This window comes from Myzus persicae, unplaced genomic scaffold (genome assembly GCF_001856785.1).
Source record: "Myzus persicae strain clone G006 unplaced genomic scaffold, MPER_G0061.0, whole genome shotgun sequence".
In the NCBI taxonomy this organism is placed as follows: Eukaryota; Metazoa; Arthropoda; class Insecta; order Hemiptera; family Aphididae; genus Myzus; species Myzus persicae.
The window spans coordinates 54,700-194,124 of NW_019103999.1; the positions used below are offsets into that span (position 1 = coordinate 54,700).

The 139,425-nt window shown below is 31.0% G+C and overlaps 5 protein-coding genes and 2 long non-coding RNA genes across 15 annotated transcripts; 4 read left to right on the top strand and 3 right to left on the bottom strand.

Annotated features, from left to right (window-relative positions):
• Positions 1–6,242: 6,242 nt before the first annotated feature.
• LOC111037432 (GATA zinc finger domain-containing protein 14-like) lies at positions 6,243–7,229 on the bottom strand. Its single transcript, XM_022320002.1, has 2 exons — positions 7,100–7,229; positions 6,243–6,508 (listed from the first exon to the last, which is right to left on the bottom strand). The coding sequence occupies exon 2, from the start codon at positions 6,504–6,506 to the stop codon at positions 6,312–6,314; it is 195 nt and encodes a 64-aa protein (XP_022175694.1). The 5' UTR covers positions 6,507–6,508; positions 7,100–7,229; the 3' UTR covers positions 6,243–6,311.
• Positions 7,230–31,221: 23,992 nt separating this feature from the next.
• Positions 31,222–32,651, top strand: LOC111037434. Its single transcript, XR_002604883.1, has 2 exons — positions 31,222–31,388; positions 32,411–32,651. It is a non-coding gene; the product is annotated as an uncharacterized LOC111037434 (long non-coding RNA).
• A 6,302-nt stretch (positions 32,652–38,953) lies between these two features.
• LOC111037430 (dedicator of cytokinesis protein 1) lies at positions 38,954–55,254 on the bottom strand. 3 transcript variants are annotated; one of them, XM_022319997.1, is made up of 33 exons: positions 54,895–55,254; positions 53,606–53,786; positions 53,452–53,548; positions 53,248–53,393; positions 52,945–53,068; positions 52,637–52,879; positions 52,340–52,554; positions 52,154–52,280; positions 51,876–52,085; positions 51,325–51,600; positions 51,076–51,247; positions 50,828–51,015; positions 50,652–50,752; positions 50,450–50,581; positions 49,443–49,622; positions 49,176–49,350; positions 46,012–46,122; positions 44,724–44,879; positions 44,297–44,490; positions 43,402–43,634; positions 43,110–43,300; positions 42,856–42,984; positions 41,939–42,052; positions 41,615–41,869; positions 41,219–41,555; positions 40,994–41,087; positions 40,684–40,911; positions 40,286–40,625; positions 40,105–40,208; positions 39,625–39,961; positions 39,437–39,560; positions 39,226–39,371; positions 38,954–39,141 (listed from the first exon to the last, which is right to left on the bottom strand). In XM_022319997.1, exons 1-33 carry the CDS (start codon positions 54,944–54,946, stop codon positions 39,049–39,051), a joined length of 5,805 nt encoding a protein of 1,934 aa, XP_022175689.1. In that variant the 5' UTR covers positions 54,947–55,254; the 3' UTR covers positions 38,954–39,048. The 3 variants fall into 3 exon arrangements, with proteins under 3 accessions (XP_022175689.1, XP_022175690.1, XP_022175691.1); XM_022319998.1 differs by having other exon boundaries at positions 39,226–39,368; positions 54,895–54,946; XM_022319999.1 differs by lacking the exon at positions 46,012–46,122.
• Positions 55,255–72,688: 17,434 nt separating this feature from the next.
• On the top strand, positions 72,689–73,903 carry LOC111037438. The gene is made up of 3 exons (XR_002604884.1): positions 72,689–72,754; positions 72,965–73,095; positions 73,647–73,903. It is a non-coding gene; the product is annotated as an uncharacterized LOC111037438 (long non-coding RNA).
• Positions 73,904–79,364: 5,461 nt separating this feature from the next.
• Positions 79,365–121,614, top strand: LOC111037429 (protein yippee-like 1). Its single transcript, XM_022319996.1, has 5 exons — positions 79,365–79,473; positions 101,660–101,825; positions 117,364–117,407; positions 117,675–117,783; positions 119,413–121,614. Exons 2-5 carry the CDS (start codon positions 101,724–101,726, stop codon positions 119,515–119,517), a joined length of 360 nt encoding a protein of 119 aa, XP_022175688.1. The 5' UTR covers positions 79,365–79,473; positions 101,660–101,723; the 3' UTR covers positions 119,518–121,614.
• Positions 121,615–131,535: 9,921 nt separating this feature from the next.
• Positions 131,536–135,551, top strand: LOC111037437. 7 transcript variants are annotated; one of them, XM_022320007.1, is made up of 5 exons: positions 131,916–132,113; positions 132,173–132,363; positions 133,867–133,938; positions 134,267–134,432; positions 134,832–135,551. In XM_022320007.1, exons 3-5 carry the CDS (start codon positions 133,882–133,884, stop codon positions 134,939–134,941), a joined length of 333 nt encoding a protein of 110 aa, XP_022175699.1. In that variant the 5' UTR covers positions 131,916–132,113; positions 132,173–132,363; positions 133,867–133,881; the 3' UTR covers positions 134,942–135,551. The 7 variants fall into 7 exon arrangements, with proteins under 7 accessions (XP_022175704.1, XP_022175699.1, XP_022175700.1 ...); XM_022320008.1 differs by having other exon boundaries at positions 131,916–132,097; XM_022320013.1 differs by lacking the exon at positions 133,867–133,938.
• Positions 135,552–136,983: 1,432 nt separating this feature from the next.
• Positions 136,984–139,419, bottom strand: LOC111037435. Its single transcript, XM_022320006.1, has 2 exons — positions 138,350–139,419; positions 136,984–138,312 (listed from the first exon to the last, which is right to left on the bottom strand). The coding sequence occupies exons 1-2, from the start codon at positions 139,074–139,076 to the stop codon at positions 137,192–137,194; spliced, it is 1,848 nt and encodes a 615-aa protein (XP_022175698.1). The 5' UTR covers positions 139,077–139,419; the 3' UTR covers positions 136,984–137,191.
• Between the last annotated feature and the right edge of the window lie 6 nt (positions 139,420–139,425).

The window sequence follows — 139,425 nt, forward strand, 5'->3', positions numbered from 1 at the left end:
AGAATAATAATAATGTACGAAACTACGAAATATAAAATTCAATATGGGTATTATGAAAACAATTCTGTCACCAACATAATAATTATTGTTTTCGTACCGATTATTTATAAACGGCAAGCGGGCCGGTCGCGATAAGAACTATGGTGCGGTATGGCTACAGTCGAGCGCGGGGTAGTGGTATGAACACTATTTTTGAACGCTGCCGCTATAGTCAGTTCAGCAGCACACGACGGCTGTTAAATCGTGTTTTTCTTACCGAAAACATGGTTTCGTACTTCAAGTTTTCCTCAGCCCTCATTGGTCGTAGAAACATGATTTTTTTCACCAAAATAAACGTGAGAAGTTCCTTTAGATTTTGTCGTGCCAGATTTTTGATATCTATTTTTGTCTATTTTATATAATTTTTTAAAAATTGTGAAAATTTTGAAATTTTCAAATGCAAATATAATCGGTTTGAAAAAAAAATTCGAAAATCTGGCACGACAAAATCTAGAGGAACTTCTCACGTTTATTTTGGTGAAAAAATCATGTTTCTACGACTATCGAGAGCTGAGGAAAACTTGAAGTACGAAACCATGTTTTTACGGCCGAATTTCGGTACCATAACGCCCTCTTAAAAACAATTATTTTAAATAACTAGTCGTTCATTAGTCGTAAAAATAACAAATTAACATTTATTGATTACAATGAATTTTTCAAAATATAAATCATTACAGTAATACTTCAATTATAACTAGTTTAATTTATTTCCGTCTTTCAAATTACATGAGTATTTTTTTTTTGCGCCACTCAAAAATAAATAATCATAGAATTTTAACATTTTCACCAAATATTTTTACTATGGTTTCCTTTTTTTTTTTAAATGAAATAAAAATAAAATATTTACTCTTTTTGAGCACCTTATAAAGATGAGAAATTTCCGATTTATTTGAGTTTTTTTCTATAAATGTAAATAAATAATTGTTTGTTGTATTTTGCAATATAATACAAGGTTCCTTATAAGTGGTTATTACATAAAAACAAAGACTAACAATCTTAGTTATTTTGTCGAAATATAAAAATATTTGGTGTGGTTTGTTATACTTGAACTTTTGAAGTATAGTAATAGTGCCTAACCGTGCCTATGTATCTTTAATATTTTCAACTTTGGTTATAACAACTTATGAGAAACCTTGTAATACATTTTCAAGTTTGCATAACAAATTTTGTAACTGATTTCATAATTTTCCTTTATATATTCAGAGCCACAATACTAAGGTAGGTATAGATGATACACCGCAAGAACGACCACACATGACATGTTCTACAACGATACAGTACAACTACGATAATATTAGGCCGTCTAATATTTTATCTTAAACGTTACAAAAAAAAAATTATGATTAAAATCTTGTTGAACAGTATAATGCAGTAAAACCTGCCTTGTGCGAAATTGCAAGAGACCAATAAAAATTTCCGATTTAGGCAGGTTTCCATACAACTGAATAAAAAGGAAAATTCCGTAATATAGAGTTATAATATTCCGCACGATTAAGGTTGTAACATTTTCCGGCCAATAATAAAAAATATCATAGGCCTAAACATCTTTGAAGACATTTGAGAGCAAATACAACGATAAGAAACGACAGGTAAACTACGACTACGGTGACAATAATAAGCACTGATGTGTAAACAGGTGCGGATCCAAGGGGAGGGGGGGGGGGCAAGGGGCCATGCCCCCCCTTAGACTCTGGTGAATTGTCTATTATATCTATTTTCGGCAGCCGATAAAATGCATTGTTTCGCCGATAGCGTTTCGGCCGTATCCGTTTTTTAATTTTATTTAAAATGCCCCCCCCCCCTTAAATATGTTCTAGACCCCTGTCTTATCAAGGGTTTCGGATAAGACAGGTTTCACTGTATTTACATACAGTGGCGTAAATATATTATGGCACGATATTTTTTTTTATAGAAAACGGCCTTATAGTTTTTTGCATCTAGGCCAAATTTGTTATAACTTATAACTATACTCCACTGATAAAACATTTATAATGATAATGATGAATAACTTGTATAACAAATGGCCATTGAAGGCACAGAAAAGTGATAGTTACTTAGTGTTGGACTTGAGATTTAAAATATTAAGAACATTCGAGCAAGTCAGGTGAGGGTGCAACAACTATAAACAAAAACAAGTTGCCCGTCGACCGTAAAATTGTTTATATTTATAAAATTGACCAGACGTTTCGGGCCACTTCGACGACCATTATCGCACAGTTTATTTTAATAATGCAATATGAATGTCGTTCAAACAAAAAATTACCATAACAATACAAATATTTGATTGCGATTAATGATATTATTTTATAAAAATATAAAAACCATGTTTTTCAAAAATTATTTTAGTTACATAAACAACAGTTACTGTCAATGATTATTATCCGTACACGTGTGCGATGTGCTTATAATATTATATTGTACGATTATAATATTATTGTTGTCTTGATAGAAATCAATATTCATACGAAAGCATAAATTCGATTCTGTCAATCTAAATGCAAAAAAAGTTTTGACACAATAACCATACATCATTATTCATTATTGTTTTGCCTCGCTCTTGATGCGGTCCGTCTCCACTTCCAAGGTGTGACTCCAATAAAAAAACGGAAAATGTCAAACAATGTGTCGATGTGGCCATTGGCACGATTTTAATATATTATTAATGCGCTTAAGTGGACGTGTACTATTTGTTTTTTTGTCTCTGCTCTACCATCGACATAGACAAATTAAACGCATTCGCGCAAAAACGTTTCTAATGCTTTTGAGTAATCTCGGAGTAAAAAATCACTCATTATAAAAATAGTAGAAAATTATATTGTTGAGGCATATGATGACACATTTCGATTTGTCTAAATATCGTCTCAAAAAGTCAAAACAATTTAATATTCATTTAAATTTACAAAAGTTGGTTTTTTTTATTTTTAAAGTCAAACTATTATAATTTTGATAAGTCAAACATTCAAAATGATCATCCTCCGCAATTTATGTGAATACGTGATTTTACTCTAGCAAAATAAGAAAAACCCGATTTTGCGTGAATGCGTTTTATCTGTATTATTACTCGTAGGTGTGAGGAAGAAAACAAAATTGCTCTGATACCTTTTTAATCGTTCAAAGTGAACGATAAAAAATTCAGGCCGACAACAATATATAATTTTGCTCTTAAAGTCTTAACATCGATTTCAAACGACATGTCACGGATGACATAAACCTAAACTTAAACGACATCGCTGGAGACGAATGACACATATTCTTCACACAATATTTTGTAGTTCGTGTAATCGGACGTTATATTTTTGTAGGTTTCTCATAGCCAACGGTAATAAAATCAACAATTATAAAACATTTGATAAGATAAATGTATTATTTTTAAATTTTTAACCAAAAATGCGAACTTGAATTTGTATCGAACTACCCATATTATGTTACTCGACGAGTATAATACTCAAACAAAGTGTTATTTCAAGCACTCTCGACCCATTTTTATGCTTAAATTATGCATTTATTAAAATTCTAGGTTTTGGAACTTTTAAGTGTACTTAAAAGTTCAGAGACCATATTTCAAAATACTTTTTAACGGCATTTAGGGGCTTTAATCCGGACGTTAAAAAATACCCCTCACCGACGTCTACCGTTAGTCGTATTACAACCGAGAAAACCATCACAGCAATTTATTACCAATGTCCAACATAATATAGACAGGTAGTGGGAACATTTACTATTCATTATGGTTAAAGATTTTTGCGAACACCGATGCAATAGTAATATTGCAATATAATTCGGGAAAATTCAAAATAAATGTATTAATCGGAAAACTGTTCGAGAATGACCGCAATACTAATATCCATTTTAATACCCAATATATTTATGAACAATATAATGCTTAGTTACTTAAAAAAATGTTTAATCGAATGGGCCACCATGAATCATGTTTCAGAGACCTTATTAACACACGTCTTATACTCACCACTGTCGATTAGTAAAATGTTTAGTGATTGTTCATGCGACTCGATCATAATATTACGTGTACTAGATTTGCTGACCGTTGGCTTACTTTTATCTGCACATTATACCTGATGGTTAGATGCTCCAGAGTAGACATAGTAGTATTCAGAATTTTCGCGACACCGCGTTAAAGACTAATTTAATTTTCACAACTTACCCAAACAATATTATCCTCAGTACGTTATTGGAAGTTAAAAAAAAAACAAATTGCTATATTACTATAATAACTATATTAAACGGAAAAAATAAACACAGTTATTTACTCGATTTCAAACATTGGTGTTTTTTTTTTTTTTTAATTAACAGATGAGCAAATCTACAGGAGTGACTTGCAGAGGGGTTGTCGTGTTTCTCGAGTACGCGAACTAATGGCGCTCGTGATACTGCCCGCTATCTTATTCGCCTTTAGTGCCAAAAATGTCAAATGACATGTTTTCGATGTTGCGCCGTCGTAACGAGGGGGCCTTTAATAAAAATGCACATCATAGTGTATTAGTGCATACATTATTAGTGATGTAGTAATTAACGTCGGTTTTAAACGATGACTCGCCGTCGAAAATAGCAGCAGTCATAGTGCAGTTTTTGTTCAGCCGATACAATACACGGTTTCATTATGGCGAGCAAAATTAATTATGTTGTAGTGAAAAATAAAATTAAAGAATAATAACATTTGGGCCGTTGAATGCATTTTCAGACAAACAATCATATTGATTTAAAAGTTTCATTAACAATATATCTATATTTAATAGACATTTAGCAGTTTAGGTACCTACCATATTAATATGTTATTTTAAATGCTTGAGTAATGCGAGTATTCACATAATATACGTATAATATATAATATATAGGAATATAATGTAATATATATAATATATAATTTTTATAATTTATTGGGAGGTTTTTTTTTTAATTCATCATTTCTGTTTTTTACTTAATTTTGATATGTGTACTTCATGTTACAATATTATTCATTAGTATGTATAGAATATGCGTTTTTCACAAATGCAAAAGGATCAATACTCTCACAAAATTTCTCATTTATGTATTATGTATCGTTAATGGGTATCAATATTCTTCCATGTACATAAATACATAATATTATACAATGGTAAAGTATAGTAAAATTGGTTGTCAGTAAACCAAGAATCATCAGATTTTATATTGTTTTAAACAATTGTAGCCGTTATTGTGCTATAAAATGTATAACATTTTTATTATTAATAACAAGTTTTTAAGTTTAACGAACCTTCTCGAGAATTATTTGAAAAGAGGAAGGGGTGTTCTTTAAAGTATACTAAGTGTGCGTATACTTACCCTAGTGCGTACGAATCAGATCTTGCACTTGGCCTCAATCGTAATTTTATTAATCAGGCACTGTTTTATGATGAGTTGTTGAAATTAATTAATTATTCCCTTCTCCAACATTATATTATTATTCAGTGTTCCTAGTACCTACTAGATTTACATTCACCCGTAACAATATTTATTTTAAGTATCTAGTCGTCCATTAGTCGTGAAAATAATATATATAACATTAATTATTGATTAAAATGATTTTTCAAAATAAACTTTTAACCATTTGGTCTTCACCATATAAATCATTACAGTTATACTGCAATTATAACTAGTTATAGTATACTAGTTAAGTATTTTTATTTATTTCCATCTTGATGTCATCAAGATGACTAAACAAACTTAGTACATTAATCCAAAAAGTAAAAATAGTTATTTTTGAAGACCCCTTATGATAAAAAATATACATTGTAATATCACAGATTAAATAATTTTATTATTATTTTATTTATTATTTTATTTTATTTTATTTATTTTTTATATTTATTTATTTTTATTTATTTAATCTGTGGTAATATTGTATAATGTATATCTTCATGTATACATTTATACAGCGATCAAATATTAAAATTGCAATTTTACCAGTAAGTATTTAATAGAACCTGCATTCTTGAATTTTCAATTTCTGGACCTAAATGTGACAAACAAATGTTGTAGCTACACATCTACTTATCTTGCCATCAGTGTAATAAATAATAATAAACAAGAAACTACACCTAAATACGTCTTATTTGTATTTAAACATTAAGAAGTATACTACGGTGTACGCTACTGCTTAAACCATGTTGAAGAATATCGTTCAGAAATAAAAAGGGAAAAATGCTCCAAATAAAATATAATACAAATTCATGATATAATTATTGATTTATTTTTGATCAAAATAAAAAAACGTTTACAAATCCATTGTATGTACCTCATTTTTGTTGAGCATAATTTTGATTATTCGGATTCTTTTGGTTGGCGTGGTTGTTAAGATTTGCTTTATCCTGGGATCCTGGATATGCAGCAGGATGACCCTGGCCTGTTGGCAAATGATTAGGATTGCATTGATTGGTTCGGTTGGATGATTGATGGTTGGCTTGTTGATTGTTGATGTTTTGGCGATCCATCTCTGAAACAGATAAAAAATCATTATTTGTAATAATGTAGGTATATAAAATTATTTTAGTGTCAAGTAAAAAAGAATAAACAATAAAAAATTCATTACAAAATATTACACAACCAATGGCTTAATAAAATGTGATTTAATAAGCCGTATTTGTATATACAGGTACAGTATGTGAATGATAATATTTAAACATACTATAAAGACGAAATTAGTTATGCCATATTTTCAAATCTACAACCGTTGATTGAAATTTGAAATATTAAATTTAATCTCTTCGGTATAATATAAAATTAAAAACGTACAAACTATTTTAAAAGTAAAATAATTTAAAATCTTCTTTAAATTAAGTCGTCAAAATCAAAATTATGATTAGTTATGTCAAATTCCACACATGGCATGAAAAAGGAAATTTTCTATTTCATATGGTAAAAATCTTAAATTGTTTTAAAAACACAAACACTATTTTGATTTAATTTGGTCGACTCTATGTGGTCCAAACATAATATAATATTTTAATAATCCAAACATTCCAAACAATTAAAAACAACTAGTAACCAACATCAAAAATTATTAAGTGTTATTGCAACGACTTACTTGTAAGAGTTTTGAAAATTTGTTTTCGAAGTTAAACTGAAGACAATTTTAACGAAACGTTAAAGATGACGAACTGTGCAGTGGCAACAAAATATTGACATATGACAATGACAATTGACAAGCGAGCAGTCGCTGCTCCCCTATTTATATCAAACCAATTTCCCCCACTCTGAAAACAGTATTTTGACTGTTTACAATTTGAAAAGAATTATCAATCATTTTAAATAATATTTTATTATGTTATTAAAACGTGAAGGGATTTCTATGGAGTTATATTCGTCCGATTTGTATGATTTTATTTTTAAACAAAAGTGTTCGATGTAAGCCAAAAACCGTAAAAAAAAAAATGAATTATAATAATATTTATCAGATTTTTTTTATAATGTTTAGGAAAAAATGTCGAGCGTATTATCGCAAGACGCTAAAATATGCTGAAAAAAATAAGTAGAAAAATAATGTTAAGTATATAATTTAAAAATAATATTATCTTTATTGTTTGTCACATAACGCAAATTTATACATATAAGTATTTACTATACAACTTTACATGATAATATACTCAGTTTCGTAGACAAATATTAAATAACGACTCGTTCTGCTTTGCATAATGAGCAATTGAATGAGGACTTGGTGGTGGACGAAAACAAAAGTTAAAAACTTTGAATACTTACAAAATATGACAGACGACCGTCGATAATAATTTGAATCTAGACAACTTAATATTCCATAAAAATCATGTCTAGTAATAATATATATTGGTGTAGTATACACCAAAATTGGCAAAATTAAATTAATAAATTAACCCAAAATACGACTATTCTATTTTCGAGTTTTTTTTCTCCATTCTTCCATAACTCCGCATTTCAGGCATTGTAATAAATCTGATTTTGTTTACACAGACACATAAATATCTTGGTCTGTTATTTACGATGTTCTCTCACTCATATCAAACTGTCATATTAGGCTACTTGTTATGGTTTGGCTATTTATGTAATTGTAGGAATAACAAAAAATAAAATGAAAAATAAATTTATAATTTTGATATAGACTATACAGAATTGTAACGAAAACAGACCATGAAGATGGACAAGACACTTTGAATATTAATAATATAATAACTTAATGAATACTTTTTCGTGGTCGATTAGAAGTCGGTTAATTTGTTCTACAGCAATGATGACTCAAATATACTTGTGAAAATTGTATGAACGACTGGAATAAAAATCTCCACTACCTACTGATGCAATAAGACTAAGACTAATAACTAAGAACAATACCGTAATATTTTTTCCTATGAAACCATAATGTGTAAATAATAATAATAATAATATTTATACTTTATATTATTAATACATTGTAAGACAAATATTTTCAGCACGAATATTCGTAGGTGTTATAGATCATTACAAGCGTTCAGTTAACGAAAGATTTAAATTAAATCATTTACAAATAATGACGAATACAAACAAATTAACGTTCCTCGAGACTCAGATCATTATAATATCACAACCACACATGGACACGGCGCAATAATAATTAATAATATGAATAAATCAATAATCGTCCAATATTATACAAAGACAGACAATTAATATTACATGGAAAACACGTGCATATTCAGATATTGGGCAACAAAAGTGAGGACTCATTCTGTCATTATGACTGTCATTCTCAATCTCAATTGTTATTGCCGTATTGTTGTTTCACGGCAGCGGAATGTTAATTTCTTGGTATTCATTAATATTGTGAAATAATTTGATTGGCGTTTGATTTATATCACCGAAATAAACTAGTATTAGAATTATTAATTTATTGTCCTACAGTTTTTTTAATATTATAAAGTATATTATTTACATATTATTACAAAACTATGGGTATTTTTTTCCATTCAGATTTCCTTGCGTACAATTGTATAGTGCATTAGTACAACACAATCGTAAATTGAGACATATTTTTAGAATTTTAATAAATGTTGACAAAAAATACACATAAAAAAGGAAGTATCGGTATTAGCTTAATTAAATCTTGTAACGTTAGGCCCAAAACTGTGATTAACAGTTTACATATCACAGAATACAGATGATTAAACAAAGATTGCATTTATAATTTAAAATGTAAACGATTATCTTGAAAATCTTGAATTTTAATTTAAATCTTAGACGTAGAGAGTAGACATTTTAAACATTGGTAATAATAATATTAGCAAATACGAAAATTGTTTTGGAAATGCTCGGAGAGAAAATCTAATTATTGCCAAAAAAGTAGGACTAATAATACTTATATAGACGATAAATAATTTAAAAGCATGGTTCAACGATGAAAAATGTCAATCACGAAATACTAAAAAAAATCTCGTTCGTCTCAAACACAGAACTTGTTAAGTTTCGTATGGAAATAATGATGTTTTTACATTTTTTTAACTGGGCAGTTAAAAAAAGACAAAATGCAATACCATTAACACCCTATAACAGTTTTTACATTGTTGATTTGGTTTTGTTTCGCGTCGAGTGCGATTCGATGCGCCTGCCAACGATGTATAAATTAATTTAGACTCCTCGAACAGACGTTTTGGAAAACCGAGTTGATCTAGTCAATATTTTCAGAGACTGAGAATCTGATTTTACATAAGTATTTTTTTGATAATTTAGACGTTTTACTTTTTCTTTTCTGCCTAAAATATTTTCTTTAAGCCCATGTTGAACCGCTATTTACACAACTTAAAAGTTAAGACTATAGAAAAAATTATTAATTAACTCGCTCCAAGTTAGTTGTATCGATCTAGTGACGTCACATAATCTGTTAGGCACTTTTGCTTACGAGAAATTACCAAAAAAAGTGTCAACGGTTGATCATTTTTAAATTACAAAAAAAAAGACGAAATTGGTTTAATCAACCATCATGTATTAAGTATTTAGATGTTAAATATTTATAACAAGTGTATAATGATAATAATTAAGAAACTACGTATATTATAATATAAGCAATTAGAAATTTCAATAACATCAATATTAACAAAAAAATAAAAATTGATGTTCACATGTTTGGACATTTACGATCACCCGTTCTCCGTCAGAAGTCGGGGCGACACAATTTTTTGTTCATCAGGTCGGCCGCCCGTTCAGATTTGGCACATTCGCCGCTCACGCTTAATTAACATTTAGCTATAGAGTATATTAATTAGGCTTTTTCTTAACAGAGTGATGATTTATGGGGTGTATTGATTAATGTTTATAAGTCTTATCTACACATTGTATTATTCCAAATAATTTGTAAAAAGTAAAATGTAAAAACATAAGAAATTATATTGAATATCGTTCGATTTTTACAGTCGTTGTTAATACAGTACACTCCGCTTAATGGAGACGTCGGTTAATTAGGAAGCTTAATCTGGACAATTCTTCAATTACCAAAATAAACTTATGATTGTAGTGCGAAATATGTTCACCAATTATCTGGGCCACGAAACCACATTGTTGTTATTTGGACATTTGGATATTTGGGACATTTGTTCTACAGCTTCATTAAATGATTTTGAACAACTATTGAGACTGCATTTGTCAACAATCGTTTGAAAAGTAATAAACAAAGAACTATTGATCACTTTTTTGTTTCCAAAAATTAAATATTATATCCTTATTTTATAAATAAGTTGATATGTATTTCTTTTTGCACTAAAAATTATTATTATGTTATAAAAATATTCTTCGATAATACCTAATTGATTATGTCTCAATAAATCAGTAATTATAACCACCAACAAATGTCTACGGATTCCTGGACTGCGGAATAACTGGTAATGAAAGAGCGGACATACTTCCCAAGGAAAAAGCCAATAACTCACATCAACTAACCCTGTGGAATATAAATCTGATAAAGATATAAAAAAAAATTATCAACAACGAATTAAAAATAATCGGCAAAACGAATGGCTAAAGATGAACACTAAATTAAACGAAATAAAAAGAACAACAGAAAAATAGAACAAGTAATAATAATCCAATGTCTCTCGTGTTATAATATATGTGTAGACATCAGACAAATCGTTGTATATGTTATCGATTTTAGTTGAAAGTATTCAGAAATTAATTACACATTTTAATAGGTATAGAAGTAATAATATTTTGTATTGTATGAATGCCATGTGTTGAATTTGTTGAGAAAAAAAATCCCACACAGACCTTTCTGGCTTATACGTTATAAATTAAAATAATATTTTATTATTATTATTATTATTATACGCTATAATAATGCAGTAGAATTGTAAAAATAGAAGCATTAAAAACTCTATAGTATTTTAGGAACTACAAATGTTTCTGTATTAGAATTTTTAGAATAATGGAAATCCACAGACAACGATTTATAATCATTTTTTATTTAGTGACTTATTTTTATGAGGATAGTTGACAATATTATATTATTATTTATTATGTGTTATGTTTGGGGAACTACCCTGTTGTTGATAAAACAGTTATTCCTGGCAGTCTATAGCCCATTACTACGAGGCACAATAATATGGTAAAAAATACTAAAAATAAAATTAATTTCATCTATACTTGTACAAAAAAAAAACATAAACTATGTATACAATATGATAGTCATCGATAAGATTATTTTAAGTACAAGGTTTTCAACAAAGGAAAAACAGATTACACGAACAATTAATTTGCTTATATTATGTCTAAATTAGCTGATATTTTCAAGAATACGGACAGAATAATATTATATTAGTATAATATAAGATAATTTATTATAGATATGATTGTTATTATTCATTAGCCACAAAAAAAACATTTGTGGATTGGCACAAAAGGTATGAGTTGAGCTTTGGGAAACGAATTTTTAATAATGCAATAATAATATTACAAAATATATTTTAAGATCCTAATATAACAGATTATTTACAGATTTTTTTAATTTCCTAGAAGGTTTCTTCGAGGGTCTCTTCATTCTGTGGGTAATGACTTATGAGTCATATCATTTTCTTCCAAGCACATCATCACATTTGACACATTGTTTGACATATTATTCGTGACCCAAATTGAGCATGAAGAAAATTTTAAATTTTAAAAAAAGGAAACTATTTATCTGTTGCATAATGTTTTGGTTTTTTGTTTAGTACAACACTTTTTTCATAAAAGTTATAACTACAAGTTGTAAAATTTGTTATTTTCTAATTTCAATAATTTTTTTTGTTAAAGTTTTAATGAAAATGTGTATAGACCGTTTTCATATTTTTTGGTTACTTAACTGGGGCCTTATTCTTGGTACTTTACCACGCAAAATCGTTTTTCTATATTATGATATCGTAATTACGCAACACAATAGAACCAAATTATTGATTTACTTGGAACTTGAAGGTCTATAACTTTGAAATTTGAATTAATTTTCAAATATATTTTAGATAAAAAAAATTTCAATTTTTCTCAAAATGTCATCAAAGGGTGAGTACGTTCTCTTAAAAGTATTGTGTATCGCACAATGATGTGGAAAAAATGTAAAAGTTTCGTTTTTTTTTTGTTTCGAATAGACATTTAGAGACACAGTGCCGGTAATTGATTCATGGACGTATATGGTATTATAATATCTGTATGTTTTTAGTATTAATATTTAATTTCATACATCATCGGCACGTGTACAAACAATATGGCGTACTTTTGTAATTTACTCGGATAAAGGGTGGCTAAAACCAGAGTTGTAATTGTAAACTGTATTTATGACAAAATTGCATCACGGTGGACGGGAACAGTTCAGTGTTGTTGGATAGTGAACCGAATCGAATGATTTGATTCAGGTGATAAACGAGTCGAATGATTTGATTTAGTCAAATCAAGCGAGTAGAAAATACCTATTTCTAGACTCAATTACTCAGACAAAACGCAATTGCGTTCAATCTGACTGATAATGATTAAAATAATATTAATAATACATCGTTAATGCGCCTAAAAAGAAAAAAAACTCGCAATACTATTATTATTAAAATTGATTATAATATAAACTTTGTAGGATATAAATATAATGATTTTAAACTATACCTAATAAATGGCTGCAGGTGTATCTACAGTACTTACAACATCGCATTTAAATTTTTATTTTTAATGCAATTTCGCGATGACGATAGTTAATAAATTTAACTTTGATCTCGTAAATTAGTGTAAACATAGATGTATAATAATATGGCCATGTAAAGGTCTTAAGAATGAAAATGTACAACGGAGAGAGTTATGGGGTAGGTACATAATATTATAGAGCGACTGGAGGGAGTGTACACCTAATAATTTAATAAAATTGAAATTTATTTAAGTCATTTCGTTAAGTATTAATTGCACTCAGACCGCAGGATCGCGGAGACTGAATAATTAAAAAAAAAGTAGTTAAAACCAAATCCGTGCGCGTATGTTAAAATAATTATATTATGTCTACAACAACTACCTACAATATACAACATAATAATATTTATGCGTACCGCGGCAGGTGTTTTACAATAATAATTTAACGTTTACGACGCATAATTTCCGAGCGGTAATTTTGGCCACGTGCAGTAGGTAGCTGTAGTTGAAAACAAAAGTCCAACACCCCGGGGATATACTGATTAAAATGTCGTGGAATACGTGCCGAGTCGTTTTTGGGGGTGAGAATATAAAAACTATGCTACGACATTTGCAGTGACATTGCGGAGAACAAGTCTCCGCGGCGTGTACGACATTTTATATCATTATTCGTTTGCAGATATTATTATAGTGAAGTCATTGGTAAAAAAAAAATTACAATAATATTATCGTATAGGTATTATATTATATTATCGTTCTAATTTTCAGCACCGATATAATATTATTATTTATTCGTCCGATATCATAAATCATGACACGTATAATATTGCGTTTCGGTCGGCGTAACGCATTCGAGACGAATCTTAGGGCCTCGTGTGTGCGTGTGTGTGCACGTGTTGTAAAAATGGGAAATTGAGTTTTTAAAAACGCCAGCCGAGCTGCAGCGGCGGGCGAGCGGACGAGGGGGAGAAATGGAGAATCTAAGTGTTTCGCAGCACTACTCGTAAAATGAGTTATTCTACCCAAAGACGTCATGAGATTTAAACGGTTTTTTTCCTCGTGACGTAAACACACCATCGATACACTCGTCGGTAATCCAATACATAGTATTATTTATTATTATTATTTCAAGTAATAACGGAATAATATTCAGTGCGCACAAGAGCGACCGAATCGCGACGTATCGCAGACGACGGGGATTTACCTTGACGAATATTTCGCGTGTCTGTCGAGGGATGAGAAGACGAAATAATGACGATACGGTGTACACCGAGATAACGGTGCTTTTTTTCCACGGTGTGGGTGGGATGGGGTTTGGGATGGGGTCTTCGCCCCGTCAGAAGGAGGCTTTCGGGATCTGCATCCAGCTTTTTAAATTACTCTCTCCCCCCCCCCCCACTGCTGTCCCACATTCGAGAAAATTCAAAATATCGATTCATTTTATTTTATTTGCACGGTAAAAAATAAATGTTTCATTACATCTTTACTGTCCGTGGTTTTAGTTAGACCTCACCAAGGTAACTGCATCTATCAGTATTCAATAATTATCAATATTATAATCACAGCATATTACTATGTAGGTACCTAAAATATGTTTTGTTTTGTATCGTACCTGTTCAAATGTTATTGTATCATTCACAATTAATATTAATATAATATCGTGTAAAACTATAAAAGTAAAATTAATTCAAGCGTTCTGTAATTGCATCCAACAAATATCGATAATTTTCAAAAACAAATTTAGACAGTGCTCCGTTTTTGGATAGAGAAATATTATCGTCCACTATGCATAACAGCTAGACTCGTGAGTGTTAGTTTTTATTAGGATGAATTGACAGTTGTCTGTGTTTTTAGTTTCTCAGTGATGTTTTAAAACTATTTATAGATAAGATTTATCGACATGATCAGCATGTGAAAATCATATACAAACTGGAACAAGTGAACAATATTTCTCGGAAGGAGGATAAAACCGCTGTGCGGACTTGAGATTGAAATATAACGAAGTATAGGTATTAGCGGATTGTTAGTTTTCGGAATTTCACTGCGGTTTTTGAAAAACAAAAGTAAAATGTAAGAAAACCTATTTTTACTTGGATCGATTTGGGTTGTTTGAAACTATATCCCGAAAACATGCAGAACAACGTAAGCTATATAGGTACGAAGTTAGCTTATTATTATTTATTATTTATCACTAAGCTACCTAAAACTCCTTCTTCAGATCTCTAGTAATACTTAAATAATAATTTGATAACAAACTAACATATATTTATGATTTGCATATACGAATAAGGAAACTATTTTATAGCGGATTTACGTTTAAGACTCGCTACTTACAGGTAGGCTGAATAAAATGTTTATCCTCGTATGATTCTCGGTTCAAGATGTAAAAAAAATAACGGTCAGAGCACTATTTTTACCGTTCTGGCTGTATCGCCGGCGAAAGGACAGTAATATCTCAGTAAAACGCGTCCCGCGAGACCACCGGTAAAAATAAGTTTTTGCCAGTCGTATTTTTTTTTTTCAAAAAGCAACGACAGTCGAGACGATGTTGGGTAAGTTTTTATTTCGAACTGAGCCGCCGGAAAATCTACAACATTTGTACATTTAAACCTTCCCTCCTCAATCCAGCACCTCCTCCACCCTCACCAGTCACCGTCACCAAAGTCCAAAGTTTTCATCCCGTAAATATCTATCAACCTAAAATCTCAAACCACGGTGAATACGTATTTTTCACTTTGGGTCCTCTGGCGCGTTTCGGTCTCCATTTACATTGCGTTCGAATTTGTCATTATAAAATATAAAATAAAAGCACATTTGACCGACACGGAACAGTGATCACTGTGATAATATTAATCATGGAGCTATTATTTTTCCCCAGTATTGTCCCAGTAACGATGAATATACTACAAAGTTCGAAAATTAAACGAAAACGTGAATTTATTTAGAATCTAATTTATAACCAACGTAATTTCATAATGTAGGTGCCTTACATGTCCTTATCAATAAAAAAAAAAACTGTGTGTGTGTGTGTGTGTGTGTGTGTGTGTGTGTGTGTGTGTGTGTGCAAGCACGCGAGTATGAAGTAAAAATTCTTTCATAGTTTTTAGTGATATCTGAGCTTTCCTGAAGATGAACCATCTCGCAGCAAGAACTCGCATTAACTGATATAGGATTTAAGGTTCAAGTTCGCGGATAAAAAAAAAAAATGATTTATTTGTTTGATTAATTTTAAACGACATCGTTCGTTAGTTTTAACCCGCAATCGTATGGATATTTATTATTTTTATTATAAACATGATTATTGTCATAACAATCAAATGTCTAATGTCTAAATAGATAATACTAATAATTTATAACAAATGTAATAATAATAAATGTATACAAATTGAATCAATATTAACAATGAACTAACATACAGTAAAATATATCAAAACGACGCTCCCACTCACTATTCTACATTAGGTACCTAATTAAGAATTATTAAATATCTAAATAGATAAAAATAATAATAATAAGCAGATTTATATGACTTATATTTAATTTATTTTTCGTTGTGATGGAAATTAGAGTGCATGAGCATGAGACTGATGATTTATGTGGGTTTCTCCAGTTGAAAAAATGTATTGATTTGCACTCCGATTTCGCCGAATTTAAATACCATGTGATTACAGGTGTGGGTGAGACGTGTTTTATCTATTCTGTCGGTCTATTGTGTTTTTCGTAAACATTTAACGACATGATTGAACCGGAAATTTAATAGCATGCACTACATGCTCTAAAAAATTGTTAATTCGAAACAATGTTATTTTTCACTTTAAATATTTGATGCGAATTGTTGTCGTCTTCCTTTAATAATAGTTTTCATTTACGGTGTTCGAAAACATCAGTAAAAACCCAGCAGTTTCATAATATTATCCGTTCTTTGTTGGAAATCTGATACATCGAATGTCATTACGCGATAGTATACATCACCGATATTGCTACTTGTCAAATAAAAAACCATTTCAATAACAATATGGAACCGGGTTTATCGTAATAGCGTGGTGCGTACGACCAGTGTGGCACTAGAATAATAATATAATATAATATAATACGATCACTCCGAACGAAACTCGCCTCCGTCGTTATAATATCCGAACTAGACAATAATACTATAAATACGATTTTTTTATTCGAGTCTTGAAATAATGGTGCGAAAATTAAATTAATAAACCACCATATTATTTTGAAGAAAAAAATACGCGTCTCTGTGCGTGCGTCACTGCGACTATTCATGACCTAAAATGAATTTATAGACTTAAGCTCGTTGGTGTTACAGGTGCAGGACATGAATTGTGACGGGCAGGATGAATGGCGTTTTGGAAAAAGATTGTGACTAATACGAATGTGGAAAACATTAACTTTCATTTGTCTAGTGCCACGATATCAAATTTTATTAGGATTTAGGAATGGTCGGCGAAATGCGTCATTGCCAATCGAAAAAACTTTGGAAAGGATAGAAAACCCCAATAAGAGAACTAAATTAATTAAAAATATATTATATGAAATAATAAAATGTTGAATATCTATACTATGGTCTATGACGTAACTTCTTAATTTACTCTTTAATATTTAGTATTTATAATTTTAAATGTTGGCTTTTTTGTCAAATGGTGTTTTATTGTCCATACCGGTGACGGCGAGATTCTCAAACAGGCAATCAGAAATAAATATACAGATATTACGGATACATTAAATTGTAATACTTTAAATATTTTATTCCCACTTAACAAACAACTATAAAAATAGTACGGCGGACCTATTAAAATAGCATTATTGATATTATTTTCTCGCACCGACCGAATTTTAAATGTAAACAAACTTGTAAATTCCAGATTTCAGTATAACCCTGCTATATTCGATACGATCGTAAAGTTAGCCCCACTGTGTTATGATAATTACCACGAAAGTTGTACCAATATTTTGCAACTAATTTGCAACTTGAGGCAACCTCCATGAAAAATTTTACAACCTCGTGGTTACGCTGGAATCAAATTTCTAAGCTGTGGTCCCGCCGCATATTCCTATCAACCTTGAATTCGTTTCATAATTTAGCAACTGATTTGCTGAACTTTAGGCGACCTTTGTGAAAAAATTAGTTGCAAAATATTGGTACAACTTCGGCGTGATTATCATAACATAGTGGGGCCAACTTCACGGACGCACATACTCGATAACTGCGAGGTTTCAAAAACAAAAAAAAAAAAAACTCCCCATCCGAGTATGGAAAATTATACGCATCTACAAAATAATAACCGAATATGAAAGTATTACTCATAAAAACAAAATGGCACGATAAATCAAATCATTTAAAAAAAAAAAAAATGCAAATTCCTATTCACCGTGCAGTAGCTAGCTATAAACATAAACGATACATTTATTCTCAGTAATAGTGTAATCGTAAAATCGTTGCAGAAATTATACATTATGGGCATTACAAAAGACGATCCCGGGACGGCTCGGGGCGAGGGAAAATTGATAAAACAAAAAAAAAAAACAAAAAAAAAAACGAAAAATAATGAAAACGAACATTGTGCGAACATTAAATTATCCCACTGTGTGTGCACGCGGCACCGGCTATTTATGAATTTCATAACTGCCGACAATCGACTGCGGCTGTAGAAAATAACGGCCTGGGGTAGTACAACTGCAGTACAATATTTTTCGTGTTGTGTGCAGTTTTCCGGTAATGATCGGAGGAGGGTGCGGGTTGTGTTGTTTAATGTTTATTTTCAATTTGGAAGCGTCACGTCATCGCATCGGAAAAACGATATCGAGACGACTACTACGTTTACGAACAAACTGCGTTGTACATTATTATACGTATACAATATTATTATTATGTACCGTGACGCGCTTGGTGTATAAACTCGAAAAGCTCTTATAGACTATGAGCATGAGTCTGGTCGGTGTTTTAAAACGTCGATTAATTCACCGTCCGCTTTTATAATATTATTATTATTATTATTATTATTATTATTATTTTTTTTTTTTTTTTACTTCCAGAGTATTCATCATTTATATTATAAACGACACGAGAAATAAGCAATTCGCACAGATTACAAAGCATTATGCATTTATATTTCGTACGATAATAATGCACCTGAGAAAATACTTTTCAGACGTAACGATTTCATATCCGCAACACCGATCGCGTCTGTCTCTCGGCCCGAAATAAATTGAAATAAATTCAATTACATTGTTAAAGCAACTAAAAAAAAAAAAAGTGTCTCTTCTTGACGCGGCCTATTTGCCGTTGATAAATTGTATAAAATGTATGGGAATGCGATTTATCTTTTTTAAACGAAATAGACATTTTAGAGAAAGAGTCGACTTCAAATGAGATGGGTCTTTGTAGCAATCGCACAGACGGAACAGCAACAAGTTTTTCTCGTGTCGTCACGTCAAATAGTTGAATAAATACAAAATACGTGACGGCGGTTTCACAGGGATGATAGTTATTTCTGATGCGTGTTTTATACTGCAAATACCTACTCTGTATATTAATTTTCCTATTTATTTTCCTCAATTCATACTTTATTTACTCAATAGTGAGTGCCGTATCGGAGTTTTTTTTCCAAAACGTTTTATATAACGCGTCTACATAAGCCATAAAAGGATTTAAACCATAGGTATATAATAAAGCTGGTATAGTGGCCACATGAAGACTAAGGGCGTTTTGCACTTAGCACCAGTCTCATAAATCAATTTTTTATGCACTTTTTTTTTGCCGTTTTATTTGCTTTGTATTGATATTTTATTTTATTATTATTATTATTATTATTGGTGATTGATACTCAAGGAACAAAATTAAAAAAGTGCATTATATATCATCTCTTAATAGATTTCTGAACCAAACAAACAAACAATAAACATAAATTATTATTTTATTTGTCTGATATAATTTAAACATTAACTACAAAAGAAGTGAAAAATTAATGTTTTAAACCAGTTAATTTTTGTTAAAACATGAAGTTAAAGTAAAATGTAAATGAAACAACATAATATACACGATAGTCCATTGAAGAGGGTCACTAATTAGTAATTATCTCGAAAAGCATTAACTTTTTTCGAATTTTTTTTTTTAACTTCTTTTTATGCTTTTCTAAAACTGTATAATATTTAAATTTTTTTCACCCTTCTATTTGTTGGTTTAACCGCTATCAGCTTTTGATTTTCAAATGGGAACATATGATAAAAAGGTCTTATAATTTAATACAACCATTTTATTTATGAATAGGTATTCGCATCAAAATTTTTATTTTTTGTCGTTTCGTTTGCGAGATGCAGCTCCTCAAAGTTTAATGGTTTAAGCAGGTGTTGATTATACTATCTATTCATTTGTAAAGACCAGGAGCTATAAGTGATGAATTCGATACCGTTCAACAATTCTATGGTTCAACCAAAGGTAACAATTAATAAGTGATAACTATGGTACTTTGAACCCAAATTATTTATTAGACTATCGACTAGACATACCGAATTACGACAAATGATTAGTAGAAAACAGGTTAATTGGATAACTGGATATCTGTAGCACAACCGGCTATACCGCCACTGTATTAAATAACGAAAAACAAAAATTTTGAAGCGAAAATTCATTTAAAAAAAATAGTTTTATAAATGTATGACATTTTTATTATAAGTTTCCGTTTGAAAATCAAAAGTTGATAGTGGTGTCATCAATAAATATAAATGTGAAAAAAATTAAAATATTATACAGTTGTAGAAAAGCATAATTCTAAAAGTTTAAAAAAAAAAATTCAAAAAAAGTTAATACTTTTCGAGATTATTAGTGTACCCACTTAAAAGAATCACTCTGTATATATACATTTAGTTAAAAACCTACATGGTTACAAAAGGCTCGATAGGCAATAAATTATAATATTCTGTTTATAATAATGATTTTGCAATACAAATCTTAATACATTTTTAATAGCGATGGCCAAAATTTATGAGTTTAGAACATAATAATTTCATTGTGTTTTATCACGTATAAATCGTATACTACGTTTATTCGAACCATCTTGTTAGGAAGTCATTATAACACTGAATTATGTGGGACGGACTCAATAAAAATATTAATAGTTTAGAATCACAGAATTAATTCAATATATTCTGTGGTAGAAGTTAAAAATAATTTTTTCGATAGTTAGGAGTGTTAGTGACATTCGGCGAGGACTAAGTATGCAGATGAATGATGTTATTTGTTCTCTCAAAAAACTCTCTTTTCAAAAAATAAGATACTTAATCCAATAAATACTGAACGAAAAATAATACAAACAAGTAACTAAGTACTAAAATAACCTACAAGTTAAATGTAAAAACTAAGAAGTTACACGACCGCTACTCGTGAACGCATTTCAAAACGTAGAAAGTTGTTAAAAAGATAATATAAAATAGTGAACATTTTAATCACTTTTTTTTTACTTTTAAACACTGTAGTACTGTACTCGCAAGTAAATAATGTTTCGTGCTTTTCTCGGATATTTGAATGCAATTTTGATTAAGTAAAAACTGAATACAAAACGAGACACGCGAAACGTGCATTATTTTTTTTAACGATCCATCCAAACAGAGTTATACCAAGAATATGGCCGTAATAAATCGATATTTTTTCGTACCTATAGACAACAAATCGCAAAGTGCCAAACATAACAGTTCGACATCAAACTTGGGCGCAGTTGGTAAAAATGGTTTTTTATTTTACTTCATTGTTTTTGGTCATTATTTTGTGTTTGAACAGTCACACAACGGACGAAAGGCCATGAGCTTATTGACAGCAGGTATTGAGTATTGACAATGGTCGTGAAGTTTGTATTACGTTCGTTCAAACTACCAAGAATAAAAAATGGGTAAAAAAATACATAGCTATTACTCATTAGTTACCTAATGGTTATATAAATATGTGCCCATATAACGTATACCTAAATACCTAATACCTACAATCTATATTCATATTTTAGATGTTTATTGGTTATTCCAGTTTTTCTATCAAATATTGTTGCAACGTACGACAATAGAAAATATATACCTATTCTATTGTTCACATTTTATTTTTCAGAATTAGTTAATCATTGACAAAAAGTGGGCCTTTTGGCTCTATGGCATATTTTGAACTTTGATTTCCTAAGATTCAGTATAACTTGTAAATCTGAGTTATTGTGCCAATGCCCACGCGTTTTCTAAAATGAACAAATAGGTGGTCCTAAATATCATAATTTTCGTTTAAAGTATTAATAATAATATAACGAAACGAAACAGTGGGTGTACACTGAACACTGCTTAAATTTCACTAAGATGACGACCGAAACTTTCTTGATTATTAGGTCTGTGATGGATTACTTACATTTCAGTTCTATGGATTAAAAATAATGCGAAATTCAACATTTTACATAAAAAAAAAAATACAATTTTAATTTTAATTTCAGCGAAATACAATATACGTAAGTACGTATATTAATACACCCACGCTTATTCTATATCAAATTATAGCCGAAAGTAATGTTCAGAATATTTATCTTTTATCTGACGGCTGGTACAGATAAAATAATTTATATTTTATAATAAGTTAACTGTCAAGTTCAACTGATAATTTACTTATTCAAAGTTATTTACAGTAGTTATAAGAATTAAATATTAAATTTCTGTTGATTTGTTTTTTCTACTCGGTTTATTTTTTCTAGAATATGGAGTGGATTGTGGATATCATTGGGAGAATAATTAATAATTATAAGTTTTTTTTTTACCATATCCAATATATTACTCGAAAACTGGGAAATTGGCCAAGCTCTTCAAATAATTTATGCTAAATGTAATACTTGTATGTGGTTAGTGTAGCCTATGAGGGTTACCAGGAATATAAGGGATTGCGAAATTTCGTATTAAAGGGTTGCTGTTGGAGGTGAGACGATTGTGAAAGCGTTGATAGTGAGTTATAGCTATTCTCTGTGTACTAATTTTATTTTGACATCGGAATGGATAGTATGGTTCGATAAGTATTGGGGAGAGGGAGGGGGGGGTCTGAGTGTTATATTCTGATAGGCTTGTATTTTTTTTATGTTTGATTTTTTTTTGCATTACCCCATAAGTATATTCCATACGTCCAGACTGGTTTGATTGGAGATTTATAGATGAGCTGTCAAGTGTTGATATTAGCGTATTTATTATTGTTAAGAAATGTTTTGAAAATGCGAAGTCTAGAGAGTTTAGGTTTAGTCGCTTAGATTTGATCTGCTGGGCCCAGGTTAATCTGTGATCAAGCGTAAGTCCAAGATGTTTCACTGTTTTTGAGGTTGGTATAAAGGTATCAAAGATGGAGATAGCCGGGCAGCGCGCAAGTCTATAAGGTTAAATATACAGTATATGGATTTAGATTTAAGGTTGGTTTATTTTTAACCACCATTTGAAATACCATCATAAAAAAATAAAGAAAATATAAGTAAACACATATTTTTTTAATTAAATGTAACAATTTAAACTTTAAAAAATTAAAAGTATAGATAATGATATTAAAAAGTATTGATAATGAAGACATAATTAGAAAATGTGATCCATATACTAGGGAAATATAATACTTGCAACAATAATAAGTTTGTGATATTTTTAATACTTAAACAAACATTTTTGTATATAATTCAAGTAAATAAATATAATAATAATCTTTATTTAATTATATAAATATTTGTCGAAATAATACAATTTTGTCTGCACAATATAAGGTATAGTAACAAAAAAAAAAAATGATAAAATACAACATTAACTAGATTATTTTTTCGTAGATGATTAGGAGGTGTAGGGCGGCGTAGCTTTATTAAAAAAATTAGGCCCACAAAATTGCAATGGGTTTGCGCTTATGCCATACCGCCGTACGTGATAATAATTCAATCTGTCTCAAAATAATTAAACGACTATGATTATAAATGTGCGTGTCGTGTTGGCATCACGCATTAAACGGTGCATTTATTATTACGACTATATACCGATATTTTAATTTTTATAATAACTATTAAAATAATCGTCTTGTTTTAATGTGTTTAGTGTAAATGAATTCGGTAGGTATGTACTACACATATTTACTGTTTCTTGTAATATACATATAACGCGATCACTGACAATTAATAATTTATTTATTAAACGTAGGTGCCTACTTACCATCGTATTAAATATATGAACTTAAAATGCATATTTTAAACAATACGTGTTACGTATATGTTTGATAGATACCTAGGTACTAAAAACCTTTTTGATTTAAAGAAAAATCGAAATGATTTCCAGAAATTTTTTTAAAACGCACAATTCAATTACGGAAACGTTGAACAATTTGACAATTTTCTGTCGTTTCATTGAAGATGGTTATCTTAGCTTCAATTTCATAAAAACACCAGCTGACAGCTGCACCTAAAAACAATATGATATAATATATTTATATATATATAGCGGGGGAAAGAGTAAGGTGACTGCATTATATTCCAGAACAAAATTGGTTTTCTATATTATGACAATCTTTTTTTTAAAGGTTTACTCTTCTTTTAAGCGACAAAAATCATCTTGTAATATTTTTCAAAGTTAATATATTATATTTGTTTTGACGTTAACAACGATGATGGTAAAACGTTGACTAATGACTTGCGTCGAATTTAGGGAAACGAGTGTTTTTCTTAACCTATACATTTTATCATCGGCTGTATCCGGTTATTCGATATAATACCCTTTTAAAAAAAAAAAATGCTCGATTTTAAACCCATAATTATGAACGATGATTATAATACGCTCTGTTTGCAATTTGTTCATTGGTAGAATATCATATTGTAGATTAAAATATATTATCCAACGAATAGGTACGTCATTATGGTTATCCATTTAAAGTGTAAAAAGGTAAATTCGAGGACGGACGGTGGGGTCAAATCATAATACTAATGGAGATAAATTAACTTCCTCGCCTACACAAGTCACGCCAATACTTTTAATGGATATAGTTTGTAAAGTATTCGTTCAGTATTCGATTTGCATGCACCCGGGTGTGGAGAGAAATATTGATTTTGCTTCATAATAATATAACAAGAAAGCAAATACAAACAAATTCTACATTTTTAAATTAAAATATCTCGAATAAACTTCGAAATACTGATTCACCTTAAATCCGTAATTATAGTTAATAAAATTAATATAAAATCGAAAAATTAAATGTCAAAAAATGACATATTATGTTGGCACCTACACATTTTATCTTATTCACGTTATATCCAAATCGCCATGAAGTAAGTACCTGTTTAAAAAAAAAAAAAAATTGAAAAGCTTATAATTTTTGAAAAAGTTGGATACTTCACAAATCTTCCCAGTGGTGGGTAAATGGGTGGCAGAGCGGCTTGGAGTGCTGAGCATGCCGAGTTTATAACGAAGCCCTCTGAAAATACATAACTTATTATTACAACAAAGACGTTTCTGCAATAAAACTATATAAATGATATTCATTATTTGTATAATTTTACGGTATAAACGAACATTTTATACAACTATAAAAGTATAAGTAGTAGACGGAGAAAAAAAATGTTAATTAAGATTACCACTATCTGCTCCCACTCGGGCTGATATCTAGACAAGAATTCGACAATGAATCGTGTGGTTAGAACCAAAGTATAATAATCGAGTATTGTAATAATATTATGATTTATATATTTTGTAAACCATTGGTATATACATAATATTGAGATTTATTTTAGATTCCCACAGGTCCACGGTCTTAATGTACAATATAATGCACAATATTGTAAAATAAATAATAATTATTTTTTATAGTGAGAAATGAGAATCGAAGATAAGGAATAAAATCGAGTCGTAGAAATAATTATCACTATTATTATTACTTTATATCTACAACAAATTATTGTGTTGTCGTCCATTTTGTGAATTGTAATAACAATATAGTCATATATTATACATTATTATGATACGTAATAATTTTGTTGTTGTGATTTTTGATTGCTAAACAGTTAGATCAATATGGGTTCATCAATATTTTCGAAATAAATCTCGAAATTAATTTTTTTCATTTATTTATCAATAAATACGCGTACAATAAAACAGTACAGACATGAAAGATTTGTTTAAAGAACCATTACCCTGTAGCGACAAGTTTAACTTTTTTTTAAGTAAAAATGTAAATTATTACTGTACATTTTTAAATTTGTTTCTGTCATAAAGTTGACATAATTAGTTAAGAAAAAAGTCACGACACCTCTTCCTTTTTAGTCCTCGTCGAGGATTTCCTGGCAGTGATAAGATAATTAATTATTATGGTGGTTAGGAAAATAACGGAACTACGGAAGTGTCATATATGAAAGCGAGTATAGAAGATAAGTATTTCTTCTTCAATACCTATAGTTTTCATTGCAACTTTAAATTTTAATAATTTTATAAAATAATTTTTTTTTAAGTTGAAACCTACGCATAAGGGATAAACAACTTTGATTTATGTAGAGTAACGAAAAGTCCATTTATATTAATATAATAACAATTTTTTTTTTTTGGCGTATTTCACAAAGTGCCTACCAGTGTCAACTGCACATTACTTTTTTATACAACACAAAATGTGTCCCATCTGACACTAAAAAAAAGTATATGTTATACAGAATACAGATATTAAGTTATAATGTAATAATATGTATATTATATTATGTCAGAATAATATTTCTACTCTCTAAAGTATCGTTACTTGTTATTCGTTAACTATTAGTTTATGACTTATGGCTTGTATAATTTATTATTAATTATTATGGTAAATAATTATAAATTATATAATAAAAAATTCACCTATATCATACCTACATTTCAAATAGTATTTAGTTATGTTAATACATGATAACTATATCCCACACCTCAAAAAAGTATTTTGTACGAAGTATAATATATATTTTTCAAATATTTTCAGAAAGTATTCAGGACGTTTAAGGATAGTTCCCCATAATATGTATTTATATTATATGTTCAATGTTGATTTGATAATAATTAATAGGTAAGTATAGCATAGATAACTAGTATATAACTAAATTATAAAATTGTTTTCCAAATATTTATAGACCTAATAGGCACTTAATAGTATTTAGTAATTAACAATAAACAAATTATAATTTATTTAAAAAATAAAGAAATGTTGAAAAGGGGTTATGGTTATTTATGTGCCGTAGTTATGGGAAGTATGGAACAATAAATTAGGCCATAACAAAATATTTTTTAACGTTGAATATACTTATTAGTCAAGTAGGAGGGCTACATTTTTTTGGACACTAATTGGTTGGAACGTCCAAATTCGGAAAATACTTTTTTTTTTGTGAAGTTTATCAAACGTCCGCCTAACACAATATTGATGAAAAGAGCGAATTTCAACGGCGAACACGACCACATCGGGGGCAGTGATGAGAGTGTCATACCTCTACCCCTCGCCTCGCTTGGCTTATTTTTGTAATATAAAATGTACGGTAGAACAATGAGAGTATATATTTACTGCTGTACAACGCGGTCTGAGAAAAGTCGAAAATTCATATCACTCTCTTGAAAAAAAAAAGCCGAACTGAACCTGGACCACATCGGCACGACATTGATTTGGCCGGGAAATGCCGGGAATATTATATATTATGAAATAACGTAGGTACGAGTGTACGACATTATAACAATAATATCACCAGCGACCAGTGAGTCTGTGCCAGGGCGGCGGAAACGAGCTGTAGACAGTGTTACTGTACAATAGAATATTATGCATAGATAAAGGAACTTAAAGACAATAAGAGGTTATCGTGGAATCAGTAAGCATATAATATAGTAACGAACAAATTGTCATCGGAGCGAGAGCCACGTATAAGCAGACCAAAATTTGTTTCGTGTCGGGCATCTATCTTATTCCTTTATCTATGGTATTGTGTTTTTTAGTTTGTAAACAGGTTATGTTTACATAACCACATAATATATATATATATATATACATGTATGTGTACATAGCCGCAGTCACTTACGTTATTGTAGATTAATACGATTGTCTTTACGTGTGTGTGTGCGTTATGTGTTCACTGTACAGCTTTTGCGGCTTTGAGTAGTACCGCCCGCACTACCCGTCGCGCAAGTATCTGCGTCATATAATCTGGAGAGAAAAAAAAAGGCTCTTTGACATTAAAAAAACCAAATTGCATTGAGATTTTTTCGGTGTAGTGGGCGGCATGGGGTTCGCGTTCAGAAACTAGAAAGCGACGTATTAAGCGTCCGTAATTTAATAATGCGTAGGTACATAATATTCTTGTTAAGTATATACAAAGATGAGGTTCGTATACACAGCATAATATACATTTATAGAGCTTACTTCAATACGTCCGTAATACCATTAACTGTATAGCTCTCTGCAATTCAGTCTTTATATATGTTATTATATACGAGTTTATATTATTAAAATAATATTATTATTATATTACAATTTAGTAATTCGGTACGACGAATGGGAATTGAATGAATGAGATCGATACATTTCGTCGGCAAGGTAAATATTAAAAAAGAATAATAATAATAATAATGATAATTTTATGTTATTATTATGTGTTGCATACCACCAACTGTGTCTTCGTTGAAGTCATCATCGCATCGAGCAGTACGGACGTCATTGCGGATTACAAAATACACGGAATTACGTAACTCTGCAGGGTTCGATACAAATAATAATTAAAATCCTCAAAAAAAAAAAATCATACCCCAGGTTACGGAAAATAAATTATAAAACCATTAATTATGAATTTAATTTATAATCAAGGGTAAAACTAAATTGAAAATATATCAATGCATATTATATATTATATAGGAACTGTATACGAGTTTGTATCTTTAATTATATATTATGCAATTAAAATTTATAAATATATTAAATTTTATATTTTTCCAGATAATATTATTAATATAGGTAGGTACCTACATGTTTTAATTTAGCGACGTATGTGTACCTGCCCATATGGTACTTTCTGCGATGGACTATCCCAAGTAAAAACATTGTGTATTTAGCTTAATCGATTTTATTCCATTGAATATTCGTGATTTATATTAGAAGAATAATTACATAGAAAAGGTATAGATATAGATTGTTTTCCGCTCTGATCGCATGGAATCGTGGACAGATCAATCCGCGGCTTGTCGATGATTTCGAGCAAAAAATCGCGAACAATGTATCATAACACCGTCACACCGACTGAAGATGAAATACTAAAATAAGATCACCACAGATTCTACACAATATCATTAAGACGTACTCGATAAATCTGTGTACCATAAATATACCTACCCAGTGGTGTACGTATAGGAATTGATATGGGCCAATAGCATTTTTTACGAGGCACCAGACATTGTACAATAATGGCATGTATAGGTAATATAATATGCATTATTGTGACCTCAGAGTAATGAAACTATTATGACACGATATGTATTTAGCACGGACCTATAGGTCTGGTTCGTTACGATTACAATATTCTATGTAGGTACTATAGGTTCCTATACATGGTTTTAAGTGAGCCTGACATTTCACTAAAGGCCATGGCCTACTGCAGGTGTCCCGTCTCATTTATGCACCACTGCAGTCCGCAGGTATAATGAAGTCACTTATATACTTGGCCCCACGCGACTTTTCGCATTTGTGCACAAAACAAATGTATACAAATTACTCGAGATCGCCCTCTGCTTATGCGCGTATTGGAACTTTTTAAGGAAATATCATGACAGAATAAATAGGTATAAATAGATATGTCGTTGACTCTGTTATATGCACGAAACGGGGTAGGTACGTCGTTTTATTTTTACTGTATCAGTAACACACTATCACGTTATCGCATATATTTCCGCGGACTAAGAATTAAGGTGTACGTTGATCCGGACGTATAATCTTAGTCCGCGATCTTAACTATATTTAGTCCAATAGAAAAGAAGCGAACGCCGGCAGCCATATTTGCGTATGGTATTTGTTGTAAGCTTGGATATTGCCGGCGTATACCTAGGTAGGTATTCACATTGTCGTGGAAAATATCATGTCCGCGGAAACGGAAAAATCGGCGTGATCCGCTGTACAAGTATCATCAGTGTCAACAGAATTTAATAACAATTAACCACTTTCAGTTGAATAACTGCAGTCGTTTCTATCGGGCACAGGCAATTCATCGTATGTAATTGGTCGTTTAAATATTATATAAAAACTTTAAATTGCATGGTATTCAAGATGTGGGTGCCCTTTAAAAAAGTTAGGTTGTGTTGCGCACGCTCAAAACACTCGAGTTAAAAAAAATTGTAAGCCAAAGTCATTGTTTATTCAGCAGTCCATAGTCCCACTCGCATAATTCAAAAATATGTTTAGGCTACATGAGTTTAAAGTGTTCCCTGTTTCCGCGAACGCGGTTAACACAATGTATAGGTATGAATGCTGGATTATTATGAGGTATACAATTTATAATGATGCATGGTTAAACATGAAATTGCATGTTTTTCGAAAAACGTAAAAAAAAAACATGAATTCCTATTGCGTTACACGTGGGTTTATGTACCAACTGACGTGACAGCTGCTGCGTAATTGTTTAATCATAAATCCGCTTCTGAAAACGTCCTAAAAAGAATACGTTTTTAGTTCTTGTATGGATCAATATAATACTAAGCGTACTGCCATCAAACTTGGGATAGGCTTAAGTAATATATTTCTGAAAATAGTATTAAAAAACAACCATGACTAAAGAGGGTTTAATAAATATTAATTTGCACGAAATATAGAAAAAATTACAATTAAAAATATCTTATTTCAACAAAACATACTAGAAATTATGGCCTTTCAAAGAGCGTAAGATGACTTACGGAGTTCATACCCACATACTATGGGTACTAGGTCTTATGGAAGCGTATGGTCATGTTTAGGACTATTCATTGCAATTGAAACACCGACGAGCTATTGTTCATCGTGATGGGTGTGGTTCATAGCATACGAAATAAAAATAATATGCACAAATAAAGATTACCTATAGAAATGGTATTCATTCCGAGTTAACACATTTTTAATTTTAGGAGGGAGTAAATAATTTTGGAATAAATACGAGTGCAGGGATGTTGTTAGTCGTCAATGTTTCCGAGTCCGATCGATCATCGTTGTCGTCTCCACTCTTGTTGAAATTCAACGTGACTTCCAATCATTTCCATAAGTAAGTTATTGCAACACTTTTTTCTTAGTTTGGTAACAGTTTATATTGTGTACAGTTCATAGTTGTTTTTATATTAATTATGTAGGTACCTATATATTATTAAATTGATTTTAATTTAGTTTTTTATTGTTCATGGCCAACATGATAATGTGAACGCGGCGTTAATAACTGTTTTGGATTTTTATTTTTTTAATGATCTTATGCTTCGATAGAATCTATTATGATTTCTTATGGTATTTTACAAACCAATATACTTATTTACTTGTATATAGAAAGGAGTTAAAGGAGATTAGATATTATTTTGTATCTGAGTTCAGTCACCATATTGTTAAGCTTAACAGTAAATTGCACATGAAGTGTATTCTGTTGGTTGGTTTAGATGTAGGATATATTTTTTTCTCAAGTGAAAACAGTCTCATAAAATAGCACAAAAAACTGAAAAAACTCCAGGAATTCGAAAGAATGAGAGTTGAGTATATTATTTGAAAGTTTCAAAAATCAGAATTCGAATAAATTCATAATTAAAGGAAAAAATATTTCTATTTTTAAAAACATTTTAGATTTGTATATTCTGTGCATGATAGAACATATTTTTCTCATACTTTTCAGTTTTCTACTATTATGCGTGGTACTCGACATAAAAAATTATGATTTTTATGACTTAATATACAGTCTTTAAATTATTATACTTTTAAATAATTTATATTTTATTTTATCTTACTTACACCGAAAAGAATAAAATAATTTCAATGTTTTTGTGGTTCGAAAATATGTCATATTGCTAATTTTATTATTAATAGTATATTCACATATTTACATTTATCTAATTCCATATGTGGTACATACATATACAGCTTACTATATGAAATTAACTTTAATTTTATCAAGTCATAATAATAGAAATATAGTGTAATGGATTTTAATTTTTTATCCTTTTTCAATTGACAATAAAATAATTTAATAGTTCTAATATAATATCTATATTATTACAATTTACAAATAGTGGTTTTCAACTGTTTCAGAGATGGATCGCCAAACAGCTGAAGATAGAAATAAAACAAATCAATGTAATAAAGATCACCCTAAAACTGGTCCGGGGAGACCACATGCATACCAGGGAACCGGTGACAAGCCCGATAATGATAACCGTTCAAAGCAGATGAATTCTGAAAACGAACTTTATCCAAAAAAATGAAGGGTGCATACAATGGACTTATAAACATTTTATATTTTGATAAAAAATAAATCAACAATCATTATACATTTATTTGTAGCATTTTTTCCTTTCTTATTTTCGAAAGGGCTTCTTTAACATGGTTTATGGTCTATGGACTGTGGTACATCTTTCTTAATGTTCAATACGAGCATGAAGTAAGATGTATATAGGTAATCGTAATAGTGTAATACAGTGTAACTTTAAAAAATTTTATAATGTATACTAAACAGGTCGATAAACTGAAAAACAAAAACAACCTCATTGAAAAAAACTCGTTTATATATAAACATCACCGTTTCTAGACTGACCATTGACTGTAATAAATATTATAAATTATAATCAAATACGCAAATAGATTATTTAGAGAACTGTATACTACTAAAAACATTTGATTTTTTTTTTATTGCTAGCAAATGTAGAGCTCCGACAAAATGATTTTTCTGGTCTAAAAATTGTTGAAAGAGGATTACCGTGTTAATTGAATATTATACTTTATAGGTGTGTTTATATCCACTCTTGATTGTCTGATTGCATAAAATCAAAATTGGTCTAATCGGCTGATTGATTATCGAGAGGTTATTGGAGTAACGATTTAAAATCACTCACAATATACAACACTGACTGAAAATTAAATACTAAAATAAAGATTACCGCAGTTTCTATACCATATTAGTATACTAACTCAATATAGATAAAGTATATATGTAGTGTATACAGGGTGATCCAACAAGTATGCTCACCCCCCTTTTTCTTTAATAATGGAGTTGTTCAATATCTGATTTTTGGAATCTTTAAATATACTCAGACCATATTTTTATACTCTTGAGATTGTTTGTACCACTTAAGGAGTGTCCAGTGGCGATACAAACTTTTGTTTTTCAAATGGGAACCTCACTTTTTTACTGTAAATTATTAAGCGGATAATTTTTTTGTATTGAAATAAAAAATTTGAACGAGTAGTTTTTTAGTTATTACTTATTACACATATTGCACTTAGGATAATGTATAGTTTATAATAGGGAAGAAGGATATGCTTATACCGTATACGTTGTTATCTAGAGTCCATACACATTATATAAAATAATACGTCATTTTATATTTATTTAATCAAATAGCAAGTAAAAACCTTCTTGATTTATTTAGTTATTTTTCTTATTCCATGTGTAGAACTGTAAAAGAGTATCCCTATCATGGACTATTATCCTTAGTACAAATTGTCCAATAACTAGGAAACCACTCTTTCGAACTTTGATTTCGAAAAAATTATCAGCTAAATAATGTAAAGAAAAAAAGTGGGGTTCTCATTTGAAAAAACAAAGGTTCGTATCGCCACGGGACACTCCTTAAGTGGCATAAAAAATCTCATGAATATGAAAATATGGTCTTTGAGTATATTTAAAGATTTCAAAAATCAGATTTTAAAAAACTTCATTATTAAAGAAAAAAAGGGGGGTGAGCATACTTGTTGGATCATTATGTATATACTCAGTATAGATCGTACTCGTCAAATCAATGTACTTACACATTATATGAGCAGTGGTGTACACTGTTAAGAATTGTTTTCGCTATGGGCCAATAACTGCATTTTTTAAGGGACCATTTTTTTATAACTGTGACAAATAATACGTCATACATATGAAATTTTATAGTTTTAAGTATAGACCTATACACTTGATTCATAGCGATTATATAGGTATAGCACTATAGCCGTATAGTCGTATATAGAATATAGATATATAATATATATATAGTTTTAAGCGAAATTTCACTATGGGCAGAGGCCTAGCCCCCCCCCCCTTCCATATAAACACCAATAATTATATGATGTCACTTATCAGGCACCCCACGCCTTGAAATTTTGAATTGAACATATTTTAGTCACCAATATTATTATATAGTAAATGGAATGCATTAGTACGAAAAATTACACAATCTGCATTATCTCCTCTTATTATAATATAAGTATCTAACGGTTTGAAAAAAATTATATTATGTCCATGATGGAAACAGGGAAATTACCGCTTGATCTGCACTGTAGGCATCATCATTTCCTATTTCCGGTGTATATTTGTTCATCCCCAGTGCAGTTTTTCGGTCGTAAGAACTCCGTCTGCAGCAGTATTATAGTCAGTCTACAGGGACCACCGCCGCCACCTACATCGTGCTCGTTACAGCTGTCGTCTGGACAAGCTTATTATCCCTCTGTATTACAGACGCAGTATAGACGACCTATACGTCGCGAATAAAATAAAATGACAGTTTCGAAACGACTCGGCTGCAGCGTAGTAAGTAGGTACTATATATTTTTCTTCTCGGACGTGAACGTTTCCGAGAAGTCTATATATATATATATAACAAGAATCGTTTTCCGCCGAGTGTTATCCGCAGTCGAATCGTAGTTTTCACAAATCTGGCCTATTTGCTATGGCCGCTTGATGACCATCGTTCACCACCCTCCAGTCAGCGCCCACTCGTCGGCGTTTAACGGAGGGCCGTGGAAGCTTATACCGCCTCGGCTATACGACCCGGGATATAGAGCGTCCGTGGCTAAAGTACAAAATATGATCCTAAATGAAAAATTCTATCCGTTCGCATTAGGACTGATTTCGTAAGTCGATACGCTTGCGCGTATATACGTTTTACGCCTATTTAGACGTCACCACAGTCAATACCACCTGTACCTATATTACTTCTACAATAGACCTGCGACTGTCAAAGTTTGCGGTATATAGGTTCTTCCGAATGGCATTGCGGTGGTGGTGAGTGCTAGCTGTGTAGGTATAAAGTATGACATAAACCGTTTTCGTAAAATTATGGAAGTCTCGATAAACATTGTTTGGATTGATGGAAACAGTACCCAGGATTTGTCAACTACCCCTAGCCCCCCTCCCCCTGGATGCAAAAGGTTGAACTCTTCGCTATATGGTCAGAGTGGTTTATTTAAAAGTTAAAGTAAGTGCGGGCTGACGTCGATTAGATTTTGTGAGAATGATTTTCCACATTCTACTATCGAACAAATCAAAAATATTATAATATTATAATAGAGCTCAACGTCAAAAAAAAAAAAGATTTACTTTTGAGGCACATATATAAGCTGGATCAGAATGTCATAAATAGATAATAATATAATATTATATGTATAGACAATAGAGCGTGACTATAAAATTTCGTAGAGGGGGCAATCATGAACCAAGTGTGTTTATACAATTTGACCACAATTTAAAATTTTGTTAATGCATTAATATATTTGCCTTCCTTCCCCGCCTAGACTATAGATAATTAATAATTGTATAACCATTCAAGTCTTTTTTATTTAATTCCATCAGAATCGTAATAAAATTAATGTTATATTATTGTCTAAAATTTAAAAACTTTTAGAACGTCAACAATTTAAAAATAAATAAATAACGCCACGCACGTCGGATTAGCTGTAATGAAATTATCCGGTGCTGAGGGCACTGAACCGAAATTATGGTACACAACAAATTCACAATTAAAAAAATTAAAACAGTTATAATAATTTTTACCATGTTTTCGGTTGATAATTAAAAACTCGCAAACCATAATGTAAAACGGGAAAAAAAATACTTACAACTTTACGCTGACGTTTGTGTTCAATGAGATTGCTAAGACTCAACTTTGTGAAAACTCCAAAACACATTTTCCGTATACCTGCAAGTTGAGTTTGGATAAAGTATATGTATATTAGGGGTATACTGGTATTACATAATCAAATGTTTGTACAAACTACCTAAATGATTGACAAAAATGTTTGACTAGGTAACACAACCGCAATTCCTACGTGACCACGCGTCCCACCCACAACGTGTTATATAATAATTATTAGCTATTGAATGAGCATTAGGTGTTAAAAAATGATCAGATTATTTAGCTCATATATTGTTATCTCGCACTAGCTTTGCCAATAATTCACAAGAAGAGGACTTAAATCATAATTGTTTTGACGCTTTGTCAATTATTTAGCTAGTGCCATTAGGGCATTAGGCCAAAGGCCAATACAATGATGTAAAAGTATTATTCATTTTTTTCGATTTATTGTTAAGAATTCAAGAAATTGGGTAGTTAAAAAAATTGATATTCAATAAAAACACTTAGTTAAATTATTGATTTAATTAAGCGATGAGATTGAGAATTTTTGAAAATTACCAAATATATTTTTACGTAGATATTTAAAATGTACATTCAAATTAAAATACGTTTTGTTTAAAGCCCAGGAGAATGCACAGATAATGTTCTTACCTGGATTACCAATAGTTATCTCTAAAGGTTATTATTACTTTTACACAAAATTGGAAATGTTGAACACAAATTTCATATTATGTTGACGAACTTCCATAATATTACCTAATTTAAATCGTTGGAACTAAAATTTAAAAAGTATCAAATTTTGTAAATTGTAGGTAGGTACTTGTGTAAGAACTTCACCCCTTTTTCTTTAGTGTAAGTACACTGTACAGCACTGGGATGTCTAATTTTCTGCGGTGCACGGTGCATACAATATAGTTTATTGACGTAATTCGAGTTCTAATGATTTTAATTTGACACAAAGTTAAAAATTTAAAAACCTAATCGCATACGACAACGTTACACCGCATAACCACTCATTATGAGGTTTTATGTAGGCAATTTTAATAAAATTTACCACAATGAATTATAATGAAATTACAATTCATTCGAGTAGAATCTGAAGACTACACAAATTAAATTCCATACTTGCTCACGTGTCACTATTTATTGAAATAATGTAATCTATTACGCGGTGTAACAGTGTAGTTTGAAGTTATTAACACGAAACTAAAACGGCCAAGTTTAAGGGTTGGAGTGTTTTCCGATATGGAAGCCCCCTCTATCGTTTTATTATTAAAATTACGTTATATTTTCACAATAGTCACATGGTATCAGCACTTTCATTATAATTTTGCTACATCCATTTTGTAACATAATATAATTTACCTTATGTTCTTATACAAGTTGTTATCCTTCTCATGCGAGTCCATAAAGATTGTCACAAGTTACCTACAAAGTGTCATATGTAGGGTTTCCAAATTTGAGTGAGAATTTTTTCTTATGGGGGCTACAAATATATATTTTTTATTTATTTTTTTTTTTTTGGAATTTGTGAAACGTAATTAAACTTTAAAGTGATCTTTCATGGAGGGGGGGAGGCAAATTTCTAGACACTCGACTATCCTAGTTATTCCTGTGACAAGTCAGCCCCTATTAACGGCATCCAAGATGTCAGGAAGTAGGTATAAACGTACAATGCAGTCTGAAAAATGTATGTAAAATATTATTTATTATTATTATAAATTATAATATTTCGTAGACAATAATAATAAATAATAATACCTATGTTGTAGTTTAATCAATCACACAATAATACTTAAAACATTTATTCCTTTGGTAAATCTGGATGATTGAACAATATTGCATACACGTCTAATATAATAGAAATGCAAATAATGTTCAAATCATCATTGAAAAAAAAAAATTACTACACAATATTTAAGTATAAAATACACAAACACACGACAAACACAAAAATAAAAATTCAGATAGTAATAAAAACAATAAATGTGTTATTACTTAAAGAACTTAAAGAATACAAAAATATATATAAAGTTATATAAAATATATATAAGTAATATATTATAAAAATACAACAACCATTGGATTTATTGCGAAATCTGTGTAAAAATAATTGACATGCGCTCTGGTTTTTTTGTTTAATGGTAACTGCATGTTTGCTGACATAGTTTTTTTGTAAACAGGTTGTTTTGAGCAACTCGATTACTATTGTCTTAACATTACTATTAAAATATGTAAATATATAAATATATAGGTGTATATTTGAATACACTACACATGTGATATGTATTCATTTATGACAAAATATACATATTACAAAAGAGGAGAGAAAAAGCAGTCTATAAAATCAGACAGTACAGTACATTTCGCATACAATAGTAAGATGAAGTTTCTATTCTACACAATTTTCACTAACATATTATTATATAATATTCTTCTACTAACACACAAATATATAAATATAATAAATTAAAACAAATAATATCTGTAAATGAGATTAAAGTAGTTTTTTTTGTATGAAATACGAATATTGCACCAATAGGTCTCAATACAAAACAAAAAGGTTTACTGTTAAAAAAAAAATGAGGCTGTACTCATATTAATATAAACTAATACAATTTGATCGGTGAATTATCAAAGATACATAATATTTCCAGAATTCTCTATTTAGTATAAATATTATTAATTTAAATTTATAATATAATATTATGTATGTTATATGATTATACTAAATACATTATATGATCTAAATCAAAAAATATCAGAAATAATAAAATCATCATTGGTCACAGCTTCATTTGTTTTTTTCTTTAAATAAACATTATTTAAATTTTTTCATACAGGGGCTTTCATTGGGGGTTTCTTGGGTGGAGGCGTTGGTGGCCTATTGTTTTCTTGTAAGTTGATTAATTGTAACGGCTGTTCTGACTGGACATGTAACAATAATAAACTATTTAGTATCTTACTACTACATAATACAATATGTTCTACAGAATAAAAATGAATACTGACCATAATGTTATTCATTATAATAGGACTACAATAATCTGGTAGGCCCAAACTGTCCTTGTCTGAGAGATTTGAATAATCTGCTTCTCTCGTCTTAGCAGGCAGTGGTGGAGGAGTGTCATCATCACTTGCCGTTGAATCTGTTGCTACTTGTAAAAATTACAGACATAAAGTAACAATAATACTCTATCAAAGTATTACAGTGTTTACTTACCCAATGAATCCCTGTTAAGACTGTTCATGGAAGGTAACTTTGAAAATTGATACTGACCACTATTGGGCCGACTTAAACGTCTCTCTTTTTCCACTTCTGAGCGTAAAGGCCTTTTGGGTGTCAGCTATAGGTTTATAATAAACAGTTATTATTTTCAAAAATAATTATTGAATTATTATTGTAATTACCTCTTGCCGTAGCTCAATGACAGGCGTAGGAGAAGAAAATACACTCAGATTACTGTTTATAGAACTCAAAGACATATTGTCTGCATCAGGCAGTGCATACCATTGACTATTGCTAGAAGAGCTGTTAGAAATACTCAAATCTCTATCATTTGTTGTCGCCATTTTTGATACAGTCCTATTACGTCTTTTTTTTTCTTTTTTATCTTTTCTTGTAAGCGCCCCAATAGTACCAAATTTATTCGAACCAGACACTAACACAGGTCCTGCAAAGATAGCCAAGCTGGAAGATAGCGAAGTTGTTGACATAAGAGATTGCTTAGTTATACCATTTTGTCCTCTATAAAATAAAAATTAATTATACAAATAAATACATTATATATAACATTTTCCAAAAGAAGAGGGCCAAAGCCCCTTAGGCCCCCTCTCCTTCGATTCACAAACTGATACTTGGCACCCCTTCCAATTAAGCTACTGACTTACTCTGCTGATCCAATACTAGATCCAGAATATCTTTTTTCATTAAAACGGCTGCCTGCAGTTGTATGTCTTCTCATTTTGATTACATCAAACTTAATATCACACGTCTAAAAGGAATAATGGTAAATAAATACTCAACAATGATTAAAAAATTATTACACAATTTTGTATTCTATATGGGTACCTTTTTGCCATAATTTTCTTCAATATGCACTTTCATTTTTTCAAAACAATCTTCAAATCGTGATTGTAAAGGTGTCAGCGACGGTGGAGCACGTGCGCTATGTACTTTTATACCAATATCTAATAATGGTATTTGGGAAGCAACCAAATCCTTTAACATTTCGATAAGTTGTTCATCTTCTTCATGATTCAACGAATATTCAGATGTGAAAAATGCTTTTTCATACTTGGTCACTCCACCCATCACAGCTGCATCCAATATGCCATTCAATTTCATAGTCAAAGGATTCAATGGTAATGTTGAGTCATTTCTATGAGCTATTATCAACTCTCTTAGATACCTATAATAATAAACAATAATTTGAATACTAGTCTGATTAATAGTTTGACATTGATTACTTATTTGTTTCCTGCATAGTCTCAATTGCATTTTTAAGTGGACTTATTTCGTATGTATCAAAATGTTTAACTGGAAACCATCGTAATATGCCAGGTAATGAATATGTTGTATCTAACACGGTGCGTTCAATCCATAGATTTGCAAATTCGTTATCATCATTTGAGTTTACCTTAGGGTCTACACGGTAAAATGGTCTTGAAAACTTAAATCGCTTTACGTCATTCACTCTATGATAGTAAAAGAATACAAACATATTTATTTATCATTTATATAATTAGGTACATTGTTGATTATATTGTAATAGTTAACCTATAATGTCTAAGTATTTGCTGGCTGATTGGTTTTCTTAATAAATGTTCTTTTCGGTCATCCATTACAGGTTCCACATTATTAATTTGAATATCTGTATTAATTATAGAGTTAAGGGAATTAAAAATATTGAAATAAAATACATAAACACTATTAATACAAACATGCCAATCATTAAAATTCACCACAATTTCATTAAAAATGTTTTCATGTATAAAAGGATACATTGATTAGAAGATTCAGTGATTTCTGATCCAGGTTTTGATAGAGTTTGCATTAAAGTAGCATTGGGAAATTGATTCAGTGTCCTGTTTGAGAAATCGCTTAGACGTTCATATTCTTTGCCTCTGTATATAAAAACTTTGTTTTGTATGAATGAGGGAAAACCTTTACCATAATATGCAACTCTAAAATACTCTGGTTCAGGTCTAAGCTGCTTCATTATATTATCATAGAAATTTGACATTCGTTGAAGTAATGAGCTTAGCTGTATATAATCATATGTCTCACTTTCACACTGTCTTACTAGTTCTTTACACATACACACAGCACATTCCCACATCTGAAAAAAAAAGTGTAATACAATTTTTGTAAAACTGTTTGAAGTAACAAACATCTTACTTTTCCTTTATTGAAATAGTCAATGATATCGTGGTACAAAGCCTCCTTTAATTGTCTATGTGTGTCACACGTTGGGTATCTCAATGGAGACCGTAATAAAGGTGGTAATGGATCATTCGACCACGATAGTAATTCACTGTGTAGTCTAAGAGTATACGCAGCTTCGGCAAAGTCATCACATTCTAAGTGAAGAGAACACAGTTTGTTCACATATCTGATATACATTTCTTGTCGTTTTATATCCATGTAAAAATTCTAAATAAAGAAAAAGTTTGTAAAATTCATAACATTACATTTAAATTAGGTTTATATATTTTTTTTTACCAATAAGTTAACAGTACAATTCATCCTATTTTCTTTGTTTTCATCATTGATGACAGCTCGATATTCTAGTAATCGTTCCAGAAGACCAGTAACTATTTTAACAAATCGATTACCCTGAAATTCAATAAAAACTAAGTTTAGATATGTATAACATACTTTATTTTATTATTTTAAGATTCTTGACATTTTTAATTTTAAAAACATCAAGTAAGTGCAATAAAAGTCTCATAAAATGTTACACATATTTATAGAAATAAGAAACTTTTAAGTTTAACATTTAGTAGAAAAAAATAAATAACCTAACCTAACATAGAAAGAATAATATACTTGTTTTTGTAGGCATAGTTCTGTTATATCGCGAGTGTGGCATGTCAAGTGTATCACTTTTTTAATTTTTGTCAATAATTAATATTGTTTTCCCAGATATAACGATACACATTTGTGCTTTAACTAAATGGTTATGCTTCTGCATAATAAGTAATATATTATACAAATTATTCAACTTTAGTTTATGAATTGAATATTGTCAAAGAGAAGTGTTAATAGAAATTTAAATTGCATTATTTTACTTGACTTAAATAATATTATTATATTAATATTCACACAGTTATAAATAAAATAATAAAATCATAAGTGTCAAGAAAAAACTGGTATTGGCGTTATTTTTGCATAATACAACAAAATAATATGAATTAAATATTTTTGTATCTGGTAATAAATATTCAAACATAGTAAGTTATAACTTTTTTTTTCATAATTAGAAATATTAAATTTATTTTGTGTACTCAAGAATATTGGATTAATTAGGTAAAAGTTTACAGTTAATGATTGACAGTACTTAGTGTAATATAAGTCCTGAAGCAAAACCCTCTGCTTTCTAAAGTTATTTAACTTTGAGGATTAAATATTTTAATTACTTGGTCTCTCATAGTAGAATGATTTTCACACTTCCTTAACATTACAGATTCAAAAAGTTCTTTGAACTGTTCATCACCTTTACCACCTTCAACCAAGTGATCTAGTTTGGCGATCATTTCGTTTTCAAACTGTCAAACATAATAAATTTGGTAAGCCACATTACAATATTTACTATTACAAATTCATGGGATAAATAATATATAAAAATAAAAAGTAATATCTAATTAATACCATTTAATAAAAAAAAACTTACGTCATTGAATTTAGCTTTAATGTTACTCGAGTCCCGTTTATTTGTGTGACCATCAAAACACGAATAAAACTCACATTGCATCATATCAAAGAATATGGGTATGGTGGCTTTGCGCAATTCGACTTCGGGCGTCAACGTCATTTCTAGGAAAGAGCCCACCAGACTAGGGACGAAATTTACTTTGTACTGCCCTATAATACGACAAAAACAAAATTTAAAACAGAAACTTAACTCAGGCACCCGGAACAGCATGGTGACACAATGGAACTCAAGTGTTCTATGCAAAACTTACCCAAATTAAACCACATGCTTAAGATTTCAAATCCTGTTTCTCTACGCATGTCCTTGTACCGACTGATGATCCTCCAGCGTTTATTAGATGAGAATTGTTCCAGCTGAAGAGATGGCTGCGTCAAGAATGTAACGGCGCAATGGAAGAAGTTATTCCATGCTTGGTGTTCGAAGTCTTTGAAGAAATAGTCGCGGATTGTGTGCGAAAAGTACCTCAACGACTTTAATATCACGCTGTGTAAGGAAACAAACATTTAAATAAATATTAGTTGTGAATCTTGTTCACGTAGCGTACATAGAAAAGTGCATGCAAAATCTACATTTTATAACAATCCGAAAGAGGTGATCTAAACAGTATCCCAAGACTCGGATGAGATTAAGAGAAGGATGTGGAGGAGGAAGTGGTAACCTTTTTGCAGGTCCAGTACACGTTACAACATTTGTAAATACAATATTCTATCTGTATTTAATTTATATTTCATAAGATCGGGTCACTTGGCGTCGGTTGGCGGGTAGGGGGGCGACGCGAGCATTTCTTGGGAAAAAAAATCCAGGATGATACAAGAAATTAGTCCCCCTCTACTGTAGATGATATCCAATAAAATGTATATGTTCCTTTTTATATTAAATTGCAGTAAATTATTGTGTAAAATATACATACATGTGTTTTAAACTTCTTTTAGAGTAACTAATATAACAGATATTTTATAGATGTGTAGAACAGCAAAAGAGCTGTGTAACCAATATTATAGGCACCTTTTATAAAAATTAAAATTAAATTTTAGAATTCATATTTAAATAATTATATAACATACGAGGTCCCGGATTTATTTGTAGGTATGGTAATTGAAAAATCCACGTGGGGGGCCTGCTCAAAAGGTGTAGCAACGTCTTACCTGTTCTGAAGCATTATCATCTCGCACCAGTCTTTGGGAAACACAGGCCGTATAACAAGATCCTTGAAGACGAGCAGTATTTCCATGAGAAAATCTAGTAGATCGATTTTGGTGGGAAAGTTTTTAATGTAGATATCAAAATGTTCGGCGGTCATCTGGCGCAACGTCGATATCATGATGGACACGAGATAGCCCTAGAGCACAAAAATACGAAATTGTTTGCCGGTATTATAATGGGAAATAATGATTATTTTAACACTCATAGGCTTTCAGTGCTTGTTAATAAAAAAAAATATTGTTTTGACTATTGATATTTACAATTTACAAATCGAAATATCTTAAAAAATTAAAATTAAAATTATTTTGCTTCATATAAAATATAGGTTGTCCGGTTGTCGTTAAAAAAATCATCATGGTATACACTTACCACTAGTGTCCCTTCGCGGTTCATCGCTATGGTGGTTTGTATAACAGTGCGCATAACAGTGAGCATTATTTCGGTGATATCACGAAACGTCGATCCCGTGTCGGCAACGTACAGCAGATCCATAATGTCGCCTAATAGTTTTACACACATTTCGACCTGTACACAATGGATAGTCGTAAAAATAAATTAAACTTTTACATGAGTTAATATATTTTCATCAAATTAGACGGCCGCGAGGTCTACAATACAGAGTTAAGTTCACAAAAACAAGAAAACAAAAAATAATAATAATACACATCAATGCAAAATCGTAAAAATTCAATAAATCGCTCGATTCGCATAAAATAAAGAAGTCTATCCACAAAGCAAATATTTATGGTAAATTATGATATTTATATACGAAAAAAAACATTACCTACTCAAATAATAAAAATGTAACACTTTTAAACAGCACTTAAGAGATCATAAATAAAACAATTTACAAAATAAAAAAGTTAGCAAATCATTTTTTATAAAAATAAATGTTTACAAAATAAATAATAAATATTTACGACAGCAAAATGTGGATTTAAAATAAGATGAAAATGCTTTCTAAGAAGTACTTTAAGTTTTAATAAATATATTTTTATCTTGTTCGATTTTGTACAGACATTTGATATCGGATGTTTTCTAACAATATAAACCTATTCATAGGCAGTCATTTGATTTGATTTTTCGGGGGATGGCTGGCTAAGATGTTCTTTCACAAAATCAGTCAATTATTAACATAAGAAAATAATATTCTTTTTAATCTTGGGGCCCTGAATAAATCGTTTTTGTGTTTGGAGAGGAATGCTATAACCAATACTCTTTCTGAAAACATATTTGAATTCATCATGAAATTGACTTGAAAATGATTTTTCAACTTTTAGAAATTGAACCCATCAAAATTAGATTTTTGAGCACACTGCTATTTCTTTTACACTATAATCACCTACTATCCAGTTACCAACGCATCTATATGATGTGCCATCCTCACACAGGTCAGTATCGAATCTACTTAATCACGTTAATCTTCTTATTTAGTATACATTTCAGTTGTCCAGGGATTCTAAATTACTAAATTACCACAGTAATTAATGCAGACATTTTTCTATTTTTTGTTAATTTTTATGTTATAAGTAGTAAAAATAATTCATTGGTGGTGTTATACAAAGTCTAAATATTAATCTAGCTAGTGTTTAAACTTTTAAAGTAAACAACCAAGTACAAATTAATGTGCATAAATACATAATTTTAATTAACATACTTGATCACTCATGTCAGGAGAGTCTAGTAACTTGCGGCCATTTTCTCCCAGCACTTTGGCAATTTTTGCTACTGATTTTGTTTTGTTTCGAAACTCGATGCTAGTTTTTGCCTGGTGAAGTTAATAAATACTACTACTAAACATCACCTAACGAAGATTTTTTTTTTCTTTAAGTACCTTATATTGATATTATGTTTAACAAAAAACAGAAGTATAAAAAATTATTTTACTATCAAATTAACTTATTTTGTTAATGACCAAAAATAAATAATAATATCATTTAAAATACAAAAAAAGTAATTAACTTTAGATTTTTTTTAAAAATTGTAGGTCAATATATTAATTACTTTACTATTATTATTATCAAGAAGAAATGCATTATTTAATAACTTATTTTTATTTTTATTGGTCTTAATTAACCAGCAACAATATTATATGCCATTGGGTGGTTTTGTAGTAAGTCTTAAACTGTGGGGAAGGGTATGGTTGGTTTCGAACAAGTGTAAATATATGGCAAGGACTTACCATTAAGAACCTGGGTGGTCACCCATCCAGGAACTAGTGGCACCAGGTCAGTGCTGACAGAGCACATTTGTGATTGAAGTCAAACACCCTGCCACACCAAGCCACTTAATGGTGTATTATATAAGATTACCATGCCAACATGATCAACATATTTTTAAGAAAAGATAATCTATTTAAGTTCTCCGAGGTAAATGCATTTAATAGTGCAGGTACTTGCTACTATATATTTTGTTCATTTCAATATGTTCAATTATTTTTATCAATGCATCATAACATAATATATTTAAATATATTTAAATAAAATATTGTGCTTAAGTACCCAAACATTAAATAAACCAAACACCACATTAAACATACAATGCAATGTTTTAAATCAAAAATAACAAAAATCTGTACCAAAGTGTAAATAATTGTAAACATTAATGAAATACGGACACAGTTTTGATCACAGTACCTTATTTTTCCAAAATAAATGAAGCCTTATTTTACATGTACATAATATAGAGGTAATTTAAACGAGTTTACATTCATTTTTAAAATTGTATAGTCAATTTACAGTTATTTATTCTTGTTTAGCACAAATTTACTCCAATGTAGTCAATTAAATAAGCCTATATGTACCTAATATGCAGCTATTAAATAATGCATTTCTTTTTAAATAGTTTCAAAATTAACAACCTATCTCTAGTAAAATTATCTATATTAGGGTTGACAGTATTGAAATCAGAGATCGGTATTGCTATAATAAAATAGGTTCTAGTATGGAATGGTATACCATAATACTGGAATACCAAAAAAAGAAAACAGTGATACCAACTTGCAGTATTAGAACCAGTACACCTAAAAAACCAACAACAGGATCAACCCACATAGTATATGGTATTATTTCAGGATTAAACGGTATGTTGGTACTCCGGTTCTATGGTATACCATTCAAGCTATACTCAAGAAATAAAAGGTATACCAATGCAAGATGACAAACAGCAAAAACTGTCAACCTTAACTTAAACAAATACAGATACTTAATTGAAAAGAAAATCCGTTGAACTAATTTTATTTGTTACTTAAAACCAAGCGAATATTATTAGTTATTAGTACTATTATAAAAATATTAGTATGTCAAATAGTATTCAAATGTATTAATTTTTTTTAGAATCCCAAAACAAACATGCAATAAACAAATAATTGGTTGGTTTTTAATATAAAATTGTATGCAAGACATTCAAGTAATCTGTTGCCATTAATTATGAAATAACAATTAATCAATTCTATTCAAAATCTAATCTCTTATTAATCAAACATGGTTTTTCTTTCTTTAGTTGTATCATACTTAAAATTACACTAATATTAGAAATGAAAAAATGAATTTCATTAACTCAATAGGTGAATGAATATGAATTATTACCTAATACCAAAATACATTAACCAATTTTAGAATAAGAAGAATTCAAAACTATAATTTCATAGTACCAAAGAAATAACAAAGATCAAGGATGTTTTTCCCATAAATTATCCAAGATAAATAGATTTTTAGATGAATAAATATAGATTTGGGAGTCTTAGGAATAATTTTACCCATATTTAGTATTAGTATTTGCAACATTTAAATAATTTAAATTGGTAAATTTAATTTCAATTAAAGCACAAAACAAATCAAGATTGCCAATGTGCTGTGAGTGGTAGGCCAACAAGCAACCACAAGGTAAACTCTCATAACACTGAAATATGTTAAAATATTTATACAATTATATTATGTTAACACACATTTTTAGTTACATACAATTCATTCCATTTTGTTTTTATACACATGAAAAAGATTTCCATTTGGTTAGAACAAAAATTAATGCATAATATACATTAAATACACAGTGTCTAGAAAGTTTTAAAAACATTTTATGATATCTGTACAGAATATTGATTTGTTTACAAACAGTCTAGACACTATGTATGTGAGTTTGCGACAATATATATTGTTGGTTAAAATATATTGAATATTATACTGTGCCATAATTTGTATTTAAAACACAAGCATGCACGTTGCAAATTTCAAGATGCAACAAAACATTAATGAAATGTGAGCAAATATTTACATTAAATCGATAATTACTTAAGAGGACACTACACCCGCATGTGTTATCTCAATCTTAAAAATGTTTTAAGCAGGACAACTAAACTAAATTCCATAGTGCATAGGGAAAAACTTTATCTGAGTAGTAGTTTTTATTATTCTGATAACATAAATACAATTAAAGTTATCAGTTTGAAAACAAGTTTTTTTTTTATTTAATTATTAATAATTATTGTTTAGTGCTATGGAAAAAAATAAAAAACTACGACACAGATAAAGTTCTTCCCTATCAGCTGTAGAATTTTGTTAATTCTACTATAAACACAGAGGTATTATAGTTGTCCCTTGCAAAACAGTTTTAACTATGTTATACATATTTTGTAAAACAGAAACAATACATCGGGTTGAAGCGTCCTCTTAAACCATAAATTTAAATAAAACATTTTATGACAGAAAAATTAATCAATTAATTTCAAATTAGTAAAATATTATTAAAATTATGCTATGGTTGAAATTTTATACTTGCATACATTAAATTAATGAAATATTTAGTTTTAAATAGAATACATACCTCATCAGAAGACTCCAAAAGCTCTTTAATTCTAGCAAGAATAGATGGAAGTAATATGGCACGACAATCTGAGTTTAAAAAAAGTTGGCTATGAACTATATCGCTCATGGTGATTAACTTTTGTTTCACTAGTCTGGATGGAGGCAAGTTACCAATGAGTTCCACCAGTAAAGTACTTTAACAGAAAATTTGAAGTACAGTAAATGAGTGATAACATACTAACAACATTGACATTGAATCTTATTAATAAGTAATACAATTATATACCTTAATTGAGTAGTACTAAAGACAGTCATTATGTCAGGAATAGAATAAGGAATATATTTAAGACATGCACCTTGTAAAAATAATGTTACATCTGAGTTACTACACATTATATTCGATATCAACTTCAACATTTCATACATGGACATTTCAAACGTTTGTTGTCCTTTACCTTCATACAATCTATTTAAAAAGAAATGATAAATAAATAACATATAATATTAATATAAATATTGGAAAACAATGAATACAACATAATTACAATCATAAGTAGGAATAGATAGGTAACATTTTGTGATTGGGAGTATAAGTAGAATGGACTAAAATTACTTTTTGACACATGAAAAACACGATTGATTGTTGTCATAAGGCATTTAGTAAAATATATATAAGTAAAATTGCATATACAAACCATATGTATTATGGAAAACTATACTTAATGAATTATTTTGAACAAGGGTCAACATATTCATAGGTGTGACAGTAGTGACAGTGTGTGCTATATCTGTCATTTAAAAAAAGTGTCATGTTGGTCAATATCCAAGAAAATGATTTGCCTATTTAAATTAAATATTAATAGATAATAGTAGTGAAGTATATTCTACCTCTTTGTTTTTGTTTTTTAATTTTATAGAAATTGAAAAATTGGTAAGTATTGCCAATGAAGTAATAAATATGACGATTGTCCCACTATTACACATTATGTTATATGCAAAAAAAAAATAAAACAATGTTACTAATTTATCCATCAAACAATTTGTAAAAAGATTCGTCTCTTTTCCCTCATTCAACAACTGATTTTAAAAATTTAGATACTAAGATTTTTTTATTACCAGACATTGAATGTGTTGCATTTATAAAAGAAGCCTAGTCAAGCTTATAAATCTGTTAAAAAAAATACTAAAGGCATTTGTCCTAGAGTGATTATCTACCTATGATTAAAGTTATAATTTTAATATATAATTCAATATTAAAGTTTAAAATAAACAATTAATAACAAAAACACTTACTGAGAAAACAAAAAACGAGATCTGGCAATAAACTTCATGATGTACTTGAATGATTTCATTATTTTTAATAAGAGATCTTTGTCAGTTTGATCCGAGTTACTTAAATGGAACTTTAAAACTACTATCAATTTACTAGAACATACAATAATTATATATATTATAAAACATTTTGTTGCCAAATGTATTTGAATTTATAACTCACTTATAGGCCAGTGTTGCAGAAAAACTTTCTTTAATATATAAATCTAGAACTGGTTGGAAGTGCTGATATTTTCTATCAGAAACTAATCCAATAATATATAGCTAAATACATCAACATTGAAATTAATGAATAATGGACATAAGAATAGAAATTACTGTTTAAACATATTTACTAACCAAACATTCAAACACCATGTTGTCAAAGAGATCAGAATCTGAATTATGCATAAGAATGTTGAATAATGCATCTAAAACATCTTGCAAGAACTTAACTACTTCTTCGCCGTCTACTATCATCAAAGCAGATAAACTCGTGCGTAATTTGTCAGGGTGACTTGTCCAATTCAACAAACCCAAGAGATCAACTGAATAAAACAAAATAATAATACCATATTATTTAATTTATAGATATTTTACTAACATACCATTTTGTGTTAGTTTTGTGGAGCAAATATTTGACTGTATAATAAATACATCTTTATTAGCTAAGGATAGTCCAGGTACAGATATTTGATTATTTGTTTCAGTTAATTCATTTTTCCTTGAAGCAAGACTTAGATACGATATGTCCATGATATCAAATTTTTTATGATCAATCTATAATATAATATATTGGATTTAACATAAAGTATTGAGTTTATAGAGAAATAAAAATTGTATACTACAATACATACTTTGTACACCAACAACTCATGCAACGTGTCTCTCAAGGTAGTGCCATTATCTTGCATTAATTTAACAAATGATAGAGCAAATGGCTTTTCATTTTTATCTTTAGTTTCATTAGACGATCTATGTTTGAACATGAACTTCAAATGACTACCTTTAAAATCCTCTATAGGTATGGCTAATTTTACAATTTCATACCAACGAGGTTTATCTTCATGATAATAAACAACAGAATTAAAATCAGAAAGAGGTTCAGAGTCGCCGCCCAACATAATTACTCCCTAAAATAATTATTAGATATTAAAGGTTCAATATTTGATATTTATACTTGAGGAGAATGTCAGCTCATTTTATTTTTCTCTCTCACCCAAACTCGAAGTTTAAAGGTAAGATTATTATCTGGGGCATCTTTAAACTTTTCAATATATTTTAATTGTATAGAGTTATAAGTGTATGAGGATGTACAAACATTTAGTTTTAAAATACTCATAATTGGCTTTAAAATCAAAATATAATGCGCTGACACCCTTTTAAATAAGAAATAATCATAACTTACTAGTAACTTAACACCTTTTTCATTACATGCAGTGACGGTAACTTGGATATTTTTGTCCGATGAAGACAGGCTTCCTCTTGAGAACTCTCCATTTACCAACGTTAAGTAGAGATCATTTCTCACATCACCAGGTAATATAACTTCTGGGAAGCCCATTTTTCTCACTAAGGCAACATTACCGAGTACTAAATGTGGACATTCTTCTCGCACCTACCAATGAAGACCAATTAAAATAATACATAAATTATATTATAATAAATAAAATAGTTGTAAAATACCTGTTTAATATCCCCATGAAGTAGTTTAAAACTGACATACAGTCCTTGACCTTTATGTTCTTTATGAGAATAGTCTCTGAGATTTAAATACCTTTTCAGGGTATTTTCTAGATTATCTTTTTCACATCTAAATAAGAAAAAATTCAATTTTTAATTGAATTTTAAATTAAATCAAAACATATTTACGGTAAAAAAGGCATAAAATGATGCTTGTCTTCATCACTCTCTAATTTTTGGGTAAAATACAAAGTTAAATCCATAGCTGCAACACCCCATGGTCTACGAATTTGTGTTGTAGCCCAACTCTTTTTACTATTGCTATCATTATCCATACCACCAATTCTTATTATATAACACACTAAGTATACCTTCTCTCGAGTTAAATCTCTGGTTCCTAAGTCCTAAAAAATAGATAATGAAATTGTGAGTATTTTTAATTCATGTGAATTAAGAATTACAAAAATATTCTATTTAGATTATTACTGTGAATAAAGCTCTGAAATTATGAAAAATATCAGTCTGTGGCCATCCTTGGTCCATTTTATTGGTTGCCCATCGTATAGCAAAATTTTCAGAAAATGATTTACCACTCTTTGCATCATACAATGTTAATAGCAGTTCAGCATCATCCATTATTTTACACATGAAATTGTGTACGGATAAATACACAGTGTAGTTATACAAATAATTGATTTGCTGAATTGACTTTTTATACACTCCAGCAGTCTACAATTATAAATATTACAACATTTAAAAACAATATTATTGCATTAAATAAACACAAATTTTACATGAGAATTTTGGATGCGTTCAGTAGCTATTTCATGATGTTTGTATAGTTGGATGGTTGGTGTATGTAATGGATTCAAAATATTACCCTGTTCATCCCTAACCACCATATCTAGTCCTAATAATCTAAATAAGTAAACAGAATACAAATTATAAACTTCATTACTAATATGTAATAACACAAAATATAAGTTAAGTCATTTCAATAAAAATTACATCACAGGCGAGTCACTGTTTGAATAATTATAATGAATAAAACAATTTTTTTTAATTATATTTTTTTGTATTATTTAAAATTTGTTTACTTGTTTCCAATATCTATAGTAGATGTAGCCAGTCTTTGTACTTCTTTTAGCTCGTCTACTGGAAGTGTACCAGATAATATTTTACTTCTAAAGTTTATTAATTCATACATTTTATTTTTTACATTTTTGAAATTTGAGTTGTGAGACTAAAAAAAATAAAAAAATAAAAAAATATTTGTACACCTACAAATGATTTATTCTTACTATGTATAATTGTTTCCATATGGCACCCCATTCTCGGATAACGCTAGTTAATTCATGCACAATTTGTGGTTGTTTCAAAACTGTCAACTCCGCTGGCCTAATAATGATAAAAAAAATTAATCACTAAATAACTAGTTTTAAAAATCAAACAAACCCAAATTTTTCGACAACATTATCCATGATATGAACAAATTTCTTAGGAAATATCCCGTGGGTTGATTTATTCTTAAAAGAGAATCCGTAATACCATTCAGCACTTTCTTCCAGGACATGAACACATTCACCGGCCAAAAGTTTGATACGATGTGGTCCACTTTGAAGATAGTTATGAATGGCTACAAATCAAAACAAATTCAGGTCATAAATTAATAAATTATATTAATAAATGAAATGGAACAGCAGCTAATAATAGTTGAAATAAAAAACAGTATAGTTTGTCCCCTTTTTGCAGTCATGGTGTTGTTTAAAACACTCAATTATAAATATTGGATGTCATTGAAATTTGCTAACAAGCTCATCCTGTATCTAGTAATGATGGGAGTAACAATATTTTTTTTTGTATTTGATGGTCAACACACTTAACAAAATTACAAACAGTTTTGTAATGAGATAAGAGAAAGAGAACATAATTAACAATACATTTCATAAATATTGTTTGAGAACTTAATGGTAAAATTATATTTTTTTAAATAAAGAAAATTGCTATATTCATGTTATTGATTAATGTATTATTTATAAATTATTGGTTTTGTACATTAGTCATTTATATGACCAAAATAATGACTCATTGCAGTAAATTGAATTCTTATAACTCTATCTACTACAATTCATATGAAAATGAAATACTAACTACTTAATAGTGAGTTTCTATCGGCTATTTCCTAATATAATATATTTATTTCCTTGTTCATCAAAAAGCACAGCACAAGGCTCTTATTAATATTTTTTTTTACGTTTTTTTTTTTTTTTTTTGTTATTTGACAAATAATTAGTAAATAAAAATATTTTAATAGTTTATAATTTATTTTAAAAAAAGTACCTAATAAAGATATCCAATAAAAAACTACTCAATAATATTTAATAAATATCACAATTAATGGTATTAATATAACATACAAACAAATTATGAATCATTCACTTAAAATAAATCAGGTATTTATGTTTCATATGGAATAACATCATCAGTATGTCATATCATGTACATCTTCAGTATTAAGGAACAATCAGCAGTGTCTTGCATACTAAAGAGAGAGATTTAGGCAAGTGTTTACCAGCAATATCCAAATATAACAATACTCATTACCAACACACAACAACTAGGACATTGTACTGACAGCAAAAAGAAACAAACTGGTTAATAGTTTCTAACTGTGTAAAATATGATGCACTAATCGGTTTCACAGAATACATTCGTCCAAGTCAAGGATCAGGCACTGTACTCACCGATTCCATATCTCTTTCGGTCGCTGACATGAGTCCAATTTTCGTCAGTCATGTCATCAAACCGTCATCTGTCGATTCGTTGTGGCGATGTTGCAAGGGTGTACGCGCACATATGTATCCGCGGAGAGAGGACTCGGTGTCGAAGTCTCGATGACACCTCTAGTACGGTCAACAAGATTCGGTGAATATAGGCGGGCCGATCACCACCACCACCTCCAGCGCACGAGCGAAAAGGGGAAAAACGATCGACAAAGGAGAAAATGGAAGTTTGAAAACTACCCTGAGACGGGCGATCCGGCCGAAGAATTTAAATACCGCGGACGCCGAAAACCGACGGACGGCCGTTCGAAGAGCTGCTGCACTCGAATTTCTCTATTGTACGATCAAAATCATTTTGTTTACGTTATCAGCAGCCTGCAAGTCGACGACGACGACGTGCCCCTCCAGGCTCACCAGTTGCCACAAAATATTGGAATCATGATGTCATGATGATGAATAAAATAATGATAATAACCATATAGCTGTTGTTGTTGTTGTTGTTCCGCGACCATAGCAAATAGAGATAAGGACTACGATCTAGGCCGGCCGCCACAATATTGAAAAACGACGTGCGGGGAAAACCCGCACAGTTAAACTGCCACCGGTAGCGCCTCGGTCGTTTGCGTAGGGAGTGATTAGCTCGATTTGAGATTACAACAAACTTGAAAAAATTGTCAAGATGGCTGTAACTCGAACATTTAATTTAAAAAAAATGATTCAACAATCACTGTGAAAAACTATGATTAGCACCCAATGTCCAGGGTTATAGTTAGGTTTAGTTGGGTTTAGTGACGTTTAGTCGGGCTTAGTGAGATTCAGCAGCTAACGTCGCTTTGGCCGATTTTATTCTTATTTAAATTAATTCGGCAGTGCCATCTACTGCCAAAAAATAACTCAAAACCGATTGTGAAGAACTGCCTCCTCTCATAGTCGCTACATTTTCTAGCTAGATAGCGCTGCAATATACTATATTTACAATGATTGATCATAGACATAAAATCGTAATTAACTTACCAAAAAATATATGTTAGGCATCTCGTCATTGAAGTATTTTGTAAACATTGCCCTGTTGACATATGGGTGCACAACGAGGTATAAACTATTTATTTATTTATTAATTAATTTTAACAAAACTATAATACACATATGTATAGTGTTTTCCATGGCTAAATAACTTACAGATAACCAAATAAGTTATTTAGCCATGGTATTTTCCAGTCGAATTGTTAGAACCTAGCTAAACAATTATTGGGTCTCTATCGGATATTAAAATAATAATTTTAATGTTATTCTATAATAAGTATATTGTGCATTATTAAGTGAATTATATTCCCTTCTTAAATGAACTGTATATTAATATTCAAACCATGAAGTTTTATTTAAACCTTTGTTTAGAAAAAAAAACTATCTACTTTAATAAATATCCAAAACGAACTTTCCAAAGTACAAACTATATGTCTTTGAATTAATTTGTAGAATAAGAGGTTAAATAAAATAATAACTAGGTACATATATAGACTAAACAACTTGAGTGATATATTTTTTGACTCAATGATGATGTTTTTACCGCCACGTGAAAGCCGTTCCTGGATATGGTTTCTAAGCCGAAGAGTCGATGTCCCTATGTACGTAAGTTTGATTAAATATTCTTTTGGGGACTTACATATTTTACTTTCTAGTCTTAAAATAAAAATGTATTGTCACAGACAATTTGTTACCCGGGTGACGTAGGGGCACATTTTTTATTCCCGAGCGTGCAACACAAAAAATACGCTACTACAAATGACGACAGCATATCCAGGTCGCAGAATAATAACAAATTTTTTCAATTAAATAGGTATAAATTTTGTTATGCATACTAGTCATGTTTGAGTAGTACAGTACACGGGAGTTCTTATGTCCCTCAAAATTCAACAATTTTTATTTTTAGATTACATAAATGTTTAGTTACATTATAATATTTAAACTCTACCACTCCCTCAGCCACAAAAGGCCCAAAGTCTGGTGAAAAGTTCTGAGGAGTGGGGTGACTTGGACGGATTGAATAACGATAATCAATAAATTAAATGTATGAATATTACTATTACATCTGGTTATGAACGAACCCTGAATTAAAGCAAAGACGTAATTTATCAAACATTAAATTTTTTCTATAAAGCTGAGAAAGTCGCTGCTACCCGGCTAATTATTGACTATCGATCAGAAATTAACTAAGGAAATTTAAAATATTCTTAAATAGCTTAAAATATAACTAACCTAACCTAACCTAACTACCCCTATGCAATAGAATTAATAGATAAAATATTAATTATTCATTTCGTGCTTGACATTATATAGAAAAAATATTTGACTTTTAATTTTACACACTAATTAGTATAGTCGGTGGGTACGTTAAATGTGATGCATTATGTACATGCATTTATGCACTGAATAAATTTATGTCAAATCTAAAAAGTAGTAATCACCTTTTCTTATAATAAGATTTTTATTTAATAACTCATAAAATATATGCTTGTGTTTCTAATATTTAAGTATTTAAGTGGCATTCAACACCATCTTAATCAATAATAAAAACAAAAACATTACAGTAATAGTTAGGTACTTTATATATTGTTGTAATTTAAATTTAAAATTATAAACTATTTTGGTTATTGTCATATCACATTTCATTAACTCAATGAACAAATCGCAAATACGGACCTCTTTGTTATAAAAATGTGTATTAAAATATAGATATATCTTTGCTTTTATCATATTTACGAAATTTAATAGGTACAATCCGTTCAAATAAATGTTTTAATAAAAATATTTGCTATTTTTAAGGCTATGTAATAATTGCTCATTTTGCTCCCATTTACTCATATGCCCTGTGTACTTTAACTCAGTGCAATATTGCCATATTAATATAACAATAATATTCACTGTTTTAAAAGTAGTGCAAAAAATACAATAATTGAATGTTTTCACTATTAGTTTAAGTTTTTCATTTTTTAATTGAAATATCATATATCACTTGTATTTGTCTACGTAATTTAAAAACTATACACGTTATTATTGTTAATGTATTACTCTCTATCTTTAAGTCAAGGTTAGCTATAAAATATAAATGACCATGCTAATCATATTAGTTTTTTATATTATGTGAAAAAAGCCTCAGTATTGTCTAATAAACCAAAAATATGTTCAATAAAAAAATGGTTCCTACACTACTAATATACTTTTTGAATTTATTTTACAAGTTCTTGATCAATGATGACCCACCTTTTTTCCTCAGAGGTCTAATTCGGTTAACAAGTTTCTTCGAGCGTGCCACCAAATATAAGAGTATGAATAATCTCAATCTTAATCTAATAATATAATTTTGTTACACATAGTATGTTACAATTATATACATGTAGATTGTAGGTACATATTAGACTTGTTTTCTTACCTTTTATTGGCTATTGAAAAAATTGCATATTTTGGTACACATTGTAGATCCTCGAATTAGTTTGATCAATACACACTTTTAAATGCATTGGTGATATATATCGAATTTATATTTTCAAATGTCGGACAGACAAAAGAGCAAATACAATAATAATTGCCGAATTTTTAACAAAAATCTGAAGCTCGAATGTTAAAATCTAAGTTACACGACAAGAGGCAGCACTTCAAATATGAGAGTAAGGAATATTAGTTTTATTGGTAGGGAAAATAAAATTGAAAAATATTGAACCTAGATGCTTATTGAATTGAATTGAATATTTTTTAAATTGCTTACATTTTGTACGGTTATTATGATGTTCATTTATTCATAATAACGAACATATTTCTTGATTTTCTTAAGATTATCATTTTAGCATTAACTATCAATTTATGAAGAAATACAATTTCTACGAAGATTTCTTGCGTTAAAAGCATTAATTTCAATCAATCGTTACCCATATAGTCCGTAAGTATATAATAAAGTATAATATAGAAATAGGTGAAACATACTAGTATGACTTGGAGGGGGCTTCAGTAACCCCCAACATTTCTTAAAGCCCCTCCTGAATTTTTGGATAAATGTATGTGCCTATAAACATATTAGTATTAAGCAAAGGTGGGCATTAACTTGTTAAAAAATTAAAGTCAATATAAAAAGTTAATATTTTTAAACTTTTTAACTTAACTAGTTCATTAATTTTGTTTTTAACTTATTGACTTAGTTAGTTAAAATTTGTATTGTTTAACTATCTGTTTACAACTAATTATCATTATCGTGCAGTTAAGTTAATTAACATTTTTAAAAGTATTTTACTGATGCGAAAAATAGTGGTGATCTACAATTAGGTTTAGATGTATCCTATAAGTTTGAAGTTTCTGGTAACAATGTACTATACTACTATAACAACAATTTAGCGTTTTAGGTTTACAGTGTTAAACAGTGTCTTTGTAAATGTTTGTGTAAATCAAAATACTAGTGCAATTTATGACTTATGAATATTGTGGCTTGGAAAAAAAATTAACTTTTTTTAACTTGATAAGTTAGTTTAATTTTCCATCTTAACTTGAAACTTATCGAGTTAATTTTTTTCTTTGTGAACTTTTAACATAACTGGAATCAATTTAATTTCATTAATTTAACTTGTCACAGTTAATTTTTTTCATTAATTTGCCAACCTTTGGTAATAAGAGACCTCATGAATGAGTGTTTTTTTGTCAAAAACTACTACTTCTAATTCCAATGATAAGTATCGACAATAATCACAATTTTTATTCCGAAAGAATATTTGGATTTTTCGTAATATGTGCGAGGGAAGGATCGAGATTTGTAACTGTTGTAATTTAAATTGCGATGGATTTTGTTATAATTTTCAAAAATTGGCAAAATTTCAAACTTAAATATTTAATCAACTAACTAAAATGATACAAATGTGCCTCGATTAATCCCTTGTACATATTGTGGAAAATTAGTATTATTTTTTTTCAAAATGCTATGTAAATGTAATGCTATGTAATCGTTGCGACGTATTGTTGAAATTAAAGTTATCTGTTTGAGTGAAAAATAAATATTTTATCTGGTTCACGACATTGTTATCTGACATATGCGTTCAAGATCCTCGGTCCTACCACTAACAATAATTTACACATTAATACAACAACAAGGCTAATATTGCTGAATGTACAAGAAGTTGCCTATACAATTTTCCTTAGAATCCAGGAGCGGGAGGCCACTCAACTAAATTTTCACTTACAACTTAAAAAAGTGTCATTATACTTTTACTGTTGCATATTAACGAGCAATTCAAGGACCTGCTGTAAACACCAATTGAAACAATAAATAATTAGCTAATAAAAATAAAAGTTTTCCTAACTCCTCCTTTAAATGATCCAAATGGTGTACTGGCTGTTTCAAACAATGATATGGCCAATCTTTTTAGATATCACCTCCCAAAAATATTTACCTCCCACCCAAACATAAACCCAGATCCTGAACATCTAAACACAATATATCATTTTTTAAATAGTCCACTACCCATAAATCTCCCAGCGAAGCACACCTCTCTGAATGAAGTTAAACAAATAATTAATTAAAAATATTTAAATCACCCGGATATGAACTAATTTTCAACAAAATACTCAAACATCTACTAAATAAAACAATTGTTCTACTCACATTCATTTACACCTCCATGTTGAGACTCTCTTATTTCCCTTTAACGTGAAAGTTCTCCATAGTAATTTTCGTACACAAACCTCATAAGCCAAAACATTTAATATCTTCTTACAGGCCAATCAGTTTTCTTCCTACTGTAAGAAAAATATTTGAAAAAATTATCTTAAAAACAGTAAGACCAATAATAAAACCCCAGAATATAATACTTCACTCACAATTTGGCTTCAAAACTAACCACTCGACAATACATATACCAAATCCACCACCTCACTGATAAAGTTGCAACCTCTTTTGAAAATGAAAAATACTTCCCTGGAGTTTTCCTAGATGTTGCCCATGAATTTGATAGCGTATGGCATGATGGTCTGCTTTACAAGTTAAAAAAATTCCTTCCAGCAGCATACTATTTGTTAATACGTTCTTATCTTCTCAACCAGCTTTCTCAGTTAGACAAGTTCATCTAATCAAGTTTTATAATAATTGTTTTTACAAACATATACCCTTTATAATTAGAAAAAAATATTTATACAACTCTGCTAACTTTATATTTTATAATATACCTAAGTAATATAATATCAGTATATTTAAATATATACACGGTTTTTAAGTATTTACCTAACTGGTTTGTATAATAACTTTTTAATCGTTTTTAAGAAAAACTTGTACTTTTAAGAAAATAATAGAAGCAAAGGTGCATATTATAATATTAATTATTGTACCTACCTATGCTCATTTTAATGCTGAGATGTCAAACGAAATAAAAGCAGTATAATATACTCGTACTTGTATCTGATCAAAATAATAAATAATGCTGAATTAAACTGTAAAAAAAAATTGATAAATTGATTAAGTAGTAAGGTATATAATAATTATGAGGTGGGGGGTTTTTAGGGCATTAATATCTCAAGCCTTATTATTATGTAATTTAAAAAGTAATAAATACTAACAATATTAACGGTTTTAATTTATTGTGCGTTTATGCTAAGAAGGTATAATTTCTAGGCGGTTAAAAATGATACCAGAAGTCGCAAGCTGTAACTTTTATCAGTTATATATGATTATATAATCATTGTCCTTTAATTTTTATTTTACAAACGTGCTCACTAGAATTAAATTACAATTATTTTTAAAAAAAGGCTCTGTGTGGATGTATCCTCTCCACCATAATTACGTCATTGTCTAGATATATTATATTTTAAACAAAGTTATTCAAATCACAAGCTATTCTAGCCTCAACTTTTGTTTGCCTCAAAGGTAAAACTTCTCCACATCACTGTCGGGCATATTAAATACAATACGTCAATATATATAGTAGGTATACATTATTCAATTAGAAATTAGATAATTTTTTAATTTTTAATTTTTTATAAAAATTGTAGATAATTTTATACATGCGTAAAGTTAGTCCCTGCACAGTTAATTTTGACTATAGCTGCAAATCGATAAACTCACAAATCCGAAAAATCAACTATAACAATAAATTACTCACAAATTGAGCTCAAAAACTTAAAATGTGCTCAAAGTGATAGGGTGAGGGGGAAGGGTCACGTCACTTCACAATTAATAATATTGTTATTGTTGCCGCACAAAATCAGTTGACCGAGTAAAGTCGCCGCTGCTGCCTTACACCACGCAATTTTAGCGTTTTCTCGAGCGGTCATTACCTCTGTAACCGTATTTTCTTAAAATACACATATTATTATTATACAGTTAGTATAGTATATTATATGATATTATATGTACATTCATGTTATAAATACTCTAACCCATTGTTGTTGTATCCGCATTGAACAGACGTGAGAACGTCCGCGCATAGTATAATAATGTATAATGCGCAAGACGCAGGCAATCGTTTTTGGTCGCCAAATAACACGTGTGAGGCATAGGTGTGTGTACTTTGCACACATTGCAAGTAAGTAAAACGGTAAATATGGCATTGCGATGGCAAACATTTTGCTATACCTAATATGTGTGATTTGGTCATTATTTATTCCTGCAGTATTCGCGAGCGTAAACGGTTTCGGGAAATCATATAGATAAATTTGACCTCTCTTCTCCGCTGTGGCCTATGGCATACCTTTAATGAAAACAAATTATATAATATTATATTAGGTATATACCCGGGGGCTGTAACGGAGATACAACCAAAGTCTCCTTAGTTCGTTTTACCATTTTCATCTGTGATATTTGTATGCGGCTGATCTTTGGCAGTTGTATAACGAGTAAGCTATCTATTTAGATTATTGCAGACTATTTATCTGCTGTTTTCAAACAGCAGGTACCTCATACAAATATAATAGACTTACCTGCACAATACACATATTTTATTTTATGATTTTGTATAGGCAATTCGACTATCATAAATTATGATAACTGTCGAAAAAATGCTTCGAAATAAGGGCGGGATACAAGCCAGTCTGTCGATCTATCACCTTATAAAAAATATACACACATGTATAATTATTATTGTTGGGAGATGCGACAGCGGACAGGTATGCGTTTTCCGATGTCCGCGGCGTGACAGTGACAAAGGTATAATTTATCGGTTTGAGCGGCGGCGGAGTAGTGTATACATATAAATAAAATACGTATACAATAAATGATAATATATGACCGTGTGCGCTGGTACCTATATTATTATGTACTGGCGGGTGAATAAAAAAATGTACATTAAAGCTTCGGAGGAAATGGAAAATTCCCAAAGCCAACACGTCTAATTTCCGTTCGATTTCCGGAACGCCGACAAAATTCCCATTAATTTTATTATTGCCGTGTATATAGTGCTGCAGTGTGTGTCGAGTGAAACGGCGAGTTGTTATAGTACGACCAGCTGTCGGTGGAATAAAGCTGGAAATTCGGGTTTTTAGATTTTGTGTTAATATAATCACGACTTAAATATTTTAAACTTTAATATCATGTGTATTTAAATAGGGTACATATGAAGCAGTGGTGGTTAGATGGGAGAGGGATGAAGGGGATAGATCCCCCCATGAACTTTTTTCAAAATCTATGACTATACAACCACAAAATGTATTTTTAATAATAAAAATATATTCATTTTACAAACCCCATGACAAAATTATTCAATAGCCACTGATCTGAAGCTTCTTTAAGGAGTGCTACCAATAGGGTTGTATTATAATTTGATGCTTCTCGAAACTTCTTGACGAACAACGGTGTATTGAATATTTATGCGATTTTCTATTTGGTGATACAATTTCTAGACCACACGGACGAGCACTGAAAGAAAACTCAACTAATATAGCGAACATTATACTAATACTGATATTAAGGAGATCGAAATGGTAAATCTGTCTTTGTCTAACACACAAATTCAACAAATTAAGTCTACTTGAGATCCAATTTCCCAAATTTTATTTTTTGTTAAATTCAAATCCATCATTTCCATCAATTTTAGAATCCTCATCGCTTCACTATGTTTCAATAAATCATGGTAGATTGGAAGTACGACAATAACACATCCTAAATTGCTATAAATATTATAAAGCCTTAAGCACTATGTAGTCAAGCACAATAAAGTACCATGGTATTAAATAAATCTATTAGTAAAAAAGCCACGGGAACGAGCTATCACCAAATGTAACAGTTTGAAAGTGTTTAGTAGAAATTAAAGTAGGTAAGTAGAGTAGATCTATTATTATAATATATACCTAGCCAAGCTATGAAGTTTAAAGATCCAAAACCTACACCTCTTCAGTTGAACCCTGTAGGGCAGTGGTTCTCAACCGGTTCAGGGATAGTCAGTGGTTATTGTCATAAGTATAACTCTGTTCCTATATGATTTTATTCGTTTATTATGTACATAAAAAAGAGTTGAATGTTTTTAAGATGAACAAATCACAAGGTAGACATTTATTGGGTATAATATACAAACAGATTAATGTCTTCAATTTCATCACAATATCTTCTATACCTACTGGCCACTATTACTATAGATACTAGTGTTGATTTCACAATGATCTGTGCCGAAATGAGTAATAATAGTTGTTGCGTTTTCCCGAAGTGTCAACTTACACAAAAACAATTTATTTTCTAAACGAATTTCTTCTAAAATTGTCTAGCACTAAAAGCCGAATTAAGAGTCCACCGGTCCTCCAGTATAGAACCTAATGATAGATTCGTTATTGGAGCAGAGTGGTCGTATTATTGTGGGCTCAGTCGCTTCGCAGAACTTGTGTGAACCTCAGCTAGTTCCCTTCCCCTCGATCCGGCCACGCGTACTTTCGCTATAGCAATGGATAATACGTAGTATGTACGCAGCGAGTTTTAATTATTATTATAAACGTAGTAGAGACAAAAACAACTCTTTTGTTCTTTGTGTTTTTCTCGAACCATTCTATTCGCGATTGACTACTATAGGACGGACGAACATTTTTTCTGCGAAGATTACAACTGCTGTCTGCAGCTGCTCTGTTCGTGTCTGCATAATTGTTTGCGATTTCAATTTACAACGTCCGTACATATATGTATGATGGTAAAGAATATACACATATTATTATATATAGGTACCTATGTACTACATTATAATATACTGCATAATTGTTTCCATTTTTTTTTCCTTTTCATCTATTCTTTATATCCGTATTTTCGTTCATTCTTTTTTGTTTGCTCAAATTTTCCATTTTAAAACCCCCATGTGTTTTTAATCATTATTGTGCGCCACATAATACGCATCAAGCATACGAACAATACACGCTATGTAATAATAATGGCGATTATACATCATACGATACGCCATATTATTTACCCCGTTGGCCGTTACACCGGTAATGATGATAGGTACTTTTTCCTTTTTTCTTATGTGTGGAATGAACTAATTTATTATTTTTCATTCTTTACTCCTCCGAGTGCATCCCATATCCTTAAATACACATTTGTTTTTCGGAACGTACACGACAACGTCGGGCCATCGCTGCAGCACTCCGAGTATAATAATATTATAGTGATATAACTATATATATCAGTGGAGTTTCCCAAAGGATGTGCGCGATCAAGTCAGAACTGTGTCGTGAAAATTCAAATTTTTTTAATTTAGACCCAAAGAATTTTAAAGAACATCACGTTCCACTTGTATTATGTTTGTATCATTTTTTTACGTGGTCATCATGGTTGTGGAGCACTGGAGCGTGGGATTTGTTAAAAAAAAATACAAACATAGGGTATATTTAACAAGATATGTGCATAGGTATATTATTATAGGTGTCTCCTTTTTATAATTGGAGCTTATGTTCTCCATCCACTAAATTATTTTATATTTTTCATGTGATTTTGACTTTTGTTTATGATTCGATCATTTTTAATACCAGTTTGGTGTTTTCTTGTTAGTTTTAAGGAAACACAAGCAACACTAAGTATATAGCTTCTCCGTCAATATATTACTCAATGTGAAATGAAAATATTTTTCCGTGTCCTTAAAATTCAGCCAACGTGCCAAAAAGGGCTCTGCACTAGATAACAACTACGATATACATATGCAACTAAATCATTTGAGATTTTTAAAGAATTATTATTGTTATTGCATTTGTGTTATTTATAATAGCATAATAGCATAATATTATTAATATATAAATCATTATGGGGGTTTGATTAAAAGAAAAAAAATAGTGATTCTGAATTTTGGCGTAAAAGTGAATACACCTACTTTGACTATATTATAGTATACGCCGTTACAACTCACAATATAATAATACAATTTTATACCTTTTGAGTAAACACGATTAACTAACCTAATACGTACGTAGTAATCGGTGTTATCATTAATGGTTTCGTCATTCAATTTAATTGCAATTAATTTTGTACATTTTTTCAGCGTATACTTCATAAATTAATATTATTACTTGTTATAGATTTTTACATTTGAAAATAATCTCATTATTTGTAGTGTATGGTTGTATTATATAGTAATAATAACAGTAACAGCAATCATAAAGTATAATGCTCACGTGTTATCATAAATAGATAAAATATACGTACCAACTATTTCATATACGTGCATGCACCCAGAATGTAATATTATTTTATACAAACACGCATTTGCACATCTTAAAAAAAAAACGAGCGATTTACTAAAACACATATCACAAATTGGATGTAATAATTAAACGTATATCGGTAATATGATTTATTTATCATCATAGAGTTTTGATATATTATGTAATAATATTATAGAACTTACCTAATACCTATCACCTACCTGTATAAATTGCATTAAATGAAAGTTTGCAGCCAGTGAGGTAGCCACAATTTCTAAAAGGGGACGGAGGGGTGAATAATAAAAAATCTTATACAATTTAAACAATTTTTATAGGCTTTCAACAAAAATATTTCATAGTATATAATATACTAATCCATAGTTCATGACGGTCTAGGCACAAATACATATCCGAAATGGGATTTGGGGGAGGGACTATATTTTTTCAGGAAAAATACAATTATAATTTTAGTTATAGATAAGATTTGATAAACATATTAACTATTTTATTTACATTTTAAATGTAGAGGTTTTAAGGCACATATATGAATTAGCTATATTTTACTATATAAATAAATACATATAGGTGATGTATAACATTTCCTTGGGATTAAAACCCCTAAGCCCACTTCTGGTGACTCCTCGTCTTCATCAGAAAATATATTAATCACCTACACACAATAATATTATAGGATATTATCATAGGTAGGTAATGACCAACTGTCAAGATGTCAATAAAAAATCAAAATAAAATACTGCAGATGAGGGGGCATGGCCCCTTGCTCCCTGTCTATGCCATCGTCTGCTGTTATATGATTTCGTGAAAATGCGAGCTCAACACAAACTGAATATATAGGCACATGCACAATATACGCACGGCATACATCGATTGCGTAAATACAACTATACAAGTCCAACTACAGCTTGTAAATTATTTTCAAATTAAGGCTTCAGGTTTGAAATTATTCTGTGCACACACCAGTGCAGCTTGACGATTTTTCAACGATCGTTGTGCAATTTATTTTACAATCATTTTTAAAATGTCATCTGGGTTGACAAAAACGAGTAAAATCGAATTTAAACGTACCACGTTATTTTAGGTATACCTATACAATTATATAATATAGCTACGATACTCTCGGTATATACATTTTATATTTTTATCGTAACACAAATATATATTATATTATCATCTACAGACGTACATATACATTCCGCGTACATACATTCACGGCGTAATAATAATAATGTATTATATCCGCATAGCACGCAATAACACTCGATTTGCATTCATTTTGATATTATATAGAATATAAATTCGAATATTTCTCGAATAAGTGCGAATTTGATACTTTTCGTCATTGTTGTAATTAATTACTGCACAATATACTTGAATAATGTACAGAACACCGTAACACGCGCCGCATTTAGCTCGTTATCAACATCTCTTTCTCTCTCTCTCTCTCTCAGTATCTCTCTCTCTCTCTCTCTCTCTCTCTCTCTCTCTCTCTCTCTCTCTCTCTCTCTCTCTTTCTCTTCCTCCTTCCCTCCCTCTCTAAAAGTAGATACTTAAGTTCCCAAGAGACGCTTATTAATAATATACCTTTAGATACTGCAGTATATAGCTATTATTATATGGCTTATAATATGTATAGGCTATAATGTGGCGTATTAACGTATATTATTTATGTATTTATATGTTCAACGATTGGATCACAATATATAGCATATAATATGGTTAACGTGTAATACCTATCTATATAATAATATAACATTGTATGTGTAATATCCTAATATAATATTTACGCTGGTAATATATGTACCGCTGCCTTATATTATCCTTTTATCAACAAACACTCGCGATAACTGCAGTACACACAGTCTTAATCTTAATAAAAACAGCAGCTTCTATAATACATATGTACGATGGTCGTTGATCCAATGAAATATAATACAATATAACATGCATGGAAACTCAATAATTATATTATCGGTATATAGCAGAATAGCAATAATATCCCCATGACCCTATACAATATTTTATTGTCTCTAATCTCTCTCTCTCTCTATATATATATATATGTATATATATATGCATATAAATAGGTTATATGTGTGCATACCACACATATACCTATACAGTTTATATTATACTATATTTACGTCATATACGTGTCATAATACTTCGAAACACAATATTGTTATATTATTTTATATGCGCGCATAAAATGTTTATATCGCCTTCTTGTGTGCCTATACCTAAATACGTAGTACGTACGCGGATTATAATAATTCATTATTATACTGTGCGTATGCCTAGTAATCTTGGAGCAAGCCACATTTTTTTTCATTAAGTATTGTGCTTGATCTTGACTATAATTTTTCTGTGTGCGTTTTTCGTAATAAACTACCTACTAACATGTCATTAAATTGTTAATATTGTAATAGGTAAATTTAAAGTCTCGCTTATTATAATAATTTCCATTGTAAGTACTAGGTACTAACTTGAGATGTATTTCCACTAATTTTACAATTCCACAAACCTTCTGAAAATGCTATAACCTATATTCCCATGTAGAGACTCAGTCCGTTCACAGACGTTTTTGGGTCCGGGACAGAATCGTGCAAAGGAAGAAAAAAGGTTTTAGTTTAAATTTTATTCCGGGATATCAAATCTGGGTACTTACATAACTTTCAAAAATGTGCTGATACTTGATAGTTCTTATAGTCTATAGACTATAGTTTTTACAATTACCCGAGGTAGCATTTTTTTTTTTTGCGCGGAAGCATGGGGTCCCAATCTTTGGGGGCTTGAGTCAATTTTGATCCCCCTCAGAACTGTTTACATATACTATTATTATTGTATTATTGATAAGTGATAAACTGATAACTAATTGAGAGGAAGTAGGGTGATACCTTTATATTTTAGGTACAATATAGACCTAGACACAAATTGTGGATGCTTAACTGCTTAAGAAAATGTTTATGGATTTTATTATAATTATAGTTCAAAATAATTAATTAATTTACATGTAAGTAACTTCTATGTAAGTGCCTATTAAAAATTCTATTAGTTGTGTTTTTTTATTGCTTTTATTACTGTTAACATAACAATTGTTGTATGTAAATGTGTTTAATTTAAATCATAATTTTGTGTATACTTGTAATAACTCTGTATCTTTAAGACAAGCAACGCTTAAACGAGATAAAATATCACAAAATCTGTTTAAGAATGTATAATATAATATGATCCATTATGATCTGAAAAAATAATATTAATTTATAAGCAAGTTATTGCTGCAGCAGCAAGTATTTAATATTATATCGGTTATTCAGTTAACCGTTAAATTAATTACACTTTCAAGTAATTAATAGTTAATTATTATAATAAATAATATTATACATGAATATAGACGACGTCGACGATTAAGTTAAACGTTCTATTAAATTATGTAAGTGCCTATGCAAATGCGGTTAAAAATAGCGACTTGGGTGAAATTAAATTAATCAAACGTAAAATTATTTTCGTCGAACCGTGTTCCTTTTATACACGTTGGACTCGTGTTATATACTTATATACAATAAACATATATGGATTATGAAATTTGGCACTGGTACATAATGAAAAACACTATGATTATAATATTATATACATATATATCAATTAAATGCATACATTAATACAATACTACAAAACTAAAATAAACTTGTAAAAATCAAAACCTTCACCGTCGCCCAGAGTTTCGAAAATCGTCTGTTCTAAAAGTGCATTTCACGGACAGCCTACCATTGCGCTGTATAGGCAGATACATAATATATAGTTTTATAACTAAATTTGGAAGCAAACCATTTGGGCACATTAACCCAAATCCAACACGTTTGGGTACAATTAGATAGAAAAAAGGCTTCAGATAATGTTGAATATATTTTAAAAAATTGCCATTAGCTTAAAGTTGACAATGATAAATAAAATATTTATATGGTACCGGATAACGTTTGTCGGAAAAAAAATAAATCTGGATAAATAAATAAAATTCAATTTTAATAGATTTAATATTTTTGTAATGAATTATGAATGACCTAATTATTTCCTATAATAATTAAACAATATGTAATAACAATTTTAAGTTAAAAAAAAAATGATTGCAGGAGATTCCTCGTGGTGTCTCCTGGGTAAGGTTAGGTAAAAGGATCTATAAAGTAAAAAAAAATAAATTGTACCTAAATGTTGGTAGCCAAATCTGGTATTATTTTAAAAATATGATGTACCCAAACGTTGTATTCGTTTTTGGTCTTTAAGAAATGTTAACCAAAACGTGTGTTCCCAATTGTTCTCCCAAATCACAAGTAAAAATATCGTTTTGTGACCAGAGGTATATTACGGCTCTACATTTCATAACTATTATTACAAATTAAATACCAAAATAAATGGACTGTAGATTCGTCTGCAGCTACGCATTGCAACGGCCTCCCAGGCTCAGATTTAATATTGTTGGGTGAGTGGATTTTGATCATTGAGCATAATATACATCATATTTTCGTATTTTATTACATATTATAATCTCTTCACAAGTGTGTTGGGAAATGGGGATGACTTGCTTCGTAATGCGTCATTTCGCATGACATTATCCTCAAGTTTTTGAGGGTGTAAATTCTCAAGAAATACTAAGCCTCTCTGAGCTTTTCTTCAAACAATAATATAAGTTATAACCACTGATCTCTTAAGATGTTGAGAAGCTCTTCTATTACATCCCAAATTTGTTATAAGTGTAAAACTTTCCAGGTACTCGTATTTATTTTTTTATCCAAAGTGCTTGACCCACAATCACCCATCCACTACCGGCGCACTATTGGAATAAGACGAATATCCCAAATAACCACAAATATAACGTATAGGTACCTACGTGAAAATGTGTAATGCATACAGTGCTGAGCGCACATTTAAGTGTACACATAAATCAAAAGAGCAAGTACACAATATTTTATGTACAAAATTCTGAAACAAAATATGTACAAACCACTGGACCCACGAACATTTTTCTGTAAATTTAATCGTCTCAAGTCTCTTCAGCAGCACTGTGAAATAATATCATAGGCACTGTGTATCATGGAGGCACCTACCGAAGTACGGAATAATAAACATCGCGGTTATTGCGCGTGACAGGTCCTTAACAATATATGAATATGATATGGCCGGTAGTAAAATGGTAGGTATTTGGATTTTTGTTTTTAATTTTAGTTTTTTTTTTCATATTCACGTAGTTGACCGCCGATTGCGATATCGAGTCTCGTCCACCGTTGCCAACAACTGTAAAATATAATATAATTCGTATGCGTGCGTCTCCTTCAAGGTCACTCTCTCGGATGCTCACTGTAACGCTCACTGTAGTACGACTACAACAACTACAGGTACATGACCCTGGCACCACATTATTAGTGGCCGGGCCAAACGCAACACGACTTGAGCAACAACGCTGATGCACATAATTATATTATAATTTATAATATTATTATTATTATTATATTCACTAATGCGAAAATGCATGTTATTTTAATTTAGCGTTACAAGGTGGTTTTATCTAACGGAAAACACTCATTTTCTCAGTAAATTCTAGCGTTTTTAAAAAAAACGTAAGAAAAAAAAATGTTCACATATTACCACCACAATTAACAACAAATTTGATTTAGTTGTTGTACTGTAATTTTGCATATGTTTTAGAGTATCACATACTGTTTTTTATTTATAAGAGAAAGAGAACTTTTTCCAAATTATACACATACAGTTAAACGAACCCTGGTGTCGCTTTAATTTGGTAGTGTATCGTAAGGTTGCTGGAGGTTAATGGCTATCACTCCGCTTAAGGACACCTATAATATCTTGCAGCTGTGCTCCTAAAACTTTTTTTCAAAAATCTCAAAGTTATTATGATAATATAATACAAGTTTAACTAATTAAAACAAAATTTGAAAACCGCACAATAGCTGGGATGACAATACGAACGGACATTTTCAACTAGTAAGCGAATCATATCATTATTCATATTTGAGTATGTATTTAATACGCAGGTATTATAATAATATGTTGTTTGTTTTGTTTATCGTATTCGTATATATTATACATACTTATTTTAATTCAATTCAATATACGCAGTAGAGAATACATAGGTAGTCGTTAGAAAATCGTTATGGTACAAGTATAATATTATATAATATATTTAAGTATTATTAGCCGTTAGATGACGTTTTATTATTATTACAAAATATCACGTCAATCGTTGTTTTAATCTCATTTTTACCGTTATATTTTTATATTATTGTCGAAAAAATAAATATAAATTTTAATATTATTGTAGGTATCTAAGTATTGTGCATACATTTATTTCATTTTATATGTCTAGAATGTTATAATGTCTTCTTTCGGGAAATGGCAACATACCAAACACCAAAAATGTCACCGTACAGCGTGCACGATGTTACAAAATGAAACTGCATTGAATATTTTATGGCCGTTATTATTATTATTTCCGTGGTATGCTATTTTATTCATTTTACACATTCACACTCATATATTAAATTTTATTGTGCTATTCAAAAAAAAAAAAAACACAATCGTACTTAGTAGGCACCTACATAAAACTATTAAGTTCAAAAAACTATTTATTAATACACAATAATATGAATAATTTATACCAAGTGATGGTGAGTAGTTTTTAACTAAATAATGATATGTAAACGAGTGAATTTACTTATTTACCTATATATATTATATATTATATTATTATAATACACCTATATTATGGCTATTATCGAACTTAGTATAAATATTATAATAATGTACTTTTTCGTTACTTGAGTGCCTGCACAGTTACACATCAGTTTATGTTAATGATGTGACATTTTCAAATCACTAAATATTTTCGATTTCTATAATAAATATAATGATACATGAATAATGAAGCCACGAAGGGTATTGTATCACGATACGTCACAATAAACACCTACCTGCAGGCTTTTAATGTAATACGATTGTGAACGTTGAATATTATTATTTTGTGTTTTCACAGTATCATTGTTATTTAGGTTTGAGTTTTTTAGCGGGGAAATCATTTACAAATGGCAAATTGCAGCCAACAGAGTACATTGCTGTATATATCGGTTGGTCATCTCCGTCATTGTGCATGCGTACGATTTTCATTAGTTTGATTTAGGTTAACAAATGCCATTTGAAAAATAAAATTAATTTAAAAAAACTGTTGTTAATAGCCAGACCATAGAAATTAATGAACCACAGTTTATTAATTTGCAAACGAATTGATGTAATTTATACTTTCAATATGCGTTTTAAACCTCTGAACTGCAGTTTCAACAACTGAGCAAGTCAATTGTTAAGTCTCGATTTCGTCTGATACCTAGTTAGATTATAATATGGCACCTGCGGGTTGTCACATTAAGTGTTATGTAACCTGTAATGGGTAAGACTTAGTGTTACCTATTATAACTTATGAGGTCAATAGATCATATTACTATTATATATATACATATATTTATTTATAGGTACCACATATATATAGATGATAATTATAATTAAGATATTAATTAAAACATTATGAGAAGAAAGAAGTATTATACAAATCATAACTATTTTATCTATTCTATTGTTTGAGTTATTAATAGTGAGTACTGTAGTTACTATTTAACACGGCTCCAGCAATCCAACAAAATCATCAAGCATGCGCACTCCCACTTTTTTATTTAATGATGTATGACATATAAACATTTTGATTTTGAAATTTTTGAATAGGTATACTTCAGGACTATATTTTGAATAGTTTCGATTCGTTATATAGTTTAAAGAGTTTTACTGCAATTTTAAAAAGTTATCATTCAGGAGAGTGAGCATGATTGGTGAATTACTATGTGTACATAGATTTACCCTAACTTCGACCCAACATTATTTTATTAAAATTTGTCTGGTGTATTCGTTTTTAATTGTTCATTATTTTATAATTGTACACAATATAGGTTCATAAACTAATACACATACATAAGAAACACATGGATACAATATCATATCATTTACCATTTATATGGTGCTGTATAAATATAAACCTATAGAAAAAAGTGTTTATCAAATCAAATATCTGATTGTTGCTTGCTAATACATTTTCCTGACAAACAACAGTTTCTGTTGCGGGTATAGTTGAAAATGCACAAAAATGGAATTTTAATTTTATCACTGTGGTCGGCAAAACTGTCGTATCAACTGCCATACAATATAACGGTATTGAATTATATCGATTAGCAGTTTATTTTCAATGTATTGACATATTTTTTCAACGAGCCATGCAAAATTTTGATGACTTTCATTATAACGTTCATTGAACTCATGCGTTCATTAAATTATTTTTTTCAGTTCTAATGTCATGGTAAGACGTAAATAATATTAAAACTAATAAGGCTACAAGTGGCAATTGTATTATAATATAATGATCCTTTATAAATTATGCCGGCGAACGTTCTTATATATTATGTAGGTACTCGTATAAATGTATAATGCATAATAATATAACTACGGTCTACGAGTGTGTTCCAGACCTTCTTTGTTATATAGTTGTAAGGGGACGCTACACCGACATGTTTCACTGTCTCCGGGACGGGAAATATAGAAAGAAAATCCAGCTATGTAGGTATTCCCATCATGGTCGTCCATGTTTAATAGTCTATAAGATAAGACTATAAAAGGGTTATTATAAAGTCTAAAAATAAATAAATAATAATGACAGAATATTTTACACCTGGCCTGCAATTCGGACTTAATAAATTTTAATTTTGAAACGAAAAGTGGGTTTTTTTTAACCGCCCTCTAAATTGCATCTTTATTTACATTTTAAACTACCGAATATACAATATGATATTTATAAGCAATAAGTAATATAATAATAATAATCATTAATTGCTTATTTATATATTTGTATTCATGAACATGCCCCTTGGACTTTTGAGGTAAGTAATGAACTAATGAACAATTTTTTAATTTTTTTAATTTTTGCTTCACTATCATCTGATATGCACTATAAATTCCCACAAACCATGAATTTTTTACTCTGACTGCAGCTATAACGTGTAATCTCTATCGACACGAAATTAATCATTAAATAAATGGTATATATATAAGTAATTAAAAAATTATAAAAATTAATGTATTATAACTTATAAGGACTATTAGATGAATTATTATTATTGCCTCTATTTGATAAACTAGTAAAAGTAGTAAAAGGTGCGTTACACTCTGGCACCAAAAAGTGTACATTTTTCGTCATAGTTAATCCCATGGTTACGAATCAGTTGCTAAGCCTCAGAATGATTTTGAAATGTCGAAGTAGAATTTTTCTAAGCGTGAGTGCCGATATTTTATTATGAGTATAAAAATGTTCACAACACCTAAGAGTCAGGACACAGTGGTTTTTACTTTTAGCGTTAGAATAGTCAATAGTTACATGATCAGTGCATAGTAATTATTAAGACTGCAGATAATAACAAGATTAATAAAAATAAAAAGTTCCAACAAGATTAGAGAATGGCAGTATGTCCATATTAAAAAAATGCCACCTATATATAGGAGCCGTGACCTCTCTCCAACTAAATTCGTCTTTGATTAGCGCTGCAGACTGCAGTGAACATAATAATTGTTCTTGGTGATATTTTAAGCACGATTACCTCATTTATAGCCTTAAATCGTATAGCTTTGCATTCATTCGACTTCTGTAAATGTTCAGACCTCCTCCCCGCGCATACCTGATTTTTATTATTCACAGGTCTCTCATAGAGATGGACCCGATTATTCATACTGGAGGGTATACTTTCTTCGAAGACCCATAAATTAATAAGCTGTTATCGAACTGCAGGATCAAAATAATTCAGGGTTAAATAACAATAATTGTTATAACGTATAATATTATATTGCATTTGCGTACATTTCCAAGTGTATATTATTATACCTGATACATTTTAATAGTGAGAATAATATTGTAAGTAAAATACGAGCATATAATAAAAAAATATTTTATATTTGAAAAATAGAGCTGTTTGATTAAAAATTGGAAATGAAAAAAACTTAAAAACAGCTCGGTTGTAATAATAAAATGAAAATCGAGCATAATATTAGTATATTACACATACCCGTTGCTCGATTAAAATATTATAATTCGTACGTAATGAATTTGCAGAAAATTAAATATAAGTACTAGTTATGACTTATGATCAATCCAAATTTCGAAGGGATACTCAAGTTATGTATTCGTATAATACTTTTATTTTTATACTATTATACTATGATGGTACTACGCGATGACAACCATTTCGTTGAAAATGGAGTCACCGCAATAGCGTGCGATATAATATACATATTGTACATCGTACTTGGACTCAACTCATTGTAGACATGAGCGTTACAACAATACTCATCACGACTGCAGCGAGCTGCTCAGGTGCATAATATGCATATACAATGCATGTCGTGTATGTACAAAAAGATACACATTATAATATAATATACACTGCTGGGGGACGACGTGACTGTTTATAGCCTTAGGATATACATAACACTGTAATATGTGTGCGTGCAGTATGTACGTACATAAAGTATATGGTTATATAGCCTTATAGGTCTATATATATATATGTACACACAATGTTGTTATTCGACTATAATATACATAATAATATAATGTAGTGCACGGTGTACCTACCTATCTGCTTTTGTTTTTGTTTCGTTTGGAAAAAAACCAACGAAAACGTGACCCTACGCCGCAGTCTGTCGAGTAGGGACCTTCTATATTATGTAGGTTTATATTATAATTTATAACATATTATATGTATATATCACGACGAATGAGCGAGTCTTTTTCAATACTTGCGCACGCGGCATCGTGAAATTTGATCTCGACGACAATAATCGAACCTATATATTGGGTACTATAATATTATTATTGTGATATTATAGGCACAAGTTCCCAACGCATGCACAATTAGTGTGAAGTGGAGCGGACAACTGCATATTATTAAAACGTTATAACATCAGCTCATGACGACACTACCCATCATCCATAATATGTATCATAATACCTACTATTATAGTGTAATGTACTTACTCCACATGTCCACATTAATCATTTATTAGAAAATAATAATATATTATGCTTTTTTTATACGACACACACGTTTTAGAGTATAGATATTTAATTATATTGTTTATCACCGATTGGCAAAGGCAGGACTTGCAGTTGGATCATCGTTTATCAACGATCGATATACATATTATAGATAATGTTATGCAGCTGGCACAAGTACCACCAATGAAAATTTGGAACGCCTTCGGATCTCCTATATTGTAACGCAAACGGCCAAATAAGATATATAGATGAACAATTAATATTTTTGAACGGGGGTCTTAGGAAGTTCAGAAGATTTCAGAAGCCATCAAAATATGAAGTTTGCACATATTTTTCCAAAGAAAGTCGATGTGAAATCAAAACATTATATTATATTAAAATCGCCAAAAACCTCATATTTTAATTCAACATCAAAAATAATGATTTAAAAATTAAGTCTCTCGCGAGCCGGATATCTAGACATAAAGTTAGTCCACATACCGTCATTTGGTAACCCCCCTACAGGTGCCTGGTATACGCAGAAGATCTCGGACACATATTATGTTTTCATTAAAAAGGAGAGGTATTTGTTTTTTACTGTATTTTACGTATACTATACTACTATAGTCAGTATAGGTGTACCAGCGAATGCTTAACGTACCCGTATGGGCCACGTGGACTGTGCGGTATATTTAGACGGTAATTAGCGGTAATCGCAAAATGTACAGAGACTGTAATATAATATTATATATTATAACTAATAGGAGCGTATGTGTATAATATTGTATAATATGTACGTATGTAGAACAACAGTTTGTACGTTGATCGAAAGTAGGTGACTCCTGCAACACCAAAGCCAAGCTCCTCGCAGGTACCTAATTGATTATACTCGTCATGGGGGGGAGGGGGGGGGGGTACTGGTGGCGCGGGTGTGCCGGAATAATTTTTTTTTTTTCCCGATAACCATAATAATAAATTCGTGACACAGATTTAATAATAATAATAATAATAATAATAATAGCCATAACGATTGCGCGCGTGTGCCGTATGTTTATGAACGGCGCAATAATGCGACTGGGCCGGCGGTAACCGCGCGAGAGGGGGAACATAATCGATAGGTTGGCGGTGGTGGAGGGGTGGTGAGGGGAAAGTGGTTCTCACTCACACGCACAATCGATCGTCGGTGGAGCGGCGGCGGGGTGGCGGTGGAGTGCTCACTGCTCAGCTGCGGCGGCGGCCAGCGGCAACAGCAGCAGCAGGTCATCCTCCTCTCACGGCGACGGCGACGGCGGCGGCGGCGGCGGCGACGGTTGTTGTTTACGTTTCGCGACACCCGTGTACGTACGTACGGCGATAGCACTGCGCAAGCGCAAGCCGAACGCCCGCGCCGCGCTGTGCTGTAGCGTCGCGCTCCCCCCCCCTCGCCTCCCCGCGCGCAGTATCCAACACGCCGCCGTCGCTCGGAGAGGATTTCCCATTGTGGCGCGCGTGTTGTTTTGTGTTCATTCGTCAGCTGTTGGCCGTACCAGACGCGCGCACACCGCTGCGGTCCGCTTTATTGTCCACACGCACGTATCCGTGCCGAACGTTTTTCCGTTTCCTGTCGCGCCGTCGTCGTTTCCTCGTCGAGTCTCCACCGACAGCGAGTCGACTTAACGTGGTCAGCTACCTCCGACGCCGTTACACTGTCTGCCGCCGCAATTGTCGCAGCGATTTGCCGACAGACGACACTGCAGCCGCCGTCGTCGTCCGCGCAGGTAATAACCGTCTCCTATATAAGCTCGTCCTGGTCCTGGAAAACGGTCACCTTCCGTATTTGCACCTTTACGTAGCTTATATGTAAATCTGCAGAGGCGGAACGTGTTTTTTACTGTCAGGTCGAGTCCGAGAGCGCCCGGAAAATAAAATTCCACTCTGGGCGACACTCAAATCCAATTGCCAAATATTAGTACCTCCCTTGTTATTACATAATATTTTAGTATACTACAAGAGACAATACGTATCTCATTGTATTTGAATTATAAGTCATTCCACCGCATAATCGACACTCTTTTATTCAATAATTATTTTATAGGTAAACTAAAAATTATAAGCCGCAAAACAATATTACGCATGCTATATTAAATATTAAATAACATGCCCGTAGTTAACAAAATCCCTTTTTTTTGTGGGGTGGACGGGCAATGGCCACATTAATCACCTCACTCCGTGAGCTCCTTCGCCCATACGTCGTTATTTTAGGTACCTATACTAATAAGACACTGTAAGTACGATATCGGTATTAAAATATTATTATTAAACACGCTAAGTATAAAATTAATTGCCTGGCTCACGGATACTACCTCGTGTGTTTTTTATTTGGTTTTTGCAGGCAGGGTTTTTGGATTTCGGAAACGGTCATCCCTTCGGCGTGCCGTCCTTAATCGAATTACCGATTGCACCCCTATCCATCTGAGGCTCCGGCGCTCCGCGGTATTGCGTAGTAGCTTAAAATATGTATTTTGCCGCCGTCGCTTCGTGCGCACGTGCGATTTACTCGCGCACGTAAGAGAAGGATAATGTTGCACAATGATTTTTCCCTCTCCTGCGACGTCCTCTACACGATAGGGGATGATCTAGCACTTAAACCTTGTCGACGATCGTCGTTATTTTGTTTGGTTTAGGTTATGTTGAGTTGTATAATATGTCGTTTGAAACTAGTAAATATTTTATGACATTGTCATTATATTATGTTTTCAAATTGTCAGTTTGTGGGCAGTGGGTGAATACCACCTACCAGTTATAATAATGAATAATGTTATTATCGTTGTTGCTCTCGAATCGCGTCCGATCTTCGAGACCTTAATCACGACCTAAAATACTGCTATAATGTGCAGCTCTTTGTGTATAAAATTGCATTACATTGTATATGCCTACGCGTATTTCACAGAAGCCGTACACAGTTGAAATACACTTTCCCAAACACTTAATGCGGTTATCGGTTTGTCGACCATTTAATGTACTAATGTATATTTGTGTTTACAAATCGCTCAATCGATTATTATAATATATTGCTACTGATTTTTTCTTCTTATTTTATAATATCTTCACAATAACCGAATTAAAAACGTTGATAATTTAAAAGCGAGAAACAAATTTCAGCGAAAACGCTTAGTACCTATAATGCCTACATTATATATATATATTCGCATTATATATTTCAAAAGATTACTGCTCACGAGTGAAACTATGTTTTTGCATAATTTTTTTCCCGACTATTCGTCGTGTATACACGCAAACGCTTTATAATTACCTATATGTATATCGATACATTAATTTCATAGTATAGAATGTGTTGTGTGTACATTAAATATGAACTCGTAATACTAATTGTAATTACTAATTTTGTATGTTTTTAATTAAACCTGCTATTTGTCTTTGACATAATTTATCAAACTTTATTTACGATTAAGCTCGTGTTCAAAATGAAAGCTTGCAATATTATACTACAAAAACTTCATACGCAATATACTATTATTACCTATATTTATAAGACTTAAATTATTTAATTACTTACGAACATATTTCAAATTTTTTCCCCATTTATATTACTGTTTCTAAGACAATAATATTTTCTTTTTCTTTAAACACGAATGCGTTTTGCCCACACAATATTATATGTGTACACGAAGGCAGGGGTACCTATTCCGGGTGGTGCCAGCCGTACTGGCTGCAGTGGTACATTTTAATTCATCAACCCATTTTGTACCTCTTATATACGTGTACCAAAGAATATAGGTACAACCTATTCTGCAGCGAGATTACAGTTAGGTAGGTAGGTACCTTGTTTTACAACTAGTAAGATATATAATTTCCATTACGCGTTCGACGACCGGGATAAGGTCGTGTGTCTCGACTCTCGAAGTCTCGACAGCGTATTATTGTACGAAATGTGATTAGGTTTCGTACAAATGGGGTTGACATAATACTCAATATATGTATAAAGTAGAGATTATTGCAATTAAAATGTGTTCTCTGTTGTTTTCCAACAAGATTAATGACTATAATACAAGGTGATCCATTTAAGTGTCGTACTCTCTACGTCTACACTATATTTATTTGGAAAAGTTTTGACTTATGAAAATATTTTTCGATAAAATTTGGTCATTGACATTTTTTTTCTTCATAATTTTACGTCGTTACAAATCAACATTTTTGCTAGAACAAATCTATTATTTTCAAAATGCCGTTGTACACGACATCAAATAAAGTCAAAACTCAACCACGAGTGTTGACACTTAAATGGATTACCTTGTACTACGCCGTACCAATTAAAGAATAATGTTTTTTTTTCGGATAACAATATTTGAACTGTGTCCATTTCAGTGTGTCGATGATATATATATGTATAATATATAGCTGTAGTTCTACGGTATTCTATACGCGTACGCGTTCATGCTACCATTTGTCTATACATCTGCTTTCATTCCTCTTCAGTCTACGACACGATGTGCAGACTTCCTTCATCTCGAATTTATTTGTATTAAAAAAAAAAAGTGGGTCATTTCAAGAGGGTAAACACGACGCGCAGGTATCTATATAACAACAGTCTTCTACGCGTCGTCCGACCGAGTTCGTGACCCTCGACGGGGAACTTTACACGACGTATAATCCGTGTAAAATTTACATGATATCCTACATTATGGTCCTATGGTCATTCTCTTATAATAATAATACGACGATGTCTGTGATATTGTTTAGGTTATTTTTTTCGTTTTCGGTGGTCGATCGCGTTTCTCGATAACAACTCGTTTTGAAGCAGCGTACCACAGGTCGTACGCTGCTGCACGTCCTATTGTGGAGTCACTCGTGGTGGGCCGGTTTTCCGTGACGTCGTGACCCTTCTATATATTATTATAAATTATGTATACTACATGATGCCAGAAACGAGGGCTTTCCCTTTGGACATTGTGCTTTTACATCATTCGTGGTAAAAAATATACCCAACCTTTGTATACAACTGCGGCAATATTGTGTATAAGACATAAATACTATAGGTAGTATATAGGCTACACGTAGGTTATCGTGTGAAGGCCGAAAAGTGCATCCTCTATTTGTTATTTTATTCTCCAAAGCATCCATTGTTGCTTTTGTATTACGTATATACTTACCTGTATTTGCGAAATTTTTCGCCCACGACGGAAATTTCGATTTGGTTCGAGGTTCCGAGCTGCTTCAATAAATTGTATAATTGCGACTCTGTTTACCAGGCGACCTGCGTGTTCGCTGCCCGACCTCCATTTTTCCGTTTTATAATGAATATTTCAAACAAACTATGATGTTTTGCATCTTAAAAAACTATATATATACTTAAGGACCATATTTTCAGATCGTTATGAATATTTATGCAATTATTAAGGAGCGCGTAGGTGAAACAAACTTTTTTGTTTCTTCAAACGAGAACCACCCTTCTTTTTTGTTGTAAATTGTTAAAGAGATGCATTAATTTCAATTTCCCTGCAGCGGTTTATTGTCTACCAATAACGTACGCGTAAGCCTGTGTTTCGAGAATTGTAACAGTACACTTTTATGTACCTATCGAGGTTACAACGTGTCATTGTGAACTTTTAAATAAACGATTAAAAACCCATTAATATTTCAGTGCAGTATGACGCGTAGACTAAACAGACATACACGGTGAATAGACACTTAAAATAATATCAATGTAGGTATCTATCTTAAATTATAATAAAATACCCGTATAAAGCTACAAGAAATCATTATAATATAGTATATATATATATAACCATTTTGTTCTTAAATTGATTTCTAATGGTAAATATTGTCGATAGTGATGAAACCAAAAGTCATAAATCATTTTAATAGATTATTTTTTTTTAATTAAATGAAACACTTGTTTTGTTTGAGTTAATATGGTTATTTGGACAATGTAAAAAAACACATTATATCTATATGGTATTTTTTATAACGACTGTATCCGTTTCTGTTCCTATTACATGGTATTTTGTGTATCATTACGGTTAGAATCGTGATATTATTATATTTAACAAATGAGTACCTAAATAATTCGAATAGGGAAAACTGTCTGTAGTAATATCTATTAACTATAACTTCTGTAGATAGTTTCGAAGAAATATAGGTACTTATGAGTATTATATTATTATGTATCATTCGAAGGCACCACAAAAAAAAAATTACGTAGAATCTTAATTTCAGACAGTTCTACGAACAGTGAATTAAACATTTAACATTTATTCATTGTCAATTGAGACATTAATTTCAAGTCCTAACTCGTAAGTGGTAAGTCACAAATCATAATTATCCATGTCATTATTCTTATTATCTAATATCATAAAATATTAAATAAAATACAAATTACCAGAATAATAATTATTGGTATAAACTAATGGGTACACACAAAACTATCTGTTTAACATTTTAAGACACATGTATATTTTATTGGATTACGTATAATGGTTATATACTGAGAATTACATTCAAAGTATTTAATTCGGTAAGGCTGTTAATAAATTAGAATAATATTATATCTAAAACAAAAGCCAATTTGACAAACACAATTTATTAGTTTAACCTTCTCTTATCAATCGTTATATAGTTTTGCTTTTATAATTATTACTACCTAAATCACAATATTTTTTTTTCAACTCGTTTTAAAAATGTACTCGCATTTATCTATTTCAATATTTGATGTCCCGTAATTCGGTTTTAAAAGTTTCATCACCTAATACATAAGTAATATAAGTAATAAGTATCTTTATAAAGTTTGTCTAAGTGTCAAAACTTTGACGGTAAGACGACCGGCGTGTTGAAAAGTATCTTGGTTCGTTCTGACATGACAAAAATAATAAAATATTTTTAGATATAAGGTGCACGTGTGTTTTATTACTGGACGAAATTGATTACGTACCTACCAAAATAATATTATACACAAACACCTACACAGTGACTATATTGTTACCCTCCACAGTTCATTATTTTATTGTCGATATTATATTATACGACCAGCTGCTATACAACCTGCGATATTTATTTTTAGTTAAATGAATATACCTACGATTTTTTCGTGGGCCGACGAAGAATAAGGGTCGGGAAGCAAATTAATTTGCCCCGCGCACAGAGCTGTAAATAATTTCCGATTCCTCGAAGCTTTCGTCTATTATGTTGGCTGTGTTTTTATTGGCCTTGATAATGAAAATAATGAAATATTGAATTGTATTATACAAGTGTATAATAATACATGTACAATACAAATCGCCGCATTTGAACGCTATTTTGACCATGAAGAAAATTGTTGACTATCGTACTACTACATTTTCGTGCGGACGACGACGATAATATTATTATTTAATACTATTCTGCTTATTTTCTCTGCGCGTCGAATAAAAGCTAATAATAATCTTTTTCGGGGGGCGTATTCATTCGTCAACGATGGACTGTCCACATTTAATTTGCACTCACCGCGTGCACTCACATTCCCGTACACATTTTATATTCCTCGAAATATAATATTCAATATTCGCCAATCTTCAGCTGTCAGAGTTGTACATTTTTTATTTATAAACGTCATTTTTTTCGTGTGAGTTTTTTTTTTTTTTTGAGTGCTTTTAAACATTTATATTTTTTTAAATATATATAATATAGCACTGGTCGTGTGTTGAAAACAGCCTTTGTGTGCCGTCGACTTGACACATTTTAAAATTATGAAAATATATGTAGGTATGTTGTATGTATAAGTACAAGTATCGCTTCTAAGTATTATTACACGCTTGTAAAATCTGAAACTCGAGAATAATTAAAAAGAAAAAAGTTGTTAAAGTGGTTCAGCACAGTGGATCGTTATTCGCATAAAAGTCCCTTCAAAATAATATGTAAGAATCCATTCAACTACAGCAGCAGCAGTGCACATACATATAATACGAAAACGTTCAAACTGTTGAAAGATTTTTTAACGTTTTCATTTGTACAGAAAAAAACTACTTATACGCAAACATATTTTTTATTCGTCCGCATAAAGATAAGATATGAAAACATTTTCAGAGTCGTCATTGTCTCTTTTTGGAAAAGTGTGCAGACGACATCGTTTGTATATATATATATATATATATATATTATATTGTACTATCATATCGGTGGGCATATTGTTAATTATTAAACACATGAACGTTCGATCAAATCAAAAAACTATGTTCCTGTTAGATAAACATACATTAATACATTATATTTCATTACCTATGTATTTACTATAATATAATAAATTTACTCGTATAATTATGATATTATTTATCTAAATCATTTATATGATTAATAAACAAATAAGTTTTTATTTAAAAAATACAATATTAATATTATAGGAAAACGGATGACCTGCACGTATAATAATATAAATAAATACATATACGATTTACATTAATATAATTATTTAAGGTAAATTTAGTATTATTATAATATTATAATAATAATATAAATATACGATATTATTTTATCGGGTATTCGTTTACCGGGTGACCTAACCTATACTGGGACCGCCATTATGCCAGTAATGTTATAAACTTATAACACTCATTAGATAAACTGAGATAAAAATAATGTATTAATTGCAATTATATGCAGAGAGAAATGTTGCCAAGGACTTAACTATATAGTATCCATCAATGAAAGTCATACCACTACAGTCTTAAAGAAATCGGCTAAACTAACGCTTAACTATATCAATAGTTTAGGAAATATTGTAAATCCTTTAAATATGGGGCTAATACACAAACAATATAACGCATACAGTTAGTATTAACATTCAATATCTTAGTAAAAAAGCACTGAACTAATAAAAATCTAATTGGTTACGCCATTCAGCCGAACGTCGGTATCATTCGATAAAAAATCAACAACCGCTCAATAAAAAATTCCAACGATTTGTTCACACATTTTTTTGGGAGACGTAAAAAAGTTTATGCGTATCATAATTATTTAAAATAATATTATCTTCATGTTTTGTTCCATTATTTTTAATTTTTTTTCATATCACATATTATATATATTTGAGTTATGTTTACATAGGAAGGTACTACCTATTTGTAGTTTATTCCCTATATTAATTGTATTTTTTATTATTTCCGATAGGTCACACACACTAAATCCTAAAAATGCCCAGCAGGTCACAACATCGCTAAGCGAATGCCATACATCGTGGAGTGGTATATTCGTTGTACCTATGCCATATAATATTATTATGTCGTAAGCAATCTTTTGTTGGAAAGTGTACTACGGTCCGCCAATAGTGGCGCTGAACCAACGGTTTGGTTTAGACCAGAAGAAATATTAAGGGGTGGTGGGAATGATGTTAGAGATTTAAGAGGGTGGTATCACTATGTGATTATAATTGTATAGGAAGTGTGTTTCCCAACTCATTATTGTTGCATTGAAAATTTGAGTAACCCTTCCTGTATCAAGTGTCTCTGAACGATCATTTTCTACAAAGCGCACATAATTAACTCGTTACCACTTACGTGGTTTTTGATGAAAGATGCATCATATACACTCTCGGAATAAACATTTTTCCTATTGTTTTGGGTATACCTATACCAAAATACATAGAAAAAATTAGGTGGTTGTGAGAGCGATCTCTTCGCAGTAATTAAACTCATTCAATGGGGTGGTGCTGGTGCATCATTTTTGAGTGTTGACTCGTTCACAATAAATGCTACTCAAGCACCATTTAATAAATAAATATGCGTTGTGGTGCGGAGTGTTACTGTAAACCCAGTTTGCACACATTGTGATATTAAAAAAAAAAAAAACTACAATAATAATACCGATACTGCGAATTCCGAGTAATAATAATATTAACGATAATCGGCGTCCGTGTGACGGTGTGTGCTGAGGAGGCGCTCTCGAACCGGAAAATATGAGCCGAATATCGTCCACTAATATTATTATTATAATTATAAATAAACTGCCGTTTTGAACAGTTATCCCCGAATTGTCGAAATCCGAAGTACATTATGCTTTAACTCACAAACATAATAATATTATATCAATATCTATATTATTATGATATTAAAGTAATTTGGTTGGTCGCACAATTTATGGAGTATATAGGAATTATTTTTGGTATGGGCCAATTTACTATTGGTCAAACATAGCACCGTATAACCAGAACTAGACATTTTTTGGGGAGCCGGAGTGGTTATAATTATAACATAAACAATAGAGTTTGCGCTATTTTATTTTATAAACATCATGTAAATATTAATTTTTTGAACAAATATTAACAATTTCATCTACAACTAACGTTATATTACGAGGAACCATCAAAAAACAAGTCCTGATAATCAAACATATTTTCCTTGTGGATTCCTCGAAAAGGTTTTCAATCAACCTATAGTGTTGAAAGATTCTTGTAAACAATGTAAGTGCAACAGTGAATGGAAATCAATTTCTAAAAAATAGAACGTATCTTCGAAGTATGTAAACATAAACTATTAAAGCACTGATTCAAATTCCAATGTCCATAATTCACATATATAGTCATTTAGACTACCAAAAACTAAAACCTATAAGGTATGAACATAGACAATACGTACGGGCCGCGGGTTATGATGGTTATGTGATATAATATAAATATATATAATATAAAGCAATTATAGGCATACAAACTTATACCTAATGAGTTAAACTGCATTGGTAACCGAGTATAGGTGTTTAAAACTGCATCGCCAAAACATGTCTGGTGTTTGAATTGAACCTGTAATTTCACTATATCGGCTCTGGCCCGGGGGGCTTTCCCCCCCCCATATATATACGCCACTGGACTATTACACTAGTGATGTACAACGCACTAGTGTTCACATATAACTAGACTATACGAAGACTCTCACGACCGGTCGTCGCGTTTCCGGCCGCTATACACGCGTTATATAATATTATTATAGAATATATATTATTATTATCGTGGTCGTCGTTTAGCCCGAGAAAATCCGTTGGCAGCGGCGCGGCGCTCGCGTCTGTGTATTTCACGTACATTAATATATTATCATTATTACTATTATTATTAAATACAACTCGATTTCCCCTACCGCCGCCCGAGTCGCAAGCGTACCTGGAGAGGGCATTGACAGCCGCCGCTGCCTCCACAGTCCAGCGAAAAAATATAAAACAAGCGGCGGCGGCGGCGCGCAATACCGCTTTGTGCGGTCGACGCCACCGCCGGACGTCGGTGGGGAGTTCACGTGAGGTTATTTTTTCCGAATCGTTCGCGACTCGCTAGTTTTCCCCGACGTTTTACTCGCCCGAAATCCAACCCATACGATGCACATAATCTACTCGTAATAATATGATGATTTATAACAATTCGAATGCACATTGCATTATTGTACTTGCCCCGCCCACACCTCGAAAAAAAAACGAAGAAAATCGCTCAGAATTACGCGATCACTATATCGTCCAGTTATATAGATAGGTATAGTTGTGTTCGCGTTGCCCGTCGTGCGCGGACCGCGATATTTTCCCCGGTTTTCCGTCCTGAATACCGTTGTTGTGTGATTATTATTAATTGTGTGTGAATTTTTTTCAAGTTTTCCTGTCCACGTTTGGTTCCGTTTGCACTCGTACACACGTAATACATGCCTTAGTGGGTATACGTATAGCTCGCGAGTTTTAATTCACTTTTGAAAACACGTATGAAATATATTATAACGCCGTTGGGTATACAATGGCACGACCGAAGGCCACTCTTCTAAATTGTGAGAGAATAATTAAAATATAGAACTTACTATGTATAATATATTATTATATACTAATTCAATTAATAATGTATGCTTAGCATACATTCAATAATGAACTTTACGCTCGTTATAATATTATGTATGTTATTATCTTCAAAGCGTATCTTCCACCAGCAATATATGTTCGCTTAAAAGCCATTTCAATATTATATTATTTTGTGTTTTTTTTTCGACATCAATATATTATTCACGATGCAGGCAGAGTTTCAACGAATGCTTCGAAACTATCCCATAATATTATAATAGCGTCTTTCCGCGATTTATTGAAATAATTCGTCGAATTTTAAATTATTCATCACTCAATATATAGTGTTTTGTTTACTTTTGTTCAGATAATCTACAATACGAGTAGTTTAAAAAAAAATCGTGATAATTTATCTTACTGCACTGTTATAATAACTTATAAGTCACAATAAAATATACATTAATCAGCAAACAATTAACTGGGTTTATAATTATATTATTTTAGCGATTATCTAAGAGTTGTTTTATCGTTAAATTACACGTTCGTATTTCATAATACCGATGGTATTCAATAATGTTGTTCTAAACCAACGAGAACTAAGTAGTAGCGATTAATGTTCTATATTGGATTATGTTGTTAATTGCTGTTTATATAGACTCAAATATTGTATAATACATAATAAGATATAATAATAATTATTAAACACTAAATTACATGCTATACTATTCGTGTTTTGTTTTAAACTCATAAACGTAAATATTGTACGATTGTCCAAGTCATAACGAGCTCATTCTATGCCTACATAAACAGATATAATATAATATATTATTCCGAAACGATATATTTCGATGTTTAGCTTTTTAATCACAAGTGATGTGTGAATAATATTTGAACAATATAATATTAAGGCGTTTAATGTATAATATTTACCCGTACTTTAGTGTAATCGTTTGGATGAAATTAAAACACTGAACACATGAAATCAGTTGTTATTGGTTTTAAAATTCTTATTGTGGCAAACACAAATTTAACAGATTCAGATTTAATGTGATTCAGATTAATATGCAAACAATATGACGTTTACTCTTTAACGGTCTAATAATAGTTGTACTAATGTACTCAATATACAAATAATCACCGCATACACCTTGAAGTTTTCTGTGTGTAATAAGTCTGAAATATTGGAATACACCCGTCGGCGTTCCTATTACAAAATTATAGTTATTATGAGACATTTTAATAGCATCGAAACCGACCGAGGATGTATCGCGAAACATATCTAGCGCGTCCGTTGTGGTCGGTCGTAGTTACCTCTGGTCACCCACCAAATGACACGATTTAAAATATCACGAAAAATAATAATATTATTATACTCATTCGTATTGTATAGAGTTTGTATAGTATAGTAACAATATCATAAAATATTATTCGAGTGCTGGTGAATCTCCTACCACAGGATATTGTACTTGCAGTAAGTGGACACGAATAAACAACACACCAAGCAATATGTAATAATAATATTGGTTTAACTCTGCGCTTTATTACTATTTCATGTATAAATGATTGCATAGAAAGAATAATATCAATACAATACAATAATAATAAAAATAAAATGTAGTTTTGATCAGATGTTCTGACCTTTTGGTGGCACATGACAGTTTTCGGTTGCACTGCTGCACACGCCGTGTCAATAATATATTTCTACGTATTATATTACTATATAATATGATATGTGCATTATATTGAATTATTTCCGCTGTGTACGTTCCGACGAAAACATATATAATCTAATATATCATACACGAAAGTTCGACTTCTGACCACGTGACTCTATATAATACGCATAACGCACATCCAATACAATATTATATTGTATGTTGTAGAGGTGCCGTCGTCACAGGAACGAAGAACATTCACATTTCTTTATGAAACCGTGAATTCTATTTTAACGTCATATTATATTGTTTGTTATAATATTATGCTATCGATGTCTAATATTTTAATAGTTTTATGACTGTATGATAATATTATCGCTGTTTAGTTATAAGTGTGCGGATAAAATGTGATATAGATTAAGGATCAAAAAGTGTGTGATATTTTATTTGATTTGATATCAACCGTTAGATTAGGTACCTACCGTTGAACGTTCCTTTATTTACGTGAATTTCGTTTCTGGTCATGTGACTTTGTATAATAATAATACCTAACCAATATTATTGTACGTGGCCCGACTTCGCAGCACTTTTGCTCACATGTTGCGAGCGGGAAGCAAAACATCGATTTATTCCGGTAAATCCAAAACGGCTGCTGTTGGGGGCTCCCAACTAAGTTTTTGTTCAGAATCTAATTAGGAAATTGGGTACGCTTACATACTCTTATCTCCTCTTTTGTACAATCGCATTTTGTATAATATTCATTACTACAATGTCACCGCATCGAATCGTGCAGCTGCGGCATGGATTGTATGGTGGTCGGATTGATGGGGGGGGGGGGGTAAGTCATCATATCCTCACTCCCCTCCCGTCTTGCTCCGACGTATTGTCACAATCGCTCGCGCGCGACATGCCTCACTAAAAGCGTTCTTTTTACACGGGGATATGATAATTTGAATTCAAAATTGTATGACATGAACCACAGGCTCAGGAGAAGAGGTGGAGGGGCTGACATCGCATTCGGTTTCGGCCACGTCGACGACGACAAAGAGACACACTTGTTCGTCGTCGTTATGGTTTCCTTTGTCAAATGGTCCTCCTAATGATGTGCGCGGCGTGTTTGTGGTGAATAATATTCGTCATTTTCGTAGTTCCGTCTCGGCTGTGGCCAGGAAACGACAACACTACAGTGGCGTGCAGTATTGCAGTGTATATAAATACATGATAGTATATTTATTTATTTTAATTGTCATATACTACGATCGTTTTTTGTGCAATAAGCATATTTTTTGTTCGTTTTATTAAGGCAAATTACTTATTATAATATTATAGTGACACTTTCATGAATTTCGTTTATGCAATTTCACTAAGTCACTGCACCATATTCTTTTGAGACGACGGGGAGGATTTTCAGACATAATCCTTACAGCTAACCTTTACATTCGAATTTCGGTAATTTAGGAATTGGAGTGAGGAGTGGTGGCGAAAAGATAATTATAAAGTATATTATACATAATATATATATTAGTATAAACCTCCATATCGTTGAAATGTTGAATGATGTCAACATTAGCCATTGTGCACATTCTGCATATTCATAAAAACTATATTATCCAATTGTGTTAACATTAACTATAGGTACCCCTGAAACATATATATATATTTATATATTTGCTAGTGTACACAATTACAGCTGCAGTGTGATGGACGGCTGGTTTCCTTGTAAGCCTCATGCACGGTCGATAAAAAATAATCGCTAGCCAGGAAAGTCTACTCGATTTTTCTCACGAGGTCCATGCGTCAAGTCACTGAAGTGTAATGTATATAGTACGACTATTTCAAAACGTGCAGATTTCTGCAAACTTGGCATTACTATTACAGATGCAGCAGGATATAATATATATAAAGAAAACCTACGAATCGTGTGAAAACAGTAGTCGATGCACGCCGACTCGTTCACCTGCACCTCACCGCGTTGGTAATAATACTCGATACCTACCAATCTATGTATAATTTATTATATCGCGAAGAAATCGCACATTGCATAATTTGCATACCCAACCACCTACCACCATAAAATATGATAATTGCATGTAAAACAAGCTGCACGCCGTCTGCTGCAGCAGCATAGTTTGTCGACCGATGAAACGCAGGTGAAGTGGTTCCGTCCGATGACACTATAAAAATGTAGTCCGCCGTCTGTCCATCACATTATATTTTAGTGTATCCTGCTGCTGAAGTTCGTGTCAAAATATTATTCGCTTACTATACATAATATTATAAACGGGCACCAGCTGCTGCGCCTGGAGTGAGCATAATACACTCGTATAACTGGTACCTATATAACATAATAATAATAATAATAATATGTAAACGAGGACATATAGCTTTTATTGTATAAATGTATGAGGAAAGTCGGCCGGGCCCGTCAACCCCTCGACTTGTGAGTATAGGTAGGCACCTACGAGGACGACAAGTCGGCCGTCTCGCTAATGTAAAACGTCCATTTGTATAAATGTATATCTGCTGCGATAAAACACACCGTTTACACGCACCTGCCCGGTGCGACGGTGTTATTCGTCCGTGACTTTGGCGCTGCAATAACGACGACGGAGCCGAACACGCGGTTGGGAAATAAAATCAAGGGCGGCTGGCTGGCGGGCCGGTCGGGCATCGACATCGTGTTTTTTTTTTGACACCCACGACGACATGTTCGCACCGCGATATTATATTATTTTAATCCAGTGGCCGTGTTCACGGGGGCAGATGGATTTACGTGGCCTTGTGGACCTTTTTTTCCTCTCGGTACCAGCCTATAAAAATGCTTTATAATAATAATATGTGAATTATACCGATCGTGTTGTTAAGATTTTTCGATGTCGAAACGCGATTTTCGCTTTCGATTCAATTTCGATAGGTATACCCAGTCATAGCCACGATCTTATCACTATATTATGCGGTTATAACTATTACGAAGTTGACAAGTTTTTACACATCACAATGCACGGATTTATCGCCGTGTCGAATCTATATTTTGTCCCGTGATCTTTTTTCAGCCCGCATCCTGTAATATTATACCAGAATATTATCTATTTGTTGAAAATTGCAACACAACAATGTTTTTTTATAGCTACCAAACAATACCTCAATAATATTATGTAATGTATACTTCCGCTAACTGGTTTTTTAAACATTTCACGTCCTCTTCCTATACTATTCACTATACGTACGAAATATTAAACATAAATATACAATGTTGTTATTTTTAAATGTCTATAACTAGATCTAAGTTACACTTTGAATGTCTGAATAAAATACTTAATGATGTTGACTATCTGATTAAAGATGTTAAACTTAGTTTTTTTTTAGTTCGAGTACATTTTATACGATATAAATAAAGATTAAGTTATAAGACCTCATTAAAATCGTTCCTCGAATTTTTTACTTTGAGCTTTTCGTAAAGGAAATTGAATTACTTAAAATCAGATCTGTTACTATACATTACATAGTTGAAATGTATACAGAACACCTCATTAATAAATTATTAATGCATTTTTTAGAGCTTTGAGACAAAATAATGTAGAATGCACTACGGATTTCGCAAAATAAATTAAACGACCAATCCCAGGTCGTCCAGTATTTCTGTGCCACGAGAGAAGGAACCCGTCTCGTGCATGCAGACTGATGGCAGCGACTGTTACGAGGCCCCATTCCATTCATTTTACAAAGAAAAACGTGTAAATGATGGTGTTAAATGGCGTTGTACCCATCGTGGTTGTCTTTCAAAAGTATATCTAGATGAATTTTCTAAAGTAATTTTTCGGTCTGAATTGATACATAATCATGAAAAAACTACTTAATTTACCTCGGAGAATGATTTCAAATTCTGCAAAGAAAAAAGCCCTTCAAATGCACGATAATTTTATTAAAATACTTTTTTAAACCCAAGTACAGTTCGATCATTACCTTTTTTAAACCCAAGTGCAATTCGACTAAAATAAGTGCAATTCGACCATACCCGCGCAGAGAGTTCGTCATGATACGGTTATTTTTGCAGCCTATATTATTATATCATACAATATACATGATAGGTGGCCGTATAACGAAGCCCTTTAAGTGAGCGTCTCTAGTTTTTCTTTGTTTCGACGTCTGTGTACAATACGAGTGCCGTAAAACGACCGCTAAAAGGCGAATGCAGAACAATGCGCACACGACTTTATTTTTGGACCCATTATTATAATACGAAAAATTGCCCGAACTAATACCGCATATAGTGCCTGTATATTATGTAATAATAATAAATAATTATATATGTATGACGGTGTGTGTGCGTATATAGATCTCATCGTGTAGAACAATAGCTGGCCGAGGCAGGCGTACGAGCATAATAGACATTAGTAGTAAAGTTGTAACGGGAAAATAAATCGAACGTAGGCAGCCAGGCCAAGACCTATTTTATAATATCGCATATTATTATATCAATAATATTATTGTAATATAAATTGTTATCTATTCGGACTATTCCACAAACGAATTTCGGGGATAGGAAATAGTACAATATTGTTCGCTCATATGTGTGCAGACGATAAATATAATATATTATAATCAAAGTATATTATATCTATGGATCGATGTGATTTCACAGTTATATCTGCACACTATAGCTGCAATAGGTATTAGACTTATAGGTAAAATTCAATATTAATAATTCCTCGGATAATTCTTTTGGCACGCTCGTGGGCTACACCCTACACGCTGATGAGATAATATATTATTATTATAATGCTGTTGTCAAATGATTTTGTCAAAGGGAGATACTATAGTTGGAATTCGTAACGAGCACTTTGATCATTAATAAAATAATATTCAAAGATGTAAGATAAATTTTAAAAAATCCAAAAAATCTAAAAAAGGTTAGATACCTACTTAATATTTAAGACAATAATTCTAATTAAATTACTTTATTATAAATATATATAATATTATAAGTAATATTATTGATCTCGGTATATAAATATTAAAAATAATCTATGTGGGTGTAGCCCCCTCATCCAAGATCCGCTAACTGTTGTAATATTAGTTCATCACTGTGATGTTATTACTGTTAAGCTGTCTCCAACCTCAGTTTTTTTGTGACCTCTCTATATATAAGTACATACGTTTTCACTCATGACGATCCGTCTGTAGACTTGATCTCAACTTATCTTATTGGCTGCCACATCTACAGCCATTCAGTCGCTGTCATTCTCCCGTCACTCATTATTATTATTTTTTGGGATTTTGCTTGGTATATTCGTTTTTTGGTAATACATTTTATGATAACGCGACTACGGTGATTATAATATAACGACTGACGGAAGGCTATTAACGGAAGGCATTGGACCATAATAACATAAATTATACCGTTTAGATTGCCGGAAAATATGACAACCATAATTATAATAATGGCGAGCGGCAGCTTGCAGCAGTCGTGGCGCACGGATTGACCACGTGTTTTTTAGCGGCCGCACGTGCCACTGGGTATCGACCGCCGTGGAAAACAGTTTTAAATAATATTAAAGTATATTATATAAATCAGTCGAAAATCTTATTTCGTATGATGGTTGTCGTCCAAAGCTGTAAGAGCGAAATTCCGGCGAAAAAATATCAAATTCAAACAGATAATAATATTAAATACACAAATGTGCAGCAGGCGAGATAACCGAGTCGATACGCGTATGCCAGAACGTCGTCAACACACGCGATACGATAAAACATTTATAAGGTGGAAGTCGAGATATTTTGGCAGAGGTTTTGGAATAATAATACTCCAGAAACAAATATAGAGATCATACACAAGTGGACTAAAAAAAGAACTGCAGAACGGCCCATAAGATGGAATAGTACAGCACTACAGCGTCAAACAGACATCCGCTCGCAGATAATCTTCGAGAGTTGTATACAAGCACACTTGTCCGTTTTCGTACACTTAATCTCCGAGGACCAGCGACTGGCACGCGAAGTCTAAATAGATTAATATCGCCAAACGAATCGTTTTCTGTTATGAAATAGCACAACCGAGAAACTCGTCACAGATCTATAATATTATACCACGGTAACCCGCAACGGTCCAACAACAGCCTTGAACGACGAACTAATCGACATTATACGATCAGCGTTTCTCAAGCAATCTGCAGATTTATAAACTGACATTACACGTCTTATTAATATACTTTTGCACGTTACAGGTATCGAAATTATTGATTTCCTCGAATTTCGTATTTTGATTTTATGTTAACTTTATTCGTAATAACTATATTATAAACGAAACCTCGTGGAACCTCAATGACTGGAACGTCTGTGTAAATGGAATTTTCGACAATTCGAAGAAATATTTGGGATCCTGAATTTCAATTTGTCCATGTTACAATGTTTTCTACTTCTCGAATTTTCGATAACACGAATTTTTCTCGTCCCCGACCGATTCCGGTTACCCTCGAGGTTTCGCCGTATCGTGATATTATTATCATATTGTCTCTGTAAACAAACAAATAATGAATTTAATTATAAAAGTACTACCGACGACGCCGCGTTCTCTGGAAGTCTGGACCGGTGTGAGTATAATATATGATGTATGCAACGGCCAACCCGAGCACAATACCGAAAAGATATACTTGCGACCTGCGTACGATATTTAGATATTATTATTTTATTGTTATACCTACGTATATTACGTGACGCCGCCTCTGAAACAAAGAAACGTCGCGGACTCTGCGGGCACGGAGCCAGGTGGCCCGACTGTGTTTTTCAACGAGAAATCGTACCGTACAACGTATTATACTATTAATATTATCAAAATAATACCTATGTGTAGGTATTGTAACGATGGGCATCGTGTCTTACATTTTTTTATCATCATTATCATCTTTATCTCCTCCATGGCGTAGGAAGTGTATACCGAGGTGAAACGTCTTGTTAAACATCAATGATGCGTTTTGTCGTGTAATATACTAATATCCCGCGTGCTTTGTCCCGTCGTCGTCGGTTCTATCTGGAAAACGAAAATTGTATTCAATCAAAATCGTACACGATTTTTACTCATTGTAAGTTCCGCGCGTGCGATCGAGTATTGTTTAGCTTCAGAAGCCAATATAATGTTAATGACATATTATATGCACCCGTTACAGTACACTGCTACCGCGTATAAGGTATATATATTAGTAGGTATCCGTATATATCTATTATATTGTGTATAATACAATAATATAAACAGTATTCAGTAATCGACGCGTAAAACGCTACCGTCTTATATTTTACAGCCGTCTTATGTGTATAGGTATATAATAGTCTTATATCATATTTGGTATACTCTGTGATATTATTATCGAAGAACAATGCGCACTCGCGACTGTTATCGTGGTTTTCGTGACCGGAGTCGTAGGCGAGCGTATTATCTTACATTCGTTTAAACACAATTTTTTGACAACTCGTCACTCGAGTGGCACCCCACACCTATATGTGTACAAAGTCTCATCATCATTAGCTATATGGTAGCGGATACCTGCATTACTTCTAAATCGACGACGAGATGTCAGTCTGTGACATCGAAATTTCCTACAATTGTATGTACACTGTAGGACATACCTGATTTAATGTAGTATTGTTTATTCATCGAATAACCTAATCGATCGGTACAGATACGTTGAAAATACAATGCGACTATAAATCATTTGCGTGCACAAGGGGTGATAGGTCTACCTATACTGCAGCTGAATGCAGGGCCTAATAATTCCTTCCGGAAGTATAATCGATAAACAACACTATATACTGTTAACTAGTTTAAGGTTTTATATTATATAACAATGTTTATGGCATGTGTTTTTAATTTAGATAACATATTATTTTTCATAACATTTGCGTATATTTTTCTGCCAAAATGTTAAACTTAAACACTTAAAATAACGTTCAGGTGACGTTTTACCTGGCCGAAAAAAAGGCCTGCACATGCTATAAATTACTTTATAATATATTTAGTGCGTGGTACCTATATGAAAAGTGGCTGCAGATCACCACTCACAGTCCACTCTTATTTCTTGGCATGGTCAGTTTAGAACCTTATAAGCTGATGGCCGTACTACACTGCACAGTAGACAGTCTCCCACGGGAGACTTCAAAAGAAACGTTTCCGAAACTACTGGAGTGGTACGCGGATGTACAGTAAATATATAATGGCATAGGAATATTAAGTTCCAAAGAACCGGTAAAAGATATAAGATGAGCTTATAAAAGTACATTAAAAAAAATCCGCATAAACGTTTTGCACGTGATTATAGAACTAAAATATTGAAGCCGGAAGCAGCCATATTATATTCATTGAAAATTGTCGTTTTAATAACCGTGCGTGGATTTTTAAGAGTTCGAACTCAATCGACCTATCATGTTTAAGCCTTATATGCGCAGTATAAATTTCGCATTTATCGAAACTCCTTATTCCGTAATTTGTAAGTTCATCCCACCGTTTTATGGGCTTATATTTCTATTAAAAATTCCTATCTCGTGTCAGATTTTACCCCTCGTTTTATAGTCTTCAGGCGAAAAAATTGTTTTCTTTGTATATTAATGGAGAGGATTTTGGTACAATATATACGTCTGGGCACACGTTGTATACTATTAGGAACTATAGTATAAAGAGTATATAAGCTGGGTAAAATGTGGTACGGAAACTGAATTCAAAATAAAAATATCAAATAATAATGTAACGTAAGTCTTCTTTCGGATGTTATGTAAAAAAAACAGCTGAAACTCGAAGAATAAAAAAAACTTGTTTAGATTTAGTTTTTAATATTATAATTCTGACCTAGTTTTATTATTTTATTCAATTTATTTATCGTTGCATCATTATTTATAAGAGAAAACAAATCTAGGTAACATTTCTGGTTCAAATATTAATGCATGTTATTATTGCAGATAATATATTAATTATTAATTAAATCAATTAATTTTTCTAGAATTATTTCATGCAATTGGTCCATTAATTTATTTTCAAGAGCAAAATTATTATTATACTGTCCTCTGGATTTCAAACTACAACTAATCAAATTAATTTTTTAAGTTTTAGTTTTTTTGTAACTTTGTTTCTATAATTTCTACTGATTACTGATTGCTATAACTTACTTATTTTTAGATCATAATAAATATCTAATCTTTGTTAAGTTAGAAGAATAAATGTATAATTGAAGATATTATAATACGTATATTACATAAACAATTATATAAATGCAAATGATAGTTATAATATAGACTGATTTACTGATTATTAACGTTTCCTTTATTCAAATTTTATTAGTGAATAGTGACCCGTCCGACATAATAATCACTTTTTAAAATAAAATATTGCTTGTATCTAACAACAATTTTATCAGAATGGTTTACAGAAAACGTAATTTAATCCCGTTTATTTTGGTTCTCAGGCTTTTATAATACCTGCATAAGATAATCCACTTTAAATCTCTACAACGTTCGTTTTGTTTTTTGATCACGAGTAGAGTACAACAATTCGAATGTTAAATATCTTTCGACTCGAAGAATGTTATCGAGATTGTCCATCTCACGTGCAAGACAAGTGCTCATGTCTGTTTAATGCGCCTGTATAGTAAATACTAAGTATCAATTTATATTCAAAGAAAAAACCATAGAAAATGTTTGTAAACACTGCATTTGATTTCAATTATATGAACACAAACATAAACCGTTGTCTTTGACTCATAAAACTGTACTGCTGCATAATTATATTATATTATTATGCACACTGCACATGCATTTTTCGCATATATGACACGCATTTATCGTGGTATATAATATAAGTGTCCACTATGTAGTCACTAATTGCAGCAAAACTTCACTGTGCCAACTTAAGTACGTCGTATAATATCATATATTTTAAATAAATTACTATATATGCGCATGCATATATAGCTAGTGCATATTTACAAAAAGAATAGGCATAGTACTTGAACTTTCTATAGTATATTTGAATCCGATTTCAGACCGTTTATTTTTAGTTCACACACTAAAAAGTTTATATAGGACCAAAAAGCTTTGAGTTAAACGTATTTGAATTGTGTACGCGTTTCAATCTGACGCAGCAGAATCGTCTTATTTATCCCTCACTTAATGCGCATTTCGGAAGCAAGTTTGCAAGTCCGGAAAAATTGATCGAGTTTACTTGTGGGGGTAAGAGTCAGTTTGTCCTTGGGTAGCGCAATAAATTTAAATGTACGTACATATTATTAAAATCGATACTAGACTCGTAATGCTAGTCCGAAATTGTTCCGCCAAGTACTTACATTGAATAATATTTTTTTTTTTTAAACCTAAGCGACACGACGCAAATATAATATTGCTTCGGTTGTTTACACTGAGCATACATAAACATGTTATTTTTTTATTTACGAACTGCGCAGAACATGGCAGCTCATTAAAGCAAAAAATTATTTTCGCACAGGAACGTTATAATTAATGTGATTTTTGTTTTGTTGTATTTCAGTTACACTGGATGCATTTGAACTTCATGTTTCAACCCGTAACCGAGTACCGCTGACTAGAGCATCATGGTCAAGACGTTTCAGGCGTATCTGCCGGACTGCCACAGGACATACTCTTGCATTCACTGCAGAGCGCACCTGGCAAATCACGACGAACTTATATCAAAGGTATAGTACTAGTGGTAAGTTAGAGACTTGAAGGGAATAACGATTGGGACGAGAGAGGATAATATCGAAAAAGGCGATGTATATAATATATATGCGTTTAAAACGTGAACTGAGAGAAGGAATCTAGTACATGATGCAACGGTGTGTAGTATAATAATACGACAGCAATAACATTATAACGTTATATAGCAATTATTACTCGTAATATCGTATTATATATTATTTATTAGTTGTAAATAAAATCAAGGTTTTATTTTCAAGACCAAACCATATAAATACTGTGTACATCTATCCGTACGTCATCTAAGCGTTTATTATGCAATATTAAGAGTGCCATAAGTATTAAGTACTTATGATCGTTTTTAGTGTGGTTTGGTCATCAAAACAATATTTACATTCGTTCGTTTTAAACACTCGATAACTTCAATAGACCCGTGTATTTATATAGTCACGAGTTACTTAAAATCAATTAACTGTATAGTATTATATAGTATATATCATTATATATTGATTTTAAGTGTATACTTTCCATCCGAACCGAGAAAATGAAAGTTGGACGATGGAAATTTAAAAATCCATTAGGAATATTTTTCAAAATGCTTATTTTATTCATATGGTTTTTTTGTTTAAAAAATATAGTTAGTTACATCCTTAGAGTAGTATGTTTTTTACGAAGTCGATAAACTGTCGATTGCTGTAACGATCGTTTTTACACACATCACACACATGTGCAACGTATATATTATTTACGCACAAAAATACATATTGTCCGATATTTTTAGTGTTCTGCCTCACTTCTGTGCGTGTGTAATAATAATATATAATTTAATGGATGGTAGGTATTTAAATCTCGTGGCCGTGCGTATATAATAATTCGTTATAATAATCTCTCGAACCGTAGGCATTTGTTTAGAAAGTCACGAAAAATAAGCATATATTATTATATACATATACATAAATATATATTATGTACATAATATGCACATCGTGGAACTCGTGAATTTTTTTTTAATCCCCAAAACATTTTTCAACCGGTTATATATACGCGCGCGTGCGAAACGGTGCGGGGCCTACAGTTTTTCGATTGTAATTTTTTCCATTTCTCACTCGGGTGATGCAAAACAAGATAATAATAATATTAATGTACGTGCGTGGTGTGTGCTCGCGCATATATTATTGTTATTATTATTATTGTTATTTGTTGTTATTTAAAGCTCGCGATACGGCGACTCGGCCAACGGACCGGAAGCAAGCTGATACACCGTAGTGCACCAATATATATCTATACTATAATATGTACGTGCATTTTACATATTATTATGTATTCCGGTATTCGATAGTATTTACGTATTGTATTTATTTGTATATGTAGACATGTGTGTGTGAGTGTGTTGCCGTTATTATTGGGGGGGGGGGAGGGGAATGCTTTCACTTCCTTCTGATGTATCTCTCCGTCTAGCGGTGTGTTGCTATAATATGTTCTATATAATATGCACCCGCATTAAATATCGTATACTTACTACCTAACATCTACATTGCAAAATGTCCTCGTTCTCTCCTGCAGCTGTTGTATGTACCCATCGACTGTATTAAACTCTCCGACGTCGCCGTCACTCCGCGTACACTTTGTCCTCACTCTGAAGGCAGCTTATCTCAGCTAAGGTTTTATCATCTACTCTCGTCGTTTTACGGGTACGCATAATTCTAAGACATTGCACGCGTCCGCGTTATAACACATAAAAGGTTAAATCTACGCTGTGGTCATAATATAATGACAATACAATGTTCTGATATCGCCAGAGCACACAGAGCGTGTTTTCTAAACGAACTATAATTGTGGGGATAGTGGGATACCTATATATATGAACGTAAAGCTGAAAACGTTCTATTCTCGCGTATCGCGCGTGGGCAGTTGCGTAATATCCTGCAGTGACCGCATACATAATATTGTGTGTGCTTATACACATATTATATAGCACAAAATATAGTGTAAGTCAAAACCATAACTTACTCAGTATGTTGACCTCTGTTCCAATACGCGCCTAAATAAACACCTATGTCTCACCACGAGAAAAAAGTGATTTTAGCGTACGATACCAAATCTTCCCTAAAGGGTTTTTGATTGTCAAGATTTCGATAAAAAAATAAAAATTTGAATTTGTTTACCCAAAGTTTAATGGCATGTCAAAAATATAAATTAGAAAAGGAAGTTATTGACATGGAAACGCATAGAAGAGCATGATGATGTACATTGACATTTTTTGTACCACTTGAGGATGATCCTGTACAATCCAAATTTCAGTTTTTCAAATAGAAACCTCCTTTTTTCATTTTAAATTAATAAGCAGATTTTGTTTGAAAATGTTAAGGTATCTAAATCATAATTCAAGCTAGTAGTTTTTATGTAACTTAGTGTTATAAGGATATGGCGATGGGTTATGTAGTTTATCAATATAAATAATTTGTAAAAATGATCCAATTATAATAAATACTTCATCTAACATTACACATAGTTTTTATTCTTACAGTCTATACAACCATTTTTAAGGATTATTATCCTTAGACCTTAGTATAAACATTGTATTAACTCAGAAACTACTCATTAGAATTTTGATTTAAATACCTACTTTGAGATTTCAAAAAAATCATCTGCAAAATAATTTTCAGGAACAAAGGAGGGTTCTCATTTGAAAAATAAAAGTTTGTATCGTAACTGGATACTCCTTAAGAAGTAAAATAATATCAGAGATTTGAAAATATTGTCTTTAAGTCTACTTAAAAATTCTAAAAATCAGGATTTGAATAAATATACTATATTAAGGGGAAAAGCGGGAGTGAGCATTCCTAAAAAATCATCCTGTATACTAATCATATACTTTAGTCGAGTTTAGTATATTATTTTAAAATTCCGTTTAGAAATCCTATAAATTAAAAATTATACTTTTTAGCCTTAAGTTCTAGAGTATTTCGTTAATTTAATTATATTAAGTCTGCATTATTCTATAGTATTACATCGTCGTTTTTTTGTTTATAAACCACAACCCCTCACTGAATATTAGCTAATAATTGGGTAATGCCCTGTGACGACGTTGCTTTTATATTGGGAGCGTATATATACATATATACACACACACGACGAAACAAAAGAAAACGTCTTCTGTACCATGCCACACGTAGTTTGTATGTAGTTACTATACATGTATATAACCGACGACAACAACAACAGCTGTTGTAGGAGTACCGGATTAGGGGGTTGGTGGTAGTGGTGGTGGCGGCGATGGTGGTGTCGTAGTAGGTCAAAACCAGAGTTACCGTGGTAACGGAGCGCCGGTCTTTGTCGCGGTGTAATATCCTAAGTCGTTCTCCACCCCGTCGATTGTGTTCCGCACGGAAATTATAGTATTATATAATTTTATCATATATATATATATATCAATCAGTGGCTCGAACGAACGGTGGTGGTGGCGATGGCATCTCGTTTCATTATATTGTGTCATTCGATCGTTTCTTTTTTTTTGTTTTTCGTAAATACTTTTTTTCTCATCCCCGTCAAAACAGGGAAAACGACTCTCGGTATACCCATGTTTAAGTACAAGATTTTATCAAAACGAATCGGTTTTAAATATATACAATAATAATATTAAATTATATATTATATTATAATATTACATATAATGCCTTTAGCGGATTCTACAGCTTTTGTTTGTATGTACTATATTATATCGATTTATTCGTGTACGCGTATATTGTCTTTTTGTTTTCATACATATTGCGTTTTAACATCGAGTATTTATTTTTTTACCGAACAGTATAGATGTACCTACATTGTACTTTTAAAGAATCGAGTTTTTTGCGTATTAAAAAAACATAAGAACTGCATTGCATTGTACTTGAAATCCTTCGCTCAGATAACCGTCAACCAAGTGTTTTCGAGTTTATAGTATTTCCGTCGATTGCAAAAAACCTCTATAACATGTTTGCTCGTACATTAAAACCTTAGCGCGTACTTAAAAAAAGTGCTTTAACGACAATGATTGTAGTAATAAAAAAAACAATTAATTTAAATGTATCTATTATTATTATTATTATTATTATTTGTACTATAGACTTATTAAACCGTTATGTATAGGACTGATGTTTTCACTACTTCATACGTGTATAAAATATTAGATTTAAATACGTCATAGAAACTGTGTTAATTATTATCACAACGGTAGCAGAGGAGCTCTAAATTACTTGTGAATAAATATATTATTATGGAAATTTCGATTGACCTATATCCGAACAATATATAGTTGTGGGTTTCTGTTCAATCGTAAATAATATTAGTTACTTTATTTTGACACTAGTTTTTTTTCGCTTTTTATCGTATCAACATTTTTCCATTATAAAATTGTATCACGCTCGAACTCGACACTTTTTCCTGTCAATGGTGTGAATTCCAGTTTACAAAACTCGATTCTTGTCAACAAAACACTGTACGGTGGCTGCTCGTTTATATTTTTTGTTTTCTATATTTTACAATATTATCGGTACGAAAAATATGGATAAAAAAATGTATTCATTTCATATTATTGTATAATATCTCGTAGTATGTACAGCATGTATACATAAGATAATGGCCGAGTTCAATACAAAAATAATAGGCACGGGTTTACCTAAAATAAGTAGTAGTCAGTATAAATTGTTCTAATCCGGATGATACAAATAATATATTTATAAAATATGGCATTATGATCATTCGATATTACATAATTTTGATTTTAAACATAGATTCGGTACTTCAGTAGGTAGCAGTGTATATACCTACCTATCTAGATATACATTGTTATGAACATTATGTTTACGTGTACAAATAAATTAAAATCAACATGACGTCAAATCACTTCAACATTATATTCTAATATTATACAAATACACTCTACTGGCCACACGTGCATGTAACTTTAAAATTTAAATATTAAAAAAACATTGAATAAACAAAATTATCAGAATTTATTATTACATTTATTTGTATACTTTGTTAGGAAGGCTAAGTTTGTTGTATATGTGTACCTTTTAATGATCTGACTTCATAATGTTATATTATTGATAAAAATAAATGTTTAAATAAAATAACTTACACGTTATTCTATTTAATTATATTTATTACAATATATTAAGTTTATGAGAGATAAATAGCCATGTATTATAATAATATGTCAGTGCAAATTTAAAAAATCTCTATTAATATGTTAAGATTGTAATGTATTATACAATTATTATAATTATTAGAAATTATAATCAGTAAAATTTTAAAAAAAACATTATAAATAGACTTAATCGGCCTAATCGATGGTAATAAATTAAAAGAGATTAATTTTATAGTTTTAAGAATTTAAGATGATTCAGTATATGACCAATAATATAAAAATGATTTTTGTTTTAACTATTATAAACATGCTACAAAATTTAGAGTAGTTATATTAAACTATGTATATAAATACAACCAATGTGTTTTAACAACTGAATATCACCTAAATTACTTTTTCTGTAGATTAAATTTTTAAAGTGACAGGAAAATTCAAATTATCCGTTTCACGTCTCTCAACTGCAGTGTATTATATTCTCTTGTCAGGGCACTTTTCGAGTTTCTCTATATTAATCGTATCCAATCTGTCGTACTATTTTCACATGGTTACATTGTCTTTCGTACGTGCCCCATATTCTACAATATTATTATGTTGTCTGTAAATAACTATTGTTTGCTAGTTTTTTGGATAATAATAAAAATAATAATATCGTTTTAATGTAAGCGCATGCATGAACGTTTAATAGTATAGGCTCAAGTATCCAATTTTATACACTCCTATCTCGCATCAATTTACTTTTTAATAACCTAATAGACTTTTACTCGGATTTTTCTATTAGACCATTAATGTAAATTGCTTATTTATTTTAGTTACAAATAACTGTCGGTCTAATTGTTGTATCGTTAAATTTTTATTCAAAGAGTAATAATAAACAAATGCATCAAGCTACGTGTCAAGGACTACAAGCTGGCATTTTGAAACAACGGCTCATGCTGGCTTTTAAAAATAAACTAAAGAAATAGGTCAATCCTCGCGGGGTATCCCATACTGGAGGAGGCTCCATATTCACACTGTGCAGTAAACAAAACCTGCTCTCTATAATTTCAGCCATGTGTTGAGAAAAAAATGTGGTTTCAGCTAACCTTTTTTGTTTATTTTAAACCTTTAATACATGTATCTGAAATTCATTAAATGGCGCGCATTCTACTTTTTGTCTGATATACCTAATACAATTATTTGACGTTTAAATTAACTTTTTAAACTTTGTCGCTTACATGCACCTACCTATTATATGGGTATAAGGATACTCGGGAAAGTTTCTACGAAGCCCGCAGCTGTCGAGAATAAATTAGTATCTGCATATTATTATTATTTATTACAGTACCTATAATATATTATTCTTGATAAATGTTTACTATATCGTGGTTTTGTTCAAAACCCAACAAAACCATTAGTGTTCCAACGAACAAACAAAACAACAGTAGTCATCGATTTTGAAAATGCACACGGAACTTGCAGCCCGAGAAATTATTTCACATTTCTCTGGGCGTACAAAATAATAATGTATGTACAACTGTGGCCTGTGCTGCAGTGTTTGTATAATATTACCCCAATATCGCAATGGATGTTTGCGTTACGGAGAATACTAAATAATAATACGATAAGTGTTGTTATTGAAACAAACTCGAAGAGAGTTATAATATTTATTTATTCAAACCGCTGGACGGTTACCGTCAGTATTTTATTTTATACTCATATTTATAACATACATAGTTATAAAAAATTGTGAAAATCAAATAATATATGTATAGACGCGATAAAATAATGGCGTGATTTCGTTTTTCCGAATTTTTCACTCGTGCCGATCTTAGAGCAATAATATTAGGTACAATAATATGTTTATTTTCCTCCTTGATGTGCACTCGGATCCTCCTCTCCCGGGCCGTGACCGCATGCGAGTAATAGTAATAATAATAATAATAATAATAATAATAATAATAATAATAATAATATTCGCAAAGGTCAAACGGTCGCGTTTTCGAGCGCGCCCTGTATAGCGTATACGCATCGTTTGGATATTATTATAAGACCCGCGAAAAACAGCCGAACGCGTGACGTCACCGTAGCACGCGAAACTTGCCCGTGTTGATGTTTTTGTTCGGTTTATCGATGGCGGCTTGTTTGTATCTGCGCAGTAAGTTGTTACCAGTGCGGTACACCGTGTTACCCACTCGCCGCGGCCCGTCCGCTCGGACACCGCTGTTACCGCGACAGAGGTCACCGAGCTACGTATTACATATTATACGTGTGTGTGTCTGTGTGTGTGTGTCTGTGTTTATTATTATTGTTGTTCGACATAGCTTCGAATTTAGAAACGAAATCAACAAAAAAAAATCCCTACTCGGCATTTTGATTTTTCGCCAAGTCGACGATGACCACGTGCTCTCGCGGACGTTGCTCAATTATTATTACTATGAATACTATATTTAAACACCACGTCCTAGAGCGGTTCCTCAATTGTACCGCTATTCACATGCAGAAATGTTTTGAAAAAAACTCTAGGTACCTACTTCAAGGATTTTGAGATCGTGATGGACATGTACCATTTATGCTTCAAATTACAAATTATTGCACGTCTTAAGAAAATAACGTTTCCCTATAAATGCGTATAGGTGGCTTTCATATTTTCCAATAATTTACTGTGTCGTAGGTACTGCACTCATGAATTTTAATATATTATTTTATTACTTATAGTACAACATATCGTCAAAATATGAATTGCAGTCATGCAGTTTATTGCATTTTCAATGCGGTCTTGTGTAAACACAAAAATATAATAATATAGCAAACACGAAATAAAAATGTGCATGTGCAGCACGCGCGTTTGTCGTAATATTATATACACACAGCTTGCACCAACAGAACGATTACATTTTTTCCAACCGACCCGCCGCCGTTAAACTTCTCTCTATGTACCAAGTATTTAGCATAATATTATATTTTATTTATGTACGTGTGTGTACTTGCAATAATGACTTGAATCGCGACGCAATATTTTTAACAATGGAGCTAACCGCAAAAGGCGTTTCGACGAGAATCGCGGTGAACATAGTTCCTGTGTGCACCTATTCGGTGTAACAATAATTCATACATATTTTTTTTTAACTGCTGTAGTGCGATGCATCACAGTCGCATTAGACCTTACATTTTGGGAGTGTTACACAGAGCTTACGATACAAATTTACAAATGACTCCATTACTCTATTGCCTTATTCACAATATTATAATAATTAAAATAGTGAATTACTGAAATAAAAGATCAATAACAAGTTCTGTGAAGAACTATCGATATATTAAAACAGTTATCCTGTCTTCAGTTGTATATGTGTTAATCATAATAATATTATATTCAATTTTCAATTTATTTGTTAAATCTTTTTAATTTTAAACATTTTAACAGTGATCAGCTTGTATACGAAATCGTTCGTGTGTCATGCAGCGCTCGTGCTAGTCAGTTGCCAATTTTTTATTCGATACATTATAGGATTTAATACATACTATAAGGACATAATATCAATCAAGGCGGTGGTTACAAAATATTTGGAGGTGCTGAGCACCTCCTAGGCCTTAGCCCCCAGCCCCAACCTAGTTACGCCTATCGACTATGCTACATACGTATTTGGCAGTATTTTAAATATTATTATTATGTACACTCGCATATCATTATAATAATATATCACATTAGACAATACTACAATAGTATCATATTATAATAATTGTATAATGTATTGTGCGCACGTGGACGACGTATATTACGTACGAGTTTGTCAAGTTCTGTCGCTGCGTAGATTTTTACGTATTATTATTTCATTTTTAAAGATTAGGTCCCCGCCGCAGATTAATAGTAAATACTATATAATATACCACTCGCAATCATTACCGCAGAGATAAGCCTAAACACCACATGCACATTTGAACATTTCACATATATGCATAAAAACAAAATGACATATTTTTTTCCATTTGCAAGTACAGTACAATTATTTTAATAGGAAAAATAAATTATTGCGATATGCGAATAATTAGAATGATAGTAATAATAATAATACAAACCGCATTATTATACCATAGTATATTATTATGATTTTTATGCCGTTAGGTGTATATATCCGTATGAAACTTTTTACTCGCCTATAATTATACATACCAGTTTAATTAACAAGATATCGATAAGATTAACAGAGTAATATACAAACAAATTTTTAATTTTATAAAATTATAAAGAGTCAATATTATGTTTAAACATTATTAATGTCTTGTGTAAATTTTGTTTCTTGTACTATGCTATATATTTTAATTAAACAAGTCGTATTTTAAATTATACAGTAAAGTATTTTATCTTAAAACAAATAACCATAATATCCATGAACTCCGTATACCAGATACGAGGTTAAAATGCTCAGTTGGTATACTATGTTTACCGCAGAGCTATATAGGTAAACATGAAAATTGTATAGAATTGGCGTAACCCATCCTATGGTTTTTAATATAATTTTAAGCAGCACCTATGACTTCTTTGAAATGTATATATGAAACACGCCATAACTTTGGATAATTCGATTTTTGGTTTTTTTTTATCTGCACTGTACATCGCTGTAGAGTGTATATGTTCGTTTTCTAATGAAATGGATTTTTTTTCTGATTTTCAAATTAATTGCGTCCACACGAGTAGGTACGTGTTATTAATATTATGTTTTGCATTTTTAACCGAATGAAATATTATCGATTAGTAGGTACCCAAGCGCCAATGTACTCATGCTCATACAGTTATAGATATTATATAATTACTGGTTTTTATATTTTTTTAATGAAAATGAATGAATAATTATTTTTCATAAAAATGAATAAACCTGTTAATGTAATGTATTTCTGATATATATATTTTTTTTAATTTAAAACGAGTACGATTTTTTTAATTATATGTATCATAGCACACAATACGTTTAAATAATAACACACTCATCGTTAAATATAACGTATTTATTATTCAATGAGAACGGCATTGTCGAAAATGACAATTATATAGTAACGTATTGATTATGACTAAATGACAAATGTAGTCATATTATATTGTGGTATACTACAATACACCAAATTCGATTTGAAAATATACAACCGACCGAATTTTTTTAACAAACCTGCAATATTATTATTATTCTGTAGTATATTATAGTCTTGCATTTTTTTCATTTCATGTCGTGTTAACAACTCGACGTGTATATTACCGTATTATATAATATCTTATCTCCGTGGTATTGAACTTTATGGTCATTGTGGTCGATTCGTTCGTATACCACTCGGTCTTCCGTCGGTCGCATACCTATAACGATGATGATAACAGTAATAACCATACTAATTAACAATGATAATGTACTTAACACAGGGCATTACGAAATTCCCTTTGTATCGATTACTATTCTACACGACCGCAATGTAATCGGTTTCGGTTCATAGGTCCCTCGTTTTCATCGGCCAGCTGGGATAACAAAGTATGTGATAAATTCATCCTAGAGCTTATCTAACAGACTCAATTATTATTCAATTATAGTATATATTACGCATGTATATAAACCGTACCGCGTGCAATTATAATATCATATTACCGGTATCGATTAGGTTTGTGTTTTAATCTTTATTTTTTTACAGTATACAAATGTCAAATACGATACGCGACACGTAATGTTGACACTGCTCTATCGCCTATTATGTATCTATATATGACTATATTACACATTAATACATATCTAAGTACACACACACACACACACACACACACACACACACACACACACACTTAATTGGTATTACGCATATAATTTAATATTACAGTAAACTATATACTAACCTACTCTACGTTCTCGTAATCCGGAGTGTTCACCTGCAGGTGTTCCCCAAAAAAAACCACTTAACCCCATTTTATTAAACTCGTCGACCTCTAAATCCTCCGTCGGCGCAGATAGAAAATAATATTATTCTACCACTTAAGGATATAAAAATAACATAATTTTAGAACAATAACAGGCGACGGCACTGTTTTTGTGTTATTTTTTATCGTATAATATAATAAAATATAATATATATATACAGTTTCTGTTGTGGTACGTCGTATATACAATAATAATGCTGTGCGGTGAGCATATAATATAATATCATAACGATACTATACAATATACTATAAAGGTGCCGCGTCGAGTGCGTTTTATGATTTGATTTCAACTTAATATAATATATAGTGGGTAAGGTCGACTCTCGATAACTCCAAGTTCAAAGGGGGAAAAAAATTTAAAATTTCGAATAATCGAAAACCAATAATTTAGCGTTGTGGCGTTTGAACTTTGAATGATAATTTTTCTTTTATCATCGAAAGTTGACTGTATTTCGTTTATTACTCGTATACGTTAAAAATTAAAAACGTGCAACCGTTTAGATCCTTCTAGATTTAGCGCAGGCCCAATATTATAATAATATATTATTCCGCGCTGTTGATGGTAATTTGGTATTATACATTCTATAATAATCATATATTACCTACATAAAGGTGTGTAACCTGTTTGATCTCATATTTTCCAACGCACGTTTGCCCACTTGTTTTTTTCGAATTCATACAATTGCACTAAAATATTATAAGGCGTATATTATTATAATGGGCCTATTGTTATAACTTAATAAGCCACACGTGCAGTTTAAATAAAATATGAGAATATTTTAATATATTATACCATCGGGTGCTCTTATCAGTAGCCGGTACCTATTATGATATTATAATAGTTTTAATTTCCATCATATAAATATATACGACAGGGGCCGCGTAGTCGTTACTGAACGAAACGGGAAAAATATCCGAACGAGCATCATCTCAAATATTCTCATCCCAATAAATATATATTTTTTTTCTACGGAATCCGAAAGAGCCTACAGCAGAGTCGACCACGAGATGATTGGCCGTCTGGTGTGGCATATATCGCGGCAAGCGTTTTGAATTAATTTAAAGCGTAAATAATGTTATATTGTTGTTATATTTTATACAATATTATGATGATAAATTATAAACTATGAATAATAATAATAATAATAATAATAATAATAATAATAATATCATTGTACAGCTCTCAAAAGCCGATCGTATTATAGGTAATTCGTCGTGCCCAGTTGTCTCGCGATCTATCGTCGTCGTCGATTCCGTTACGCATCGTTACGCGTTCTATTATTTTCTAAATTAATATAAAATAAAACGTATTATAAATGGTTCTCTACCAGCACGGACGGATAGGTAGGTATAGACCACAACGCAACGACGGTATATGCCTACTTTATATTAGGTATACGTATCCAATAATTAATAATAATTATGATATCGTTCCACGTGCGTGGTCAGGAGTATCGTGTTAAAATAGCGATTCACGTCCACATCCGTTTTACCCAGCCATAATATTTCTACGATGTAAACACTAAACGAGATAGTAAAAAATCAAAACCGCCCGACTGTCTGCAGCAGCGGCTGCAGTGCCCCGCAAAGGCATATTATATAGGACGAGAGTATTATTATGTAAATAATAATCATCGATCGTCGTCAACACGTCGCGGAACCGGCTCTTAAACACGCCGTAAAACGGGCCTTAAATATTATATTATAAATACATTTATGTAAACATTAAAAATATTATTATAATACGACGTATACCTATAAGTTTGGTTTTTTTTTCCTTCGCTGGAGCCTACCACGCGAGACTTGCGCTGCTTATAATATTAAATACAAATGTAGTGCCTAGGTACCTACCTATACGTGAAGTTATTTTCTGACTGATTTACTACATATTTTATACTTATAGGCAGATACCTACCCCCGAATCGATAATATTAATGATAATGTGAGAACTCGTCGGTAGTAGTTGTAGTTGCGTTAACGACGGCGGTCCTTATAGAAACAGTGCGGCATTGTTATGCGCCCGAAAAAAAGCCAATTTGTCTACGTTCGTTGTTAACCAGTAAAATATCAATCATTGTTATCCCCCGTAATCGCTTTAAAACGTATCGTTTTGCACAAACGGGTTGAGACGAAAAACAGTAAAAGTAGGTACTATACAGTTTTGTATAATTGTAAACGACACTAAAATGTATAAAATATTTATTGGAAAATTGCAGTCACCTCTTTACGCACGATTTTCTTAAACATTCCGTCTCCTCCTTTCTATACGGATGATCAATAGTGATGTAAAATTTCAGAAATTTAATGATCAAGAAATTTCTAAGCAGAAATTACTGGTAATTTCTAAGCAGAAATTACTGGTAATTTCTAAGCAGAAATTACTGGTAATTTCTAAAATTTCTGAAATTTATAAAAAATTGTATTTAATTTTTAATAGAACTTACCTTTTTACTTAAGGAGTGTAAAAATTACAAATATTCATGGGAGTTTCAAGTATATTTCATAACATTAAAAATATACTTAAACATTTTTATTAATTCAATTTTTTTTTTTTTAAACATAATTGAAATTTCCTACTAACATCACTATAGTGATCAAGTGTACTCGTATCTTCCGATCGCATAGTGTTATATCGTTTGAACCGGAATACTTTGAAGAAAAATCATCTATTATTTATGAATTCCATCAATTTTTTTTTTTGTTGTTGAAATAATTTGCAATGAAATACCAATGACACTTATGTTAAAAATCGCATCAATCTCTGGAAATTGCAGTGAGCGTGAACAAACCTCAAACTTCCTACGCACTATCTACAGGGCACATAACGGATATATACTATATAATTGCATTGGAGACATTTTAATTCTTTTACGCACAAGTACTCACATAATAAATATATATACCTAATTTCGTAGAATTATATATAAATGGGTCTTACAATCTGTGCAGTCGTGTAGGTATAGTTTCAAGTTTTTATAGCGTCAACAGTTTGCTGTTGCGCGCCTTACATGCATATAACAATGGAACATTACATATTTTTAATCAATGAAATCACACCCATTTATATTGTTGATTAAATTACCTATACCGGGCTGTACAGTAATTTTATCTCGGTTAGTATCAAGTTTAGTTATTTTTGTTTATTTATTTTTTCATTATTATTTCTACTGCTCCATTTATTTTTACTTTAAAGTTTTTAAAATCGTACTAATCGTTAATTCCTCGCAATCAAAAGCGCACCAGAAAATTAAATTTTTATAATATTATTGTATAGTCATTCGTTAGTTGCTTGTGTTATATTATACTTGCTCGTATATATTACTCACGGCATGAGAGTACCTATAAAAAATGTCCATATAGTATTTTATAACCTACATTAATCGCAGTGAAGTGTATAATATTATGGTTATCTGGTATGATGTCACGAGTCGATGGCAAATAAATAAAAAATAATCAGTATTTTTTTTACTTTTTATTACCTTTTTCCGTAATCTTATCAACATTTATAATAAATGCAGTAAAATGGTTTTTTTAAACTACTGACATAATCATGAGTGACGAGGTTAACGGTCGCGTCGGGTTGGTTTGAAACTGATATGTCATAAAATAACACACGAGACATTATTTTCAATTTAAAAATTTCGGCTGCGGCAGGATATCGATATAACATCTGCAGTCTGTACAGTAATATGTGTTGCCCATTTGCGTTCGACGATTGTCTATATAATGATGGATAATATTTAGATTATATTTTAGACCCATATACCTAAATTATATTAATTATTTAGTCAAGCTAATGACCACAGATGTTGAAGCTATAACTCAATAAAAAAAAAAAATTATGGTCTGCGTTTTAAAAAAGAATAAAAAACCAATGCATGTAAAATATTTTTGGTCCATATCTAGTTCCAGTATACAATTAATTACTGGCATTCGTAAATATGTAATACTTAACAGTCTACAATCAATATTCCGTATAAAGGTTTAAATATGATGTATTATTCTATAGTATGATAATGCCAACAGTAGGTATTTAGTTTTAATAATAATTAATAATTCGAAAACAGTTTGATATCCGACGTACGTATATTTAACAATAAAACACTGCAGCTAAGTAATTTGACCGAAATTTCGAGTAGATGACATTAGATTATAAGCATAAAAATAATATAATATTTAAAGCCGAATAATATGTTGAGATTTATAAAACGTTTAATTTAAATAGTATCGAATTGGTATTACAAAATATGTATTACAATTTACAGCGTTGAATTGTTTTTAGTTATTAGATATATTATGTTATATTTTATCCCATAATGGGTGCTTTATTAAATTAATATTTTATAGAATAATATGATATGAATTTTTATAACAATGTACATATTAAATTATTAACTAGAATTATTTTAGTCGATTTAATTTTTCAATTTATCATAATTGAATTTTTTAATAATTTGTTTTATTTTTTTTATTGTTTCAGTCTTTTCAAGGCAGTCAAGGAAGAGCATACCTTTTCAATTCTGTGTAAGTATAATAATTATTTTTATTGTTCCGTAACGTTACCTTTTTCGGGACTTGAATTAATAATAAGTGATATACAATAATTATATTTCGTTAGCGGCGAGTCACTCTGTTACTTTGTAGATATAATAATATATACGATCGTGAATAATATTTACGTTTCTACGTTTTATTTAACGTCATCGCGCTGGTTCCCATTAAGTTTTTCCTCTTCCCATTCAACATTATATCATATAACGTAAATATTGACTTTTGTTCGTCTTCCTTTAGTGTAAACGTTGGATGCGGCCCGGCAGAAGAAAGGATTTTGTTGACCGGACTACATGCAGTCGCCGATATATATTGTGAATGCTGTAAGACCACCCTGGGTTGGAAATACGTGAGTGTACATTTACCATGTATTTATTATTATAATTATCATGTCCCATGAACGGCGTAATACTTCGTGTGTCTACAAGAATAAGTATTATAAAAACCGAAAATACGATTTGAAGAAAAGAGTTCAAAGACCAAAGTACAAAATAATATTATCATAAGAGTTTTTCGAGATTTTTCAACATTTTATAAAATAAAATAATTATAGTATTAAAAATAAACATTATAATACCGATATGATCGGCTTACATTTTTAAGAGATCTTTTCTGACTCATCGTCATTCTGCGAACTATATAATAATATTGCATTTTAATTTCTTTGAACTTTACCAATGTTTACAAATACAATTTCATCGTAAAAATAATCTTATTAAATATTATGATTCGTGAACCAAATCTGTATTCATCATACTATGATATAATATAATATAATTATACGTAATACCAACAACTAATAAATAATAACATAATATTCAATGGGTGTCATGCTTTACAGAATAATTTACTGTTTCTTTTTCAAACGTATTCCATGTAATATATTGTGCTGTGATTCTTCAGTTAAGTTTTGTCAATATTAGTTATCTACAAAATAATTATTTTTAAAAGTTATAAGCATTCATTATAATTATTTTGTATCATGAAATTTTTTATACATTTTTTAAAATTACTGTATTGCTTTATAGCATTTAAAAATGTACCTGAATAGAGACCGGAAGATTCGCCAAGCATTCTCACCCCCATTTTACCTTCAATACTGCGTTTATTGAAATTACGGATTTTTGAATTTTTATACATACTTACAGATTTGATTTCCAATATTATTTTCAAACCATCGAGAGTTTTTCTTGCTACTTAAGGAGTGTCCTTTGGCGATACAAGCTTCTGTTTTTCAAATGAGAATCCTCTTTTTTTATCGTAAATTATTTTATGGATAATTATTTGAAAATGTAAATGTACATAGTTCAAAGTCCCGGTATCTGATCTAGTATTTAGTATACTTAACCATTTTAATTAAATATAAAATATGTTGATAGATTAATATTAATTACTAAATTGTTAAAATAACCATATAGCAATACCCATCTTCCAAACCCATTATCATGGTCTTATAAACCTATAATCCTCAGTACACAAAGTTAACTACTCTTTTGAATTCGATTTTGATAAGTACATCGAAGTACTCCGATAAATATTCCACTTTCAAATAAGAAATTAAAAATGCATATTGTAATACAAAAACGTGAAAAACTTACAAGATTGAAACTATAAAACATGTGTTATTATTTTTGGAATAAATGTTGTTTTGTAACGACTTAAAATAATGTAAAAAGAATATTTTCAAAAACACTTTTAGTTTTTGAAATAATGAGTGTTCTTTAATAAAAAAACATAAGTATAGGTTAACTCACCTATAAAAAACTTTAACATAAACTCACTGGTCTTATTTATGTTTTTTATTTTTGGTGTTGTTCGCTTGTATATTCTTGCTTAAGCCATTATTATTTTTTCCCCTGGCAATGTACGTAATACGTGTGGGGTTATTCGTAACGCCTACGTACGCAGTACACATGCATATCACTAAACAACAAATTAATATATATTATTATATTATTTTGGTGTGTATGTGTTACAGGAACATGCGTTCGAATCCAGCCAGAAGTATAAGGAGGGCAAGTACATAATCGAAATGGCACACATGATCAAAGAAAACGGCTGGGAGAGTCCGCCGAAGAAATAATGAACTTCTATATCGTCTTTCTATCTATCTCTCTGTCTCTCTGTCTTTCCCGCCATGTGTTTCTCTCGTCAAATCTCTTTGTTTTTCCCCATCCCATCTCTTTCATCCGTCAAATCCGAAAAATTCTCTCTCTTTCACCCTCTCTCCCAGTTTTTTTGGTGGTCGTTCACCCGACCTCGAAAAGTTTGACGTTTTTCCGAACAATCTGTGGTTGGTGTTGCCGACCGTCGTCCAGTGTTCACCGTGACCACGATAAACGTTTCACAGAGTTATGGCCACAACGAAGGCAAATAAAATAATAATATTCGCGGCTGTCATAATATTTTCGCCATCGTCCTAGCTCCACTGGATATGCAAATGCGCAAACCATCACCGGTAAATGACGGAGGGAAATCTCAATTAATACGCCGGAGTTAACGTTAGACGGTTAGCTTACGGTCTTATTATAATTATTAAAATAGTAGTAATTAACTAATGGTGTACCTATTTATAATATTAAGTATTTATGTGATAACGTGATCGTATATAAGAGTATATATATGTAAGGTCGGCACTGTAATTCGATTTCAATCGAAGCACACAAAATTAGAGATGTATACACACCTCCCGAAGTCCCGAGGCTTTTTCGATACATATTATATTTATTATTATGGCCACAAAAACAGATTTATCGTTTTATTGATATTTCGGAATAGTGAAAAACATAACTATATATATACATATAATATATTTCTTGCGTTGTACAAATAACATTGATAAAAGAATATATTTTATTTATTTATTTTATCTCATTATAATTATGAGCTATTCGTATTATAATACAACGAAAATCAATAATTATTACTATATATTATAATATAAATTATAAATTCAAAAAATTAACGCAGGGTTTCGTTTTAAAATATTATTTTTATTTCAATATTTGTTCTTTAACAAATAGATCCGGTCAATGGCGTATTGCTTGGTAAGAATTTCGAGAAAAAATATTTTTATTTTGTATTTTTGTGTTATTCAAATTCGTTTAAGATAATATACTAAGACTAACCATAAAACTACTAACCCATTAAAAAACAAAATTCTTGATAAAAAAAAAATTAAAATTAAATCGTGCTGCTTACAATAATCTACCAGTTCTTATATAATATATACCATAATATAATAATATCATTATATATAAAATAAACACATTTTTTTATCCATCTACTTTATCTCATAACAAAATTATATTAATAACATTGACGTATCGATTGGTAGGTACAGTATTTTCATGTAGTTAAGCTTAATACAATATTATCGGTATAAATGTAATTTTCACGTGAAGATTACAGAGTGTCTTAATTAGTATATATGGTTGGTTTTTATTTTATGAACGGATTAGCTAGTGTCAAACGACAATTTTTTTTGATCACTGAAGCACCGTTACTAAAAATGTATCTATACCACAATATACCAATGGACACCATGTAATAGTGCGTACGTCGCCTTGGTATAATGAGTGTAGGTAGATAATTTTACTTTAGCATTAAAACGTATATAAGTAGTACCTATTGTATTTAAAGCCAAAATAATTATAAATTATAATAATAAGTTCTGTATCCAATATTATATGCAATTAATGGTATAGTATTTATAATAATAAGATACTATTTTTATATTTACTATGTAGTGCTATTTCAAATCATTGTACTTAAAACTAAAACTGGTCTCAGAAAAAAAAAACAATAAAAATCCCCAAAAATAAAATATTGAAAGAGTAGTCACTCTAAATCCATCGCTATGTTAGCAATTTAAAAAAAAAACTTCCATTTTATTTTTGTCATCGACTCGATTTTTTTTTCAACTATATTATTTTGTATTTTATTTTTTTTATTTTTATTATTAAAGTTCCTGTGAAAACAACAAACTTTTCCACTTGTCCTTGACAAAACTGATCTCAAAATATAATAAAATATGTTTTATTATGTTTTTATTAACTAACAGAATGGGCGAGTTATATGAATATTTTACTGGAAACGTAAAATTCTGTATACTGGACCAATGGAGATGCAACTAGCACAACTCTGTTATTTATATAATATATGATCATCTGGGGAATCGTTTGTAATATACGTTCTCGTCCTAATAATATATTTCCGAGCCACATCTTGTGTGATTTGCCCATAACTTTGTGCGAATTCACTGAGAATCATTTCAAACTGATCAAGTGCCTATTACATAATTTTTAAATATCCAACTATATCGATCGATAAATATTGATTTATCGCGGACGAGAAGAAAAAAATGTGTATAATGTATGCCCATATGTTATATATTTATCAATTTATCATGATATCAAGTTCATATTTTTAAATAGAAATTTGTTTTCTCTATTTTCTTTTAGTTAATCGACTTTCATTTTTTCATTGACTAAAACCTATGTCCATTCACGTAATCGATGACTAACCCTGATCCCTTTGTTTTCCATGATCGGTAGGCATAATGTGTTTTATACAATATATCTATCTCTTCACTTTTACTATTATTATTTTATAACTTTTTAAAATATCTAGTCTAGTACCTATTATATATTTCAATAGCATAGTTTTATTATTATTCGTGTTTCAGTAGGTTCCCACGTGGAAATAAATAAGAACTATATTATTATTATCGTTAGTCTAATCAATAATAGTGAGATATATTGTGTTAGGGATCAAATTACGTATTATAGGTATTATAAGTTATTATGTAATAAAAGTATTTGAATGTATAAGATAGAGCTCTGTGTGCTTTTATTGATATAATTGTAAGCACATAAAATCCCATTAAAACTTAAAATGTTGCTATATTTCTAAAAACTAATAATTTAATATTAGCTGTATTTTTGTGTAATACACGTCAAAAGTATTCAGATTATTTTAAATATTTGACAAAAAAATCATTTCTGTTTAAAAATATATTAAAAATACATCAATATCTACCTATGCTATAAATAAAATATGTGTGCCGTTGTACATCTACTTGTCTGCTGTTGGAAATAGGAAGTATTGATGCTATCTAAAAAAAAAATTTTTTGTTGTTTAAGTTTTATAAATAATATAATTATTAAGTTATTTTAACGTATTGTTTTTTAAAAATTTTATACTTAACATCTGTGTTTAATGTTTATATAATAAGTTTCTATTTAGGAACTTTAACCTATTATTTTGAGTTGTGATTTTTTTTCAAAATGTGTATGATAATTAAATAAAAAAAACATTATTTGTGAGTGCTGCATTTATTTAATTCGATTATTATTACCTGATCATACTATTTGAATGTGTTATGACAATCGAATTTGACAAAAAAACCATAGACCGCTGAAAATATATTTATAATATAAATAATATTCTTATAAGATGCTAAGTAACTATACATAGGTTCTTTAAGATATTCGTTATTATTGTTATTAATATTATTTTTAGAGGTATATCTGCTAAAAGCATAAAACCTTATAACTATATTAAAGTTATAGCAATGAGTATTGACGTATTATTGTATGGAGACCTTGAAACACTACTTAACCTATAACCCTGCTAGCAATTTGGTAATTGATGAGCTGTATAAAATGCCGACTTTCTCCTTAAGCCCCAAAATTGGATTTGCCATCCCTTACAACTAATGGTGATTGAACATGACTGATAAGATAGGATTCGTTTTTTGATCCTGATAAAATACCCGTTATGCGCTCATCTTAATTTATATCTGTATTAATGATAGTCGTGTTTGGTTTCTTGTGAGATTGAGGTAAAGTATAATCACACAGATCATGTCAAAAATCTCGACTATTAGCTATAAAAATCACAACACGATAGCACAGCAAAATCGACTCACATAATATGTATAATATTATAGCAATTCTACGCTTGATTTTGAATTACGTATAGTTCAATGACTAGAACATATATAGGTTAGTTCATTTGTTACGCTGTCAATGAACATTAATAGAGATAAAAAAAAAAGTAATTGAAATACACAGTACGTCATCAATTCTCGTGCTTACTGTACCTTCAATGTCTTCAATTCAATATTGTCAATTAAATCAATTCTTCGTTACCTACCACTTACCAGTTTATAACATTTTAAATTGGATTTATAGTTACCTACTAAGAAAATAAATTGTGTTCTACGATTGTAATTTGATTATCTGTTCAACAATTACCGTTTAAATGTTATTTTATTACAGCCGTCTTATTAAATATAAAATATATATGACTAAATATACTTCAGACGTTTAAAATTAAAACATATATACCAATCAATTTATTTTTGTTCAGACAGGTACCTATACAGATAATAATTGTTTGATAGAGGAATACAAACCATAATATTATGTTTTAAATTAAAATAGATGAAGTTTTAAATAACCATCACACGAATTTTCCAGTCAAAATCTTTGATAATTTATATTATAGTGGTTGGTTTGGGTCAGTTGACTTACGTCCAATTATGTGACAATACAATATTGCATCATATTACCCTACTACGCAGGTCGGTACTTTATTTTATATTTTAATATGTTTATTTTATAATGCCATGAATACAGGACGTAGGTTTAACGATTTTTACTGACCAGAATATGTCTAAGGACAGCAACCCCAAAAGGGTTTACGTCTTGTAGTTCGTAAATTATAAATTATAATACATATTATATCTTTTTTGTGATTTACAATTTTACTCGTTATAACGTGATACCATATATATATATATATATATATATATATATATATAGGTATAGACACTATTGTTGGGTTGTATATGTGCAATGAAATTAATTTTAAATGAGTTTAAAATAAAGTTCTTCAAGCGTATAATAAAACAAAAATATTAAATGTGTAGGATGTTTCATGCTTTAAATAAAGCAGCACTCAACGTGGGAATGGGAATGTATATAATCGGAGTAAAATTGGAAACAAGTTTTCTGTTATAGAAATGGTAATTAATTTTGTGTCCAGATTGTTTCCCAAAAAAATAAATAATGTACAAAATATGAAGATTATGGAATTTGAAGAAATGCATACTTAAAAATATACCAAATCATATTATCTATAACTACACATTTTAATTAACGAAATACAATTTTGTGGGAAGTCTTTAAAAATGATTATTCAATACGTAACATCACTACAGCTATTTAAAATATACATTATTTTTCATGACTTAAATGTCTAATTAATTATCATATTTCCATTTTAAAACCTGTTACCAGAAAATGGTTTATATAATAATGGTTTCATAGTCTAAAAAATAGTAGAATACATCATAACAGTTATTATTTAGTATGGAGATTAAAAATATGTTATGTAAGAATTTATGTTTTGACAAACACCGTTTTTTTGCCTTTGCAGTTAAGCGAGCTATGTAAGCATTTTATGATGTGAAGGTATTTATATAGTTATGTATACATCAATAATAACATTATTTATTAATTTTAGCGATGGTTAACACTTAACAAAATAAGTAATAGCATGCAGGATATAATATTATCCTTTCGTTTTTGAGTATATCAAATTAATAACATATTAATTAAAAATTAATTGAGAGTTATCGGTTATTACACTATATGTATTTGTCATCAAATGGTTCAAAATAAATAATTTCGTTTCAGAGTCAGTATAGAATAATGTAATAAGGAGCCAATAATCGATTCTATTAGATTCTTTCATAGGGCGAATCGAATCCTTATAAACGTATAAACAAATGATGATGCCATGATTAAAACCAGTTTTATTATTTAGGCGAAAGTTCCTCGTGGTTTAGGTGTATGACAAATCATAATATTTTTTTATACTATCCATTAGGTAATTTAGGCTTAAGAGAACATGATTCCAATCCCTTCTGCACTGAAACGTTTCAACTTTCAGGGACTTTCCATGCATTAATAAATAACATGGTTTTATCCTCGTATGTGAGCTGTAGTGAATACCTACATAATATTCTATGCATATGTACCGTTTGTAAATCCATATAATATAATAGAATATAGATAGTATAATAATATATTCTCTGCTCAATCTTCAGCATTTATGAAGTATAAACTATAAGGTATTGCTTTTTTTCGAACCACGTATCATATTGTTGTATAAATCATAATATACACACATGCCATACATACATTCACACTTTAAAAAAGTTGTAGTAGTAGTAATATAATATTATATTCATGCGGTCTTAACGAAAATAAGAAGATTGATCAATATGCTTATAAATTTTAATTTTGATCGCAGCATTTATGATCTATAATGTTATGGAATTATGAAAATCCAGTAAATTAAAGATTAAAGAGGTTTTGTAATACATACTTTAAGGTCGTTCAAAGTACACGGGGTTTTGTTTTAAATTTTAAACATGCTTAATTACGAATTACGATAATATTTGTCTATAATACATTTACAAGAGGCTGACGTCGGGTGAGATGATAAAAATATCAAAACGTTCTAGCTAATTATTTAAACATATGCGAACATATTCACTAATTTCTTATGGCTATAGCTTTTAAGTTATATTGACTTTGACTGGGTACTATTACAAATGCAAAAGAACACCTTAAAAATACTAAACCGACTATAATACATACTATGAAAGTGCTATAATTATCGAAGTAATATTGGATAGTTTAACATATATAGATATTCAAAAATACTCAAAACGTTTTGTTGTATAGAAACAGCTAATAAATTATTTGTTGTGCACGTATTGGTATTAACGTGCCCCTAAAACATAAGCGTACGTATGTATAAATAATATTTTTTTTATGCTAGGTTTTATTTCTATGACGTTTAAACCATAAATTAAAGTGTATATTATTTGTTGGTTATTTTATGGTACTTATACTTTATAATATAATAATATGTTTACAGAACGATACTCCTTAAATATTTAAACCAGAAGGCGATTTATTTATGTACATTTATGAGTACGTGAATTATTTTTTTTTCGTATACCTATTCATATTTTAAAACTATTCTCGTTGCATCGATTAAATAATAGCCATATTTTAGTACAAGTACGATATTTTAAAAGGAAGTAAATTTTTTTGCTACATTTGCTACATATATTTCTGGCCATTTTTAAACAAATAGACGAGTCTAGATCCGCTTTCATATGGACACCTTGTGTTGAAAAAACATATTGCATTCGAGTCGGCAATGAAGTACCACATTTTATGTCTTTGCTGTCCTTGCTATCATATGTAGTACATAACTAGATAATATTTATGGAGTAATTGATAAAAAATAAAGACACGACTGCTATTAACATACAATTTTTTTTTATTATTTTATATTATATTTATAAATTTTTTATTTTCAGTCCGCGATTCGTTTTATTTTTTGTTTCCATGGCAATTTTTTCCATAGCTGTTTCGTAACGCTTTATGTAACGTAACGTTTTTCGATTCTATGTGCCAAAGCAAAAACATAACGAATCCCAGTTTCCTACACGACCCACTTTGTTTGAATGCAGTAGGTAACGCTTTTCGTGGAACTTTTTCGTGACGGTTTTTTTTTAATGTGCCAAAGTAAAGACATAAAATGTCAAAAAATAAAATGAAATACTTTTTATACTCATACGGTTTTATCACAGTTGAGGGGGGGGGGGTCTGGGTAGTCCAGTACCCCTGGACCCTTACAGTAAATATGCCACTGTTTAGGTTTATTTGTTACCTGCATCCTATTCGAGGATAAGTACCTATGTGATAATAATGTTATTTTATGTAAATATCAAAAAAAAAGTACAAAAAATTCGTATTTTGAATCGTATTTTTAAAAACACGATCTTGAAACATAAACATGAACACGTGCATCTCTAATTATTCGAACAAATCATTTCCCGATGTTAAGTTTTTTTTCAAACGTTTATGGTTGCCGCAGCTTTCAACCTAAATACACCCGCCCCATTTCCAACCAAACTACTGTACCTCACTTCCTTTTTATTATTACTATTTTACGCCTCACGAAACTAATATTAGCCTATGTCATTTGCATATATAATATAGTTACTTGCTGTGCGTGTATAATATATTTTATTCTATTTGATTTTTGGCAGGATTACGCGAATCGCTCTCTCGCGCACGCGATGTCAAACGACAAAAAAAAAAACATTTAAAATTTGGAAATCGCTTGAAACATTTTCACGCATTCCCTCTATCTTCCTTTCACATTAACGTCATGTTTTCCATTCAGTATTCGAAAATCATTTCCGTAAAATGTTGTTGTTTTTTATTCGGATTCGCGAGACGATAAAGCTTTTGTTTTCTTGTCCAAACTTAAATATTTGACATAATATTAAATTACCAAAATATATATCTGTAAACTAAAATTATATTAAAATTTGTGTCTGACGTATTGATAATATTTATAATAATTAAATAGATTAGTAGTCAAACACTAGGCAGTAGGCACTAGCAGAATAACTCTCAACTCGTGGAAACTTGAAGTAGGCACTAAATAGTATTGTATGCATCGAACTAGTTATAATTTTAAATTTATAACTCGTTGCAACGTACTTCTATACAATTTCAGTGAGTAGGAAGCTTGTAAGATAAACACTATGTAAAACAACCGATAATACATCAATAAGTATTAACATATTATTCTATTTACGCACCTTATCGGTTGTCTTATACAGTATAATTTTTTAGGCGTAAGGAATTGTAGTTCCCAAGTGCATGCGGTCAAACAATCCTCCTAAAAAGTAACAACAAACAAAATTGCAAATATTTGATTATCATTACGCGTTGCAATGAACCAAAGAGTAATAAATATTTAATTTAAAAAAATACTAATTAGTTTTTGTTAGGCGATGCAATTATTTGTTTATGTAATCTATCAAGTTTTATACGTGATTGACGTCAGATGAAAGTTTTGACGATGAAATGAATTACCTTTCTGTAAAACCACATAAATATTGTAGGACTAATTTTCATTGCTGCATTAGCGTCGAATATATTAATTTTCAAGGGCACCCTCAGAGGAGGGTCGTGAGGGGGGGCTTTTCCTCCCCACTATTATTTTCGATTTTTTTTAAAGCGTATATTAGAATACAAATCAGCAGTGTTGCAAGGGGATTATTGACGGGCGGCCGCCTCTGAGTTTTTAAGGAGTGGTGATGGGTGGGTATGGCCGATGAGTAATAATTTAATACTAACTAGTATTCCAGTAGGTATTTATACTGAGATAGGTTATTAAAAATCTGACAGTAAATGCCTTTAGCCCCCACCATAACTCGGGAACCGGGGTTTGAGAGTGAAATATTAGACTTGCCTTTAAAGAATTTCAAGCTCTCCACGCTACTGCTACAAATTGAATAATTTGAATTTTTGTTTAAATTGATTTTTTTTAATTGATTGCTGAGTGACTTAACATCAAAAAGTTTGATATTTGCATAGCATTGCATTACTTGGTATGACGGAAAACTTGTAGTCGCCCATTCTTACAATATTAGTAAGAGGTGTTGGTTGGATATTATGTATGTGAACTTTTCAACTGGATGTTAAAGTTCTAAGTCGTGTTGCCACTATCACCTCTGCCACATATGATTATGAATTCTACAGAAAAATATTATGTATGAAAAATTCACGTTTTCCAGAGTAAAATATAAACACATAATATGCATAGTGTGTTAACCGATTATAAGACCCACATATTTTTATGCTATAATACTGTGTAGTGATATACTATATATAGTAAAATGTAGAAGTGTAGTAAAACCAAGTAACCGTGTTTATCTATTAGATCTATAGATACTCGACCACGTAACCTATTGAATTTTGATAAGGTGTATCACGTCGAATAATTATTTAAAAATCTACCTACTTGGTTTCACACTTTCATGTGATTAGAGCAAATGATGAGTTTCTGATTGTTGCATATATTTGAGAGCTATTCTATCTACTTTTCCACGGAGTGTGCAGATCTAAATTTTTTAGTTAGCTATCTCACGGTCATAAATTGTGTGATATAATGATTATATGACATGTGTAGGTGCAAGCGTAATAATATGTTGGGGCAGAAAGTCTTTCCCAATAATGACCGTTTACAACTCACTAACGAACACATGAACTATTAACATTGCCTATACTCAACTCCCTAAAAACGGTCAGTATCCAATCCTCTTAATTTATTTACATTCGTATTATGATTGTTTACTAATGGTTAGGGCTTATGTTTATAGATGTTATTTCGTGTTGTCGGACATTTATGGAGTTCGAAGAAAATGTTATCCACTTTAAGGTGTTAATATTAATGTCCAGAATAGAAATAGCCATTTCAAAATAAGTCTACAATGTATATTATATTCTATAGACGAAAATCAGTACTAGCTATTATAGCTACCATTAATTAAATAATTTATTTTAATTTAAGGATGAATATAAAAAATAGGATCCAATATAATATTTTATAATTTAGATCATATAACACGGCTTACCGTCGTCTTTGGCTCTTTGATTATTTGTGCATCCATTTTTAATATTTTTGTATCCTCTATATCGATGGTATTGTTTTTGCCTTTTGGTTCTAAGTAATTTCTGCATTAATTGTCCATGTATATTATGTATTCAATATGCCTAGTATGAATAACCAGAATAAGTATGATATTAACACGAACAAAGTCGTTGGTATGAGTGTATGACCGATGGTCAAAGTTATTGAAATCCACAATAAAAGGCATAAGGTAATGAACAATAAAGAAGTATAAAGAAGCGATCGAAATATACGAAAAGGAAGTGGGTACCACAGAGTTCGAGAGCGGTGAAACGTAAATCTTGATGGTGTAATTCGACTGAGTGGTGGAAAACTGCAAAAAACACACAAAAACTGTTAAAAACACGAAAATAGAATGTATAAGAGGTGGGATAAAAAAAAAATTGATTTTGAACCTTTTTTGATGTAGTTTATTTATAAAAACTAAATTCTGAATTTAAAAATTTGAACCTATTTGGGGTTGGCCAAGTTTGTCTATATGTTTTTTTTTCTAAGCCTTGACTAAAATAGCGTGTACGGGAAATGAACAGGCGGACGGGTGACGGGGAGCTGGGCCGCTTATGGAAGTGGGTGGGTCTGTGCGAGGGGAAAATGATGCAAGTGCGGATATAGCGCTACCACGGACTAGGATGGAACTATTTCTATTATTAAATATTTATCATTTTTATACCTACCTAATACATTTTAGCTTTGGTAAAATGGCTTTGAGGGAAAATGTTTAAAAATTAAAACTACGTACCTAAATTATTTCACTTTATTTTATTGAAAACAAGATGGGTATACGCATCTACTATATCACCCATTAGCTTTGTGCTTATATATATTATAATTTACCTTCAGCATAATTACATCAGATGGGGTTTGTGAATACTTAGGAATAACGTCATCAGATGAAAAGTGTTTAGAACAAAATATGTATTTGAATGGTTTTAATTGGTTTATTGAATTATGTACTGCTAATTGCCGAGTTACATTATTACTATCGTATACTTTGAACATTGATTCATTTGTATGATCTTCATGACTTTCACGTTCATTAATTGAACATTTACGTTTTGGTGACATTTTGCAACTTTGAAAGTTGGTATAGAAAAGTTCAATTTTATGTAAATATGTCATAACTAATAAGTACTAGTAACAACTAACAAGTACAATGTGCTGATTGAATAATTAAATAAATAATAAATTACAATAATAGTTATACATTAGAGGGAAAATTCATAAAGTTGATGGTTCTCATATATTATAAACATAGATAGAGCGCGAGTCGCACTTGCCCCATTTCACCCCGCACAAGCAAGCTTACTCAAAGCCTTAAGCGGTCCGGTCCCGTGATTAGGCTTTCACACAGATATATAAAAATAGTATTTTTATATATCTGTGGCCCTGTGGGCTTTCATTTCCAGTCCATATGATCTTAATCAATGCGTCTATGTATTTTTAGAAAAAGTAATAAAATGTATATTGGCTACACTGTATTTGTACCAGTAACCTAAAATGACTCATAGGTAACGCGAGGACGTGCGGTGCATGGTGTCGTCGCTTGTCACCGAGGCGTGTAATGTATGGTTACTAAATTTTTATTTTTACTTACAATATTAGACAAATTGAAGAAATGGACCAAAATAGTAATAAAGAAGCCAAAAGTCAACCCAATGAAGTAAGTATTTTAATAATATTATTTCTTAAATGTGTACTTTTACATTACTATTTACTTATGTGGCTTTTAAATTTTTGTATTGGGTTTTTGTATTTAAAAAAAGATCATTATATAATTATTATTATTAGTGTGGTAATCTGATTATTATTGTTTATCAATTATAGCGATAAGTGTGGGCCGGTCGATCGATGGGAACGTCGATCATGTTGGCGACTATATTTTAGTATAGTAATATAGTCGCGACCGCCAACCGTGCCGTATGACAATCGGCATTTATTCTAGTTGTACGAGTGTGTTAATTAATGATTAAATTATATTGCTATATTAGTGTTGATTCCGTGACCCGTAAATAAAAGGTGTTGATGTTATATTACAAACAGTTCTTTTATTCATTTTCCCACCTTTTATTTCGTACGCTCAGGTACAATAGTGGCATAGTACGTATTTCAACGTTGTACCACATTAGTATTACTATAATTAAATCTGTCCGTTACAGACAATTGTATAAGTAGTACACAAGTATACTATAGATCACAAAACTGAAAACATGGCACAGTTTAAGAGATACACATTAAGAATACCGATTCCTGATGAATTAGAACTTCAAGGCAACTTAGTGGACAATTTTAAAATCTTCAGAAGAAAATCTAAGCTATACGCTGGTGCAAACGATTTCGATACTGTTATGTATGTACATTGTACAATATGCTATCGGTGTGCACGATATGTTATCAGAGATGACTATCTATACAATATTTATGTATAAGTATAACATTACTATTATGTGTTCCGCCGTCGTGCGTTAATAATAAATAAGTCAGTTGTGCCTTGTCAATGCGTGTAATACGTGCTCTCTAATTCCTAATACAAATGCGTAACAGATACTAGATAGTAAATTAGTAACTAGTAAGGCGAATAAAAATTAAATACCAATATTGCATAGTATCATTATTCATTGGTGATGGTGCTAATGAGTTACTTGATACATTGGGATTAACTGATAAAACTGTGAGACATATTATTTGAGGGATTGGAGACATATTGAGTTCCACAGAAAATCCTTATAATCAAACAGTTACAGAACCATATTAATTATTATCAGGTGAGATTTTTGGTCACGTTGTAATTGAGTTAAAAAAACAACCGAAAAAGTGTGACTTTGGTGAGTTAACTAACAATTTACTCAGCCTTAGAATATTTTTGGCATTTAAGACAAGGAATTACTAGAAATGCCATCACAGGAACAAAATTTAATACTAGACCATACAATTGGATGTTGTAGAGGCTGAAGCAGCAAGGCAAAACTAAACTGTGTAGTAATCGCTGAATGTGAAACAAACTACTGTGCTCTAAATCAATGGTAGACTCTGTTTCAAGTAAGTAACAAGGCTAATAAGAAGTGGAACATTAAGTGTGGAAGATGTCATCAGTGCGAAAAGATAAGACATTTTTCAAATAGGTGAAATTATATAATATAAATAATACACCCGAAAATACGTATAATAATATGAGGTCTAGGTTTTGAGACTTGTATCATAAAAAATTATCAAATTATAAGTATTTGTAAAATGATCTTTTTTTGTAAATGCTATTACAAGACTACAATTTTAATAGTGTTAATAACAGTTTTTGTAACTACCTAAGTAATATAAGTGACTTTTTAATGATTATGAATTATGATATGACATTGATAATGAGTATGGTTAGAAAATTATAAATAAAGTTAATGAGGGTATTTTACTATACTACATTAGTACCTAGGCAGGTAGTGATGGTGTATATGATTTTATATTCTGTAATAAGGTAGTGTTATGCGATATGATTATGGACAGATAATGCCTTTAGTGACTATTGCTTTTAAGACTGAGGAGAGAAGGAGTATTAATAGACTGACTAATGAATTTAGAGTTGTTATGAAATTTGATAAAGTATTGGGGATTTGTTCTGTGACCACACTTTGGTTGTTGGTAACTTCTACGTGAGATTTGGTTCTGGGTTGAGACGGTTAAGTGAAGCTTTCATACAGTAGATTTTAGAGGTAGATTTTTTATTAGCTAACTCAAATGCTAGACATCCCTTGAGACTTGAAGTTAGTGGTGTGGTCTGAAGTTGAAAAAATGTTTAAATAGAGTTATGGGGCAGATTTGAATGAAAATAAAATTTTTATTTTTTAAATTTTATGTTTTGCAGTTTAATTGAATTCAAATGTTCATATTATGTTCTGATAAAAGTTTAACACCACCCTGTGACTACCAAACTAAGGTAACCCATATTGATTACATTATAAAATGTTGAACACAAGTAACTTTTTATTCATATATATCCCATAATAGGTAAAATTCGGAGTCTAAAGTTGAAAGGGAAGAAGAAGAGAGTACCTATAGAAATTATATATAAAAAATATATATGATTAAATGTGTTCTTTATAATAATTAATAAGTAGGTAATAGACTATTGTGTTTGTACACAATAAAAAACAGAGCAATATGTTATTCATATTTTGTATAAGTTTTGATTTTTAAGTTAATACATACAATAGTACACAACACACTTTATTATAATTTTATAACTTAAAACTTTTTTATTTCAGAAAAATGGCATGAAAAAGTTTCCAGAAGATCCTGAAAACTGGAATCCAATACAGTTATTAAACCAAATGAAACCTGGTATACAATATATTGAAACTCAAATCAGTTTATGTCCATCAATTTTCCATGTGAGCTTTAAAACTGGCGATCTTTTCTTCTTAGGCCAAGGTAATTAATTTTTTGTAAATGATAAATATATATATTTATCCAGTCATCCAGACGCCCAACACATTTACTTATTGCATAAGATCAATAGAGATTGCAAATTTTTCCTCAAATCAAAAAAAAAATTATAAATAGATTCAAAATCCCATTTAATGTAAACTCTGATATCATATATGATTTTTTTATAATAACTTTACTATATTATAGAATACAAATGGTTAGAATATCAGTCAATGGCTAAAATGCAAAGATTATCTTAATATAAAAAATTCAAAAAGTCGAATACTAATTAATTTTGTCAAAATAAAGTTTATTTACATAAAAACCTACACAACAAAAATTGTTTTGTTTAATAAGTATTTATATTAAACATTGTTTCTATAGTTAATTTATATTTTATAGGATCATTGAAAAAAGAAGCCAAGATGAATTGCTGTATTGCAGCTATCAAATATTTTTACGGATTTGATTTTCATGCTATAGAAGATGATTATTCATTCACTAAGAAATAAACATATTATTTATAATAATACAGTGTATTCACACAACAGGTACCAATAAATATTTTAGTTTTATTACCTTGTTTTAGAACTAAAGGGAATATCAAATTACATGTTTGACGAAATTTAAAATTTTAAACAGTATGTGCATGTGCAGGACAACTTACATTTTTTTAAACAGCAACGCCATTTTTATTTTTGGATAAATAATTTTTTTTAATGATTTTTGATACATTTCTATTAATCTAAACATAATTTGTGGTTATTGTAAAAAATAACTTTACAGATTGTACAATAATTACTATATTAAAAAAAAAGATAAAATGTTGATACAAAAAGTTTTTTTCTAACTATAAAATAGACAAAGTTGAGTAATAAACTGAAATTTGAATTTATGTATAATCTATGTTTAAACTACTTTCAACTTAAATTCGAAAATCAAAATAATATCTGATATTAACAATATTACAATATTTCCATTGTAGATAAATAAGTTGTAAATAAGCACTTATTTGTTTTCATAATAATATCAGACATAATTTGGATTTTGGAGTAGAAGTTAGAAATAATTATTACATTGATCAAAGGCAATCAATTGAAATATTTAGTTGTATTTCTTAGCTTGAACACTATACGTTTGTTTGTATTATAATAAAAATATAATCTTTACTAATCAACTGTAAAAATTTTGTTTTTTTTATCCATTAAGATTTAAATATACTTAGTACTTATTATAATTATAATACAGATTTAATATTATTAATGAAGGGTCCAGGGCAATAACCATATTTGTATCTCCATATTATGATATTGTTCAGGAGGCACAACAAACTAAACCATTTAATTTCTTATAGAGGTATAAGATATTGTAAAGACATTTTTAAACTCTCCATTTCAAGAGCTTATACCTATATGCCTATATTTACATCTTACATGATCTTAAGTTTGAATTAACACAAATCAAAAAACATGGGTAATGGATATACCACTTGGATTTAAAAACTTGGACGGGCCGATAGCATAAAATAATAATATGCGCACCCCGGACACCTAATTGTTGACCACTAACACCTAGGACAGTTCTTGAAAATATGAGGACCAGCTGGGTGTGTAGTGGTGTAATAGCTCGAACAGCAGTGGTCGGGATTACCGGGCAAATACTGTCGAGCTACGTAATGCGTGTAGTGTATTTATGTGTATTATTTGTGTGTTATGTGTGTATATATGTGGGTGTGTGTACAATAAAACAATAATAATAAATTGGTAACACGGTTTTTGGTAATGAGTTGCTGTTGCTGTATAATACACAATAATAATGACACAAATATATAAAAAAATCACAGCAACACAAATGTATAAAATATAATCTAATAAATAAATCAAAGCCCTTATGGCTATAGACGTATATAATATATTGTGGCCCTTCTGGCCCAACAGAAAAAGGTTTAATAAAAAGCTCGGCCCTTACGACACGAACAAACCAAATTATAATAAATATGTATAGCCCTTATGGCACAATGAACAATAATATAATGATAGTAATAAATCAAGCCCTTATGGCTTAACAAGATAAATATAAAATTATAAATGTACAGCCCTTATGGTTGACAAATAAATATATAATATTTTGGCCCTACTGGCCCAACAGAATAAAGTATAATATATGTATATAAACTCACTTATTTGTCGGTGAAACCGCTGGCCAGCTGCTACCGGTGACTATATAATTCAAAGCTTAACAATAATAAAGGCAATAATATACAATGATGATGTTGATAATAATATAATAATATTTTTCCTTTATGGCTTACAACAGTAAAAATAATATAAATATAAGATGCCTTTAGCAATTAGCACCAAGAAATAAACAATAATTATAGTGCAAGGCCCTTCTGGCCCGACAATTATATATAATATATGAAAAACAATGAAGGAAAACAACCTTTGAATAAAAACTATGTAATAATATTATAATAAAGTACGCGATGATATGGTGTCGGAACAACGTACGGTAAGAGAGACAGAGTCACGGCGGCCGTGTTAAATAATATTTGCGTAGACAGCGCGGCGGCTGGCGATAACGTTTAATCTGCATATTATATAACTCACAAGACACATTCAATACAAAAATAAAACAATACAAATAACGTGATATGTGTGTGAGACCAGCTGTTCCTCCGTGACTAGTGATAATTAAATTCTTAATATATTACTTGCTACCTACTATGTTGCGGCGTCAACATTCTCCCCCGCGTTGAAAATTTATTTTTCAACTAACTCTTTGTCTGCATCTACATTTATGTCTTTGTCTGTTGGGAGTCGGCATAGTTTTACTGTTGGCCTTTTCATTTCTGTTCCTGAACCAATTCGTACTGTAACCACTCGGATTTCTCCATCTACTCCTGGATGGACCTTAATGACTCTGCCAAGCTTCCATTTGGTAGGTGGTACATGATCTTCCTTTATTATAACAATATCATCAATCTTCAATGATCCCTTTTTTGTTGTCCATTTTCCTCGAACTTGCATTTGTGGTAAATATTCTGCATGCCATCTTTTCCAAAATGTTTGACTTGAGTGTTGTACGTATTTCCATCTGCGCTTGCCTCCTGGATTATCTTGTGTCAGGTCTACTTCAGGCATTAACGTGATGGGCCTTCCAATTAGGAAGTGAGCTGGGGTCAGTGCTTCTAGCTCTGAAGGATCATGACTCATTGGTGTGATCGGTCGCGAGTTTAAACATGCCTCGACCTGGCACAGTAAGGTATTAAGCTCGCCTATAGTGAGCTTGGTTTCACCAAGCATACGAGTTAAATGGTGTTTAGCACTTTTGACCGCACTTTCCCATAAGCCGCCAAAATGTGGGGCAGAGGGCGGGTTGAAATGCCATTCAATACCTTCCTTGGCTAATACAGGTATACTTTGTTGAATTGGAATGTTGAGCTCCTTCTGAGCGCCCACGAAGTTAGTCCCATTGTCACTATATATTTTCACACAACGTCCTCTCCGTGCCATTAAACGCCTAAGTGCTGCTACAAAGGCACTACTAGATAGATTCTCCACTACCTCTAAATGAATAGCTCTAGTTGAAAAACACACAAATAGTGATATCCAGGCCTTTGTTCCGACAATTCGACGTACTCCACTTCGAACAATTAATGGCCCTGCAAAGTCAACACCTGTTACAGCGAACGGTGGTGAGACATTGACTCTTTGCTGTGGCAGTTGTCCCATTAGGGGTTGTGCAAATTGTGGCTTTGCCCTAGCACATCTTACACATTTTGATATGACTGACCGTGCTGTAATCCGTCCCTTAATTGGCCAGTATACACGTCTGATGTCAGCCAGTAGTGACTGTGGCCCACAATGTAAAAGTTCTCGATGTTTATTCTCGAANCCCACAATGTAAAAGTTCTCGATGTTTATTCTCGAAAATTAGCTTCGATACTCTATGACCATTAGGCAAAACTATTGGGTGCTTTTGGCGCTCAGGGATTTGGGCGTGTCCTAATCGTCCAACAACTAAGATCAAGCCGTCTTCTAAATACGGTGAGAGTCCCTTTAGCTTGCTATTTCTTCCTAAATCATTACCCTTTTCCAGTTCCAACATCTCTCTTGCAAACACCTCCTGCTGTACCTGCTTTAGTACTGTTATCTCCGCTGATTTAAGCTCAGATACGGTTAGATATTTGGGCACATCTAAGTTCTTTTTCGCCCTTAGATATCTTAGGAACCTCGAAATCCATGCCACTGCACATAGCAGATTCCGCCAATTGGAATAGTGCTGGAAAAGGTTGCCTAGCGGATTCACTGCCAACAATGCTAGCTTAACCTTGCGCTGCTCCGGCAGGTCCTGATTCTGGTTTGTAATGATTGATTTCTTAAATTCATCTGACTCTGACGCTAACCAATGTGGTCCCTGCCACCATAGGTTCATGCTCTGAAGATTATTCGGCGTTGTACCTCGAGAGAGAATATCAGCTGGATTTTCGCTTGTTACTACATGCCTCCATTGCTCTGGCTGCGTAGTTTCTAGAATCTCTTCTACCCGGTTGGCCACGAATGTTTTTAATCTACAAGTTTGTGAATTTAGCCATCCAAGTACTACCATCGAATCAGTCCATAAGTAGAATTTTTTAACATCCATCTCTAAGGCCTCGGACACTTTTATCGATAACTGAGTGAGTGTTAATGCTCCTCCCAGCTCAAGCCTTGGTATTGTCGAGCCTTTTAATGGCGCGACACGCGTCCTCGCACATAGTAATCGGGAGTGCCAGCAGCCAGTATAATCCTTACTTCGTACGTAGATTGCAGATCCATAGGCCTCTTCCGATGCGTCGCAAAACCCATGGATTTCAACTTCCACAGATTGGTACGGTATACACTTTCTCGGAATAGGTAGATAACTTAGATCATTAAACTCTTTGTAAAATGTATACCATCTATTTGACAATTCCTCTGGCAGCTGTTGGTCCCATTCTATTTTCAACTGCCAA

What these genes read in the sequence shown, in the direction of transcription:
- LOC111037432 (XM_022320002.1), bottom strand. Translation starts at nt 6,506, where the DNA reads ATGGATCGCCAAAACATCAACAATCAACAAGCCAACCATCAATCATCC.
- LOC111037430 (XM_022319997.1), bottom strand. Translation starts at nt 54,946, where the DNA reads ATGACTGACGAAAATTGGACTCATGTCAGCGACCGAAAGAGATATGGA. An exon ending in ATGAGTTGTTGGTGTACAAA is followed by an intron (nt 51,248 to 51,324) that starts GTATGTATTGTA and finishes ATTATATTATAG; the next exon opens with ATTGATCATAAAAAATTTGA. An exon ending in TCTGCAACACTGGCCTATAA is followed by an intron (nt 50,582 to 50,651) that starts GTGAGTTATAAA and finishes TGTATGTTCTAG; the next exon opens with TAAATTGATAGTAGTTTTAA.
- LOC111037429 (XM_022319996.1), top strand. Translation starts at nt 101,724, where the DNA reads ATGGTCAAGACGTTTCAGGCGTATCTGCCGGACTGCCACAGGACATAC. An exon ending in GCATACCTTTTCAATTCTGT is followed by an intron (nt 117,408 to 117,674) that starts GTAAGTATAATA and finishes GTCTTCCTTTAG; the next exon opens with TGTAAACGTTGGATGCGGCC. An exon ending in CCACCCTGGGTTGGAAATAC is followed by an intron (nt 117,784 to 119,412) that starts GTGAGTGTACAT and finishes TATGTGTTACAG; the next exon opens with GAACATGCGTTCGAATCCAG.
- LOC111037437 (XM_022320007.1), top strand. Translation starts at nt 133,882, where the DNA reads ATGTTCATATTATGTTCTGATAAAAGTTTAACACCACCCTGTGACTAC. An exon ending in CCTGTGACTACCAAACTAAG is followed by an intron (nt 133,939 to 134,266) that starts GTAACCCATATT and finishes TTTTTATTTCAG; the next exon opens with AAAAATGGCATGAAAAAGTT. An exon ending in TCTTTTCTTCTTAGGCCAAG is followed by an intron (nt 134,433 to 134,831) that starts GTAATTAATTTT and finishes TATATTTTATAG; the next exon opens with GATCATTGAAAAAAGAAGCC.
- LOC111037435 (XM_022320006.1), bottom strand. Translation starts at nt 139,076, where the DNA reads ATGGATGTTAAAAAATTCTACTTATGGACTGATTCGATGGTAGTACTT. An exon ending in GCTAATTTTCGAGAATAAAC is followed by an intron (nt 138,313 to 138,349) that starts ATCGAGAACTTT and finishes TCGAGAATAAAC; the next exon opens with ATCGAGAACTTTTACATTGT.